At 45.9% G+C, this 142804-nt stretch overlaps 3 protein-coding genes and 2 pseudogenes across 11 annotated transcripts; 1 reads left to right on the forward strand and 4 right to left on the reverse strand.

Annotated features, from left to right (window-relative positions):
• Positions 1 to 24267: 24267 nt before the first annotated feature.
• LOC101971027 (guanine nucleotide-binding protein G(s) subunit alpha) lies at positions 24268 to 85402 on the reverse strand. 9 transcript variants are annotated; one of them, XM_078051870.1, is made up of 13 exons: positions 85267 to 85402; positions 36951 to 37023; positions 33837 to 33881; positions 29415 to 29469; positions 29189 to 29308; positions 28373 to 28470; positions 26066 to 26120; positions 25865 to 25938; positions 25690 to 25748; positions 25465 to 25585; positions 25230 to 25360; positions 24993 to 25060; positions 24268 to 24742 (listed from the first exon to the last, which is right to left on the reverse strand). In XM_078051870.1, exons 1-13 carry the CDS (start codon positions 85307 to 85309, stop codon positions 24596 to 24598), a joined length of 1089 nt encoding a protein of 362 aa, XP_077907996.1. In that variant the 5' UTR covers positions 85310 to 85402; the 3' UTR covers positions 24268 to 24595. The 9 variants fall into 9 exon arrangements, with proteins under 9 accessions (XP_077907996.1, XP_077907989.1, XP_077907988.1 ...); XM_078051863.1 differs by lacking the exon at positions 85267 to 85402 and adding an exon at positions 70936 to 73249; XM_078051862.1 differs by lacking the exon at positions 85267 to 85402 and adding an exon at positions 70936 to 73249 and having other exon boundaries at positions 29415 to 29472.
• Positions 36985 to 86425, reverse strand: LOC101967288 (neuroendocrine secretory protein 55). The gene is made up of 2 exons (XM_078051871.1): positions 85267 to 86425; positions 36985 to 37023 (listed from the first exon to the last, which is right to left on the reverse strand). Exon 1 carries the CDS (start codon positions 86041 to 86043, stop codon positions 85309 to 85311), a length of 735 nt encoding a protein of 244 aa, XP_077907997.1. The 5' UTR covers positions 86044 to 86425; the 3' UTR covers positions 36985 to 37023; positions 85267 to 85308.
• LOC144377508 (uncharacterized) lies at positions 74059 to 85272 on the forward strand. The gene is made up of 4 exons (XM_078048950.1): positions 74059 to 74122; positions 74754 to 74831; positions 75209 to 75295; positions 84315 to 85272. The coding sequence occupies exons 1-4, from the start codon at positions 74059 to 74061 to the stop codon at positions 85112 to 85114; spliced, it is 1029 nt and encodes a 342-aa protein (XP_077905076.1). The 3' UTR covers positions 85115 to 85272.
• A 10684-nt stretch (positions 86426 to 97109) lies between the features above and the next one.
• Positions 97110 to 113088, reverse strand: LOC101970746 (large ribosomal subunit protein mL42 pseudogene; annotated as a pseudogene).
• Positions 113089 to 113979: 891 nt separating this feature from the next.
• LOC101967001 (large ribosomal subunit protein eL34 pseudogene) lies at positions 113980 to 114338 on the reverse strand (annotated as a pseudogene).
• Positions 114339 to 142804: the final 28466 nt, after the last annotated feature.

Consider the following 142804-nt stretch of genomic DNA (forward strand, 5'->3'; position numbering starts at 1 on the left):
TGGTGCTGGGGACTGAACCTAGGGCCTTGTGCATGAGAGGCAAGTACCCTACCAACTGAGCTATATCCTCAGCCCTTTTGTGGCATTGTTTACTTGTCTTGTTCTCATTTCCCCCTCCCCAATGCTGGGATAGCTTTCAAAACCAATGGCCTGAAGAGAAAGGGGCTGGAACACTGTCAAAGCCTCCTTCTGGTGGTTCCCTGGAAAAAACCACTTGCAAGACTGTCTTTGCTGGTCATAGCTAGGAATTTGCCTGGTGTAAAAAGTCTTTTCCTTGGTGGTATTTATTAGAACAATTAAAGGCAATTGTTGCAGTTCATGCCTGTGGAGGCCATGGATAATAGTTGGTGCAAACAATAGGCTAACCAAAAAGCTCAAAAGGAAAAACTGGAGAATCAAATATTAAGAAAACCACACGGGCTTTGAGAAGCATATGCCCAGGGCTATTCACAGAGCTCAGGAATGAACTAAGGAGGGGAGGCTCTCACTGTCATTTCTGACTCACCTTGAGGCTCTGCTCAGGAAGTGAAGGCTGAGGCAGAGTTACCATTTGTTAGCTTAATTGTTTAAGCCTTGCCCAATGTGTACACAAAGCCCCTTAGGAAAGGGGCTTCATATTGCTTATGAAAATTTAAGGAAATCTCTTTTTAATAATTAGCTGACCACTGAACTCAGCAGAGACTTCAGTAGCCATCTACGTGATAAGACTTTCACTCAGAAAAATAACTAATTAACAGCAACATCAACAAACCCTGGAGGAAGGGAGAGAATCTGATTTCCAGAATTGCCACATTATATTATTTTAAATGATTAGTTTTCATTTTGAAAAGTCATGAAATATTCAAGAAAAGAAGAAACTATCGCCCTATACACACACACACACACACACACACACACACACACACACACACCAATCACTAGGCTTTCTATTTATGTTCTTAATTGTTTCCTTCGTTGTGAAAAACATTTTTAGTTTGATGCCATCCCGTTTATTGACTCTTGATTTTTACTTCTTGTGCTTTAGGAGTCTTACTGAGGAAGCCTTTTCCTGAGTCAGTATGATGGCATATTGGATTTACTTTTTCTTCTAGCGTACACAGGGTCTTTGGTCTAATACCTAGGTACTTGAGCCACTTTGAGTTTTGTGCAGGGTGATATAGAAGTGTTCAATTTCAATCTATTGCATATGGATTTCCAGTTTTCCCAGCACCATTTGTTGAAGAGGCTATCTTTTCTCCAATGTATGTTAATGGCACCTTGTCTAGTATGAGATAACTATTTATGTGTGTTTGTCTCTGCATCTTCTATTCTGTTCCATTGGTCTTCAGTTCTATTTTGCCAATACCATGCTGGTTTTTTTGTTACCATAGCTCTGTATAATTAGAGGTCTGGTGTTGTGATGCACCTTGCATTACTTTTCTCACTCGGATTGCTTTGGCTATTCTGGGCCTCTTATTTTTTTCAAATGAATTTCATGACTGCTTTTTCTACATCTATGAAGAATATCATTGAAATTTTGATGGAAATTACATTAAATCTGCATAGCACTTTTGGTAGTATGGCCATTTTGACAATGTTTATTCTACCTAACCAAGAACATGGGAGGTCTTTCCATTTTCTAAGGTCTTCATCAATTAGAGCATTAATCTCCAGGACACACAAAAAACTCAAAAAATTAATACCAAAAAAACAAATAACCCTGGCTGGGGTTGTAGCTCGGTGGTTGAGTGCTTGCCTCACACTGGGTTTGATCCTCAGCACCACATAAAACAAACAAACAAACAAACAAATAAATAAATAAATCAAGCAAGCAAGCAAGCAAGCAAGCAAGCAAAGATATTGTGTGTCCATCTATATTTTTTTTAAAGTTCCAATAAAAGCCAAATAACCCAATCAATAAATGGGCAAAGGAATAGAACAGGCACTTCAGAGGAGAAGAAATACAAATGGCCAACAGATACATGAAAAAATGTTCAACATCTCTAGCAATTGGAGAAATGCAAATTAAAACTATACTGAGATTCCATCTCACTCTAGTTAGAATGGCAATTATCAAGAATACAAGTAACAATAAATGTTGGCAAGGATATGGGAGAAAAGATTCATTCATACATTGCTGGTGGGACTACAAATTGGTGCAACCACTATGAAAAGCAGTATGGAGATTCCTTAGAAAACTTGGAATGAAACCATCAATTGATCCAGTTATCTTACTCCTCAGCTTATACCCAAAGGACTTAAAATCAGCATAACTATAGTGATACAGCCACATCAATGTTTATAGAAGCTCAATTCAAACTAGCCAAGCTATGGAACCAACCTAGGTGCCCATTCAAGAGATGAATGGATAAAGAAAATGTGCTATATGTACACAGTGGAATATTACTCAACTATAAAGAAGAATGAAATTATGGCATTTGCTAGTGAAGGGATAAAACTAGAGAGTATCATGCTAAGTGAAATAAGCCAGTCCCAAAGAACCAAAGGTTGAATGCTCTCTCTGATATGTGGATGCTAACCCATAACAAAGGAAGGTAGAGAGGTGAAATATAGAAGTTCATTGAATTAGACAAAGGGGAATGAAGGGAAGGGAGAGAAATAGTAATAGAAAAGACAGTGGAGGGCTGGGGATGTGGCTCAAGCGGTAGCGCGCTCGCCTGGCATGCGTGCGGCCCAGGTTCGATCCTCAGCACCACCTATAAAACAAAGATGTTGTGTCTGCCGAGAACTAAAAAATAAATATTAAAAATTCTCTCTCTCTCTCTCTTTATAAAAAAAAAAAGAAAGAAAAGACAGTGGAATGAATCAGACATAACTTTCCTATGCTCATATATGAATACATGATCAGTGTAACTCCACATCATGTTCAACCATAAGAATGAGATCAAAATTGTGATGGGTTGCACCCCATTATATGTATAATATGTTAAAATACAACCTACTGTCATGTATATCTAAAAGCAAAACAAAACAAAAGCAATCACTAGAAATGTTCCTGAAGTTGCCCATATAAATCCCTATCAATATCTAGCAGGCTTTTTTGAAGAAATTGAAAAGCTGATAGTAAAATCCTTATGGAAATTCAAGGAGCCCCAAATAGTGAAAATAATCTTGAAAAAGAAGAAAGACTTTTTAATTTAAAATTTACTATGAAGTTACACTAATGAAGACTGTGCATCACTTGCATGTGTGTACATCAGTGGAACAGACCCCAGAGGTCAAAGTAAACCCACACATTTATGGTTAATTGCTCATTGACAAGGGTGCTAAGACAATTATCTTTTCAAAAAGTGGTGGTAATGATGATATCCATCTCTAAGATAATAAAGTTGGCTCTTTACCTTACACCATATATAAGAATTAACTTGTTGTGCATGGTCATGCACACCTGTAATCCCAGCAGGTCAGGAGGCTGAGATAGGAGGATGGTGAGTTCAAAGGCAGCCTCAGCAATTTAGGCAGATCTTAAGCAACTCAGTGAGACTCTATCTTTAAATAAAAAATACAAAAAACAAAAAATGGTGGGAGGGGGGGCATGGAATATGGCTCAGTTGTTAAGTGCCCCTGGGTTCAATACCCAGTACCAGAAGAAGGAGGAGGAGGAGGAGGAGGAGGAGAAAGTTAAGAATCAACTTAAAATTGTTCAAAGACCTTAAAGAAAAAGCCAAGTCTGAGAAGAAAATACAGATGTAGATGTATGCTGTTGTAATCTTAGATTAGGCAGTAGTTTCTAAAATATGACATAAAGTGTAAGCGACTAAAGAAAAGTAGTAGAATTGCACTTCCTAACAGTTAAAAACTTGAATGCTTCAAAAAGCAGTATCAATAAAGTGAACACACAATCCATAAAAAGGGACAAAATACATGCAAATCATATATCTGATAAGGTTCTATTATACAGAATATATGAAGAACTTTCACAGCTCAACAATGAGAAGACAAATGAGCGGCCAGGAGCATGGCACTCTGGAGGCCATGCTCATGTGAGATCAAGCAGAACTTGTCTCTCTGGGTTTATTTCACTTAGCATAATGTCCTCCAGTTTCATCCATGTTGCTGTGTCAGGATTTTGTCCTTTCTGTGACTGAATAGTTCCCTTGTGCATATGTGCCGCATTTTCTTCATCCATTCACCAGTTGGTGGACGCTTGGGTTGGTCCATTTCTTGACTGTGGGGAAGAGAATGGCAACACACACAGGAGTGCAGACAGCTCTTCAGTAAATGATTTTCATTTCCTTTGTTTCTACACCCAGTCGTGGGATTGCTGGTCACACAGTAGGTCTGTTTTTAATGTTCTGAGAGAGCTCTGCACGACTTCCCATAACGGTGGTACTAACATTCCCAGCTCTGTGTAGGGTCCCTTTCTCCAGGTCCTCGGCAGCACTTGCTGTCTTTTGCCTTTTGGATAATACACTTTTTAACTAGAGCCAGGTGGGACCTTATTGTGGCTTTGGTTTCATGACTCGGATGATCAGTGATGCTGAGTATTTTTTCATGTACCTGTTGACCATCTGTATGTCTTCTTTTGAGAAATGTCCAAGATCTATTGCTCATTTTTAATAGGTTGATTTGTTTGCTATGGAGTTGAGTTCCTTATATACTCTGGGTATCCACGCCTTGCAGGATGTGTAGATCCTAGAGACTTTCTTCCATTGAGAGCTTCTCCTCACTCTATGGATTGTTTCCTTTGCTGTGCAGAAGCATTTTAGTTTGGTGCCATCTTGTTTGTCTGTGTTTGCCTTCATGGCTTATGTCTTGGGGTCATATCCAAAAAATCATTGCCTGGACCCATGTCATGGAGCTTAGTTCTACATGTCAGTTCTTTTTATCAATTTTGAGTTGATTTTTATATCTGCTGTGAACTAAGGCTCTCATTTCATTTTTCATGTGCATATCTACTTTTCCAAACACTGTTTAAGAGGGTGTCCTTTCCCCATTGTGGGTTTTTGTTGTTGTTGTTTGTTTTTTGTTTCGAAGTGTGTATGTGCGTGTCATCCTTGCCAAAAATCAATTAGTCATAATGTGTGGGTTTATTTCTGGCTCTCTATTTTGTTCCATTGGTCTGTGCATCTGTTTTTATGTCAGTACACTGCTATACCTTTGTAGCTCATTTTGAAGTCAGATAATGGGATGCTTCTGGCTTTGTTCTTTTTGTTCAAGATTGCTTTGGCTATTTGGGATCTTTTATAGTTCCATGTATATTTTAGGATTCTTTTGTCTATTTCTATGAAAATTCCACTGGACTTTTGATAGAGATTAGACTGAATCCGTATACCACTTTAGGTAGCAAGGACATTTTTTAACAACATTAAGTCTTCTAAATCATGAACATAGAATAGTCTTCTTTAATTTGTGTTCTTCAATTTCTTTCACTAAGTTTTTAGAGTTTTGAGGGTACATAACTTTTATCTCTTTGATGACTGTTATGGCTTGAATAGGAGGTGTCCCTGTGATAATGCAGGAATGTTCAGAGGTGAAGTTATTAGATTATGAGAGCTGTAAATTCATTAGTGGATTAATCCATTTGATGATTATTAATCTGAACAGACTACTAGGCAGTAACTGTAGGCACATGGGGTGCAGCTGGAGGAAATAGGTCACTAGGGGTGTGCCCTTGAGAACTGTATTTTGTCCCTGGCTCCCTGTTCTCTCTGTTTCCAGGCTGTCATGAGCTGAGCAGCTTTTCTCCTCCAAGCCCTTCCACCTTCAAGTTCTGCCTCATCTTGGACCAAGAACAATGGAACCGGGTGACAATGCACAGAAGCTCTGAATCCCTGAGCCCGAAGTAAACTCATCCTCCTCTAAGTTGTTCTTCTCAGGTATCTCAGTCACATCCAGAAAAAGTTGACTAACACAATTAGATCTATTCCTAAGTATTTCTTTTCGTAGCTGTTGTAAATGGGGTTGTCTTCTTGATTTCTTTGTATGGCAGTGCATTGTTAGTACACAGAAGAAACACTGCAGATTTTTGTATGTTGATTTTGTAGCCTGCGACTTCTTTTCCAGTTTGAAACCTGTCATTCTCTCCTCAAACCTCTGACTTCACTTTCCACCCACCCATCTTCATCTGCAGAGGAAAAACAGAGGCCCGGGCACAAGTGGTGTCCCTTTCCTGCCCCTGTGGGTGCACCCTGGTCAGCATCCCACTAGCTCTTGACTGGCTCAACGGTTTGGAGATGGAGCCTTTAGGATTTTCCGCATATTAACTTATGTTGTGTGCAAACAGAGACCATCCAACTTCTTTCTTTCCATCTGGATGCCTTGGATCTCCTTCCCTTGCCTCCTTGTTCTGGCTGGGACTTGCAGTTCTCTGTTGAGTGGAGTGGTGACAGTGGACATCCTCATGTTCTTAGAGGAAAAGCTTTCAGCACTAAACATGATATTAGCTGTGGGCTCCTGAAAAATGGCCTTGTGTTCAGGTATATTGTTTTTTCTCTACCTAATTTGTTGAGTTTATATCCTGAAAGGATGTTGAATTTTGTCAAGCTTTTTCTGTACCTATTCAGATGTTTATATGGTTTTTGCCTTTTATTCTGTTAATGTGTTGTATCACTTTTTTTTTTTGATTTGTACGTTAAATCATTCTTGCATCCCAAGAATAAGTACGACTTAATCATGCCAGATGGTCTTTGTAATATGGTTTCATTGATGATTTTTGCATCTAGGGTCATCAGAGATATTGGCCTATAACTTTCTTTTCTTGTAGTGTCCTTGCCTGACTTTGGTATTGCAGTGATGCTGGTCCTTGTAAAATGATTTAGAAGTTATTGCCCCTTCTTCAAGGCTTGGTGTTAGTTTTTCTTCACATGTTTTCTAAAATTCAGCGGGGATACCATCAGACTCCAGGCCAGGGGGTACTTAACCACTGAACCGCATCTCCAGGCCTTTTTATGTTTTATTTTGAGACAGGATCTTGCCAAGTTGCTTAGGGCCTCTCTAAGTTGCTGAGACTGGCTTTGAACTCATGATCCTCCTAACTCAGTCTCCCGAGTCACTGGGATTACAGGCATGCACCACTGTGCCCAGCATGGATTTTTCTTTGATGGAAGACTTTTCATTACAAATTCAATCTCTTTACTTGGTTTTAGTCTTTTCAAACTTAGTTTCTTCATGATCCCATCTCAGTAGCTTTTAGAAATTTTCCATTTCTTACAGTTTATCCAGCTTGTTGGCCAGAAGTGTTTAGAGTGGGCTCTTTGAGCCTTTGTATGTCTGGTATCGGTTGGAATGTCTTCTTTGATTTCTGATTTGCTCGAGTCTTCTCTCCGTTTTTCCTTGCCTTGCTAAAGGTTTTGTCATTTTTATCCATCTTTACCAAAATTCAACTCTTAGTATCACGTTTTCTTAAAATTGTTTTTATATTCTCTAGCTTATTTACCTCTGCTCTGGTTGTATTCCCTTCTTCCTACTAACTAACTTTGGGATTAGTTTGTTCTCCTTTCTCTAGTTCCTTAAGGTGTGACACTAGGTTGCTTGTGTGAGGTTTTGTTTTTTTGTTTTTGTTTTTTTGGTACCAGGGATTGAACTCAAGGGCACTCGACCACTGAGCCATATGCCCAGCTCTTTTTTTTTTTTTTTTTGTATTTTATTTAGAGACAGAGTCTCACTGAGTTGCTTTAGGGCCTTGCTAAATTACTGAGGCTGGCTTTGAACTCATGATCCTCCTACCTCAGCCTCCCAAGCTGCTGGGATTACAGGTGTGTGCCACTGCGCCCCAGTAGATCTTTCTTCTTTTTTAATGCAGGCACTTGTCACCATACTCTTTGTTCTTAGAACGGCTTTTGCTTAAGCCCATAAGGACTCACTTTCTCATAGACAGCTTCTTTCCACTGTAAGCTCACAGGATGAAGGGGGCAGGCAGCTCTCTGAGGTCACTTTCAGAAGGACACTAATTCCATTCAGGGGGACTCCACCCTCATGACCCAGTCACATCCTAAAAGCCCCACCTCCTATCACTAATTTCTACATATGAATTTCCACATATGAATTTGTGGGTGAAGTAGGGACACCAACACTCAATCCACAACAAGGGCGCTTTGAATTGAAAATTTCGGAAACCTTATTCAAAGTACAGTAGCCAAAGAGGAGATTACCTGTCTCATATAACCAGGGAACCAAGAGCTCACATTACATGACTGACGCAAGCCATGAGAATCATGGGGATTCTCCATGTATCTCCTCTCTCCTTCTCCTGCTCTCTGACACATGTGGGTGCACACACACATATGTGTGTGTGTGTGTGTGTGTGTTGCCTCCTTCCTTCCCGTTGCCAATAAGTTTTCCCCTGTGCCAAAGAAGATGGCTGCCAGTGCCCTGCATTTTCCATTCTGCTATGCATATGTCCCCCAAAGCACTCTGGTGGCCGTGTACTATTCTGTTCTATGGAATTAGCATACTTTATTTAACCCATCTCTATTAATGGATATCTGCCTAGTTTCAAATATTTCAATATTCTATATGATTCTGTGATGAAAATCTTTGTAGCAGTAGGCAGGCTCAGTGGTACATGCCTGTAATCCCAGCAGCTCTGGAGGCTGAGGCAGGAGGTAGAGCTGGGGGTGTGGCTCAGTGGTGAGGTGCCCATGAGTCCAATCCCCAGTACAAAAAAAAAAAAAAAAGAAAAGAAAAAAATCCTTCTGATTTTGGCCAGTAAAACAAAGCTGTTTTTCAGATAACTTCCTAGCAGTTGAAATGCTGAGTCAAAGTTTATACATTATTTTCCCTATCCCATGTTGATTTTTCTTCTTCTCCATGATCTCCATCCTGTCTCCAATGCTCCCATTACCCGTTGGTCACAGGTTAGCAGAACCCTGGGCCTGGAATGATCCTAACTGCATACCACACCTACCCCTGACTTGCTAGGTTTTGGGGGGAAAAGCCTCAGCAGATTAACCTGATTTCCTAGCAATTCCTGGTCACAACATCAACCAAACGATCGATGCTCACCCTTCCCTCTTTCCTCCGGTTGACACATCATTCTCGCTCTGCAGAGATGTTTGGAATCTTTCTTTCTTTGCTTGAAGGGTGGACTCCACAGCCCTCCCTCTGGGTCCTGCTTGGCATTTCTCTCTGAATATCCAGAAAGCAGTGAACTCATCATGCCCACAGTCTCGAGCCACCAACCATCCAGTGAAGCTGGTCTTTTGCCTACGTTCCTGCCCAGGAGGCTGAGAACCTCACTGTCTTTCCCATACGCTGCTACAAACCCACAGTATGACCCTCGAGATGGCCCCCTCTAACTCATATCCCGTCCATCATGCGAATTTTTTCTCCTTTTCCCATTTTTATTTGCCTCATACAATTCTCCATCATCTTTTTTTTAATGACTGCAGCGCCTCCCAGGTGACTCTCTTTTCTAGACTCTGCCCTGATCCAGTTACCACACCAGCGTCAGAGGCATGGTCTAAAGTCCCTCTCTACCCACACCATGCCCTTACCAAAAGCCTTTCAGCCGCCTCCCGTTGCTCTCGGAAGATGCCCTCGATCCTGAACTGGCATTTCTGAAGCTGCGTACCATTCTAACACGTGCGGGCCCAAAAGTAGGGCACAAAGCGGGGCTCCCTGCCTTTCTTCTCCTCCCTGGCAGGGTCTCAACCTTCAAGGGACTTTGCGTACAAGTGGACTGACACTCCAGTGCCCCCACCAGGTTCTGTCATACCTCACCCACCAGCAGCTGCCCCCTGGTCACCTCTGGGACATGCCAGGGCCAGCTGCTCTTGGAAGAGAGGTCTTCGGGGAAAAGCCTGGAACAGGCAGGGACTGTTTGGACAGAAATTCCAGGGTCTGGGGTCTCTGCTCTGTGGCCTTTGGACGTACACAAGGCCTAGAGGGTACATTTGAGGATTCCACGTCCCCAGGAGGGCATCTCGGGCCTCTGTAGAGCGATGGCCACTTCTGCTCTCAGGGAGGGGTGGGCAGAGCGGGCAGCACTTCCCAGGCAGACAGCGGGAAGAGAGGGCATGGTTAAGGGGTGGGGTCCCAGAACCTAGGGGGCTGCTTGCCCCTCGGCCACCTCGCAGGTGATGCTGCTCAGCAACCAGCCCTTGTCCTTCATAGAAAGTGAGATTTGAAAACGCAATGAAGCATAGCATAGCGTGAGTTGTATATAATTGAATGCGAGATGGCCTTAGGTCAGCTCTTCCATGTGTAATCATGATGATATGGAGTACACTGTACATATTGAATATGTAGTAATAGAAAATATGACATGATATGTAACACGTAGCAAAATGTTTCATATTCAAATGTATAAGCTAATATTAAAATATTAGTATAAAATATATTTAAATTTAAATTATATTGACATAAAAGAAAAATTATGTTCATTTCAAATGTATAAATGTGAAATATTCTAAATGAAAATATATTCTAAAATAATATAAAAATTTTAGAATATTAAATATATTAAAATTTAAAAAATTTTTAAGCTGAAAGCTTTTCCTCTAAAGTCTGGACTAAGACAACAATGCCCACTTTCACTGATCCTTTCAACATTGTACTAGAAGTCCTAGACAGAGCCCATAGGCAAGAGAAAGATATGGAAGGTATGCAGATTGGAGAGAAGGAAATAAATCTATCACTGTTTGCAGCCACTATCCTATAAAGAGGAAACCCCAAAGATTCAAAAAGGATTATAACCAACAAGAAATTCAGCGAATTTACAGGATACAAAATCAGCATACAAAAATAAGCCATATTTTATATGTTAACAGTGAACCATCTGAAACAGAAATCAAGAAAATAATTCCATTAACAATGGCTACAAAAAACACCTAGAATTACATTTAACTAAGGAGGTGAAGTCTCTCTTCATGTTGTGAAACATTGATGGAAGAAATTAAAGAGGACACAATAAATGAAAATATATCTTATATTCATAGATTGGGAAAATTAATGTTAAAATGTCCATACCACCCAAAGCGATCTACAGATTCAGTACAATTCCAATCAAAATACCAATGACATTCTTCACAGAACTAGAAAAAAGCAGTCCTAAAATTCCCAGGACCCAGAGAAAACCCCAGATAACTAAAGGAATCTTGAGCAAAAAGAACAAAGCTGGAGGTAGACTTTTTTAGTATATATTTTTTATATACTAAAAATGCTATCATAACATAGATAGCATTGTATAGGCATAAAAATAAACACATAGATCAGCAGAACAAAATAGAGAGCCCAGAAACAAATGCACATATCTGCAGTAAACTGATTTTCAATAAAAATGCCAAGAACACACAATGAGGAAAGAGGGTCTGTGTATTAAATGAGGTTTTGAAAATTGGATATCCATGGGCTGGGATTGTAGCTCAGTGATAGAGCACTTGCCTAGCTCATGTGAGGCCCTGGGTTTGATCCTCAGCACCACAAAAACATAAATAAATAAAATAAAGATATTATGTCCATCTATAACTAAAAAAATTTTAAAAAGAAAATTGGAGGGCTGTGGTTGTGGTTCAGTGGTAGAGTGCTCACCTAGCACATGGAAGGAGCTGGGTTCAGGACTCAGCACCACATAAAAATAAACAAATAAAGATATTGTGTCCAACTATGACTAAAAAAAAAATTAAAAAAGAAAGAAAACTGGATATTCAATGCAGAATGGGACTAGACCCTTAAACTCTCAATAAAATCATCTTAAAATGAAATAAAGACTTATTCCAGGAACCAAAACTATGAAACTACTAGAAGAAAACATGGGGGTGGGGGCAATGCTGGGCAACGGACTGGGCAACGATTTTTAGGGAGGAACTCAAGCACAGGTAACAGAAGAAAAATAGACAAATGGGATTATGTTTAACTAAAATACTTGCACAGCAAATAGTCAGCAGAGTGAAGTGACAGCCTGCAGAATGGGAGAAAATACTCACAAATACTCATACATCTGGCAAGAGGTTAGTATCCAGTATTCATAAGGAACTCCAACAAGTCAATCGCAAAAGCAAACAAACAACCCTCCCCCCAAACAAAAACCAAGTAATTTGACTTAAAAATAGGCAAAAACTAATAGTCATTTCTCAAAAAAAGACATAATTATTGCCATCACTTATTATCAGAGAAATGCAAAACCACAGTGAGGTATCACCTCATCCAGTTAGAAAGGCATCATCAAAAAGACAAAAAAAGTGTTGGCAAGGATATGGAGAAAAGGGAACCCTTACACAGTGTTGGTGAGAATATAAACTATTATAGCTATTATGGAAAACAGTATGGAGGGTCCTTACACAGTGTTGGTGAGAATATAAACTATTATAGCTATTATGGAAAACAGTATGGAGGGTCCTTGAAAAATTAAAAACACACCTGCTCTGTGATCCAGCAATCCCACTACTGGTTATATATCCAAAGGAAATGAGATCAGTATACTGAAGACACCTCTACACACCCATGTTTAGTGCAGCACACCAGTATTTGGAATCAACCTAAACATCTACTAACAGATGAATGAATAGAGAAAACATGTGTATGTGAAACAGGGCACTCTTCAGCCATAAAAGAAGGAAGTCCTGCCATTTGCAACAACATGTGCTGTACTGGAGGCCATCTGGCTAGCGAAATGATCCAGGCACAGAGAGACAGGTTCTGTACTATCTCACCCTTGTGCTGAATCCTAAAATGTGGATCTCACAAAAGCAGAGCAGAAGAGCAAAGAATGAAAGACTGGAAAAGGCAGGGGAGGGCAGGGGACGTGGTCAGTGGTACACAACTGGAGTTAGAAGAAGTAAGCTCTGGTGTTAGCAGTCCTGTGTATTTCTGAGTAGCCAGAGAGAGAGGATTTTTTTTTAATGCTATTGCTACAAGGAAATGATAATGTGTAGGGTGATAGAGATGCTGGTTGCCCTGATTTGGTCATTACCCAATCCATGCATGTACTGAAACATTATAAGTATAATGTAATGTAGTATAACAGCATAAATCCTACATAATTCAATATTTAATGTTGTATCTCCTTACACATGGGTAACTATAATACATAAATATATGTGGTGATAGGAAAATATAATAGTGATAATCCATAATAAAATAGTATAATATAGTATAACATAAACTATATATAATATAATATGTAATGTCACTTATGTCTAAGTAAGTACAATGTAAACTATTTTATAGAACATATATGTAGTTAAATGTTGGTGATCTGTAGGATTGTAGAGCATAAATAGGATTAAAGCCTCATGGTCATAGTGAGCACTCAAGCATTTTGATGGAGGTGGGCAGATCAACACTCAGTAGGTATAACCTCTCACTGTTATAGTTGTATACAGTCTGAGTACCAAAGTACCTGAACAGAACCTGGCACATGGTAGGCTTTCCACCAGCATCAGCTCTTATAATTATGGTCATGCAGTTTATGAGTATTAAAATACTTATCACCATGCTCAGTATGAATATTAAGTTTCTATTATAATACAGAGTAAATGGGGGGATTTCCTAAGGTATGCAATCATGTTATCTGCCCATATGACATGATTTCTATTTTCTCATATTTTTAATTCCATTTTTTTTGTCTAATTGTTCTAACCAGCACTTTCAGAACAAAATTAATATTGGTGAAAATAATCGCTGTTTTTTTTTTTGTCCCTGACTTCAAGAATATTAAGAACATTGCTGAATGTTGGATCCACAGAATATAGACTCACACACACAAAGTGATATTAAGAAAGTACCCTTTGATAATGATTTTGCCAAGGACTTTAAACAGGGAGACCCAATGCTTTTAAAGGCCATGTCAACCCTCCTCAAGCTGACAAACATCTCTTCTCTTTTGTCATTAATGTGGACAGTCATGTTGGCACATTCCGTGACACTCACACTCATCCTTTGCATTCTGTGGTAAGCCCTGCCTCTGTGGTCGGGACCCTGTTGCTATTATTTAATTCATAAAGAAATGTGTCAGCATGAAGGGAAGGAGACCCAAAGTGCCAATACTATTTTCAGAAAAACCAAACCAACACTCCAGCATCCTTGGCACGCGGCAAGGATCCCATGCCACTGAGTTCCTGAACCAGCTTTCCCAGAGGCAATGCTGCGGTGGGTGCCAAAGCAACTTCGCTGGATTTGCTTATTTTGAGGGCATTGACCCAAACTGACTCTCAAAACACTAATGAATTTAAATGCTTACAATGGAGATTTGGACTTCAAACAAATGCACTTGAATTTTCTCTGGGAAGCCTTGATCAGACGAGTGGATTAGTGAATTCTATGGCCAATTGTCAAATTCCTCATTGAAAAAAAGGTGACGAAATACATTTGTACTTGAGGAATGCAGGTGTAAAACAAAACTGTTTTTATACAAGACTCTGAGCTTTGCTTTTTAATACTCGCTATCTTGGAAGAAACCTGTTTCACTGAGACTTGAGCGTTAGTCGAGTGGTCTCACCTCATCCCGGGCACACCCCAGGAACTCAAAAGGCTTCACTATTACTGTAACTATTTAATCAAATAAAAGCCTTAAGGCAAATGATAAGCTACTATTACAATTTCAGTTTATTGCTGAAACTATTATAAGAATATTTGAGCCTCTATAGGAAGATAATGGAAGTGTTTATAGTGGTAGATGGAAGCAATTATAGAATTCCATATGGGGGTGATTTCTCAATTGGTTGTACAATGAACTATAATTTTATGGTAAAGGTTTAATGCTTTGTTATCATGTACTGTCGTTTTGAATTTAACTTGTATTACCTGCTGGTTTTTAGATTTCCAGTTACTAATTAAGTAAAGGACTCTTTTGTGTAATTCAGTCATTTCTGCATTCAATTCTTATTCTTAGAGACAAATAAGTGTTTTCCTAGCTAGTCCAGTGACAGTGATTCTCAGAGAAGGTGAGAAAGCATTAGTATCTCTCTAAAACTTTGCAAACTAGCAGTCTGGGCTCTCTCTCTCTCTCTCTCTCTCTCTCTCTCTCTCTCTCTCTCTCTCTCTCTCTCTCTCTCTCTCCCCTTTTAACAATTTTTCTTTGGGAACCCCTATTTCTTTGAGGGGTAGGTTTTAAAGTTAATCTCTTAGAGATTTGGTACTAAAAGCGTTTTCAGTTTGGAATTAAGGCGATTTTAGTACAAAATGATCTAGATGCAACTAGATGGAAGTTTCCCCAAAGGGGAAAGGTCATTTCAATCTCAAGAGGCCAGGTCATTTCAATCTCAAGAGCCATCAAAGAAATGTCAGTGGACCTGTCACCAAAAGTGACTTGATAATTGGAAACAAAAGACAAAACCAAGGGCAAAATATTTACCAAATGCAATCAATGTGTTTTTAAATGGCCCTTCAATTGTTTGCTGAACATTACAAAACCTGAAGAATGTACTTTAGAATGCCCTCACAGTCAGGTACTACAATATCCAAGGATCCTGTTTGCTAGTGATCTATTAAACTCTAAAGCAAGCCCTGTAGAAAATCAGGGACTAAATGATGAACAAACACAAACACATTCTTAACCTGGGTTCTGGGGCTGTGAGCAGATCCGAGCCCTGAGTGTAATTTTCCATTTCTCAAAGTCATTCTTCCCTGAAACTCAATTTAATGAAGATTTTCTATTTCCTTCAAGGCATCCTGGTCTTGGGGAATAGGCTCAAGACACACACACACACACACACACACACACATATGGCTTTTTTTTTTTTCTTTATTTATCTCCTCTTGGAAAAAAGAGAAGAACTAACTCTCATCTTTGGTTCATGGATCCTTATTTCTGGCTGCTGATCTTAGTTATCCTTAAACTCTGAAGCAGCAAGGGGTATGGAGGACTTTGTAGAGAGAGGGGAGTCAGCAGGATCCAGGCCACTTACAAGAACCACACAGAAAGTTCATCGGTATCAAGAGGAAAGTGATGTCAACTCCCTCCTATGTAAGAGCCACCCACCCATGAACTGAGCATCCTGTCTCAGGGTTAAGTAAGGGGTGCTGGTCTGTCATCACACTCCATGCTCTGTGCAAGTGGCCTCCCCCTGCGCTCAGCAAAGAAGTTTGCTCTGGCCCTGGACTTGGGCATTACCCAGTGGGATTAGATAACCCCCCTTTGAAACCTTATCCCCTGCCTTATTTTTTTTATTTTTTTTATTTTTTTATTTTTTTATTTTTTTTCCCCTGACTTATTTTGTAAAGAACATTCCATCAAAACTCCTTTGTGGGGGGGCCACTGGGGTTGTGGCTCAGCGGTAGAGTTCTTGCCTCACACGTGCAAGACTCTGGGTTCGATCCTCAGCACCACATACAACAAAGATGTTGTGTCTGCCAAAAACTAAATAATAAATATTGAAAATTCTCTCTCTCTCTTTAAAAAAAAAGAAATAAAGGTATTGTGTCCAACTACAATTAAAAAATAAATATTAAAAAACAACAACAAAAACTCCTTTGTGTGTCCCCCCCCTCATAAAAATGCTGGGTGCATGTTCTCTTTTCCAGCACTTTCCACTGACCCTTAAGGTCGCAAAGCCTTTCCACCCTCAATATGAAAATTACTTCTGTGTCCTGTGCTTTTTCCCTGTTTTCTTAGCTTACTGTTGTGGCCAGCTCTTTTGAACCCGGCTCATCTCATCAGCGCAGATCTCTGGCGAGACTCCTATTGCTTCCGGGAGCTAGTTCCACGGTTCTTCACACAGAGCTGACTGTGCCCCTCACCACGCCGGGCTCTGTGGATACAGTACATCCCCTATTTCAAGTTCTGATGTCTGGGTTTTATCCTCATTCACTCACTCCCCACCTCGAACCCTAAGTCCCACCCCTTCCAGGAAAATGTATAACATAGCTTTAGAAAGGGAGGAATCTGATACAAGAGGCCAGATACCTCTAAGTGCAAAGATATCAAAATCCTTAATGACAAAGCACATGGTGCCTCAGGCTGTGCTGAGATGCACCAGGGCCTCCTCGTGGTGGGGCCTGGGACCCTGAGCTCACCTTCCCATCTCCACCCACTTCGCACCCTCTGACTTGTCCACCCATGTCACTCCTCATGGATGTCATCTCTCCTACATCTTCCAAAGTGAGGCCTTCATTGCCTCCATATGGGTTTGCTTTAGGTAGGCCTTGGGACCCTGGGGACCCTCTCGACCATTTGTGGGGCCACCATTCACCTGTCACAAGTCACCCCTGGAGCCAGTGTTATCTACCCCGTTTCTGCTGGTGCCTCAACACCTAGCTGGGTACCCTCCCTCCAAAATAAATCAGGGCTGGGATGGTACTCAGTGTTACTAGAGCATTTGCCTAGCATGTGCAAGGCCCTGGGTTCCATCCCAGTACCAAATAAAAATAAAGTAAAATGTAAACGTATAAAAAATTAGAATAGTAAAATGCATGCACTTTTCGGTTTCACTAAGTCTTAACTCACAGTTGCTGGACCACCCCCTGCACTTCCCTTCCCAAGTCCAGTGACATTCTGCTGGGAATTTGAAATCCACCATGATGGGAGGATGGACTCAGTGGCTCTTCCATCCTCACCTCCAAGAGCCCGGTATTCAACACTTGCCAGCATACCACTGCTCAACTCCCATACCTGCAGCATTGAATTATTTTAGAACATTATATTATTTTGATTCAGTGGGTACATCTAAAAATAAGGACTCAAAAAATACCACGAAACCTGTGTCACATAGTAAAAAGTTGACATTATTTTAGCATGGTTAAATGTCATTGTTCAAATTTTCCTGACAACTTTATATTAATTACTTTACCCGTGATTTATTCAAATCAGCTTTTCAAATATGTCTATACTTGCAATTAGTAAAATCAAGTTTGTGGAAAATGCTAGAAGACACATCCTAATTTCTTTAACAACTAAATTGAAGGGGAAAGAAAGAGGGGGGTAGGAACCCATGCATTTAAACAAGATTGGAGCAAGTCAAGCAAATGCAGCCAAAGACCCATCTGAGGAACAGATCTGATTTCTCTCAGTTTACCTCACATGCTATTGCATTTTGATCTTATAAACTTGTTCTTTGCTAGACCTTCTCCATTTTTAGTAATTATTTGTCTTTGGAATTTTTTGGAGGAGGAACTTATTATATTTAGTTAAATCAACTGCAAAAATGATAGTTTCTCCTCTTCCTTTTGAATTCTCAGGCCTCTAATTGCTTTCTTTTATTTATTGAATTGGCCTATATGTCCTTAACACATAATATGTATAATAGGGTATAGTAATAGCATGATGATATGAGGTATTCTTGTCTTTTTTACTTCCTGATCCTAATAGTATTGGAAAAGCTTAATGAGGTTCCTCATTAATTAAAATGTTAACTTTTGGAGATTTCACATATTTATAATATATATTGCACTATGTATATTACATATAGTTTTATGGCACACATATAGAAAACATATATATATATATATATATATATATATATATATATATATATATATATATATATAGTCATACTGGAAAATATCCAGTAATTAATATTTTTATTGAAGTTTTAAAATATAAATGAACATCTAATTTTGGCAAATATCATTATATTTGTTATTATTGAATCAACCTTGAATTCCTAGAACAAGTCTTATTTGGGCAAGATGTTTTATTTTTAAAAATTGAAGCATTGGATTTTTGTATTTCCATATGAGAGTGTATTAAATGTAGAAATGTAATATTGTATCCTTGTATTTTAAGATATTTACATTGATTCATAAGTGAGGTTAATCTGTAATTTTATTTTTGATGTGTTTTGGAATCAGTGTCATACTTCATAAAATAGTTTTGAAGTTTTCCTTTTACTATGCTCTGAAGTAATTTAAGTAGCATTGAAATTATTTGACCTTTCATGGCTTTGTAGACTTCCCTTGTAGGGGCTGGGGATGTAGCTCAGTGGTAAAAGTGGTGAAGCCCTTGCCTAACATGTGTGAGGCGTGGGGTTTGCTCCACGGAACTACATATAAATAAATAAATAAATAAATAAATAAATAAATAAATAGATAAATAAATAAAGGTATTGTGTCCATCTGCAACTGGAAAAAAAAATTCCCCTGTAAAACTATCTGGTCTGGTGCCTTTTTACTTTTTCAAATTTAAAAAGAATTTTAAAATGCATCTTACAAACTGAAAAGTATACAGTGATAACTATACAGATCAATACATGTGTGTGTGTGTGTGTGTGTGTGTGTGTGTGTAATCAATCAACATTTAGAGAGAAAAGAAAAAAAAAAAACCCACAATCCATTAGCACCTCAGGAGTCTCCCTCACGTTCCTTTGGTCAGTGACTAACATGTGTTAGCCTGAAGCTATTTGCACAGAGCTCTCTAGGCTCTCTTTTTTCCCCTGTGGCAACTGATCTACTTAGATTTTTTTTTTTTTCCTCTGTTGGGATCCCTTTTAGTAAACAGTATTTTTCTGGGCATTTTTATATTTCTTTTGGTTTTTAAATTATTGATATAGAATTGTGCAAATTAGTCTCTTATGATTTAAATTTTGTTTTACTTGTTATCTTCTCTAATCCCTAACCCATAGGTATTAGATATGGTTTCCAGATGTTCTGTCAAGGTGTGGGCAAATGGATACTTAAATCTAAATGCCTCCATATGTGGTGTATGTGTGTGTGAGTGTGTGTGTGTGTGTGTATGTGTGTGTGTGTGTGATGATGTTATTGCAAAGGCAGTTTCTCTTGTATCTGTCTGTCTGGCTAGCTGTCTGGCTATTCATCTAGCTCTCTAAGTGTCTATGGAAGGGTATCTTTGAAAGGCTGACAAAAGGGAGATTTGGCCATATTGTCTGTTTCCTCCTTCTTCAGCCCTTGGCTATGATGTGATACCATCTTGCAATCACAAGAGTGAAGCCAAGAGGATTGTGGAGGCTTCAGCTCTGTTTTGGAAAAGCTGCTGAAATAATACCAGGAGCCACCTGCCTCCAGAATTCTTGGTCAGTGAGATACAAACTTGTGTTAGTTTGTGCCACTGTTAGCCAGTACTCTTATTTGCAGCCGAACACATTCCTAAATAGTACAGTAATAAAATAGGCAAATCTAGAAAACTCTAGCTGTATAGCATATGAATGTTAAAATCCTAGATAATTACTTTAGACAAATAAAATTCTATTCTAAAATAAAACCTGGTTGGCACTCAAATTAAGTAAGTGCTTATTGCAGTATCTTTTTAATGTGGCCCTCATTGAAAGTATAACTTCCTGGGATGACAGCAATGTGCCATCAGGCCTGGCTACTACCTGAATTCTTCTGGTTATTTGTTTGCTAAATGGGTGTGTCCTTATGAAAGCGGAACTCTGGTGGGCTTGATAGATTTCATATTCTCCATGCATTTGTTGAAGGAAAAGATAAACAAAAATCATCAAAAAAAAAAAAAACCCTATGTAATAGGAGAAAGTCGTTGACATAGAATGGCTATAAGGCCATTTATTTTAATATAATTTGCCCAAATTTAAGTAAATATGGAGGCAGAAAAAAAATTCTAGACCCTCCTCATATTATGAAGGGACCTAATGGTTTATTATCATGTTTTGATTTCCACAAGGTCAATAATGAATAGTCATTTATAATATTTGGCTTACACACCTTAAGGAAGTATGACACAAATTATTACCTTTAGAACAACATGTTGCTTTGCATTTAAATAAAGATTTAAAATTCAGCTTAATTTTAAAAAATGCCTTCATGCAATCAGAGATTTAGACAAAACTCTTTGTATTTTTCTTTGTGAAGATTCTAGAATTTAGAGTTTTAAGTGGCCCTATAAAAGTTGTTTAATACTGAGTCAAAGAGTAGAGGTAAACAAAATAATATTAAATAGATGAGATAAATCATAAAGCAGGGAGGCAAGTCTCAGACACAACTGAGGGCCTAGAGGGTACCCAGTGACAAAGGCCAGAGCTGTGAGGAGGGGAGCCAGGTGCATGCTTAACTCCGATCTCTGAGGGAAGAAGACTCCACCCTACCACCTGGGTTTGGAATCCCGTGATACCCTGCAGGATTTCCCCTTGGGTCACAGGCCCTGGAGTCCTGACAATACATGTCATGGTGGAACATCAGGAGATTTTTCCTCTGTCTTCCCACATCATCCAGGACAACAGCATGGTATCATAATCAAAAGCATCTTCCTGCTTGCTGCCCTTGTCTCTTGGGCCTCTCTAGGCCTCTGTTTTTCATTGGTAAAGTTGCAGCAACAGCTGAACCTACCTCACTGAGCAGTGACTGGCACATAGTAGGCGTCTGATGGCTGTGATTTTATTGTTCTCTTTCTAGAAGAGACCATGATATCTCTGCCAGTTTTGACCAGCAAGATGGAGTTCTGGGATCTCATTTTCCTTGGGAATTGTGTTTCTCACTTTGATGCTGTGACATGCTTGTGTGGCTTACAAAAGGTTCCAGAATTTCTATGGAAAGGGTGTGTGGGTGGCCATCTTGGAAGAGTGCCTGGGGCGGGGGGATTGGGCCTTGATTTTCCAGTCAGCATGGTCCTTATTTAAGTGTTTGTGTAGCACACTGGTCCTGTAGTTGCCTGTGATTGTTGTAGCTGGGTGTTAGTTCTGTTTATTTGGGAGCTTATAATGGATTATGGGATTTGGTCTGGTCTTCTGAATAAATTTTCATAGCTATCCTCAGTTTTACCTGGATTGTATATTTAATGGGGTAGAGAGGGGGGACTTTGCAGAATTATGGGAATTGGTGGGTTTGTCAATATATTTGCATAGAAAGTCCTGATTTTCACTTGGATTGTATGTTTAGTGGCGGAGGGGGGGACTTTGGGGAATTATGGGAATTTGTGGCCTTGTTAATATATGTGCAAAGCAAGCCCTGATTTTTTTTATCTGGATTGTGTTTACTGGAGTGGTGGGGGGGACTTGGGGAATTATGGGAATTGGTGGGTTTGACAATATATTTGCATAGCAAGCCCTGATTTTTACCTGGATTGTGTGTTTACTGGGGGGGGGGGTTGGGGGAATTATGGGAATTGGTGGGTTTGACAATATATGTGCATAGCAAGCCCTGATTTTTACCTGGATTGTGTGTTTCCGGGGGGGGGGGGGTTGGGGAATTATGGGAATTGGTGGGTTTGTCAATATATGTGCATAGCAAGCCCTGATTTTTACCTGGATTGTATGTTTAGGGAGGGACTTGGGGAATGATGAGAATTTGTGAGCTTGACAATATATGTTCACAGTAAGCCCTGGTTTTTTACCTGGATTGTGTGTTTACTGGGGTGGGGGAGAATTGGGGGAATTATGGGAATTGGTGGGTTTGTCAATATATATGCATAGCAAGCACTGATTTTTACCTGGATTGTGTGTTTACTGGGGGGTGGCACTTGGGGAATTATGGGAATTGGTGGGTTTGCCAATATACGTGTATTGCAAGCCCTGATTTTTACCTGGATTGTGTTTACTGGGGTGGGGGGGACTTGGGGAATTATGGGAATTGTTGGGTTTGTCAATATATTTGCATAGCAAGCTCTGATTTTTACCTGGATTGTGTGTTTACTGGGGGATGGAGGACTTGGGAAATTATAGGAATTGGTGAGTTTGTCAATATATGTGCATAACAAGCCCTGATTTTTACCTGGATTGTGTGTTTACTGGGGGGGTGGTGGGCTTGGGGAATTATGGGAATTGGTGGGTTTGTCAATATATGTGCATAGCAAGCCCTGATTTTTACCTGGATTGTATGTTTAGGGAGGGACTTGGGGAATTATAGGAATTTGTGATCTTATCAATATATATGCACAGTAAGCCCTGGTTTTTACCTGAATTGTGTGTTTACTGGGTGGGGGGGAATTGGGGGAATTATGGGAATTTGTGGGCTTGTCAATATATTTGCATAGAAAGCCCCGATTTTCACTTGAATTGTATGTTTGGGGGGGGGCTTGGGAGAATTACGGGAATTTGAGGGCTTTTCAATATATGTGCATAGTGAACCCTGACTTTTACCTGGATTGTGTGTTTGGGGTGGGGGATTTTCGGAATTATGGGAATTTGTGGGCTTGTCAATATATGTGCATATTAAGCCTCGATTTTTGCTGTTTCTTTGGGAGGCTCTTGAGACTTATTTTCTACCAACATCTACATGGTAAGTACAATTATCATGTGGGATGAATGTTACATAGGCTTTGGAAAAGTTTATGGAGATGGAAGTGGGGGTACTTGCTACTTCTTCGGCCCTCTTTGGGGCTCATAATCAAGGTGAACTACAGTGGTTGATGATCATGGCTGGGACTGTTTTGATCTGGAGAATAGAACACAAAGTGGATTTGGGGCTTGGGTTACAGAATGTATTTGACTCATGTCCCATTTGACCACAAATGTCCCATTTGACCTCATGTCCCATTTGACCACAGAGGACACAGTGGGGGATACTAGGGTCTTCTTCCCAACATTCCAGGGCACCACACCAGGTCACCATGGGTGACCACAATCTTGAAGGACAAGTCTGGGGTATAATGGACTTCAGGTTTAAGCCACATTCCAATTGGGCTTCATTGTGTTTAACATGGGGACCATGAGTGCTGATAGTGTGCTTTATTTGTGTTTTCACTGAGTGATATTCCACATATTGAGATGTTTATCTCTTGTTTTAAGTAATTTACATGTTGATGGACTGTTCCCATTTTTTCTGATGCTTTTGCTTATTTTTAAGGATTCTTTATGTATTAATCACCCCTTTTACAGTCTTTTACCAAACTCCTTCCCCCATATTTATTATGTGATTTTCATTTTTATATAACCACCTCCCCTGACCCCTTCTGGCTTTTAGGTCTTTGCCATGCTTAGAGTCCTTCTATAGACCAAGATCTTAATTGGAAAACTAGCTATTTTTAAAAAGTAACTTTTAAATTTAGATGTCGATAACAGATCCACATCTAATTCATTCTGGTGTGTGGAGTGAGGTAGGGATCGTTTTCCCCCAGTAGCTAGCCCACTGTATCAAAACCATTTCTTGAATAACTTCACTTCCCCCAACTGACTGGAGCACTGTGTTTGCACATTTCACCACATAATGTAGTCCATAACTGATTTAAAAAACCTAACAGTTTTTCGAGGGAGATCAGGTAAACAGGCACACCCTGTGAGGACGATCAGAGTGTGAGTTGGCAGCAATGATCAAAATGTGGTATTCCTTGACATACAGTGTCCCAAAGATGAAGTCATTACTCCCATTTTATTAACTTGGGGCCCATACCTCAACATGGGCTTCCAAACTCCCAATGAAAAGGCCAAGTTTAACCCTCAAACCATGGGAACTGCTTCAGATCGCAAATAACTCACAGGAGTCAGTTCTTTCTTTGCTCACATTTAATTTTTATTTTGATTTTTTAATGCTGCACAACACAATATTTATTTCATTTATTTCATTTTTTATTTCATTTGTTTCATTTATTTCTTTATTTCTGTTTGCTGCTTTTATTTTAGTTACTGAAAGAGAGAGGGAACTTTTGTGGCCTTTTTTTCTTTTTCTTTTTCTGTAGGCCGCCTTAAGCTTTCTAAATTTGGAACATCTAAGCAAGCTGAAGGGAAAAGGGGGTTTCGCAAAATCACTCGGGGGAAAGGAAAGGTTGCTTTGTTAATCATGCCCTATGGTGGGTGATTAACTGCTTGTACAATTACGTTTCACTTTTAATTAATTGTGCTTAAGGCTTTAATTAAATTTGGGGGTTCCCTCTTTAGAGCAGCTCGTACTGACGAAGATGCATGCGCTGGATGATGTCGCGGCAGTCGTTGAACACACGGCGGATGTTCTCAGTGTCCACAGCGCAGGTGAAGTGAGGATAGCAGTAGTGGCGCCCATCTCCACTAGCAGTGCTGATTCTCTGTGGGCACAAGTGCAAGGTCCAGTCAGTAACCCTCTCCAGGAAACTACACTGCCAACCCAAGGACAAGTATGACAAGTATGGACCAGCTGCCCGTGTTATGAGATGAAGGGGTTCGAACACCCAGAATGGATGCTGGTTGGGAATTATTGAAAAGAAACGGAAGAACTGGATGGTTTAATCCCTATGTTTGGAATTAAAAAGTTTGTATCTGTAGAAAAGAGTGAAGACTACGGAAAGCTCTACTCACCAGAAACTCATCTCGAATGAAGTACTTGGCCCGGGTCACGCGTGGGTCCTCTCCGGGCTCGGGAGTAGCTATAAAGAATGGAGATATTTTATTAACTAAAGTAATAAAAAGATAAGAGCACAATTAGGGTATTAACACCACTCTAGCCCCTTAACTTCTCAGCACTCTTGATTTCTCCACCCAGATAGGCTTTCATGCCTTGAGCGTGCCCACATCAAACACAGAAGACACACATACCATCCTCAGGAGTAGTGTAGCGAGCAAATTCTGGAAAGTAGTCCTCAATCTTCGATTTTCCAGCAAGGACTTTCTCAGCGAGCAGATCTTGCTTGTTGAGGAACAGAATCACAGAGATGGTGCGCAGCCATCTAAGAGAGAGAGGGGCAGGTTTAAATGCCAGGACAGTGCAAATCGCGGTTTGAGAGCAGCCCTGGAGCTCCAGGGCAAGCAGGGTGCTTGTCCTAGCACATACCTGTTGTTCCAGATGCTCTTGAAGAGGTTCAGAGCCTCCTGCAGGCGGTTGGTCTGGTTGTCCTCCCGAATGACCATGTTGTAGCTGCTGCTGGCCACCACGAAGATAATGGCAGTCACATCTTCAAAGAGAGAAAGAGCAGTGAGAGTTAGAAGCAGAAATAACCCCTGATAATTACAAAAGCACGTGCTCTTGGAGTGCAGTGCCCACCACGGCCATCCATACCATTGAAGCACTGGATCCACTTGCGGCGTTCATCCCGCTGGCCGCCCACATCGAACATGCTGGTGGAGATAAAGGACATCTGGTTATTTCTTCCCAAAGAGACACCACTCAACTGCCAGAGGGCATGTCAAGAAACCACTATCTCCATTTGATATAAAGAGGAAAATCCACTCACTGGAAGTTGACTTTGTCCACCTGGAACTTGGTCTCAAAGATTCCAGAGGTCAGGACGCGGCAGCGAAGCAGGTCCTAAAACAAAGCATGGGTCAGTGGATCTCACCAACTCAACAGAAATAATGATTATCAATCTGGAGTAAAAATCTTGAGTAGCCTGGAATGTGGGCTCCAAATCTTCTGACTGAAAAAGCTTACATACCTGGTCACTCGGCACATAGTCGGCCTGCTTGATGACATCAATCTTGTCCAGAAAGCTTAGAAGAGAAGAGAAGATACATGGTGATGTTAAGGGTGCTCACACCAACTGGCCCACTGTCTGTGTCCTCCACAAACCCTGGCTAAATGAAACAAATTGTCCCTAAGAGATGATAGGCAGCCCGGGACAGTAGTGGGGGCTTTGTTCTTGCTTCTAATTTTAAAAGTCTAGCTTTTGTCAATCAGCAGGGCAAGGACCCCAAAAGAGGCCTATCAGATCCTATAACTTTTCATAAGACTAGCCAAAACATTTTGTCATTTTCAAATTGTTTGGCACTGGCTAAAATGGCAAATTGTCTGAAAATTGTATACTTCCATATACCATTCAGCTTTTTAAAAAATGTAATATATGTGAAGTGGCATACTTAAAGCAGCAAGGACCTTCCCCTCAAGGGCAAAGGAGATTGTTACTCAGAATCTGTCCTTCCTTTTTACTTTTAAGAATCTCATTGATTAACGAGAACAAAAGCCACTGGCACAAAGGGGCCCTTCTTGCCCTCGCTGTGCTGAACAGGAAGCAAACACAAAGTTCCCTTCCTATCTGTGATGTCCATGATATGCAACACTCCAGATACTGAACTTTTCATTTAAAAAGGTATCTTGCCTGTGTTGCTTTACTGGACACATGTTTAGGGAAGGTAAATTTTCCAAAATTGGGGTAATTTAATTAATATGGAAAACTGATGTTGGAACCAGTTTGGGTTTTCTTTTTGGGGGGGAGTGGAGGTGGGAATTGTTTTAAAGTGGGCTAATCAGAAAAGAATCAGGAAGGGAAAAAAGACTATTTAAAGAAAACCCCTAAGTTTTTCCCCTCCTCTTTCCCCTTCCTTTTTACCAGTTTGGAGTTAGTCTGGCTGGGAGGATATACTAACTTGCCCAATCAATCTTATATTACAGCAGGGTCCAGAAATAGCTCCCCAGCCACCCTGGCCTCCAGCATATTGCCATGGCAACAGAACCACAGTTCTAAAAATAGATCCTCAGCACCAAATCTTGTGAGAAGACATCTGGAGTGTGGCCAGCCAAACTCCAGCTCAACAAACAAAAATAGGCAGCTTAAGAAATGGGCACCGCACCAGGGCCTCTGCTCCAACATGCAGGCGGTTAAACCAGAAGCACACTGGACACTACTCTTCAAATCATCCCCTTAAGGGAGGACGTTTAAAAAGTTGAGTGATGTTGTTCTCTTTTTCTTAAAAAAAAAAAAAAAAAAAATTCCCATAATCTGAGCAAATGGTGCCATTTTCAGATAAAGTTTCAGGAGTAATGTTGCATTGTTAAAAAAAAAAAAAAAAAAAAAAAAACAGAAGCTGAAAACTTTTTTAAGTGATGTGACCCAAAACAAACAACCTGACTAAACTGCTGTTAATTAATGAAATTGTTACATGGCCCCTGCCCCCAGTATTCACAACTGGGATGCCTAAATCCTCCTAATCTGGTACCTGTACTTAACTCCTGACTTGGATCCAAAATACAAATCACAAACAATTCCAGGATTTCCATTTGTTTTGTGTTACTATAATTAGTGCTTCCAGCTTTTAGTTCAAACTTTTGAGAAAATCAGGCACTTTGTTAAAGGAGGAGTGGGGGCTGGGGGCTGTGAGGACTGGCCATGATGGACTATTTTTCTGTTCCTTGAAAGAATATATCTCTAAAAAAAAAAAAAAAAAGATTTTTTTTTTTTTTTTTTTTAAATGACCTGGACCACCATATGATTCCTATGCATGCACAGGATGAAGAAGGTCGTAAAGCATTTAAAAGGCAGCTTTCCAGAGGTATGGCATTAAAGGTGCTGGGAACAGTAGGAACAGCCAGGCAGTTAGCCACTGCCAAGAAGCAGAGGCCTGTTTTTGTCTCTTCTGTTCTTTCTTATGTTTTTAAATTGTAGTAATAAAAGATAACATTTTTACATTATCCAACACATGATAGCTGCCCTATTTCCCTAAATGCTTAGAGGTCATTTCAATTAATTACTTCAAGCTAATTAATTATGAGCACCATTTTATGTAAGTAATTATCATTTTGCTCTAACAGGTATTAATTGTTGATATGAAATAGTGCCACCACTGCACTAAAAATTGCAATTAAGTGCTTTGTGAAACAAATGATTCAGACTAGAACTTTTTAACTGCTAGTGAAAATTTGGTTGGCTTCTATGGAAAGAATCATGGGAGTTTCAGGTTTTTACAGTTTTTTTCATTGTTTCCTATTTTATGTGTGGATCCCAGAAACTAATAAAGGGGCTCCTTACTACTGGGCGCAGTCAATCAGCTGGTACTCGTTGGAGCGCTCATAGCAGGCACGCACTCCCTCATCCTCCCACAGAGCCTTGGCATGCTCGTAGAATTCCTGAAAGTGAACCCAAGAAAGCATGTTTAGAGGAAGCTGTGAGTGTGCACCAAGAACACTGTTATTCAAACTCTTGAGGCCATAGTTCACTGTGACCCATGCTTGCCCATATGTGGGCAAGCCCATATAATGACTTAATACTCATCAAGAATTTTAATTTAGCATGTTTAACATATTCAGAAGTCCGCATAGTTAATTCCTGTTCTCCTCTGGTGGCGAATTACTGATCTTAATAAATGTGAAAGGTAACACGGTTCAAAACGAGACTGTCTCCCTGGGCACTTTACCTATGCATCCCACAGTATCTAAGGACATGTCTAGATTAACTCGACAATTAATATTTGTCATCTTCAGCACAGTTTTGTTGGTCCTGATATGTAGACAAGGGAATAATTAAGCCTGTCATAGCTCAGGACTATTTCCCTCATAAAAATTCACAATCTAATAAAGTAAAAATTGAGGCATCAAAGGTGGCGTTCATTTGTGGAGTGGACAAGCCAGGATTGACAAGGGGCGATAAAATTGTGCTCATCCATCTTGAACAAAAGTCTAATGTTGTTTTTCTTTTTCCAGCATTAAGGATATGTGTGTGATTAACTTCCTATGTGTGTGGCCATCCTCCAGGCTGGGTATGGAGCCTGTCCCTGATGTTCTTATAGGATCAAGTTACTACACAGGTGAGTGGAGGCAAGGGCTACCAGGCAGGGGTGTGGCTTACAGGTGGGAAGTCAAAGTCAGGCACGTTCATCACGCTCAGAATGTAGTCCACTCTGAACTGGTTCTCAGGGTTGGCCAGCTCCACAGGGGGCACCAGGTTGCTCATGGCAGCCACGATGGTCTGAAAATGATTGAGTAAAGCAGTCAGGGGCACAGAACTGCATGTGTGGGAGGGGGTACTAAAGAGAGCAGGGGTCGTACTAAAGAGAAAAGGGAGCTACACGTACTTCAATGGCCTCCTTCAGGTTGTTTTTGATGTCCTGCACCTTGGTGGCCTTCTCACTACAGTGGGATTAAAAAGAAAAGAAAATCATATGGCATCCCGCTGACCAGGGGTCACCTTAATCAAGATACTCCAACTAAAAAGCATAGTATTCTGTTCTTCAAGGAGTTGTGGGTTCAGATCTGTGCAGATTGGAGGCACCCAAGTAAATCATAGTGTCCCAAACGTGCCCCAAGGACACATTGGATGGGAGTGACTGGCAAGTCAGCACCTATAGAGATCACCGTCAGCTGTACCAGAGGTTGCAGGGGTTATCTGCTATTCCAGATTTGGCTTTGTGGGTTTGCAGCCCCCACACCACCACTTCCTAAAAGGCTCCTCCTACTTGGCCCTTATCAGCATTCCTCGTGGGGGTTGTAGGGTGTACAGGTCATCATGGGGTTTGACTTGGTATTCTCTGGGTTGCTACTGACAACCAGCAAATGCTAGGGGTGGTGTTAATAATCATTAATTACAGATTCCAGGGCTCTGCAGTCCTACTTATTTATTTGCAGCCCTGTTATTTATTTAAACAGTTACATGTCAGTCATAGGGAGATGTTATTTTGGGTACTGCAGCTAACAATACTTCTAAGTTTATAAGGTTGTGCACACTGGTCCGCCAAGGTTATTAGGAACGGAAGACCGCCCCCCTCCCCAAGTCCTAATAATGGTGGTAGGGGGTCTATGCCAGTTCCTGGCACTGTGGTCTTTGTGGAACTGTCTGTATCCAGAGCCACTGGTAAACGCCATAGGGTAAATGCCATAACCTTTGGCTGTTGTGGTTCCCTGACAGAATGTTATTTTTTGTACCAGATTACACCGGCCCAAATATTATATATCTTTTAGAAACTGGCCTTCTGGATAGAAAGCACAGTCAGGGGAGATGCCCAAGCGTTTGTTTTTAATTGTATTGGGGAATGAACGCAGGGGCGTTGAACAACCAAGCTACAGCCCCAGCCCCTTTTATTGAGACAAGTCCTTGCTAAGTTGATGAGGCAGGCCCGGAGTTTGTGGTGCTCCTGCCTCAGGTTTCCATGTCCCAACTTTCTTTTTAAGGGTTAACAAAGCACCTTCTGCTAGGGGTATGACATCTAGCCCTGCCTTGAGTGGGGGGAAGGAATCCCAATGTGTGCAGTATCCACTGGGCATGCGGCCCTGGGACGTGACACAGCGCCACATGCAGGAAGGTGCTGCAGCCTCACCCTCTAATGGGGGAAACTGACGCCGAGAGGAATCCTAGTCAGAGGCAGCAACTGGGGATAAAGCTACTTTTCCTTGCTGCTTGTAATTAAAACGAGATTCCCACTTTTTGAAATATTCACTTGATTGGTTTAACAGAAGTCAACAGAATGGAGACAGAAGTGAAACAAATGACTCCTCCAGAGTGGGACAGAAAATTAAGGCACAGGAAATACAAAGGGGGATTGATAGCAACTGCAGCCAGGAAAGGGTCAGTAGTGCTGCAGGTGGGAGGGGGCACTCGTGGGCCTTGTGGGGGAGGGGCTGGGTGGGGTCAGAGTCACATGCATTTTAACAGGCCCTCCCCCCAGAGAAGCTGTTCTTTCCTTTTTCAATGAGATTCACTTTACTTTTTGAACAAGTATTTATATATTTGGGAGAGTGGGCCTTGTGGGGGAGGGGCTGGGTGGGGTCAGAGTCACGTGCATTTTAACAGGCCCCCCCCCCACCAGAAGCTGTTCTTTCCTTTTTCAATGAGATTCACTTTACTTTTTGAACAAGTATTTATATATTTGGGGGAGTGGGCCTCCATTTTGTGAATGATCTCAAAATTCACCCTTAGACTTGAGCCTCTCAGATGGGCCCTTACACCCTTACAAGGTCTGGGGTGCTGCTCTCATCAGCAGAGGGGAGCATCTTGTGGGAGGGGAGGTTGGCACCAGGAATTCAACGGGATCCACTTCAGGATCCACTTCGGTATGGAGAGAATCAGACCCCAGGGGTGGAAAATGGTAGCAAGGTGTGTGTTTTAGGGAGTCTTGCATAAACCTGGAAGTTGCCCCAGGCCCCTGGACTCTTAAAGCCCCCTCCCCCACCCTCCATATTGAAGGGAGAATCCTGACCATTCAGTGGGGGCTGTTCTGCTTCAGATGTATGGAATTAACGATCATTTCTGAAATTATGAATTTTCAGCCTTGGTGTTAGTCTAAAATCAGTTATTCAGACGTTAGACAGTGAAAGGACATGTGTTTGACATCCCTAATGTTCATTCTTGAATTCAGAATTTACTTAAAACTGCCGAGGACAAACCCACCCCCACTTATTAAAAACGGGCTCCCTGTCATTAGTACTAAATGCCCTAAATCTCTGGGTTGAAGTTCTCCCAACAGTAAGATGAAGTGTGTTTGGATTAAATTTCTAAATCCATATACAGCAAGAGAAAAATACTTCCAGAAATGAGATTCTTTCATTCAGTTTGATATTTTGGTCTAAGTAGTAGTATGATAATTGGAAAACTTCCAGTCTTAAAATACGGATATTTTGAGAACGTGTTCAGTATTCATCTACGTATGTGAATAGGTGTGGGAGTATATCAAGTATAAAACAGCTAAAATAGAAATCTAAAATCTAATTCGGGTGTGTGATACTAAAACATAAAATTCTTCCATTGAAGCAATTACTATGTAGATGGAGATGTTACACTGGGGGCTGGCAGGTTTATCATCATTTGTACTATCGCTTAATGAATTTAACATTGATTGTGAGATTTGGAGAAAACTCCTTAGATGTCTCTAAACTACTTAATGGCAAAATATATGCCAATTGCTAGAATTCTAAGTGACTAAACAGTTGGGACTAGGGCTAGAAATGCTTTCAGTGATGCCCTCTCCACCCCCAATGTACAGAGATTAGTGGGGTTAATGTTATTTAACAGGTCCTGCCTACCTCCAACTAAGTGGTAGGGGAGGGGTATGCTGTACTAGGTTTCATTCAGTTCTATGCCTATCTTTGTGCTTTTGTGGGGAAAGACAGACAAAAGAAGAAAGACAGAAGACAGACGCAGGATACAGGGATTGCTGAAACATGCAGAGAACTTTTATTTGACACGAATGTTAATACTTATATTTACTTGTAGAACAGTCAGAGAGACGTGCAGGCAGGGTATTAGTAGGGTTCTAGGATTTAGCACAACATCTAGTACACAGTAGATTGTTCAATAATGACTTGTCATATTTCAGATGCCAACTTTTGGTACAGCAGATTATCAGTTTCTATATAGGTGCCTTTCAATAGTCATTCTATTACATTTTTGCCAATTAAAGTTTTTTTGTTTTGTTTTGTTTTTGTTATTTTTTTTGTTGTTTTTTTGTTTTTTGCAGTTATCTTTAAAGGTCAGGTAGTAGGTGGGCCCCCCTCCCCCCTCCCCCCAGACAACAGAATAGTATTCTTATTAGAGGTTCATAAGACCGAGCAATTCCAGCATGCAAATTGTGATAGGAAAGGCCGGGAAGAGGAGAGACTGTAGCCATCATCTAGGGATAATATATTCTAAAAGAAACAGATGAACAAACATGTGTCAGTTACTTTGTCCCCAACCCGTGTCCTTTGCCCCTCCCCGCCCTGGCCACAGAAGCTATTTCTTTGAGATGCCCTAGGCTAAGTCAATTGGACCTATATGTTCTCATGAGAAATAGCTGCTCCATCCCTGCATGCCGAGTATGCAAGCAGAGTTCGTGTGGCTCACCTAGCATGCGGAGGCTTGTGTGTGTGCATGCGCGTTGAGATGGTATGGGATGCAGAAAGCAAAATGGAAGAGATGATGGTAATGGAAAAATGGATGCCATCATGAATATCCTTATCTACCAGCTAATGTGAAGTGCCTTGAATTAAATTTGATTGTTTTATAAAGGCCAGTGGCTTCAAGATGATTCCTAACAATGAATTGCTGCTAAGTGCCAAGGCATTTTTCAGAATTAAGAATTGTATGGCACGGCATATTTTAATTGGAAGAAAAAAAATTTTTTTTTCCTCTGAGATCTGAAATTTTAAAATCAGACCAACCACTGGACACACAGAATTTAATAGATGCATTTTTAAAACAAGTAGTTGATTCAAACAGAGAACTGGGGGGAAATAAAAACCATATGGAAAAACATCAGTTCTCAAATTCTAAACTATTGTCTAAAGCTAAAATCTATAACTTTCCCCCAGCTGGATCTAATTATACTTTAGAAATGCTGAAAAAAATTATGTTTTGCACTTCACTTGTTAAGTTGTCTACACGTTATTTGCACATGTATACCAAGATGGCTGATGGCCCTTAAATGATTATTTTCTTCCCAGGTCTGTGCCCTCAGTTTCCCAGTATGATCTTCATGTTTGTTTTGTTTGTTAAAAATTTTTTTTCTGTTTTTGAATGTGCCTACCCATCGCTGTTGCTCCTTGCAGCCTGCGGGTCCTCTTCGCCGCCCCTTTTAAAGAGAGATTGAAAGCTCACCTAGTCTGCAAGGCACCGCAATTTCATACAACCCACACAGCCTCTCCACATTCTTAAACAATCAGCCAAGAGCAAATGCAACAATTCGCGCGCCATCCTCCCGTTAATTCTTAGGTCGCCTTTCTGGCTAAATCAGAATGTCTACTGAGACTAAAGGCCGTAGGGGGAAGAATTCCACACCTTCGCTGCAGTATTAACAGAGCCCTCTGGAGACTCTGGTCGGATACAGGAGGGACGGATAATTATTTTCTTGTGCTTTCACTAAATGTACATGCATTAGGGAACTAAAGCAGTGATTTATCTCAGTATTCTTCTGAGAATATGGCAGCTCAGAAGGCTCTTAATTCTCCCAGGTCAGAATCTTCAGTGTTGTATCCAAACATGCAAAGGCATAGACAGGGAGATTTTTGCCCATTATTTCCTGGTGCAAAATTAATAATCTTCCTTCATGCAGTGGGAGAAACTAGCAACTACCTATACAATAACTGTTTCTTGTAAATTGTCACCAACTTCAATTGCCTGGTTGAAAAAAGGAAAACCCACCCCACTCCCATCAAAAACAAAAACTCAAAATTTAAGAAAAAATAAAAAACCCAATCTTCTTCTCTTCATCAACAGTAGGAATTGCTCCCTGAAGGCAAAGGTGGAAGGGCAGGATAGCTGAACCTTCGACGACATGTTTTATAATTGATTAGCTTAGCTCAACCAACACTAATGATTTTTTTTTTAATACTAAACAGTTAGCTTTGAGTTAAGAAATCCATATTTGATCTGTGTATTTCTGAAGGTCAAATTAATATTGTTACTCTCAAAAACATAATTGGCACAGCAGCTTGTGGACAGTTAAGGCAAATTTAATACCGCAGACTACAGCTAACAAAGTATAGGACTGGCAGGAGGGGGTGAGAACGGAAAAAAAAAAAACCCACACCAGGCAGACCACCATTTAGGGACAGAGGTCACCATTTCCTAAGGAATTCCTAGTTTAGAAAGAGCTGCGTTTGTTGCAGTACCCCAGTGAGGAAAAGCAAGAGAGGAAACTTTAGCTGCACTAGGTAAAAATGAGGTACTTAGACCCCCATGAAGAACACCCCGACATGTCACTTTCGCATGCTAAATTTAACATTATCGGGGATCCACTAAGGAGGCAAACTGGGAATGTCTCTTCCTCTTTTCGAAAAGAAAATAGAAAAGAGAAGTTCTTGTTTAGAAGCCTCGTGTGTGCTACACTGGTTCACTTGGGGGTGTGTGTGGGGGGGGTGCCTTTCTGTAAAAAATTAAAAAATATTAGGGAAATCTATACAGTAATAAAACCTCAAGTGAATTATTTCAAGGAGACTTCTCTTCCATCCAACTCAAGCTAAGGTAAACAGTGGCTGCTGCATCTTTTAAAATGCTAGCCGTGTCCAGCTTTAATCAAAATATTTACCCAGAGGGCGCATGGTGAAATTATTTTTGCTTAACTAGTCTCATGAAGAAGCACCCCCCACCACCGCAAGTTGCAGGAGGGGGAAATTTAGGATAGATTTTTCTTTAAATTACAAATATAAGGCTTGAAGTTGGTTTTAGGGGGTTTTGTTTATTTTTTTGTTTATTGACAGGATGGCAGTCTCCGCTGGCAGGGTTTTACTCAAGGGTGTGTCAGGAATTAATTTCAGAATTATGTGAAAGTGACTGACTTAATAGCAATAGAGATACATATTCATAATTCATGACTATTCTAAAATTTAGGTAAACTTGTCCGTCCTTCCTTTCTGCATGCTACTCTTCTGAATTCAGGGTTAAAGTATAAAAAGCATCTTAAACTAAAATGACCATTTCTATGGGTGATGTCATCTTAGTTCCTAAGCTCCGATTATTTGATCTCACAAATTCTAGAATTTTCCATAAAGAACTGCCTTTGGCACTCTGAAAGGTTACAAAGTTCACCTCCATTTCCCAGTGCTTAATGCGTAACAAGCAGTGGGTTTTATTTTTTAGGGGCGCGTAAACTAACCTAAACTGCCCCCTCGACTCAATTGGAAGTGAACGAAACTGAAGGACGAACTTTCAATTGAAAGCATGTTGAGGAGAGGGAACGGGGCTGCTAACCAGCTAGTAACTGCAAACTAGTGCCTTCAGGTACTTGTGATCTGGTGATTAACTGGCTTCATGGGAGTGAAAACGGACCCCATCTGGGGGTCTGGCAAGAAAAAAACCCAAACTCCTGATTTATTGAGTATTCCTCAGTTTGCGTTCTTCATGGAAGCAGGACCCCACACTCATGGAGTCTCTTATAAATACTGTTTCCCTTTTTTAAAAAGTCTATTCTCACTGAAGTATTGCTCATTGTTGTATTTACCACAAGACCTGGAAGGACATTTCAAAGGCAAAAATGGCCCTTGAACCAGGCGCAAGATATAGCTCCCAGCCTTTCCATCATTTGAAAACTCCCTTTCATTTCTTTAGGTGGGAGTATTGATATTTACTAAAGGAAACAATTATTTGCCCATAATGTCAATTCAAAAGGGAACAATTAAAAAAGAAATTATCAACAAGGGCAATCACTTGTTTTACATGAAGATATTATTAAAACAATGTTTTGCTAATAGTTAAAAAACATCCTGGGTGGATGATGAAGCTGAAATCGGCTGGGGAGGAGGGGATCTCTGCAGTGGTCAGCACTAGCTTGACAAGGGGGCCGCCAAGGACCCATCAGCCATGTTGGAGTCACTGCAGCAGAAGCTGCGGCAGACAACCTGGCCTCAGGAACGCCATCAAGGGCCAAGTGCCATGAACTGTCCTCTGCAACCAGGCATACTTTCCCGGGACAGAGAGGTGTCTTATATGAACACTGGTGCTTTATTTTTATTACGATTACTATTATTGCACCAAAGATTAAGGGGGGGGGGGAGTCCTCAAGAGCTCTTAGGATTTTCTAATATGTAAATTAGAAATAAGTGCAAATTAGGTGTCCAGCTCCAAACCTACCTATACTGCAGCCTAAAGTTAGTATAAAATGTGTCACTTGTTCTTAGTGCCCTTACACAGATTTGACACTTACTCTCCATTAAACCCATTAACATGCAGGATCCTCATTTGCTTCACAATGGTGCTTTTACCAGATTCTCCAGCGCCTAGAAAACGAAAGTAAGTCTCAGGTTAAGAAGGAGGCATCTCATACTTTGGGCAGGGAAAGGACTGCAGTCCTTTTGTTTTTCCATAGAAGCAACACAACAACAAACACAAAATAACAGACTTGCAATTTTCCTTGACATTTCGACGCAGAGAAAATGAAATAAACATCCAACTCAGTGTCTACCTGCAGTATTTCACCATCAAAACAACAAACAAGAATTAAAGGTGGTGCTGTTTTAGGTTTTTGTTTTGTTTTTTGTTTTTGTTTGTTTCCCTCCTTTTTGGTTGTTTAAAAAATTGTGGGGTGTTGAAGGTACAGGCCAAGGAGAATGACGCAATTTTGTCATTTGAGGAGGAAAAAGAAAATTGAAGTTAAAACTGTGAAACTAAATTCTTGAAATGTGAGCACTGACTGGCAAAATGGCTCACATACATTTATGTGAGCCACATAATTCATTGTTTGTCAGATGTTTCATGGTTAAAATACTCAGGATTTGCAAACAATGCCAGACACTGCAGTCTCCCACATCACGTACAGATGCAGCACTGCCAGCCCGAACATGGCACGATGCAGCTGCCTTCCATGCAGGGTCCCCACCCTTGGGCTACTTAAAATCCAAACTTAAAACCAAAATATTACATTTTATCCACTTATTCACCCTCCTCTCCCCCCAAAATGTTATCTTTCCAAATATAAATTCTCTTTGGATATAACCACCCTGTTGCAGAGGAAAATGGAAGACCATCAATTATCTGTCATCTTCTCCAAAAACACATTTTAATATCAAATATAGCACTTGAGACCATATTAGCATTAGGTCACCTGCAACAACAATAAAGAGTAATAAAAGGACAAGACTTTGATCATAAGGTAAAATAATGCCTAGAAACCACTGAATTTCAAAGACTCTAAGCCCTTCCCAACTAAGCAGGAAGGGACATATGCCTCCATTTTAAATCACCTTTCATTTGTTGAAAAATAGCATTTTATAGGAAAAAAATGGACATTTCTATCAAGCTAGAGGAGGATTGCTGCTGCTATTATTATTATTATTATTATTATTATTATTATTATTATTTGGCAAATGCACACTCTCCACCAAATCCCAGGTGATAATTCTTTGCCCTCCTCCCACAGAAATCTGTGTGGTTTTTAATCCTTTTTCTTTTTAATTAATTGTTTTGCTTTAATACCCACATAGCAAAGCATTCCTCCTTTGCTTGCCTTTCCACAATGCTGTAATCAATTATCTGTAAAAGTTAAAATTCAAACATTGATTTCAAAGTAAACACTATCTTAATGAACATAACTCTCATAAATTAAAATATAAAAAGCACTATTAGGAGATTTCATGAAGAGAACACATAATATTAATCAGGATCTCCAATGTTCTGATTTCAGAACTGCTAAAAAGTGTCAACACTTATCTTATAGGGATGAATAGATCTGTGCCTCAGTTTCCACATTTATGAAATTAGAGAATTGGGCTAAAAATTACTGTACTTTTTTTGTGGTTCTGTTAATTCACCAATTTCCATGTCATTAAATTAAGTTATAAAACCAGGATTTGGAGCATTATGTTGTTTCCTGGGGGGGGGGGGGCACATTATTTAGTGAAACCCACCATTTTAAAATACAAAATGCTGTCACTTGCCTGGGCTACAGATTTCTGTGCCAGACACTATTACTAAATTGTGACAAAATATAGCCATGTAGACTAGGATACCTTAGAAAGATGAGCCCACAGCAAGGTAAGGTATGCTCAGAGTTAACAGTCTCAAATTAAGTGGAGACTTTGTGAGCACTGCACCAAAGGTGTTAGAAATTTAAGGTACCATTAGCATCACACTTGACTTAAATTAGTATTCAGATAGCAAGATCCTATTCATGGGAAAGATTCTAGACTTTTCCAGTTGTATACTTTGAAATCAAATCATATGCATATTAACATTCACATAGCATAAGTCTACCTTTAGAAGTTTGAGAAGACACCTTCATATATGCACCATTTAATTACTGAAATTGCAAATGCATTAACACCAAAGAGACTTATTTTCACTTAATTAATAATTTACTGCTTTTATAAATCTGGACCCAGGAGAACAAAGGCGTGACCCATCCAAAGAGAGCAAACCAAACACAACCAGAAAAAAAAAAAAAAAAAAAAAGAAAAGAAAGAAAGAAAAAGAAAAAAAACAACAGGGCTTTTTTACATTGTGTTTTTGATAATCAAGCTGTTTGTTGAAATGTGACCATGAACTAGGTCTTAACCTAGCCAATCCACAAATTTATTCAGATAACTAAATAACCAAGGAAGTGGAAAACTTCCATTCTAATTAACGCTTGTGTAATTCTTCTGGTCATTTCAACAATTTTAAAATGCTCCCCCGCCCCAAAGCAGCATCTTAAAGAAAAAAGGAGGAAAGGCCATCTCCTCACAGTGAAGGATCCCCCCCACCCCGCTTTTTTTCCCCCATAGGAAAAACCGCAATCAAAAAAGAGAAGAAAAACCAAACAACCAAATGTCACTTGACAAACAACTAATTAATGTCTTTTCATCTCTCCCACCTGGGAAAAGTCTTTCCCTTAGAGCGCTCTCAATCCCCTCCCCCTTGTAAAGGACAAATTTTTTAAAACGCCATTTCCAGACCAAGAAGCCATTTACAGACAAATGTCATTTTCCAGTTTTATCTGATTTGTGAATGTCTTTTTTCCTTTATTTTTTTGACAAAGCACTCTCAATGTGGTCAACTAACAGGAAAATGTGTGTGTGTTTTTTAATGGTTTATTGCGCGGGTGGGGGGTGCTGCTGGGGGGCAGCTGCTACAATTAATTCTCTTCTTTGCTTTTCAAAAAGCCTGCAAGTCTGGAAGGGAAAAAAGGTCATACTGTAAAATGACGTGTCATTTGGCTTCATTGGGCACTTTGCGTACTATCTTTTTTTTTTCTTTTTTTGTCTTATTTTATTTGATTCTCCTTCTCTTCCTTCCACGGCCAGGCCTGGCCCAGGACACGTCTGCTCCGCACACAGTCGGTCCTGCCCGAAACGCACCAAGTCGCGCCCAGTGGCCGACGCGCTCCCTCCTCCCCCCACCCCCCCCCACTCCGGCGCCACGACTCGCCCGTGCCCCCTCCCCCTCCCACTGCACCACCTTTACCGCTCTGGTCCTTTCCGAGGGGCTGATGTCACTCGCCCCCCCACTCTCCTCGGCCACTTCCCCCGCCAAAGCCTCTCTTTGGCGAGGCCCCCTCCGCCACCACGGCGCCCCCCAGCGTCACCCCCTCCTCTTCTCGCCCCTTTCTCCCCCTTGCCTTCTCCCAACAAATCACACACCCTACGGAGGCGGGTCCCCCTCCCTCTGCCCGCCACCCCATTTCCTGTCCCCGAAACCCTCTTTTTGTCGCAGTCTCAGGAGCCCCGTGGGCCTCCCCCTCCCCCTCACGCACCCAAGCCCCTGGCGTCGTGTAGGCCTCGCGGAAAGAGAGAGAAAGAGAAAGAGCAAAAGAAAGAAGGGGGGGGGCGAAAGAAAGAGAGTGGACGGGCCGAGGGAGGGGGACCCGCGCCGCCACGTCCCCCAGTCCCATTTTGGGCCCCCTCCCGACCGAATCCGCGCCCGGGGGTCCCCCTTCCGGCCTCGCCCCCCACAAACAGAGTCCAAGAGTGGGCGGCGGGCCCGGGAGCGCGCGCCCGGGGCGGGGGGCGGGCTCGGCGCTCGCGGCCTGCGGGGCGCCCCTCGGGGCCCCCGGGCCGGGCCGTAGCCGGCGCCCCCCGCCCCGCCCTTACCCAGCAGCAGCAGGCGGTGCGTGGCCCGGTAGACCTGCTTGTCCTTCTGCAGCTGCTTCTCGATCTTTTTGTTGGCCTCGCGCTGCGCCTTCTCCTCGTTGCGCTGGTCCTCGGTCTTACTGTTTCCGAGGCAGCCCATGGCGGCGGCGGCGGTGGGGCGCGGCCGGGCTGCGGCGGCGGCGGGGCCGGGCGCGGGCGGCCTCACGCGGGCCGAGAGGGCCGGGGCAGCGCCGGGCGGGCGGGCCGGGCGCGGGCTCGGCTCCTCGGCGAGGAGCGCGCGGGGCGGACTGCGGGGCGCGGGCCGCGCGGACGGGCGCAAAGGGGAGGGTGGTGTCGGTCGGACCGAGGGGCGCGCGCAGCTCCCCGCCCCTCGAGCCGAAGCCGAGGGGACTGATGGCCGCCGCCGGGCCGAGGCGGACCAGAGCAGGAGCTGCGGGAGCTGCTGCCGCCGCTGCCGCCGCCGCCGCTCTTATTGCCTCGGCCCGGGCCCGCAACCGCCCCGACCCAAATGCGGCGGGCGGGGGGAGGCGGGGGGAGGAGGAGGCGACGGCGAGGGGGGTGGAAGGAGGAGGAGGAGGAGGAGGGCTGAGGAGCAGCCGCTGCAGCGGCGGCGGCAGCGGGGAGGGCGGGAGCCGGCGGAGGGAGGCGTCCCCCCCGGGTGCCCGGGAAGGGGGGTCCCTCCGCCCGCACCCAGCCCGGGACGGGACGGGCCAAGGAGCCGCTCCCCCACCCCCCTGGCGCGGGCCCAAGTTGGGCCCTGCAGAGGGGAGAGAGGGGGCGTCTCCGAGCCAGTGACGACCCCTCGCACGACGCCAACGCTCCACCCCCCGGGCAGTGTCGCCCAGAGGCCCCCGAGGCCGCTGCTCCCCCTCCTCCCGCGGGCGCCGCCGAGGGGCCGGGGTGGGCGGAAGGGGAGGGAGCGCGAGCCCGGACTTAGGAAAATTTCGAAAAGAGAGAGACACTGAGAGAGCCAGAGAGCAGGGAGTGTGGAAAAAAGCGAGGCGAGCACGAACCAAAGAACGGAGCAACCAAAAAGGAAAATGTGTTCACACACACACACACACAAATACTAATAAAAATCCACACTACACAGCGATGGTGGTGTCTGGTGGCGGTGGCGGTGGCGGGGGGTATGGGGGTCTGACTAGATGAGCCGCTCCTCGCGCCCCCGGCGCCGGGCGCCATTGCCCGAGCCGAAGGCTCCACTAGCCCCAGAGCGCCCGCGGCCTCTGCGCTTGGTGCGGCCGCCCAAGTAGGAGAAGAAGGCGCAGCCCAGGAACACTCTGAAGCAGCAGGTCGCCCCAAACACGAAGCCGCAGCCGCGGCCCTGCTCTGTGCGCTTCTGCAGCAGGAAGTTGAGCACCCACGAGGGGCTGCGCACCGAGAAGACCAGGAAGACCACGAGGGGCAGGTGGGCGCTAAGTGCACCAGACTTGAGGGGCCCGGGCCGCCACACGACGCCCCCAACACGCGGTGCTGCGTAGTAGGCGTCGTCCTCGTCTCCGGAGTCAGTGTCCCACTCGGCCCAAGCCCTACTCGTGCCCCCGGTGGCGGCGCCCTCGCCGCCCCCGGCGGCGCCCTCCGCGGCGCCCTCGTCTTCGTCTGCGGCGGCGGCGCCCTCGGGGCCTCGGGCCTCCTCCTGGGCTTCTGGCACCTTCTTCTTCTTCAACATCTTCTCCAACTTCTTCCTCTCCTTCTCCTTCTTCTTCTCCTCCTTTCTCTTCTGCTCCAGCAACTTCTTCTCGATCTTCTTGCGCTCCTTGTCGGTCAGAAACTTCTCGGGGGGCGCCTCCCGCGCCTGGTTCTTCGGGGTCTTCGCGTTCTTCGGGGTCTTCCCGGTGTTCCCGCTCTTCCGCGGTGCGAGTGGCTCTGCTAGTGCCGCAGCCGCCGCCGCAGCTTCGGCAGCCACCTCGGCAGCTGCTGCGGCTGTCTTCTTCTCGCTCTCCGCCGCTCGGGCTTTGAGCTTCATGGCCATCTTCAGCATGGTGGCCAGGCCACCTCGGGGAGCCCGGCTCGCGTCTGGCCCGGGTGCCTTGCTTGCCCCCGGCCTCGGGCTGTCCGGCCCCTGTGCGCCCCGTGTCGGGGGGCTCAGCTGCGGTCTCCGCTGCGCTGTCCTGGGCCGCGGAGTGCGGCTGCACAGGCTTGGGGCTGCTAAGCTACCTACCTAAGAGTTAGCGCCAAAAAGGATGAGCAAACGAAAAAGGGGCGAGAACAAACCAAAAAGCACCCAACAACAGCGAGAAACCAAAAAGCACCAAGAAATGTCAAACAACTCAAAAAAAAAAAAGTGCAAAGGCGCGATGGCACGAGTTTGCAGTTACCCTCAGGCGCTCCTGGGTTTAGCTCTTGGGCACGCCAATGGAGAAGAGAAAAAGAGAAAAAGAGAGAATTGGGGGATGCCGGGGAGGCGCGGGGCAGGGCAGCAGCGCCCGGGCGCCCCTGCCCTGTCCCAGTCCCGGTGGCTCTTGCCCGCGCCGGGCGACTCGCACTTCCTCGGGTGGCCCCAGCGCTCCCCGACTTACATGTGAGTGAGGTGCACTCACACGCAAGGCAGTGCCTGCCTGCCTGCCGGCCGCCCGCCGCCGCCCCGCGCCGGGACAGGGGTTCGCTCCAGCCGCGGTGCCGCAGCCCCGAGCCAGAGAGCTAGAGAGCTAGCGAGCGCCGCGCCGGGCCAGCCACCTGACACAGCCCGCTCCGCGGTGCCGACGCGACTGAGTGTCCCCGCCGGGGAACGGCGCTTTCTAGCCGGCCTGATGACGCCCCAGCCTCTTCAGAGGACCGACCCAAAGCAGCGGCCCCTATAAACCGAAGGGGAAGCGCGAAAAATCGGCCCACCGAGGACGCGACCAAATGTGCCGCGGGGCGGCCCAGGGGTGCAGGCCGGTGCGGGGGCGGCGCTGGTGTGCATGGGGGGCGTGCTGGGTGTGGGGTCGGGGGGCACGAGCGCCCACAAGGTGGTGGGCACCCGACCCCGCCTCCCAAACCTGCCTCCCAATTTTCGGTGAGTGGTGTAGCCCTGGGCGGCGTGCAAAGTGTGCGACGCGGCGTCGCCTGCCGCGCCTCCTTACCTCCAGCCTCTGCCAGCGCGGGTTGCCCCCCACCCTCCCGCGCTTGGCTAGGGGCCGCAGCCCCCCTGGGCTCCTAGTGCCCAGGGGGGCTCCGATCCTCGCATGATAGGTGCCACGTGCGCGCAAAGCTATCCTTCCTGGAGCAGCAGGCGACGACCGACACGGAGGCCAGGAGCAGGCGGTGGTGGCGAGAATCAGGCGCATGGCGTCCTCCAGGTCCTCCAGGTGTGAGGGGCGGTGGCCCCGCCAGGGCGCCACGGGGTCTCTGGAACAGAGGGAAAAGTAGTTTATTGAACACAAAACTTATTGGAAGTTTGTTTCAAAACTCGAAAATGTCCTGTCCGCTCTCTGGTCTGCATTCTAGAATGTAGTAGAGAGAGCACTGGGTTAGGGTTAGGAGCACCTAGTTTGTATCCACTGGACCTGGGCCCGTTCTTCCTAGAGCCTTGCTGCCCCTTGGGCGTCTACTTGGGTACCATTCATTTATTCATTCATTCATTTAATAACTTTGCCCTATGCCCACCTTATGCCCAGATGAGTTGGTGAAACAAGTTGGTCAGGTCGACCCGGCCCGGATCGTGAATGGGACACAGCCCTACATGCCACTAAAGCCAGATCTGCAGAGTAACCACAGTCTCTCTTCCAACTGTAACTTTTCTTTGACTTCTGAAAAGAGTTCACAAAACTTGTTTGGGTTGGGGGCAAAATTTTAAAAGAAAGTCTATCTACAAGTGCAAACACAGCAAATAGTCCCCAGGGTATACAGGGGGTTTGCTGGATGCTTCCAGAGGCCTTGGGCAAACTGTTGGGTAGAGTTTTAAATTAGCTTTTAATATAGAAAGAAACTGCTAACCAAGCCACATGACAACTGAGGTCCTCCTTTCCCCTAGTTTGTCCAATTCAAAATAAGAAAAGGTGTGACAGATTAAGATCCATAAAAATTCTGATTAATATGCAACATCTTTAAGGACAACAAGCAATTCAAAGTCACCAAAGAATTCTTGGAATTAAGAACAGGAAGACAAACTTAGCCCTCAGACCCTCTCACTTGCAGGCTGGCCCTCCCTCATGGGTTCTGCCAGTCACTGACTTTGTCTCAAACTGCTGAAAAGTTGCTGGTCCCACTGCCAGACATATATCAGGTCTTTGTCACGATCTGATTATCACTCTCTCTCCATGCAAAAATATATTGTCTTTTGAGAAAAGCTCAAAGGAACTACTGTTCCAGGTTAATGCTTTTTCACCTAAACAGAAACAGATTAAAATATTTAACCAATACCCTGGATGTACTCATACAAAAATGTGACAGGAACCTTCCTATCAATGATTTCAAGCCTATTTGGAAAGATCATGACCCGCTTACATTCATCAACTCCATTAGCACCTACTTAAAGACAAGGCCTAAGTTTTACATCTTTGTATATTAAATAAAAACTTCTTGGTTGACTTTGATTCATTGACTGTCATTTTTTAAATTGATTAAGACTTGAGAGAGGAACTGGCCAGAAATTTTTGTTATGCTCCATTTGCTCAAAAGCATCTTCCTTCCTGCTTCTAATGTGGCAAAAAACAAATACATTATATTTAAAAGGCACAAGGTAAATAGTAACCAATACAACCTTGATACTTAATGCCAGTAAGCTACACAGTTATACAATGAATATAATGAAGAGTCTCCTTATGTGGAAGTCCCTGAGTTGGGCTACTGCCTTTCCTTTTTAGATAAATATCACATCTGAACTTTAAAAAGAGTGAAACTATCCCATGGCATACAGCAACACATGTTCTAGGCAAGGCACAATTGGGACTATTGTCCTAGAAATGTGTAACCCAAGGTCAGGTGTTATTTCTTCTAACTCCTAACCTAGCAAGCTATCCTTGAAAAAAAAAAATTAAAAAAATTAAGTGTAGGTTTCACTTATATATTATTATGACTAACTATGGATCGACAAACAAAGCATTTACTTTGTAAATAAATGGCAGCAGGTGGAATCGTGGGTTTACAGGTAAGCAAATGACACCAAGAGTTCTGAAACACAAGCTGGTCTGTGGTCTGTTGGGTTTTCTGTTTTCACTTGACACAAAGCAAAAGAGGAGATTTTACTTAACTGGTGTGGTCAGCTGGCACTATCTATAGTTTTTGCTCTAGTATTTGACCTAGCCAAACTCTAAAAGTTTTATTTTTTTTTTTTTTTAAGTTTTTCCTTGGAGGTTAATATGTGTGACTATGTCTTAAGAATTAGTAACTTATTTGGGGTCATTGCCATTTTAAGTGCCTAGTTTATGTGGTGAGAGTAGAGAGATCCATTAACATAATTCTTGTGCTGTCCAGTCTAGAGAGTTTTCCAGTCAAAGGGCCCCTCATTTGGCTCAGGGTGAGAATGGAATGTATGGAAACTTGAGGCTCCAGAGAAGGCTAGAAGGCCAGAATGTCCTTTGTATAAAATGTTCAGGGAGGACACAGGTCCCTCCTTGGCTCAGGTGACTTGTTTCATACCAAAACCACCAAGTTGAGATAATAACACATCCCTAACCTAAAACACTAGATCACTTAAAGATACAACTTAAACAGATGGTGTCATTCCTAACAGAAAGATGGCCCAACAACATTTCTTTCCAACATTCTGTATTTTACAGTAATGGAGTTTGAATTCTATAATCCTATGAGCTTCATATTTATTTACTGTGTTCCTTGGCTCCTTTGCAACCTCCTAAGTAAGAATGCCTAGTCTGCTTTTAGAAGCAACAGAATTGCTACAGCATAGAATCTTGAAAATATTATGCTTAATAATGTAATTCAGTTTTGAGACATGAGAGTTCTTCTTGGTCTTTCCTTTGTTGGGGTCATTGTAAACTATTTTCCACACACACAAATACCTAGGAAACAATAAATAGGTTTCCACTGAAATAGAAACTTTATCTATAAGCTTTTAATAATAGTATTTAGTGCTTCCACGGTGCTTTCTGTCTTCAAAGAACATTCTGCACTTTAATTAACTAGAATGACTGAAACTGCTACTGCAAATAAATGTTACTTGAAGCCCATTCCATATAGGAGATGAAAGCAGTTATTGTAAGAAGCATTTTTCTAGTCTCAGTTAATCCCTGCAAGAAGCTTCTATTACCTATGACCATAAGAGTTCCTTAAAAAAAATCAATATAGTGATCATCTAGTGTATTATTTTTTTCTTGTCATAGTCACTAGTTCATAAATTCAACCACAAAGTAAACTTAAACTTGCATTCAAAACTAAACATGATGTTAAACTTCATTTCAGAAGTCTTGAAATCAACTACATGGTCATATGAAATTTTTCTTAATATCCAACAATTAAAACTAATGTACGGGTGCAGTGGTCAATGTGCTTAAAACCATAGCACACAATATGAGGGTAATTGGGTCTTTCTGAAGCCTTCACTGATTGCTCTGTTGATCCAACAATACCTTACTAAATAAATAACAACAGGAAAATCACCTGGTTCAACCAGACAGGTGAAGCTGAGGTTCCAACAAAATTTCCTTGGATAAGAGAAACTTTAAATTGCACTTAATGGAAAAACATGGAAAAATATAGTTTAGCTCCAGCTATTTCCCTGACTTTTTATATTGTGTGGGACAGCTTCCCTAAAAGAAAGGCTGGGTTCTCCCTACCAGGTGGCTATCCACAAGCAGCAGCCTGCCATTGCACTGTTTCCACTAAATTTCTATTTGGCCAAACTTCAGTGTTTGCTGGGGAGCCCAGAAGCTATGCCCTCACTCCCTTGCTTGAGAGAGTTGGCAGCATGAATTGCACTCTGCCTGACTTGTGAGGAGTCCGCTCAACAACAGCAGAGCCCACATGGCACTGTGGCTTTCTGAGGTCTCTGAGAAAGTTACAGGCAAGAGAGAATCGTGCAGCCAAAGCAACAAGCATTTGCAACCAGGCTGGGAATCAGATGAAAAGGGGATGTTTTTTGCACTGCAAACTTCAGTTCTATCCATAGTCATGTCTGGGGTCTCTGTACACTGCCCAGTACTGGGAAAACTGCCTCAGCCCACTTTCTTGAACATTCCTCTCAGTTGCTTTAGTCCCTACTACCTTCTCAGGTTACAACTTCTTTTGTGCTAATTACACCAAAAAAACTGAAAGAATGTCGTTGACTTTACAAAGAACACAAAGCAGACTTGCTTTATAAACTAAATATAGCCAATTTCTTTCAGAAGGCAGAGGACTCGGCCTTCAAACACTTTGTACAGTGTGGACTAATTGCAGATGGCCAATTCATTTATTAGGATCCAGGCAACAGAAGGGCCATTTACTGGGAGGACATGTTTAAAATGTGTGCTGCTCTGGAGGGATATTTACATGAAAAGAGAAGGTCTGAATGATGATGAACTTTTTTTTTCCCCCCAGCACTTAATCTTAAATTAAGACGTATCTAGGATGACAAGTTAATTTAAACTACCACGGAAAGAGAAAAGAAATGGGCACCACTGACCATGGAAAGCAGTACCTATACTACTCAGGTGAAAATATAAATGAAATGAAAAGAAGATATGACTTCTCATTCTGGAGGCCTACAGCTACAGAAGATGTTTTTCCAGCCTGTTCTCCTTATATGAGAAATTGCCTTTTAAGAGAATTGACCAAGAACCAAAAAAAGTAATTAATAGCAATAACAATAATAAAAGGCAGAATTGGGAAGGGCACATTATCCCTATTAGCCAATCGAATTATGGATCCCCTCCCCAACTCCCCAGAAATCCCCTAAGGGCTAATAGGTGAACAGTAGCAGCTTGGAATGATTTATTTTTTCTAAGGAACATTAAATACTGAATTGCTCATGCTGAAAAAATGCTACAGCTGTCATCCATGGGGCCGAATTTTGGACACTGGCTAGAGTGACAGGTGTACTCATTGTATGCCCAGCTTGGCTGAAATTGTGATGCCTAACTCAAATTTTTTCCCAATTAACTGGTGGTGACTCTAGAGCCAACCAGGAAAGAGCCTTTGCCATAGGCACAGATGAACATGTGTGCTGAGGCTTCACAAAAAATGTCAGTGTTGGGGGAAAATGGAGCTGAGGCTGCCTGATCAAAGAACAAGAAAATGGAGGTGGACCTGCAAGGAAAAGCGGGAAAAGAAATCTAATGTGACCAAATCCTCCTAGGTTCTAGGGTAAACAGGTCTTTCCTACAGTTGGACTCTTGGAGGATTTTGGTGATAGAAGCAAGCCCAGAATTCTAGGAAATGTGTCACCAAAATTGGTATTATTAGAAGAAGGGACACAAAGCCAGAAATGCAGAGTCTAATCTGTAACATACTAATTATACCTATTTTTATCTCAGAGTTGTAATGACATAATACCAAGAAATAAAGACTCTGGAAAACTGACCTTTCACCTATGGAAGATATGAACACCTTGAGGGTAGGGGTACAAGGCGAAGCTTTCACCAGCTCCCTATGGGACCTGAGGTGAGGAATCAGCAGTCACACACAAAGGTGGCTGACCTTCCTGAGAATGTGGCAATGGGAGGAGGGAGGGTGGGGCGGAACACCACACCTTGGGGTAGTGGATCCATGTCTGCATACTGGCACCAGGTGACTCTGAAATGTCAAAGATGAGCCAGAGTACAGGGCCCTGGTCAGGAAAAGGAAGCAAGAAGATGCATCTGGGTTGTATCAAGTCAGGAGAGACCCTAGAGGGAGCTCTTTGTGTTCACTGCATGGGCAACAAAGGCCCTAGACCCCTATCTTGAGTCAAGATGGTGCCAGATGGCTGAACCATACTAACAAAGTTGATATGCAACTTTGGGACCAAGAGACATCTGCTCTTTAAGTTAAATGGATATTCCATTTACTTATACCTGTTAAGGGCAGCCCGAAGTCTAAAAGCCCCCAAATCAGTGTTACTTAACCCAGGCCACTGAGAAGCACCTCAGAACAGGATGACCTAAAGTTGTTTCAGCCTGAAAAGTGAATTTCTTAAAGTCTTCTATTAATTTTAACCAGTGATTATTTTAAATATACCATTGCAATAATGCCATGAGTTAGTTGAAAGACTATTAAAATTGTTGACTGGTGTGATCCTCGAGTAGACTCAACTATTTTAATTAGAGTGGAAAATACTTTTATATTTCATTAACTTTGAACATTCTTAAATGTGTTCAATAAATGTGTATTTCTTAACTTGGCAAAATTACGCATCTACTAGATTTATTGGGTGGAGAGTAAAGAACGCATAGAGAGGGGGAACTCTGTCTGAAAAACAAAGGAAGAAAGGGAACTAAGATAATGATTAAAGAATAGAAGCCTACCACAAAATATTTAGTTTCTTTAAAATGGATGCCAAAGAAAGAAGAGATTTTGAGAGAAAAAATATAGATGCATAATTTCTAAAAACTGGAAAGCAAAACAACAAATTTGCAAATGAAAAAAAAAAAAAGAAGCCTGAAAACCACAGAGAAACAAATATACACACACACCCCTGTGGTTCACAGTAATTGAACCCTTGCTAACCTTCCTCCCAATACCTAATGATTCTGTAAAATCAGCCAGCTGTCACTCTTTTCCTTTCAGAAACGTGTCATTGATTTGTTTAGCAAAGATCCATTATTAGAATTCTAAGTTCTGCTTAATGGGACTAGTATTAAATCTAAGTCATCAATTCTTGACCCTTTTTTCCCCTGGAATTCTCAGTGCATGCTAAACTGCTAAAAACATGTTTTCAGGGTATTGTGATTGCTAACATAAAAATAAAGGATCAAGACTGGCTTTAGAGGTCTGTACCCCAGAGGGAAGTGAAGTGAGATCGATCAGGAACAGTGTGCGGGGAACTATGACTGCTCTCCTTTGGACTGAGCTGTCTGCAAACAGAAACGACCTGCACGAGTGCCATAAAGCCCTTACCCCTCTTTTACCTCCCTTCTTCCCACCTGCCTGGCTTTTTACTGCATTGAGTGATCTCAGGCTGGGGGGGGGGGGCAGTTTTAAGAGTCCAAATTGTCTATGAAGATGAGGAAAAAGAGAAAAAATTAATTATCTACTCTCAACATTGGTGACTTTGAGATAAAGATGGGGAGGGGTGATTAGCTTTCTCAAGGAAAGAAATCATGGACATTTTCCTTTTTCTATAAAAGAAGACTTCTCATCTTTATTTTTCACTAGCTAGATTGAGCTGGTTGTAACCTAAGACAAAATGAAGGTGGGTGGCTTCAGCCTCCTTTAAATTCTAAGATGGCTGCAGGCACTACACAAATCTTGATTCGGATAATGATGTTGCTGAGGGTCTAGCCATAAAGATTCTTCTCCCCATTGTTTTTTTTCTCTGCTGTGGCTGCAGCTGCGTTAGAGACCTGCCTGCTCCTTCGTCCCCACCATCCCCATAGCCCCTCTGCAGGGACTTGGGATGGCTACTGCAGAGGAGGCACCTTATCTCGGCATCTGCTCCCTTCCTCGCACTCACTGGCTTGGAGATCTGGTTCTGTGATTCCCTCAAAGAAGTTTACCTCAGCATTTGGGCTATGCTAGGGTGGCTTGGGGGTAGCGGACTGAATGAGCTGGTGGACTCAAACATTCAGGCAAACTGGTTGATTTGTAGACAAAACATCCAGATGCTTTTTCATAATTGAACTTTCAGCCAAACTGACTAAATGCTTTGGTGTCAAGACGACAAAAGCTCAAGTCAGAAAAGGGCACCAGAAGAGGAAATGTGTAGCCGAAGAGCCCTAAGAAGAGCACGACATGCTACAGATTTCTAGCAATGAAAATATGAGTTTTTAGGTTGTGCTTAAATGACTCAAAATTTACAAGAGTGAAGCGACAAATGAAAGAGTGGGTCTTTGGGGTTATATTATCCTTATTTATTCGGCTTTGCTGCTGCCAGGAAGCAGCTGAGAGCCCTTCTTTTCTGTGCACTATAGAATGTAAATGGTTTAAATTAAGAAGCCATCTAATCTCAACCAATATTAATTCTGACATGATAAATGAGACCAGTTCTTCACACATGATTACAGTCCCTACTACCTCACATTAGCAGGTCACCTTACTGTTTCTCAAAAAACAAAATGCCTACTTATTTTTAACATGGTACACATCCTAAATACTTTTCTTATTCGGATACTGCAAATACAAAATCTGTTAACATGGACTTCCTCTGACCCCCAAGCTGAATACACCTCTATAACTGATTTTGTGTGGATTTCCCCCTCTTTCTCTAAACTACAATCCTTCTACATTGAAGCATCCAAGCAGCCCGAAGGCCAGGATAACCAGGATGCCGCCTTGTAGCCTTCTGTCTCTGGACTGAAAAGCCAGCCTCAATATTGCTTTCCATGTAGAGAAAGGAAAAAAGATGGGTTCTAACATGTTTTAAAAGTGTTTTCCCCTAAACTGGTCCATTAAAATCAGCGAGATCACCGTTTCTCCACCTCTGTGACAGGCAGAATCTCTGTGCACGGGGACAGGGACACATGTGTGATGGGACTTGGCTCGGGCAGAGAGGCTGCAGTTGTTCTGGGGAGAGAGCTGTTTGCCTGCAGTGCTGCCTCACCGGCTCCAGGACCACTCCTCCCTGTAAGACTCTGCAGATGTTGTATTCTGCTTGTTAATCCTCTGATTAAGTGTAGAAATAAAGTGGCTTTACTTGTAAATGTCCATAATTCACCTACCACAAAGCCCTAAGTCCCTGCTGTTTCATTATCAGCTGCCCGTTAATAACAATCAAAATTACAAGTGTCTTAGCAGCCTGGCAATTGAGTGAGGGGGAAAAAGGAACCCCAGAAAAATCACAAAATCACAACTGTTTGGGGAGGTTGCTGCACGGTGTGCCTCTAGGGGTGGGGGGTGGCAAATCCCGACAGTTAGGGTTGAATTCAGGGCTGGGGCTATCCGAAGCCGACAGCGCTTCTAACATAGACACTGCGTGTACCTCGCCACCACACAAAGGCAGCTGAGCCGAGCGGGCTCCAGCCGCCTCTCCTGCTCTATGCAGTCCTCGGCAGAGGCTCTCAGCACAGCCTGCAGTCTCTGCTGCATGCAGGAAGGAGCCCTAAAACCGGGAAGGGAGGCAACAGAAAGCCCCAAATGATGCACCTTCTATGTCTATTTCTTCCTTTCTGTTCTCTTCCTCCCTAGGATCCCACAGCTGCCTGATACTCTTTCCTTACTTTCTCATTCCAGAAGCCAAGCCTCCTTCCAGCTCTGAGACAGTGTAGGATTCACTTTTATTTCTCAGACATACAAAAAGACCCACTGGAGCAAGTAAGCCACTGGTGCCTATGCCTGAGACTAGAATAAGATTACAGATCAGAGATGGAAGGGGATGCGGGGGCCTTCCCTCATTCTTGCCTGGGTTGAGTGTGACCTCTTCACATCTTCTCCAGCTCTTTCCGCAGCACTAAAACACTGCCTCTGTATGTCCCAATGTCAGTCCCCAGGCCTGCTGGCTTAACTCTACCTCTAGCTCCAAGGCCCTTGAATGTCTACAAGAACCATGCATCTGACTTAGCACCTGACATTAAAGAACAGGATTTCAACAATGGGGTGTGTGAAAGCCCTCTAGCCGGGGTTGCTGAGGTCTGGCCTGTGGGTAGGAAGCACATCTTCCTGCCTCCTGAGGGGAAAGGGAGTAACCAGCACCAGCAAGTTGCTCCTCTTTGCCCTTCAGGCCCTTTCTGTCACAGCAAGGTGGCCCGAAGACCTGGCTGGTGCTGTTTGGAGGATAGGGAAGGTTTGGATTCCCTCCAAGCACACCCATCACTCCTCAGTGACAGGCGCTTTGTACTCTGCACCCCACATCCCCTTCAGAGGCCCCCTCCTCTCCCCTACCACAAGCCTCTCTGTAAAAACCAAACCATCTTGTTCTTTCATCATAATTAAAAAGCTGTCAGGGAAATGGCACAGCTGCTTTGGCTGCTGTTGAAATGACCCTCTCTCCATCCCTCTTCCCATCACTCACTGGCTAAAGTGGTCCTTTTTTCTGCTTGAAATCAGGCCCTTTGGTGATGGGAATTGCAGCTGGAAGCAGAGCATTCTAAACAGAATCCTAAGCTTGGGAGGATAGGGAGAAATCCGTGTTTTGCGCCGGCCTCTGTTGGCAGCAAGGTGCTGCCGAGGCCACTTTCACCGGGGAACCGGGAACCGGAACCGTGGTGGTGCTGCTGCCGCCGGGCTTCAGCTCCACGCAGGGTCTCCTAATTACAAGTCACTGTCAGGGCACATGATTTAGCAGAACTTAGAGGCTGACTCTCCCTGCTGACTTAGCTAAGGGATAGGAAGAAGGTATTTTGAAGGAAGTGGAGAGGTTTGATCTGGAAGATAAAATCCAAGTGCCTCTCATGCTCCGAGAGAGCTGTGACTGCTTGTCTAGTGTCGTGGGCAGCCTGCCTGCTTGTGTGTGAAATAAAGCCATAACTTATATGCATAGCTGATCACCCTGCTCCTAGATGAGTGTCACCAAGCTGTACAAGGGGCATGTTTGCTGTACACAGTGGACGCTGCAGTATTTAGGGGTCTGTCTGGAGTTTCATCTTATTTCATGATGCTGTTATTCTAATCCCGTTAGCCAACATCGAACATCCTGAAAAGCGTGTTTCAGGTGGGTAACATTAAAAAAGGCAAAACAAAAGAATCTACCTCCCGAGCAATATTGAACTCTGCTATTAGAACTCATAAGGACATATGCAAATACATATTACTAGAGGGAATCATAATATTCATCCTAGCCTTCAACTGCTTTTATTTTAACGAAACCTATGTCTGGAGCTTTCAATATTAGTTTAATTTCCTTTTCCTAAAGACCATGCATCTTGGAAAGGCCCCTTTTAAGCTACACTGGGGAGCTGGATTGGTAGGCTGCTGGGTTCCTAAAAGGGCATGCCAACATCTGGAAAGGTAACGGCAAACCAGGCCTCCCTCCACTGGCTCACTGGCTCACTGACAGCTCCCAGCAACTCAGGACTGAGGTGTGAAGTCAACCCCAAGGCTGCTGGGCACCAGTGTCTCCAAGGTGACAACCACAGGACAGTAGGGGGCTGATCGTTCAGCAGCTGTGTGCTGGTCTGATCCCCTGTTCCCTTCTCCCAACATCCCCAGATCTTTCTTTTTATTTATTTATTTTTTTAAAGAAAGCAGAGCAACCATACAGTACTCGTGCTTCTTTTATTTCCTGACTGTTCTGTGTGTCACAGCCCTGGATGTTGAGAAGCCTGGGGCCTGTCGTTACCAGCCTAAGCGGAATGAGAAAGGCTGCACTGAAGGGAAGCAACTGGGACCCAAAAGCAACACCAAGGGACTGCTGCTTTGGGGGGATGCAGGGGTCCCTGTGTCCTGGGTCACAAGGAGGAAAGCCCACTTACTGAATTGGGTGTGCTCGACAGACATAGCCCTGGGCAGAGGAAAGGGGAGTATGGAGGGCAGGTGACTGCCCCCAAAGCACTCTCCCCATTCCACCCAATGTTCTCTTTTTGAATTCTCCTCCTAAAGACCCGTTATTAAAAATGTGACTTGCTCAGCTTTTTACCTCACAGAGCTCTTTATTAAAATGCAAATGTCCCTTAAGAGTAACCCTCTAAGCCTTTGCCAGCTAATGGGATTAACTGAACAGAACACAGCCCCTGCCGGGAGGTAAGGAGGCCTGGGGCCAAACCTCCCCTTCTCGAATTGGCCAAGGACTCATCCCTAAGCACCCAGAACACAAGATTCAGGCATTTCTCTTTCAGTTCCCTTTGGGGGTGGTGCTTTTCAAGGAGAAGCTAAATTTTAATAATGTTACCAATCTGAATTTCATTCCTTGTTGAACAAAACTCATCTAGGAGTACCTTCAGTTCAGCCATTCACACAAAACAACTTTCCCTGATTTGTTTATAATATTAAAAAACCTATCTGTATATACGCTTGCATATTTTAAAAATATATAAAACTCATATATCATGTGCTGAACAATGCAGAGGTGTATAGATAAGATGTCCCTCCAAGGATAACAGATGAGTATCTGTGGATGGGAAACTGGAAATAAAATTCTGGAGACTAAAATTATGCTGTTCTTTCCACAGACTAGGAATTAATGAGTATCTGAATACAGAATATGTCTGTTTCAGAGAACAGGAAGAGAGGCCCAGAGCTCAGAATCTAAGAGGGACCGCGGGAGCTAACATAGAGGAGTGAGGCTAAGCTGGAGGGCTGGAGCTAAGATGAGAACATTGTGGTACTCCAGGACCTCTGACTGCAAACCTTAGACATTCCCCATCCCACCAGCAGAGCCCTAATCCTTGACATAGACAAAAGATCCTATGGTTAAGTGGAAGAATTTGGACCCAACTGCTAAGGGAATTTCAGTTTAGACCTGGAAGATTCTAGAAGACATAGTTTGGCTCCAGATAGAGAAGAAATGAAAGAGGGAAGTTGAAAGCAGCTCTCAGTACCATCCCTAAGCTAGGCTCTGGAACCCCTTCTGGAAGCAAGACCAGCACCAGAACCTCTCTGACAAGGTATCAACAAAGGCCAAGGCCTACCCTGTAGCTAGATCGCATTCGTCACTGCTGTTCCTGTACAGACTTTCAGCCTCAGACTGGCACGGAAATCTGAATGGCTGTGCCTGTCAAATGTCTAGACAAGGTTATTTGTTTTGACCCAAGTAGATCCTTCTGGGTTTTGTACATTTTAATTTTCAGTACTCACAATAATTTTATGTAAGCTCTGATTTGGTTTGCTCAACTAGGTTGGAGATCTCTTGAAAGGCTGATGAAACATGTCTTTTGACCATCATTCCATCCTCTTAATTGTTGCTATCTACTCTCAGTATGATCCCTTTGTAGAAACTGACCACCCTCCTTAACTTCCTAGCTTTGTTTTTGACTGTAGGTGGGAGGGCAGCAATGTCTTACACTTTTGTCTTCCCCATTGGGAGGGGCACATGTTGTGAACTCAACTTGTGTATAATGAATGAATGAATGAATGAATGAATGAATAAAAATGCCCAAATTAAGGCAAACTCACCGGACCGGCAAGGACTCATCCTCCTGAGAGGCGTAGCATATTCTTGAGCAGCTACTGCATGCTGAGAGGTGCTACTAGAGAGGCAAAGAGGAAACAAGGCTATTTTGACTTATAAGTTAACCAAAAATTAGGAATAACTTATCAGTGAGGGAAAATGGGTGCATGTGTGCCACAGACTAGCCAGTATTCCATGCTCTTTGCCAAGTTGGACCTTACCCTCGCGTGCGAGAAACCTCAGACCTGCCAATGGTCAAAAACTTGAAAAAGTAACTGTGACAACTGTTTTCATTTTGGAACTATGATGGATGTACTCTTTTCCTAAATCAGGCATGTCATTTTATTCTAAATTTCTATTAAACACTTCCCAACACTCTTTCTTTCCTCCTTCCTAAAGAACCACCATGACCCCCGACTCCCCAGTAATTCCAGATGTCACATAAGGCCCATTGTGTGACCATATTTGTGGTGAGGTCTCTTTCTTGGCTATTAGAACAGCAATTGTTTCTTTCTCCCTGCATTGGCCCCTAATCAGCTATTCTACTAAGTCTCAAAGCAATACAAATTCTGCTCAAATCAATTATCAACACATTTCTAACTCCTGGCACTGGGAAAGAGAGGGAGCTTTTCCTGGTCTGGGAGGCTCACCCATGAGAAGGAGCTGAGCGGGTCAGCCTAAGAAACCCTTTTGGCCTCTGTGGCTGTGCTTCAAACAAAAGCCCCCAACTTCAGAGAATAGGATCCTACTGCAACCACCCAGGACAGGATTTTTATTGTTTGTTTGTTTCACTTGAGCTTATGAATAAAGCACAGGACACAAAGAAGCAGCTGAGGCAATATCCTCCTCACCCATGCTGCTCCAGATTTGCATCTGGCTGAGCTGCCTCTTCTGCCTCATCCCCCTCTTCCCTTCACCCTTCCTCATTATCTACCCTCTCTAATGAACATACTTGTTTTTCAAGGTGAAAGAGAAGAAAGAAAAGAAAGAAAAACAAGAAGAACGAGAAAACAACAAGAATTTAACGTAAAATTCAAAGGATGTCCTGTACTTCAGAGATGTCCACTTAGTATACAGTTTGCCTTTAACCTAAGGCTTTGGCTTTGTTTTGTTCTGAGTGATTATTTAATAAAAAGATTCATGAAGATTAGATTTATTTTTTAAAGAACAAAAAGGTCCATTAAGTGTCAGATTTCTTAAAACAAAACAAAACCACTAAGTGGGATAAGGATGTGAAAATACTTGGAAAAATCAGATTGTGGGACCAGGGAAGGGTATTCCTGATTTCAAAATAAGACAAAAATGGAACAATCACTTTATGATCAGGAGAGAGGGCAATGGCTAGAGCTGAGAGGACTCAGGTGGCCCCATCCTGTTCTCCTCCTTGCCTCCTAGAACCCACAGGGCCTTGTGGGGTGGTGGGACAGGAAGGGCTGATGCCCCACCACCTGTTGAGCTCGCCTCCCCTCCTCCCCCTCCTCCCCCTCCTCCTCCTCCTTTTCCCCAGAGCCCCTGGGCTGCTCCCATTTGGCAATTCTCCAGCTCTGCCTGGAGCAGCTTTAGTTATTTGCAATCTGATCCTCTCTAGCAGACTGTAAGTTTCTAGAGGGCAGGAAACCCATCTGGTACTTAAAGCTGAACTTGGCAAAGGTGACTTTTCACATCTTTCTTTCTCTTTCTTCCTTCTTTTTTTTCACCTCTGGGCTTATTTATCTTTTTCCTTCCTTTTATACCTTCTCTTCTCTTTCTTTCCTTCTATAATTAAGAACAAATGGAGTTGGTTTTAACTTTTCCCACCTCCGTAAAAGGACGGAACCAGTCAAAGACTTTAAGCAACAAGGGCGGACCTGGGTGACTCCTCAGGAAACTGGCCTATAATGTGTGTCTGGGGCAGGCCATGGGGTGGGGGTGCTAAATACAAAATTTTTTACATACCATAGTTAATAAATACCCTTCTTAAAAACATCCTTACGTGTGGGTAAAGAACATGAGATAAGGAGAAACAGTCATAGCAGGATAAGGGCAGGGTAGGGGGATTTCCTGTAATATTTATAATGTCATTTTAACAATAAATACAATTTCTAGAAGAAAAAGGGCCAGGCCCAAGTGTGGGTTCCAAGATCTAGAGGAAGCGAAAGTGGGCAGGCTGGCCCCATGAGGGAGAGTTGTAAGTGGGTGTGGTCCCCTACAAGAGAAAATTTGGGCATTTGGAGGGGGGACTGGCAAAGAAACCCATCAAATAACAGAGCAAAGTTCCCTGCCCCCCAAAAGTCCAGGATAGCAGGAATGGTGTTAAAACCAAGACCCCAGGGACCCAAAATGGAGCTAACTCCAACCCCAAACACCCCAAAAATGTGGGTCTCTTTTTCTGCCAAGGTTTTTCCCTACATTTGGTCTAGAGAATTCTAAGTGGTCCCCACTTCCTGTGAACACAACCAGCTATTCTAGCTCTCTGCTGACCTCTGGTGGGGAGCAGCTCCATTGGGCCAGGGAAGGTGCTAGAAAGAGCTGCCTACCTGTGTCCCATCATCTACCATGGCACCTACAGGGGGTGGCTAACCTGCCTGAATCAGCATTCAGGGCCAAAAAGCAGGAGACCCCCCCAGGAAGGGTGGGAAAGAGGGGAAAGGGGAAAGGTAATAATACCTGTTCTTGGAAACAAGGGATTTAGGCCCAGACCCATTAGCTCCAGCTTCCCTTTCACTGGAAACAAGAAGCCAAAGGGGCCTGCCCCAAGTTCAGTGAGGGACCTGAGATGGAGAGGGGGTCTCATTCTTGGACAGGGAAAATTAAACATCACGAGAATATCCTGGCATGGTGGAGGCAGGGGGCTGAAGTACTAAGGAATAGGAGGTATTGAGGAAAGGACAGAAATTCAAATTTAGCCTTGAAATCTCAGAGGCCCTGAAAAAAATTTCTGTAAACAGGCATTTCATATGCACCGAAATTCTACTCCCTCCTCTGCCTCATCTTCCCACAGGGTCTCAAATGCTCCCTCCCTAGGGAGGCAGACCTCTTCTCCTTTGTCTTTTTTAGCCCTGGATTGTGGTGGGAAAGAAAGTTCCTTGCACCTCTGCTCCCAGTGAAAGGGACCAGGAATTGTTAATTATTTACCAAAGGACAAAAGATGGTCCCACTTTGATTCTTATACAAATCTGCCACTTTGGAACAGATACTCAAAGGTGTGTGGGGGTGGTGTGGTGTGTGGGGGTGGGGTGGGGTGGTGTGTGTGTGTGTGTGTGTGTGTGTGTGTGTGTGTGTGTGTGTACTGACAAAACTCTTCTACTTAAACTTTTCACACACACACAAAGAAAAGTTTTAAGAAAGATACCCCCCTCTTCTTTTCCAATAGAGGAAAACTAGGAAGGACCCAGGAGACCAAGAAATTTGTCCAAGGTCTCAAAGTGGTTCCCAGCAGAATCAGGGCAAGGAACTGTGAATTTGGAGGTCACCCCCTACTGTGTTTTCCTGCAGCTAACTAAGGTCTACAAAACCACTAATTAAAATACCAGGATCTGTCCTCAGATAAATTGCTCCATTGAAACCTTTAAAGAATACCCCAGGCCAGAGGATCAGGGGCTGCCTGCGTCCTGGGAAGGAGGATCAGGGAGGGGGATGTGTAGCTGAGCTTTGGGCGCTGGCGCAGGGCAAGAAGAGTTTTGAAGAGCTAGGCTCTCAACAGTGAAAGCCGAGCGCCATCTGCCAGCCATTTCTGAGAGTCTGGCTTTATTTTATTGTTTCTAGTTCCCATCCCTGAATAGTTGGTTTTCTCATTTATTTCCATTAAAAAAGAAAGAAAGAAAAGAAAATGTATTTCTTACCAGAAAGACCCTTCCCTAATAAGAATCCTATTAATAAAAAAAAAATTCAGAAAAGGGGAGGTGGAGGGAGAGAAAGAGAGAAGAGATATGAATGATCACAAACCAAGAAAGAAAAAGTAGGGCATTCCTCAGGAGGCTGATTTCTGTCTCCCCATTTCTGAACTTTGCAAACTCCTGAGGAAGATGAGGAAAACCCCTTTTCCACACAAGGGAGCCTGCAGGTCCTCCTCCTCCTCCTCCCAGCAGATTTGACTTCCTGTTGGAGCTGCCTTAAAATCTCAAGTCAGATCTTGACATGGGGGATCAAAGTTGTGGGTACCACCTGTCTGTCTGAGTCTTGGACCAAGATGGATGCAAGAGTTTAAGATCTACTCTCCACCTGAGAAAGAGTTTCTATCCTGAGTCCCCTTCCGTAGCTCTACCTCAACACCACAGAACTTTATGTACACTTGTGTATTTAAAAAGTTGAATGCAGAAGCACATGTTGGCTTCCCCTTGGACCATCAAATGTAGGCCCCTTCTCTGACCATGGCAGAACCCCAGGAATACTCAGCAGAATCATCATAAATACTGTCAATACTTTTAAGAATCAAAATTTTGCCTTCTCTAGATGTCACTTGGCAAATGCATGGAATCATAGAACTAAGTGCTAGAATCACCAAGGTCATAGGGATGTGACTCTCACACCCAGTTTCTAAGCCAGTGCTCTCTTTCTACTATCCTAGAGCCCCCAAAAGTTGGACCGCCTCTGTTCACCTCTTTCCTCATTGATTTGACTCTTCCCCACTGGGGAAACATGGTGTAATCACAGTAAGCTCAAAACCCAAACTACCTTAGGACAGACAATTTCCTAAGCACTACACAGGTACTAGACCCCATGAGGGACTTTGCCAGAGCCTCCCCCTTGGAAAGGGGAGCCCTCCAAAAGTGTCCATCTGAAATCCTGCCTGCCTGGCCATTTGTTTTGCAAAACAAAATTAGTTACTATATTTCCTTTTTAACAACAACAACAACAACAACAAAAATCACATTAATTCTTAATTAGAAATAGCTACAAGTTTTCTGGCAATCCACTTCAAAAAAATTTTCCCCTAACGTCTGGGGCATTTGTTTTTGGGTTCTGCCTGGAGTCTTCTAAGCATTTCCTTGGAAAGAGATTGTACTTGGTCCCAGGCAAAATGTCAAAATCAACCATCTGAAAGCTTGCCTTGAATAACTTCTAGTACTCTGTAATAAGGAGGTATCATAGTTAAGGGGCTCTTTGCTCAGCTGAACCTAGGGCATAGCAAGCTGGTCTGAAGACAAGATTTTATTTCAAATAATCCTTTTAATTTCACAAGTCCAATATGTAATTTGCCAAACTAACAATCCTTTCTGCCCCTAATCCTAATCCTAAGAGCTAGAGCTAGGTTTGTGGCTCAGTGGTAGAGTGCATGGAGCCTGGGTTCAATCCCCAGCACCACAAAACAAACAAACACACATTAACAACAACCCCCTACCCCCAAACAAAGTGTTTAAATCCATGTGCCTCTGTGGAGTGGAGAGTGGTTACTATTTTTTATTTTTACTTTTCTGGCCTTTGCAATGAAGTTAGAGGTACAAATTCCAAACTTTCTAATGGAAAAAACAAACAAAAAATAAAAATAAAAAAACCTGTTTTAAAAAGATTAGGGCTGGAGGTATAGCTCGGAAACAGGGTGCAGGTTTAGCATTTGTTAAGCCCTGGGTTCCATTCCCAACACCATATAAAATAAAATAAAATCCTGATGCATGTGTAATAGCTGAATACTCTGTTGAATAAAGACCATATGGGAGCAAAAATAAAATATTTTGGCCTTCAAATAGAATAAATAAGTAATAGGTTTCCTTCCATAATGGTTATTTGGGAGAGTCAGATTAGTTATAAGTGGGTGGAGGTGTGGGGAGAACACTGTTTAAAATCACCATTTAGTCCTATTCTCTGATTATGCTAAGAGATATTGGGCATAGAACCTTAGGATGGGAGAAATGGGCACTACGTTTTCTTTCTGAAAAATTTTATTTTAACTTCTTCAGTATAGTCATTCAGAGGCATCCTTCCACTGTCCCAACTACCAGTTAAAGGTGACAAGTCACCTTCATATGGTAGGCTGGCTCCCTGTGGCCTAGGAATAAGGAGATCCAGCAAATAGACATCACAGCCTGACTCCACTCACCCACTGATTAGCTGAGGGGCTGACTTGGCTGACCAGAGTCTTAGACCAATTTATAGCTTACTTCTTTGAAGTAATTCCCTGGCTAACCTTCTCTAAGATTTTTGGAATTTGCTTCTACCCAAGAATGTAGTCACCAAAGTTAAGTATGAACATTGTCAACTGGTTAGAACTAACTGGAGGGACAACCTTCCCTCTGAAGACTTTTGTAAGATGTGGAACTTATGACACCCATGACCTCTAACTTCCCCTGAACTGGGTGTGGATAATGTTGGTGCAGTGCTTCTCAACCAGGGGTGCTATTTGGCTATGAATGAAAACAGTTTGTGTTGTTTCATGTGTGGTGGTTGCGGGCAGTAGGGTGGGGTGTGTCTGTGATTGATGTCTAGAGGGCAGAGATGCTGCTAAATGTCCTACAGTGCATTGGACAACCCTACCTCCATGATAAAATGTTAATGGAGCTGCTTGGAGGACCCCTCTATTGAGAAGAATCCCCCAAAGTGCTCCTAAAATCCCAGCATATAGCTAACAGAGAAAAGTCACAGCCTAAAAGCTAAAACCTGAGTCTGATTAAAGATATGCAGCCTATTTAATTTGGGGTTCCATCCTGGGGTGGGGGGAGGTAGTGAATGTGAATTTGGACCCTTCCCCATCTTTGCTGATTCCTCTTGTCCCCTCTCCTTTGTACTATAGCCGTGTCACCTTTCCTTTGTCTTATACTGTCTCACCATCTAGTGGCCACCTGAAATACCAACTAACCTTCTCTATCTCTAGGCCCTTCTAAAGCCAGTCATTAAAGCATTCATATTTTGGTGGCAGTGGGCAGAAGAACCTTTGAATGACGTATATAATAAGTTATAATAAGTTAATTAAATGTCCTACAAGCCTAGTAATGCTCTTCACCAAATATACAGGAATTAGATGGACACTTCCTAAGATATCAAAAGCTCACTGTGGGGCGAGAAATCAAGGGGCCAGTTATAAATAAGGTATGCCTTTTTTAGGTGGAGCCCATAGGGCTTCTGTTTAAATTCTCTGGACACTTGTGGATTGCAATAGATAGCTGCAGATTACAAACAGTATATTTTTGAAAGGATGTGTTCAAGCCCCAGCAACTTGAGTAGGTACTTACACATTTCTCAAGTAAGACCATCTATCCTTGATAGATTTTTGTTGTTGTTGTTTGTTTGTTTTATTTTGCATCAACTAAATCAACCAGTTACTTTTACAGTTCTAGAAACTGAGGCTCGGATATGGGGGTCCCAGAAGTCCAGGGACTTTGGATGGATACTAGCTAGGATGCAGGACACTTGTGCCTATTTCCTTTGACAAAGGTGTATCAAGCAGCCCTTCTTGGTTCCCAGACTGTATCTCAATGCCTGACCTTAATGTCTGTGTATCATCATAAGCATTATCGTTTTCTGTTTGCTTTTTCAAAAATCCCTCAGCTTCAAACTTACCTGGATACAGGTTCCCTGTAAAAAAAAAACTTCATAGTAATTTACATATTAGCAATCAGTTTGATACAAGACAAATTACTCCTATAGGAAAGAGGAGAGAGGTGTTGTGATCTTTTGATTGAGTGGAGAGGCAAGAACCAGAGTGAATCTCTTGCTGGCTACATTCTGATTTCTTTGTAAGAAGTGGCACTCCCTTGGCAGTGACACTGAGCTTGTGAAAGCTTCATAGTGACACTTCTGAGAAAGTAGGTACATGAGGTTTTTCTTCCCCATTATCAACTCATTAGAGGAAATTTAAAGTACTTACTCTGTCCCACACACATAATGTGTGACAGTGTCGGAAACATTGACTCATCATAAATTTGAAATCGAATAGCAATTTATAGTACCTTTATACCTCTCTCCTCACCCCAAATTGAATCATTAAAACACACTTAGTAAGATCCGATGTTCAAGGTCTGTGGGCAGAACTCCACAAATCGGAATACTTGTGAATTCTCTTGAGGGTTAACAATTACTCTGCTAAGGCATCTGGGGTTTTTACCTCTCAGTAAGTACAGCAGAGGCACCCTCCCCTGTCACAGGCTGCTTGCCTAACAATCTTCCCTTGTTACAACTCCCAGTTGTCACATGTGTAAGACTGCTTAAGTCATTCTAACTGAAAGGTGTGTGTCTTCTACTTGTTAGGGACCAAAGCACCCCATGCCTCAACAGTGTGTGTGTGATGATTGACAATATAAAAAAAAAATGCATTTTCTGTGTGGTTCCCTACCTCTTTCTTGGAGGTCTTGTCCTCTTCAATTCCCACCGTCTGGCCTTCATCACCATCTAACTGCTGGGAAGGAAACTAAAGACACTTCTTTTTTTTTTTTTTTTAAAAAAAAAAAACATGTGTAAAAATCATAGAACAATTCAAGCTCAAGTCCTTGGGATAAGTCACAGTATTGAATTGATTTACAGACAGAAGCTAATAATGAGCAAGAGAAAGGGAAAGGGGTAAGCAGGGTAATGGGTGAGACCTTCTCAGGACTAGTAAAATAGCTATCCCTTAGTCTCTATGCCACGTCGCCCACCTGAAAGTGACTTCACTTTCAATCATAAATTTGATAAGGTGCCATTTGTCCACTGCTTGAGTTGAGCTTCATTTACAAAATGTTACAAAGAGTGTACTCTGAAATGTAGAGACAGAAAGGGAGACAGAGGTTCCTGCTACTTCTAGATCTTGGAAGTGAACAGTCTCCTGTGAGATACAGAGTAAAGCTGAACCACACCCTCACCTGTGCAGGGAGAAAAAAAAAAAAAAAAACAAGGAAGAAAAGAAATTTTCTAAAAATTACACTTAATATTTGGGGGCCAGTTACTGAGCTGAATATCCTTCAAACGCCTTCTAGAGATTTCTCCAAAGTAATTTCATGTCTGGTATCTTGCTTTCTTTTTAGAGTAATTAAAAAAAACAAAAAAAACAAAAACAAAAACAAAAAAAACTCCTCCCCATGGCCAGTTGGCATCTGAGATCCCCACTGGTCTAAGTTGTGAAGAGGTTCCTTTGGACTTGAAGATTCCTCAGTAGCACTCCAAAAAGGGAGCCATTTCTCTCTCACTCCCTAAAGAGAGCTTGATCTTATCAAAGATTCATCCAGTCCAATTCAATGAAATCTGTTATGGTGGGTGTGAGGACTCATGTTCCTATTGTGGGGGGCCACCAAGGGTAGAGAAGGTTAATTAAATTCACCACTGCTTTTAGTTCCCTTTGGTTGCTTTAATTAATGGTGAGACCCTGCTGCATCAATTGGCTCTGTCCTTTCTATTTCGAAAACTCCTCCTCCTGAGAAAGTTAATATTAAAATGGGCAAATAACATGTCAATTTTGCAATTCATTAAAGCCTTAGAAGGGGCAGGGTAGGTTTGGGAAGAACCCCATCTTTGCTTTAGACAAACAACAAAAACTAAAACCCCAAGAAATTCAGAAATCAATTTTCATTTGCTAAAAGGTATTTTGTGCAGAGGCATTGGAAGAGCTACCATTTTACTCGGGGGGTGGGGTGAGGTGTGTGTGTGTGTGTGTGTGTGTGTGTGTGTGTGTGTGTGTTTGTGAATTTCAGAGTGGAAATTGACTCTGAAAAATGGGGCATGCCTAGTACTGGGAAATTAAAATGTGGTACATTAGGTTATTTTCTCTAAAAAGAAATTTATTTTTGTTTAATATCAACCTTTCTGCATAAACAAAGGTAATTTCTTTCTAAATGGGAATTATCCTTGAATTAAGAGCAAGGACTACTTTTAAAACAGAAAAAACTATGAAAAATATTATGCCATTATTTTAATAGTTTCATTAGGTCCAGGGAGTTCTAAACACCCTAATACTGCACAGGTAGGTATGTAGAGGAGCTATGTGGGAAAGCAACTGCATTTTATTTTAAAATATAATTTACTATTATTGGAAATAATATTTATTATTATTATTACTATTATTATTATAATTGGAAACCTGAGTAAAAAGAAAAGTTTTAGACTCTGCTAAAGAAAACTACTGATGAATTAAAAAAAAAAAAAGACATTAAAGAAAATCTGCAAATAAACTAAGACTGCAGTGCTGCCATGCTGGCAGATGAGTTCAAGCAAATGTGGAAATTAAATATCACCATAGCAATGACAGGTATCTCAGAAATGGGTAGCTCACATTTCATGTACACTCAATGGACATTTATAACCAGGGATCTGGCAGGGCCTGGCTGTAATTCAGAAAGCAACAGACTACTAGACACCTGTCACTGACAAGGGATTTTAGGAGCACAGAACACATTTACAGCAATCATGCTTTACACTTAAATAATGCCATACAGCTTATTACCATGTTTTTGGTAAGCATTATGGTATCTGAAATAGAAACCTCAGGTCCTTTACTTACCTTTGAAGTCTCTGAGAAAAAGTCCCTGATATTTTTTCTTTTTTTATTTGACCATGAAATGGGGTCCTATTATGTTTTTATTGCCCAGAACTGTTTCAAAGGACTAATGTGCCTAGATAGAAGACTTTTAAAAATGTAAAATGCAATCTGAAAGTGTTATTATTATCATTACTAGTCACCAACAATATTGAGAACAGTGAGATTTTCACTTTCAAGTCAGGAGGGGATGTACAGAAAGGAGATAGCACTAATTCTCTTTGCTTAAAACCAGTTTTTCATGGTGGAAAATGTGGGAAAATTTTAAAAATTAAGCTATCCATATGAAAAAAAATTTATTATTATTTATTTTTATTATTATTTATTTATTATTTTTATTTATGGGGATTTAGATTTTAAAAAGCAGGACAGAATTTCAGCCTCTGAGAAGCATGGATAATATTGGGGGAGAGAGAGAAGGGAAAATAATAAAGATCTCTTTAACTCTAAAATTTTGTAACCTGATAAGCCATGCCTTTCTCACTGCACCAAACAGCTCAGTGAAGGCATTCTAAATATGGGAAATAGTTGTATTAAAAAAAAAAAAAGAAAGAAAGAAAAAAGAAAAAGAACGCTTTTACAAGGTGGGCCGCACATCACTGTTGCACCTGGCAACATAAATAAATTATCATACAATTAATTGTGATTCACTGCATAAAGTGTCCTAGTAGAATAGCCATTATTATATATAGCATTTGCCTGTACAATTTTAATAAATGCAGCAGAACTGAAGAAACTGATCTAGTAGCCCCCTTTAATTCTTAAAACAAGGAGTCACTTCTGAATGAGGTTAAACAAGGAAAAAAAAATGTAGCCCACCAAAATTATTTAAAAAGGCAACAAAACATGGAAATAATCTATTATCAGATAGAAACCAAAAAATGTTATTGGTTTCTCTCTTTTTAAGATTCTTTGTAATGTGGGTAAGGTATTTGGGCAATAAAAATAGGAAGCATATGCACATAAACAACACATTTTTAAAGCAATGGATGAATATGAATGGCACAATCTAGAAACCATGTCAAAAGATGACATTTGACCTGCATTTTCAGTGGTAGGAATGTGTGGATGTCTTCACGTGTTGGGACTAGAAATTTAGCAAAAAGTTCTTATCCTAAATGTAACTAAGTCTTTATTCTTCCTCTTTGCTCTCTCCTCAGTCAATAACTCAGGCCCAGATGTCACTTCAGCAAGATGAAGCCAGCCTGCTGGGAAAGTAGCCTGGTTTGACAAGCTACACTGCTATGGTTTCAGGAAGCAGGTAACAAGGCCAGCTTTGGCCCAACGTACATCAGCTTGTTTTCTGTACAATGCTATATCCCAACTTGCTTGACTACCAAGACCCAAGGAGCAAAAGTATCCTAACATTTTTCCTTCTTATGTTTAATTTTTTTCCTCTGAAGACAAATTAAAGAGGGGTAAAGGGAAACTTCTAAAATTTTTAATTCCTGACCCCAGATATGAACAGTTTGCTGCAGGATTGATGGCTGCATAATGGTATGAGCCCCCATTCTTGAGAGGACAGCTTAGTGAAGATTTGCTAGGAAGAAGCTTAATTTCTCAAATATGGCAACTGAGGCTTCAACATGTAAGGGACGTTGTCAATTTGCCAAGTAGGGGTCAGGTGGGCACCATCACTTGGATCTCCTATCTGTAACCAGTTATGTCCCTCCCTCCTCCCAGTTCACAAGTTTGCTTCCCAGAACTAAGCTTGAAATATTGAAGTGGGTCTGTAATGGCAAAATCAGTACACTGTCATTGAAGGTTCTGTGGCTTTGGGGTATCTGAAATTTCAAACTACTTCCTTTTTATATGTTTTTGGGTGAATGATAATGTCATTGTTTCCCCAGGAAGGCATAAATAAGATGATAACATGGAAAACTGTGATTTGCAGGAGACACATAACAACAGCACAGTTATGTCAATACTGTCATTAATAAAAACCATCACATATTTTAAAATATTTAACAAACAAATGTGGCACAGCATGAGAAATTGTGATCTTGAAATCCCTTGAAAGGTCTTAGAAAACACAAAAGTTGATTATGGAGCTTTACTTTTCAAATTTCATTTAAGTCACAGATTCAGACCAGTGTTAACTGATGCTTTACTTAACTGTGGCAAAAAGAGTTAATATCCCAGATTTGACATAAGCTGTCTGCAGTGGAGGGAAGGGCCTGTAGAGGGATGGGGGCACTGAGAGCTGGGGAAAGGTGGAGGGGGGAAGGTGAGGGCCTCCAGAAGCATTCTTTTAGATGATAGTATTTTAAGTTTAATCAACAAGACCCTTTTATTTATTTATTTATTTATTTATTCAAAGCCTATTGGCAGAAGACCTTACCTGTAAGCCTTTTGCCCCCAGCTAAAGCTGCTTGAAAAAATTCACATGCAAACACATATCATAAGTCATAGTCACAGTTTTCCATACTTTGTCCACATACTTAAAATGCATTTGGAACATTTAATTTTTTTTTAAATTTTAATTGTATTTCAACACAAGACATTCCACTCCCAACACCAACTCCCATTTTTTTTAAACCAAGCCCCTCCTACTGTATTCCTTGTATAAGTGTAAATGATTGGCTTACCTCGGGCTCTTCGCTAGTAAAAATAATTATATCATATTTTAAAAACATAGCCACGCCCACCCCCTCAGAACCAGTCCCTTGTGGTTTTGGATCTGGACTTGCCAACCGTGGGTTGTGTTCCCCCCGCCCCCTCCAGCCTCCCACCAGGTAAGGAGAGTGTGTGGAGAATACAGAAATTATGTTTGCAGCCCCAGAGCCCCAGATACCTGTGTGTCTGGTTTTTCAACCGTAAAGGCGGGAGGGTTTGGCGAACGAATGAGAAGTGAGGAAACGCTTAGCGCAAAGGGAAAAAGAGAGAAAGACATACAGGAAAAAGGTTATGGAGGCCCTCGAGAAGCGACCCCTCTTCCCCCGGCCAGCGGCCCAGCGCATTACCCAGGATGCCCCGCCACCTCTCCCTGCATTTTCGCGCCGCTCGCTCGCTGCAGAGCGACCGCGCACAGGTACCACTGGAGTGCGTGAACACGGAAAGTTTTTGCCCGCGCCATGGCGCAAATCACAAGACAGCCTGTTCTCAGGTACAAGTACACAGTCGGCGGGTAATTTGGGGGTGCTGGGGATGGGAATTGGGGAACACTTGAGCGCAACATGCACAGGCGACACAAAATATGGACACCAACACACACCAACAACAAGCTGACTGAGTCAAAGCAGCCGTGCCAGGCGAGGCGGGGACGCGCCTTCCCCAATGACCCCAGCCCACCATGACCCCAACCAACATAGCCAGGGGAGACCAGAGGCCCCTCCCCGGCAGTTCCTGGCTCACCTGAAGCCCCCGCCTGTCCAGCTTACGGTCGCTGGCGCTGGCGCTGGCCTCTCCAGCCGGAAACGACCCCCAGTGTCGCTCGGCTTCACTTTTCTCCCTGGAGGGCACATACTTCGGCCACCCGAACCCACCCAAATCCCTCCCGCTCCCAGGGCAAAGTTAGGGTCCCTCCCTTGAACTTCTAGCAGGATCTTCCCGCCTTTGTCCGGACCCCTCCTCCCACTGTTGAGCCCCAAGACCCACCGGGCAACCCTGCCACCCCCTCCCCGGGTACCCTGGCGGCCCTGCTGCCCACAGGCAGAGTCCGCCGCATTACCTAGAAGCAGCAGGCGGTGTGTACACATGTAACCCATCTTCTCGCCCTGAAGTTGCTTGTCGATGAGCTTGCTGCGTTTCTTCGCTGCGCGCTTCTGGGCGCGCATCTCAATGGCTTCTTTGCGTATCTGTCTGCGCTTCTCCGCCAGAGATACCTTCTTGGCCTTGGTGGGGCTCGCAGGGGCTTTGGGCTGGGGACTCTCAGAAAGACCGAAGCAGCCTCCGAAGGCTTGCACGAGGAAGTTGCGGAGTAAGTTGCGCCGGGGCTTTCGGCGACGGCGATTTCGGCGCTGCAACCACTGGAAGCAGCCGGAGGTCCCATCTTCGGACTCATCGCTGGAGGAATCGTCGTCGCCGATTGCCTCCTCCTCATACCTGCTGCAGCCTCGGCCACGCTCAGCCCTAACCTGCCAGGCAGACGCCCGAATAGGCCGCGGAGTAGGCGGGTCAGCAGCCTGGATCTCGGGGCTGGGGGGTCTAAGGTGATGGAGATTGCGTCTGGCCCCTGAGACATAGCCGGCAGCGGCTGCCCGGGCGGCAGCGGCTGCCCGGGCGGCAGCGGCTGCTCGGGCGGCAGGAGGGATACGGGCTGCAGTGACTGCCCTGGGGATTGGTTTTGCTGGGGCAGCAGGGACTCTTCTGGCACCAGGATCTTTTGGGGCGACAGAAGCTGCCCCGGTGCCGGGATCTGCTGGGGTGACAGGGGCTCCCTGGACATCTGGATCAGCTGGGGCTCCCTGGGCGGTATCTTTTTCAGCTGGTTCTCCCTGGGCAGCATCTTTTTCAGCTGGGGCTCCCTGGGCAGCATCTTTTTCAGCTGGGATGGCGGGAGCTGTCCCGGCGTCTTGATCGGCTGGGGCGACCGGGTCTCCTCCGGCATCTGGGTCTCCTCCGGCATCTGGGTCTTCTCCGGCATCTGGATCAACTGGGGCTCCCTGGGCGGTGTCGGAAGCGGCTGGAACAGCAGGGTCTGCCCCGGCATCAGGATCTGCTGGCGTGGCAGGGTCTGCCCCAGCGTCTGCATCTGCTGAGGCTGCTGGGGCTGCTCCGGTGTCAGGATCCGCTGGGTTGGTGTCAGGATCCGCTGGGTTGGTGTCAGCATCCGTTGGGTCGGCAGGGTCTGCCCGGATGTCGGGATCGGGATCGGCTGAGGCGGTAGGGGATCCGTCCCCTGGAGAGGGGACTTTTCCTTCCTCCGCAGCAGCGGTAGCCGAGCCTCCTTCCATCTCGGCTGCTTCTCCCTCAACTGGGGGTCTCTCTGCTCGCTCTCTCTTATCTGGGGCTCCGGAGACCTCGATGGGCGGGCCATCATTCGCGATTGGGGGGCTGTCCATGTTGACGGGAGCGTCGTCGACCCCATTGGGGGCGCTGCCAATCTCGAGCGGGGGTCCGGAGATCTCCATCGGGGGGCTATCGACCGCGAAGTTAGAAGCAGGTCTGATAGCTTCTCCGGCTGGGCTGCCGATGGCGCCTGGGACCCAGAGGGCTGGCGCGTTTGCGGAGGGAGCGAGGCTGACCGCACTCGGGACCGCGATTGCCGTGAACTGGCTGCCACCGACGACTTGTGGGATAACTCGGGGGAGCCCGGGAGGTGGGCTGTCATCCCCAAATGCTTCTCTATCAAGCTCAAATGGCATAGTCTCCTCAAGGGGAGGGCTACATCCTCCTCTGAAGCCAGCATTTGCAGGCTGGAGGACTCTGGGCTCCTCTGGAGGAGCTCCAGGGACCCTTGCACCTGGGCCTCCCGGAGCAAGGTCTGGGACCTGTAAGAGAGGTTGGCTGCAGACTCCCTGGGTAGGCTGGTCGAACTCAAAGGGCATAGCTTCTTCTGGTGGAGGACTGTATCCTCCCAGGCCTGGTCTTTCACCCCTGAAGGTTCCGGGCTCCATGAGTGCTGGGCTGAAGGCCTCGAGGCCTGCAGGGGGCCCAATGGGGAACCCAGGCATCTCCTGGGTAGGCCAGAAACCTCCCAAGCTGGGCTGCTCGACCTCGAAGGGCATGGCTTCCTCAGGAGGTGGGCTGTAGCCTCCGCTTGCTCTGGCTTCCTCGAAGGTCTCGTTGAGGCCCTGGAAGTTAGGCCTGGAGACTTCTGGGGGTCCACAGGCCTCGTCACTCTCGGTGGGGATGGGCTCATTGTGAGGCGATTGGGTCTCCATCTCTTCGGCTGGGCTAGGCCCAGCACCGGGGGCAGCTGCCCCTGGGGCCTCCAAGGGTGGTTGCTCGGGCTGTTCCCCGATTTCAGGGGGGATATTGCGTTGTCCTGACATATTATTGCCGTCGAGGCGGTTGCGCATGCCCATAACAGGGTGGCGGTCTCTTAAAATATATTGGGGCTCCGTAAGACGGAGCACCCAACCAAACTAGGGTCAAAAATTATTTTCAAAAAATATCAAAGTACTAGTTGGAAAGTTCTCCAACCTTATTTTCCAACCCTTATGAGGTTGGGGACTCAGAACCTGGAATCCCTGACCATGGCAGAAGCAACTCGGTTCTTGCTGGTGGAGTCTTGACTCCTTCCTGGTCACTTTTATCCCCTCAGGCTGTCCCCTGGCCAGCCACCCCTTGGCCTACCCTTGTTGCCCTCTTCTCTTTCAATGCTCCAGGCCAGCTCCGCCTGCTTGAATATGAGGAGCGTGCCGATTCGGTCCGAAAATCGCCAGTTGCGCGCTCTCTCTGCCACCAGAGGACGCCGGTCCCGGTGAAGAGCTGGATCCGGCTCCAGGAGACCGCTTCAGGCTCCAGCAGCCCCGGACTTTGGGTAAGGGGGCTGATGAGCGCAGGCCTCGCAGGGATGTTTTGGCTCCTTCCTCTCCTCTCCCTGACTGATTTGGAGTCTTTCTCCTCGCCTCTCCCTTGGCCAGAGAGAAAGCGCTCCTGCGTTGCAGGACACGTGACCAAGACGTGGGCCTCGGGATGCTGGAGTACAGGAGCTGAAACCCTCCCTCCCCAACTGATTCTCCCGGGGGGGGGGGGGGAGGGACTGCAGGAGGGTTTGTATCACCCCAGAATACCTTTGAACCCCTTAGCTGAACCCCCAGTCCCAGGCAGCCACAGATCTTGAGCTCCAAGTACGGAGAATGAGGCTGCAGATGTCTGGGAAGGGGGTATTAATGCGCGCACCGGAATGCGACAGGTGGTCGTGAGCCCACCAGAGGGGTGGAGAGGAGACGTGGATGAGGGGCTGCAAAGTGCGAACACATCATTTGTTTTGAAGACGTTCTAGGTTACTTTCTGCTGCTTTTGCAGCTTTTGTTTGTCGTTTGCCGAGACTGGCTCCGGTAAAGCACTTAAATATCCCCCAACCCCTTCACGCTTTCGGGGTCTCGGCAGTGGCCTCGTGTGGCGCAGGCAGGATTCTCCAGTTTATGTGGATGGTGACGCAGGGGAATAAAAGAGGGTCTTAAGCGTGCATGACAGAGAATCTAGCAAAGCCCCCTAGGTGGAAGCTGCCGCCGCAATGATGGGGGAGACGGTGCGGGGCACACAGTGAGACCCTACCCAGCTCAGGCCTTAGACTTCCGCATCCTGGGAAAGGGTTAAAGAGGGTTTTTGTAGAGGTTTATGGCCGATTTAGGGTGGTCTCAAAGACTAGAAAACGCTACGCGCCTAACCCACGGTTTCTCGACCGTGCCGCGCCGGCAACGGCGGCAGCGATGCGCTGATTCCGGCTTCGGGCGCCAGCTACAGCTGGCTGCAGGGTCGGTCCGCCAGTACCTCTAATCAATCTCTAGCCCCCTGCCAGTCCGTCTCCTTCCGGGTATGATCCTAAAACACCCGCTTTACTTTTCCACTGTTGTAGTTTGCCGAGGTGGCACTAAGCGCGGCCACAAACCCAGCGCTCGCCCGCAGAGCTGCGCGCCTCTTCCGGAACCACGGTGGACTCCAAACCCACAGAGGGTAAATAACCACATCACCTGGTGGGCTCGATGCATGAACACACACTGCTTTGGGTCTGGCGTCTGCAGAGGGATTTGAGTCTGGGGGAAAATTGCCGCTCCTAGATCACGTAAAACCCGGCACGCACGCATCGTGGTCAGTCTCACTAGCAGGTGACAGGGATTTTCAAACCTCCTTCAGTTGCAAGAGTAGGTGGGCAGCGGGCAGTGATCACCTTGCCCGCAGAATTTGTGGCGGAGGGACGCCAGATGAGTGTTACGCGAGGTGGGCTGCGGCAAGAAAGGCGCGCCGCACAGATCGCGGTACACGCGCCTCAGGCAGAGGAGCTACTGCACGGTCTGGTTCCGCTAAGTTTAATGTATCCTTCTTTGAACCAGGGTACCACCGCCACGGCACACTATTGTCCCTCTGTACCACCATCCACGTGGCCGCGCTGCGCGGAGGAAAGCTGACAAAGTCGGCCTGTAGGTAACGTTTGGGGTTTCCCAAGGGCATAATGCCTCAGCTCTTTGGGTCTACACACTTCCTGATGGCAAGACTGAACTTTGGTTCAAAGTTTGGCCAACTACCCTCATGGTCGATGGATTAAGCATTTAAGAATCCACTGAATGGGCCCACTGGGTACCAATAAGCAACTCACTCCCCTACGACCCCAACACCGGGTCAGCTATTGGGCTGGGGTCACGCCAATCAAGGCTGCCTGGCGAATGAGCAGGGGGCGTCGGACCGGAAACCGGATATGGGTGGGAGGTCCAATAGGGGGCGCCGCGTTGGAACGCCCAAAGAGGTTGTGCTGTTGGGGTGGTTGGAAGCGGTTGGTGGGCGGGCGTACAGCGGCCAGGCCTGGAAGGCCACGAGGATAGCTAGCGCCGTGGGGTCAGTCTTTCTGATCCACAAGTCGCAAAGGCCAAGTGAGGAGGTCGGGGGCTCCCAGGGGCCAATCCTTGGTTGGGTTCGCTGATGGCGGTAGCCTAGCCTACCCAACAGAGAGACCGCTGCCGTGGCAAGGCGAACACACTGAAGATTTCCAGGGCCTGGAAGTAGTGGGCCGGGACCCTGGGGAGAGAGCTTACTGCCCCGATGCAGAGGAGCAGTCCAGGATGAATAAGGAGTTGAGGCCCCAGGGATGCTGAACCCTGCACAAGTGGAAGGTCAGTAGACGTTGGGGTTGGAGCCCCAGCAAAGCTGAGATGGGGACTCCAAAGGGATGGTTTGGTCTCGCCACACCTTGCGCCCACTTCCAGAGCACCATTCATGGAAAAACGGATTCAAGGTCTCATTGGCCTGTGGGGCCCCTTTGTTCCACATTCTTTCTTGTATCATGGTTCTTTGCTAGGGGAGTACCTTGAGAGGATAAAGATTGGGCAGATACCAATCCCTCCTCCTAAGATACAGGGGAACATAAAAATGAAAGGAAAGATCTTTAATTAAAGGAACCTTGAAAGTCATGATGGCAAAAATGGCGTTTCAAATGGGTTCTGTGGAAGGACAAACACCTTAGCTGTGAATAGAAGGGGGCGGGGTTACGTTTGCCTATTAGGAACAAAGGACCCAATGGTAGGAAACTTGGAGCATGGCTGGGTAAATAGAACAGGCCACTTTTGATTGCTAATCTGAGTTTATGCTGTCTACCTTTCTTCTAAATTTCAGACCTTTCCTCCCAAATAATGGGCTGTTAAAAATCTTCACCAGGCTGCCCATATTGGAGGAGCAGTGAGAGAGAAGGCAAGGCAAACTGGATTGGATCTCTCTCAGGATGCCATGGAGCACCCAAGCAAACACCTTTGAGGCTGTTTTATTAGAAAATGAAAAGGCATTGAAAGTTTTTTGTCCTACAAGTGAGGAATTGAGCTAAGTTTTAGTAAAGGTAGAAGCAATGTGGAAACTGGGCCTGATGAAGAGAACAAAGGAAAGGGGTCATGCACCCAGGAGGCTGAGGGTGCCCCTGACTGTTAAAAAGAGACCCAGACACAATGAAAGAATTAGGAAGGCACTTAAGAGGAACATAAAAGGTGAAGAAGTCAAAGATGGGCATTGGGATGATGGGATATTGGGAGTAGGACAAGAAAGTGAGGGGAGGACCTGGAGAGGAGTTGGTAAAGATGGTGGGTTGGTAAAGATGGTGGAACCAATTTGATTTCAGACATGGCAGAGATGAAGAAGGATGGGCAGTCTGGTGGAGATTTTTAACAACCCATTATTTGGAAGAAAGGATCTGAAGTTTAGAAGAAAGGTGGAGAACCAGAAACTCAGATTGGCAATCAATCTTCCTAGAATTTCAGATCACTGGATCAGAGAAAACTCTCCAAGGAAGAAATATATTTGGTGATAGAACAGTTGGAGAATTGGACAGGAAAAAGCTAGGTACTCCAGGAGAAAGCAGGGAGGGTTCAGATGAGATGTGGGACCACACCAAGGGAAGGGGTTTTAGAACCAGTGAGTAAACCCTAGTTTGTGATTCCTCAGCCTCTGCACTGGTGACAGATATTTGGATGTGGGTAACTGCTGTGGTGACTGTCCTGTGTGTTGCAATTTGCTGAGCAGCATCCCTAGCCTCTACCCACTAGATGCCAGTAGCATCCCCTTAGTTGTACAACCAAAAATGTCTCCAGACTTTGCCAAATATCCTCTGGGGTGCAAAATCACCCCTGGTTGAAAATACTGTTATAAGCTGAGAAAGAACCCATAGACTTGAAATAACCTTAATTTTTAAGATAGATTAGTATCAAGAAGAAAAAAATCTCAATATTTAAACCGAAAGTTTCCCTTTTTGTTTTTTACTCTTGTTTATTTTTCTATAGAGACTCTCAGAATTTGAAAACCCCTAATTACCTGGATAAGTGGGGGCTGAGAGCTGAAAAACTTAATGCATCTTAATGCCTATCAGTAGTAGGGCTTGAGAGACCCCAGAAGTGTGGGCAGATGTTTGAGGACCTGTCAAGACAGCTGGGTGACCTGGCTAAAGAGGAAACTGGTATGGTAAGAACTGGCTGATCTGCAAGTGGATTGACTAGGGGTCCCCTTGACCAGTTGTCTGTCTGATGATTCTTCTTAGGATTGGTGATCTTGCTGGCAACCCTACTGGAGTCATTGTTTTTAAAGCCAAAGGAACTTAAATGTATATTTCCAATTCCAAATGGATTTGCATCAGTTAAAGATAAATTTTTGAGATATATTAATAGGAATAAGGAAGTAAAGGCTGCTAATGGGTTCATGCAGCTAAGGAAGAGTAAGTCAAGAAGACTAGTGCCCAAAAAAAGGCTGAGGAGGGATGAAGGACAAGAGCTGTGGCCTGGTCCAAATGGGGAACTCGCTAGATTGAAGGACTGCATGAGATGGTGTATGGATTATAGGAGGAACTGGTTTGTTATCAAAGTCCAGGTGACAGTTTCTGGAAACTGCAGATTATCTATATTTGATGAATTATGAAGAAATAGAAAATGGTACTCACGTTCTCATTAAACTGCATTTCTGAAGACAGTTAAATCTTCAGTCCAGGAAGCTTGGGTGGCAAATCAGTGTCTTTTTGTAATAAGTAACCCTAAATGGAAAAAGGTGTTTCCTCACTGTCTGGCTTCCTAGGTGTGTCCTGGCACCATTACCACCTTGTTAGCCCTCCGTAATACCCTGGGCTTCCCAAACTTAATCTCTGTTCATGCCTGTGTGATGATATACATTATAATTAACAATTAATTGTGTTCATACTTATATTTTGGGCTTCCTATTCATTGCCAAAAGTACAAGGCACATCTAAGTTTTAAGTAGCTCTCAGCTTTCTTGGTTCATTCCTATAGTCGAGAAAGAGAATGCCAAGTAGAAAAGGGTCCCTTGAGAGGAACAGGGCAGGAGGGGGAGAGAGCCTTCTCTGAAGCCCACTCATATTAGTTGTCATTGGGCTTCTTTAAAATGAGAAAAAGGAGGCGGAAAGATAATTTAGGCAGCTACTAAGTTCCTCAGTCTTCCAGTGACAAAGGTTTTCTGTGTGCTAACTGAGTAGCAATAAGACTTTGAAGCTGTTCAATTAATTACTGTTCAATTAAGCTGCTGCTGCTATCCCTTGCCTTCCCAGCATCTCTGCCAGCTTTGGCCGGCGGAGGCAGCAGCAGCAGCATACTGCTTACTGTCTGCAGAAGGGGCTGCGTGACCAGGCTGTTTGAGGCAAATGCCAAATAAAGGAAAGATGCCTCCAATGGATGAGGCCAGATACTGGGTTGGGGCAGATGCATAGCTGATGATAAAGGTAGTGAAAACAGTATTTATGCAAACACTTCATATGCCTGGATGAAAAACCCCCACCATAAATTCAGACCCCCTCACTTAGCGGCCCTCTTCACAGAAGGGACATCAAATTCTGCCTCAGTTGGGCATGCTACTGTCACCTGACCACCTGTGCCTGTGCAGTAGGTCCACATATATTCTTTTGTCACCTGAACTGTGCTGTGGATTGCTTCTCCAGACCAGATGATGATGCAGCAGAGTTTTGAGGGGAGACATAGACATTCCAGAAAAGATGACTGGCACCATAGGAAGGCAACCAAAAGGAGGAAGGGCAGAGGTAGGGGGTGGGCATGGGGGGTGGGAGGAATCCTGGAAGATAAATTTGGCTTTAGTGGAAGCTCTATTTAAAGTTTCTGTAATCTGGTGGAAATTCCAGGCACCCTGGGGGCTTCTGGGCACCAAATGCTATTTGGATTTAAGGGGAATGGTATATTTCACCTTCTCATACAACCTCAATTACCCAGAGCAGATTTTTCTAATGAATCTAATTGGGACAGCAACATAAGCCAGGACACTCGGAAACCAGCGCTCTCCTAGGGTAGGGAGGTGGGGGGAGTGTGCTTGTCATGGTTGGTTGTCAGCCTTGTGGGCATGTGCCCCTTACACCCTTCAAGTTTGAGAGTAGGGGCCTCAAAACCAGCCCTTCCTGACCCAAAAGCCAAGGTTTAGGGTTTGAATTATAAAACAGGGTTCCTAGATTTTAAGTCTGTGTTTGGTCACATTTAAGATACTTTTATGAAAACTTCCCTGCATCTATGCAATCTTCAGAGACTGAACCCAGGGGTGCTCACCACTGATGCACATCCCAGCTCTTTTTTATTTTTCAGGCAGGGTCTCCCTAAGTTGTTTAGGGCCTTGCTAAGTTGCTGAGGCCTGCCTTGACTTTGTGATCCTCCTGCCTCAGCCTCCCTAGCAGCATGCACAACTGTGCCCTACCCAGGTGAGATCTTAAGACATTGAAAGGAGACAGAACTTAAGGATGGCTAATCTGAAATCCTCATTAGGCTTTCTAATGTCTTTGGCTATTAAAAATGTCCTTCCTAATGTTGAACCCATCTATGCCTGGTTGCACCTTGTCTGATCCCCTTGCAACCAGGTATTTGAAGCCTGCCATATTTGAGAGTACCCAAATCTTTATCTCCCCAAGTCTCTCTTTATTCTTTCATACAACTTTTTATAGCCTTAAAATGTACTGGCTTTGCCCCCTACCCCATTTCTAAATATTCTGCTCCTTCCTGTGTACTCATTCTGCCCACATCCTTCCCCCTTTTTCTCTCTGTGATCCCCCAAACCTTTCCCTGTCTTCTTCAAATGTGTCCCCACATTACTGCCACTAGCTACCCTCTGTCCACAGCCTGGGTTTACCCTGGCCTCTCTGATAGCTGTGTCCCTGGCTAATTTGTAACACACTCACCCTAAAATAGGCCCATAGAATAAACACCCAGACCTTGCCCACACTTGTAGCTGGAAGGCAGCCTCCTCAGTTCACCCAGAATAGTCTGCAGACGGAGGGTGCCATGGCGCCAGCTCCTCTTGGGTGTCCTGCCTCTGCTGGCTGAGCAGTGTCAACAGGTGACAGTGGCTCTGCAGTGCAGACTCTTGGCCTTGAAGGAACTAAGTCACTAGACTTTTACTCTGGCCTTCCTGCCATGTGAATTATCGGGCACTATCCTTGGCCCAGCACAGTGCATCAGGGGGATTCTGAAAACAAAACTTTGATTTTTTTTTTTTTTAAGAAAACAAATACTGGGGAAAATTCATCAAATTTTGTAAGTGGGGGAGGTGTTTGCTTTGTTTATCCCATGCACTTGCAGTAGAGCGAGATTTGGCTTGTGTGTGTGTGTATAATGTGCACGCAAAAAAAAAAAAAAAAAAAAGGCTTAGCTATTGCCAGATCCCACGGTACATAAACAGGAACATAGTGTATCTGTGATACTAAAATTTTATGGTAAGGGGACAACTTGGAAAAAAAGTAGTTGAGAAAACACCTGGGAGGGAAAGGGTTGTGTTTACGCCGTTTTCCAGGTCAAGCCTAATCAGGACACTTAAAACTATTACCAAATAATATGTTCAAGGCTGTAGACACTTGTGTTCCTGCAGCATGCCACCTTTCCAGGTGTCCCTGTCCTGCTACGGCACCTACGCAGTGCTTGCATTCTTCTGCCTGCATTGCAAAGCCTGTTTCCAGACTAAGGTCCAGGAGAGAAGGGGCATGTGCACGTGTATACATACATACACACACACACACACACACACACAAAGGCTGCTCAGTAGGATGGCCAGTTTTTTCTCAGTTTAGGTATTGTACACAGTAGAATTTTGCATTCTTTTCCCTGCTCCTTTAAAATATTTTTGCCACTAGTTGAAAAGCAGATTTGACAAAACTGATTAGATCAGGCACATACTTCCCCCCACCCCCCAAAAAAGATTTCTTCACAGCTGGTGCTTTCTGTTTGATCAACTTTTGAAATTCTGGGCTCCATTAGTGCTAAAATCACTGACGGAATCAAATTGAACAATCTAGGCTTCTATCAAGCTGTACACATTTGGATCTGAAAGGGATAAAGGAACATTTCATTCAAGTAATTCATTTTAGAAGAAACTGAGGCAGAGGGGTGCCGGGTACGACCTAAGCCACTGGACAGGACGAGGACTAAAGCAGCCTGGGCTAACCCAGCACTTTTTGCTTTTTGTTTAGATCCCACTGCCTAGGTTTGGGGATTCAAGATTTAGGAAATAGAGTCATTAGTGTCCAAATCCCACAGCAGGACAAGAAATTCCATCTCTCATTCTGGAACATGGGGATTAAAGATGTAATTTGAGCATCTCCTCCCGTTGCTGGGCAATATTTTAGAGGAGGGCAGTACTTGAGCTGGCATATGACATCATTGGCCTCTGGAAGCTAATTTGATTTTAGTGATTTGTTTTTTGTGATAGGTCACCTTCCTGTTAAGATGCTTTCCCCACACCGTGATTTCTGCTCAGTTTCCTCTTAATAGCTTCCCTCTTATTGAAGAGCAGCGGTAATACAGATAAATTAAGAAAAACTCATGCAGTTTTTTGTGTTTTTTTAAAAATTCATTCTTACCAAGTTTCAGCTTTCTTCCTTGTTAACTCTTCTCTCACAGCTGCTAACACTGAAGGCTGACAGCTGAAGAGCTGTGAGCAGTTCCAGGGGAAAAAAGCTCCAGTGCATTAAAGAAACATCATCTTAGAACTTAATGCCAAACTTTAAAATTATCAATTCTGATAAACATAGATTAATAGTTTTTTTTTTACAAACTTTTAGATGTAAACTTAGATTATCAGGTTTTGACACAACACATTTGAACATAGCTACATAAATTTCCATCACAAACGAATTCAATTACAAGAGCACCTTCCCCCCTCCAAGCAGAATTTCCATTAAGCAAATGATTAATGTAATAAAGGAAAAAAATCCTGAATGTTGGGATGTACCATCATATTTAACTAGCTTTATTCTGTCCGTGTTCCCCTTCCCTCTCTCCATTAGAAATATTAGGGGCGGCACTTGGCATCTGGTCAACTAGAAGTTCTCTTTTGAGAGCCTGTCCTCACCCAGCAGACTCTACCTGTGTGGAAGGGTCCATTCAAATGCTAACCTGCACTTACCAGGGTGAGACAAAGAGCCAGCTGGGAGACTAGTGAGTTGGGAATGTTTGGAGAACTTGCTAGAAATGTCTCTGGAAAAGGAATCCTAGTGCCAAAAGTGGGCTTCTAGTGTGTGTTTAGCAAAAGCCTCTTCCTATAGTGGGTTGTGTGGGCTTCCACCCCCTTTGTTTGGTCCAAAATGGCTGTTTTACCCTGAAAAGGCAGTGGAAGAGAGGAAGGTGGGGGAGGGGACTGAGGGGGGGATGTTTGCGGTGGTTAACAGATTTTCACAATTGGGTAGTAATTCATGGATCTTCTACTTTGACTTGGATAGCTTATGAAAAATATTGTCTGAAAGATGTAATCCTAAATTGGGGACCAGCCACCCATGTATGAACCTGGCGCATTGCTTAGAGTTAAGGAAGCCAGCATCCCTGCCCACCCTCCCCCCCTTTCTTTTTAAATCAGAACAAGACTTATGTAAAGCATGAGCTAGGCACCAAAGACCTTTTGAAAACTAATTCATTCCACAAATAGGCAACATGCTAATTTAGCGAATGAAAAAACTACCTCTGCAGAGAAAGATGTCACCCTAGACTACCCAAACTGTGAAAATAGCTCCCACCTTAGAAAGGAGGCAAAGCCGAACAGAACTCCTGGCTTCTCTTGCCTGTTAACTAGAGCCCTTTGTTTGGCGAACTCAGGCTACTAAGTCATTATCAGATGAAAAGCATAGAAATATCACCATCATTGTTTACGTTAAATAAAAAATTTCAACTTAGGCAGAGTTCCATTTATCCTAGGCAATTTCATATTTTCAAGACAAAAACAGGGCACCGTGGCCCTTCTGCGGCTACTCGGAATCCCTCAGACTTCTGATATCAACATTACTGCCAAAGTAAATCCTTGCAAACAAACTGCCTTCCCGATCTGGCGTCATTAGTCAGCCCTGCATAACCAAATTCTGGGGCTGCGATGCCTTCCCAGGGCAGAGGTTCTGGAAGGAAGACCACTTAAAAAGAGTTTTCCTTCTACCAATATCCTTTTTCTTACATTTCACAAGCCATCAAAACGCTTCATTTTCCCCGCAAATGATTCCTATTAGAATCACTCAAGCCCGTGCAAGAGCAGACGCACGCGCGCACGCCAAAAAAAAAGAAAATCAGTTTCCAAATCAGGTGAAATTTTATAAATACGTGTCACTTATTAATCCCCCCACCCACAAACACACCCCAACAGGAGAGAAAGGCATACCAAGGTGTGTTGCCAGATTGCCGCGGCGATCACCGGGGTAGTTTCCCCCAGGTTACAAATTCCAAACTTAGCTCTACCCGACCAAAAATGGCCGGAGCGCGCCGCCTCTCCTCCCCAAAGGCTGCCGAAGCCGCCAGCCCCTGCCCCTCTCAACGCCCAAGGACTGGCGTGCCGATCCAATACCTTTCCCCAACTTGGCTAGAGCCACGCTCTTTGGGGACGCATTGTACGATGTCCTGAAGATAGACGCGACCCCCCACTCCAGCCTGTTCCTTGTTTCGCTTTACCTTCCCGCTCGCGACCACCTCGCGGATCTCAGCCCTTCTCTCCCGCTTCTAGGGCCATGCGCAAAGAGCCTAGGACCTCTCCAGCCAAGCTGCGCCCAGCACCGCCGTCTTCCAGCTGAGCCAAAAGATTGGAGATACCCCGACGTGACAAAGCCGGCGCTACCTAACCTGGGAGCCCATAGGAACACCCCCAAAGACCCCTGCATCTCCACTGCCTGCCCTCCAAGTACCAGTACTCGCCGGAAGGTGCGGTCAGCTGAGAAATTGACTCTGGGGCGCACAGACAGGTGCGCACGCTCTTTTCCAAGACCTCCGGTCCCGCTAGCGCTTGAAGGCAGGCGGTGGTGTCCAAGACTGGTGCACCGCAGAAGTGGGGACACAGGCGCCGAGGTCCCAGGGCTCCAAATTGGCAGCCCTGGGACCTGGGTTCCAGGCTCCGAGCCTGTTAGGCGCGGTGAGCGCTTGCGACTTCCCTCCGGAGCCGGCAGTCTCCGGAGTTTTCGCCCAATCCCATTCTGGTTACTTTTCTCACATTGCAACAGTGTCGCTACTGCGCGGCAGCTCCTGAATCCGGAAAGTTGGCGCGCGCACCTCCGAACCACATTTCGGGCACCCGCCAAAGCCAACTTGTTTGACACTAATTTTTCTAGAAGGGAAAAAAAACGCTTAAAACAAGTTACTTACCACTGTCCTTTCGGTGCGCAGCTTGAAACCTGGGGTGCGCTCAGTATTCAGTCACCCGCTCGGCACCCTCGGAGACCTCAGGTTGTCTCCAGCGAGGCGCAAGGAGCTCCCCGCCGTCAAACAAGCCTTAGACCACCGGGGCGGCCCCAGCACATTGGGAAGATCTAGGAGCACTTGTCTCCTCACCGGGACCCTCCGTTCTGGTACAAGCCTGCTCTCTTCCCACCTTGCCCCTAACCTGGCTTTTCCCTCTCTCTCCCTTCCTCCCCGAAGCGCCCACACTGCCCTCAGGCTCCCCAGTTTAGCCTTGTGCAACTAACCTGAATCCATGAAAACAAGGAGAATCTGGACGACGTCCTCCATTAGTGACGCCGGATGGGGATGGGTCCCCTTCTGGAAGGGGACTCCGGGGACCTGTCGCGGCGGGTGGGCTTTCTTGGCTTGCAGCGGCGCTGCTGCTTCTTCTCCTTGGGTTCTTCAGACTCTTCGGGGTCCCTCGTATCCTTGTCCTCAGGCTCGGGCTCCTCCCCCTCGCTGGGGCTCTCCGACTCCTCAGTGGTGGGCTGCGCGAGACTTGGGGAGGCGTCGGAGCTTTGCAACTTCAGAGCCTGCAGACGCTGGGTGAGAGATTGGTTGAGGGTGGAGCCCTTGGGCACTGCGGGGCCGCGCTCGTCTTCCGGCTCGGTCTCGGGCTCAGAGGCGGGGGCGGTCTCAGGCTCGGTCTCGAAGTCGGTCTCAGACTCGATTTCGGACTCGGTCTCGGTCTCGGTTTCGTAGAACTCTTCCTCGTACTCTAGGCACTCGGGGAGAGACAGCTCGAGCTCTGCCTCCTCGTGCTCGTGGTCAGATTCCGATTCGGGGGAATCAGGGTATACCTGGGCGCTGGAGCGATGGTGGGCGTTAAGGAAGCTCCGGCGCTGCTGGGCTGCCGCGCGCTGCTGGGCGCGGGCGTTGGAGGTGGCAAGGGCGCGGAGGAGCGCGATGGAGCAGGAGAGCCAGAGGAGAGCGGTGGCTGCCCGGCGGCCTATGGGCGGGCACAGGTCGTTGTAATTATGGCGAGCTCGGCGCCACTGCTGAGCCCGGGACCTCCGATCCATCCTCTTAGGCGCACACCGAGAAACCAACGCGCCCTCTGGCTCTGCAGAGAGCGGCTCCGATGCGCATTGGCTGCTGCAGCCGAAAAAAGTGCACCTTCCGAGGTGAGAAGCTGGGTCCGGAGGTCCCACTTCTACCTCGGGTGTGAGGCGAAAAACAGAAGCACCTACCTTCCTGACCACTTAAGAACTTTCTAAAGCTCCGCACCTCTGCTTGCCTCTCCAAGCCAAAAGAAAGAATGGGAAAGGGGAAGAAAAGGTCCGTCTCCTCCCAGGCTCCTCTCGCTAAGTCTAAGACCGCAGTCTAAGACCCGAGAGAGGTGCCTCCGCTGGTCCTCTCGCCTGGGAGAGGAAAGAGGAGACTGAGGCGAGGAGAGATGGGGCGGTGAGGATCTGCGAAGTTGCGCGCCCGGAGTTCTGCCGGGCATGTGCAGTAGAGAGGTGGGGGCCACCTCCCCGCGAGCTGCTCTGTGGCGCGGAGCTGGTGGCGCAGACCCTGGTGGGCCGGCAGGTGGCAGGAGGGAACCTTGTTTGAAAGGATTTGGGCAAAGCAATGGGCGGGGGGCCTGATGAGTACCAACCCTTGAACCACCGAGCAGGCGAGCTAGCCACAGGTTGGAGTACTTGGGTAGCTGGGTCTGGATTATTCTTGAGGTCAGTCCCTCTCCCCACCTTCTCAATGAAGTGAGCATAACCTTTGAGCAGCTAAAAACCAGACCGCAAAAGTGCAAATTTCGGGGCGGTTGGGGGGGGGGCAGGAATGAGGGGCCATACGTGAGTATTAATGATCCAGCCCCAGGCATTTTCCAAGGGCTTAATAGTTCGAGGATGGTAACCTCAGGCAGTCATTAATCATGAAACCACCTTTGGCAGATCTGTTATAGTGACTATAATTAGAGAAGCTTCCAGAAAATGTACACTCTGTACAGTCTGAAATGGTTAGTTACTTCATGGACAAATGAATATCTTCCTTAAGAAAGCTTCCCCCCCTCCACCCACCCACTGCCGCAGTCTGTAAACCCATGGTTGGCCCCTGGTGAGCTGTCCAGGGAAGGTATTCTGGATCACTGAATGAGGGAAGACTTTCCTGCACTCTTGGTCAGTCTATACAACCAGTTCTTTGTCCCTGAGGTCCTCTTCCGGGAGCTATCAGATATCAGAATCCTCACTGGATACCCCTTAGAATTCATTCAACAAATACTCATTGAGTGCTCAGAACATGTCAAGCTCTTGTAGGTGCCAAAGGCAGAGTAGCAAATAAAGTCTTGTATTAAGGAGAGGATATTGAGGATTGATATGCTATTAATCAGAATATTAATAAATCACCAGGGTTGTGGTTGTGGCTCAGTGGTAGAGTGCCTGCCTAGCATGTGTGAGGCACTGGGTTCAATCCTCAGCACCACCACATAAAAACAAAATAATGTGTCCACTTAAAAACTAAAAAAATAATTTTTTTAAAGAATTTCTTCTTATCACCTCCCTCCATCATTGTTTAATTCAGCTTGAATTCTACATGAAAGGGGGGAGAAAAACAGATCAATCAGAGCATTAGGGCAAGGGGGCAGCCAGGCCCACCAATCATGGTGTTGAACTCTGAAGGCTGAAGAGTTGGAGTAAGCTAGTCCCACTTTCCCAGCCCTGGAAAATCAAATGAGCTCCACAGGGACAGAAGGACATCCCTGTGGTGGGGAATTCTTTGAGTTCCATCTATAATGTCACTGCTTCTTTTGGAGTATGTGTGTCTTCAGCCTTGCCCTTCCTGTTAAATACAGAGTGCTCCTTTGCCATGATGACAAGACCAAAGGAGATAAATCTCAGAGCAAGACCATCTTCCTGGAATCCATGATATGTCAACAAGGGTGCTTCACTTGAAACGTGTCACAGGCTAGGCTTTTTTCTTTTGTCAATATGGGACAACTGGAGGAGGAAGCTCTGCCTCTTAGCATCTTCTGCTTCCCTTTTGAGCTGGTCCACCAGGCATTCCCTCCTGGTGCTCCTTTCCAGGACTGAATACTCACCTGTACCATGGGATGTGAGGGGTTGCCCTCACACCCTTCACGCCAGGCTTGTATTAAAGCAGCCAGAGGCAGAGTTAAGACCTTAGTGAGATTCTAGCCACTGCTTTTGATGGTTGTTTTTCATTTCTGCATCATGGCTGCATCTATATTGCACCTCTTGTTCTAGATGTCAATTTGTAGCATTAAAATGCTGATTGGTCTAATAAAGTGGCATTGATTTGGCAAACGCCATAAAAGGACCGTCATCCAGATTCCAGTTGTGCCCCACTCAAACACTCTGCAGAGAAACTCTGGAGGGTTTTATTATCACTCATGCCAGCATGGTTCTAATCATGTGGGTATTATTATGTGACACTAGACCAGGGGCATTTGGAGCTGTATATTTCAAATCCTGATACCCCACCTTGCAGCCCCAACTAATGGGAGATGTTTCTAAAGGGTCTGCTCATGTTGACCTACCACTTTCTTTCAGCTAGCATAGCTTCACTGACAGAGTACAAAACATAAAGACATTGGTCAAGCTGATTTCAGGGCATGTTGAGGGAAAAAAATCAGAAACATTTGGGTGCAATAAAAGCCCTTTCAATGGCAGCTAATGCCAGCTGTCAGCAGTGAGGCAGGTTAGGATGTGTTCATGTGTATGGGTAGTCCTTCATTCTTTAGATGCAGTGCTTTATGCCTATTAGGAGATGACAGACCAGAGCCGACTCACTAATATAGATACACAGAGATCGCCTGCATTATTAAAAAAATATGAATTATATAATACATATTTTTGGACAAGTTTCCGCATTAGCAATGCACTTTCTTTGCAAGATGCATTTTAATCAGCAAAGGAACATTTAACAAAACACTGCATTTTCCATCCCCAGTCATGTATAGCTACAAATATGTTTTGGTGTGCATTCAACACAGACTCCAGGAAGAACAGGGAACTGCGCTAAAATACTGTTCCATCTTGCACTTAGTGCCGAGGTCGAGCAAATGGATCTGTGCAGAAAATGCTCTTTAAAATGCATTACGTGCATGACTTTAAAAAGTGCTTGCTGCAGAGTGAATTTCAAAAAGGACCAAGTGGGTGATGAACGACTTTAGCTGTTACCAGGCTAAGGAACAAGGGGCGCTCTCTGTCTTTCGGTAAATAAAGTGTGGTCGTGTATTACCTTCGGGGCTCTGCCGGGGGGAGTCTCCTAAACCAGTTGGACAGGAAAACGCAATTTCCAGTTCATTACAGTATCATACAATAAGGTTTTTATTTGGATGAATTGTGAAGAATATTGTCTTCAGCCCATTAAAGATTGTTGTGTGGAAGAGGCTTTAGGAGTTACTTTATGTGGCTCCAGAGGGCAAAATTAGAATGGATGGGTGGCATTTACAAATAGTTTTTAGTTTAGCTTAGCCCAAGGAAGAATATTCTAACAGGCAGGACACTGAAGTAGAATGGGCTGTCAGGGGTTGCTGGCTCCTTGTCAGAAGCAGTGTTGAGTCAAAAGGACAAATGACCACATGTTGGAGATGCTTTCCACAGGGCTCCTGAGCTGGTTGTCTGAGGCTTGTCGTTGTCTTATTCATCTCAGATCTGATTCCATGCAAGCATTTGGGGCTATGGAGTGGGGCAGGGCTCTACCAAAGGATAGTCTTTAACTCTTGTTTGTTTTAGAAGCATTTGAAAGTGCTGGTAGCTCAGTGACAGAAAGGAATGTTTGGGGGCAGTTCAAGATACCTGCACACAGGTGGATGTGAATGTACCCACAGCCTGTGGTGGGGTTCTACAGGGCACTGAGACTTTCTGCTCCATACTTACTTGTTGGAACAAAAACGTTGGTCGAGTCCATCTATTAATTACATGGGTCTTCTTTGCCTCCCCTCCTGGAGCTGTCTCGGAAATTACAAATGAAATTGGCTATTTAGCAATCACGATTGAGTCACTTCCATGACCAAGACACTATTCCTGGCATTGTGGGGAGATGGAAGTAATTGAGGATGAGCAATTCCTGCCATCCAGCAACACGCATATCACTGTGAAATGCCCCTGAATATTAAGAACAGACTGCCAACAGGTGCAGAATAATAAATTTCACACCAGAGAGATACATGGGGGAGGGAAGCTGAGTAGCAGTGATTGGGATCAGAGGTACAGTTCATCTGGTGGTTTTCTGAAAGAGGTGGTTTTTTGTTTTGTTTTGTTTTAAAACCAGGTTGGAGACTTTGAGATTTTCTTTTTGTTTTATTTTAGTTTTTTAAAAGCCCATGAGAAGACTGCTTTCAGTCCACCTGTTCGCATGTATCTACCATGTGCAAAGCCATGGGTTGGTCGCTCTGAGAGACAGATGAATTGCATAAGATTTTAGAAGGCTTGCAGGCTATTGTCATAGGTCCCGTGGACACCAAAACATTTTCCAAGACAAGACTCAAGATAAAGAATTGCTCTGCCTGGCGAGTGGGTATAATCGCTCTTGAACATGTTTTTTTGGACAATCATTGGAAAAGACTATTTTTGGAGATGGAGAGCTTTTCAAACTTTCCTTTGGATAGAAATGAATTCAGGGACTTTGAAGTACTCCCCACCCCTCGCTGTGGCAATCAGCCAGAAAGGCTCAACCCACTGAGGCTTTGGCATGGGCCACCCCTGCTTGTTCCCTAGGAGGACTGGGTACAATACAGCACATTTGGCTCTTCTCTCCAGGGTGCTGTTTTGCGTTATTTGGACTGTACTGATCTCGGTTGACTTTCACCAGTAGAAATGGTGAAAACCTCTAGTTTGAGTTCATGATTTGGGGGGGATGCTGCCTAGAGCTAAAAGCAAACAATAGGGGGAAATAATCATCTTTCTGCTATGGCTGGGCTCTGTCCAAGCCATTGTTGGGATTACAATGCTGTGTTTGTACTGTCCTTTAGAAAGGAAAACAGGATCAGCAGAGCCTCAGTCCTGCATGCAGATCATTAGGGGTATCTTCGCAGGAGTGCCCTTTCCTGTCCTATCACTTTATGCTCTATCAGGTTATCCCACTGGTGTCACACCTGTCTCCTTCCCTCTCTGTGTAAGGGGAGGGGCAGTTTCTAGAAGTGTCTAGAAGCTCCTCACTTTTGACCCTAGAGCTCAGCTTTTGTGTGGCAGCTGGTTCAGCCTCTAGACTGACCACTTGCTTTGTTCTATAGGAACTGGGACTAGATTCTGCCTCCTGAGACTGGACTTAGACTTAGCTTGTCTGGTTCTTTCCTATGGTTGACTGAGACAACCCTGTCCAAAGATGAGTCCAGCTTTGGTGATTTGGGCCTCAGATGTCTACCTTTACCCTGTATAGTATCTTTTGCTTGGAGCTCTTGGGCCAGTGATTGCAAAGGGCCACCCAACAATTAGGAATGTCCTTGATGTGTGTTTTATCATCTCTCCCACCCTCCTGGACATTTCACTACCTCCACCCCCACCAGGATGAACAGAGAGCCTCCAAGTTGTTTTCATCTCATCTGCTGAGGATCTGACTCACTCTTCAGCCCTGGGGGGAGGGAGCTAGGGAGCTCGAGCCCAGAGAGAAGAAATCCTCAGTGGTGTCATGGTTCAGGCGCACGCTCAGAGAATCCTTTCAGCTTGAGCTCTTCAGACTGTGATTAGGCCAATTTTACATGTCTAGTCGCTGAGGCTCTGCTAGATTGGGAGTGTTTCTGTATGTGCAGAGTGGAGTGGAGAATTGAGGCAATTATCTTCAGGCAGATGAATCCAGGCCCTGTAATCAGTCCATCCCCATAACCAGGGAAGCGGCCTCTTTCACTGTAGCTTTACTTTGAGTTAAAGAGGATTCTAAGGTATTTGTTTATTATTTTCACTTGGCTTTGTTTTTCCAAAGGCAGTGTGCTGAACATCCGGTCCTGCTCCAAACAGGTGTTAGGGTGTATGGCTCCCTTAAGTCTTAGAATACTGCCAATATGTGGGGCATTGTTTGAGATGTGTTTATTATAATCAGATCGGGTCCACAGCAGGGTACATTCCAGCTGGCCTGCCCTCTGCATTCTTGAGGTGGACACTTGGTTCCACTCCATTGTTTTTCTTTATCTTTTCTTGCTGTGTGCCTAAGACTCCTGAGGTGTAGGGCCAGATGATAGACAAGATAATCTCCATTGCTAAGATGATGTGATGCCCAACAGGGCCCATGACTGGCGTCGTTGCACATGATGAAACCTGGAGAATTGAAGCACAGGTCTTCCAGAAGTAGAAATGAGAATGCATTGTAGGTTGGTAATGTCTTCTGAGCTATCCCACCCCTAGCCTAAAAATCATAAATTGCAAGCCTTTTGTTGGTCTAGAAGTTTGCTCATAAAACTACCCTCAATTCCCTCTTGACCCTTGAGGGGAGGGATGGGCGGAGGAAGAGCAAGAGAAGACTGTTCATTTCTGAACTGTAGAGTCCAGTTGGGTTTGAGCCACATGAGTAGTCATCTGTATTTAGGAGACCACTAGCCTTGTGTGAAGTCCAGGTGGTGCTTCTGGATGCCGGGCAGAGGTGATGCAGGGCCTTGGTGAAGGAGCTGGGCAGAAGATCGTCTGCCACAGCCTCCCTCCCACATCCACTCATACTCATAGACAGCAATATGAATTTATCTAACTACCAAGGTATGCTTTATATTTTAACTACCCTAGGAATGAAGGGCTTGGGATGGATTCAAACAGTTTTTTTTCTTTTTTTTTTGTTTCAACACTGTTTATCTTGTCCCTTTGAAAATTTCTGATGTTTCTAAATTATTTTTAAAAATAAAACATAGCTCTTTTGGTCTACAATGGAGATGAAAGGGTTTTAAAAGATATCTCTCTGTCCTTGCCATCTTGTAGGTTTGTATTTTTTTTTTATTGTGACAGCTCACAATAAAAAAAAAGTAAGTTTATTCCTACTCTGTTTGTGAAGTTGTATGTCTTTCCCAGTGTTTTACTGCAGTTGGTTTACAGGCTTACTGTGTGTGTGTGTATGTGTGTGTGTGTGTGTGTGTGTGTGTGTGTGTTTGTGTGTGTTTGTGTGTGTGTGTTGGGGGATGGTACTGGGGGTTGAGCATAGGGGTACTTTACCACTGAGCACACCACAGCCCTTATAATTTTTTTTTTTTATTTTGAGTTGCTGAGGCTGATCTGTAACTTGCTATCCTCCTGCCTCAGCCACCCGAGTTGCTGTAATGACAGGTGTGGCCACCGCACCCAGTATGTACTGCATTTTAAACTCTGCAGGGACCCTCTTATTGCATGTTATCTCAGAGTGTGGCCCATTTGATTTTCTATATGAATGTAAGAACCATTTTTATCCAGTTCTATAATGGTGTTGGTGATTATTATTATTTTTTTTTTTTGGTCTTGAATTGCATTCAATCAGTAAATTAAATTGGGAGATATTTCTGTCTTTTCTGCAGTTAGTGTTAAGCCAGAAGTATGGTCTCTTCATTTATTCATGTCTCTATTTCTTCCATTAAGGATTTGTTTTTTCTTTATGTAATTTTAATGTATCAGGTATAACTTGGTAGGTGACTATATCTCAGATATATTTCCTGAGTGTGTGATACTTTTGTTGCATTGTAGATGAACTCTCTTTGTTTCATTAGATTTTCAGAATGTTTATTATGTATTTGTAGGAACGATATTGATTTTTGTATATTTTTCTCATCTTCTGCTACTTTTAGAATAGGTTGTTGGTGAGGTAGCTGCCCTGGTACTCTGTGCAGGGTCCAGAGGGTATCATGGAGGGATTATTTCATGGGGAAAGACCCAAATGCTGGTCCATGATGAAATGAGGGAAAGAAAGATGATACAAGCCAGATTTATTCAGGGAAGGAACTAATCTTGATTTTGAAGCTACATAAGCTTCTTACCTTTTAGGATTTTGGCATTTTGTTGTTGTTAGATGGGTTGTAGAAGATAATTATGGTTTCTTTTTAAGATTTTACAGGTTTTTAAAATAAGAAGTGCTTACATAGATGGATAGATAATACACACACACACACACACACACACACAAATAAAACTGAATTCTACCCTCCTCCCTAAAAGAATTCAGAGTTTTTAAAATTTTAGTTTAATTTTTCAGTGTCTTTACTAAGCAGAAAAAAGGTGGTTGGCAATCCTGTGAGTCCCACACATTTCTTTTGTCTGAAAGTCTCAGAATATAGGAGCTTCCATTTCAATGCCTTCTTGGGTTTTATAGTTTTGATATTCAGTAAATCTGGGCTTCTTTTTTTATTTTAAAATAATTCTTGGTTTATTTTTTGGCTTTTTTCTAGTCATGTTGTTTAGTTAGATTGATGTTTTTTATTACTTCTTTCATTTTTCTCTAATTTCTTCATCCCTCATTTGTGCCTCACTGTATTCTCTGAAAATACATGAAAGAGAAGAATCTTTAATACTTTACTAAATGAGAGGGATGGAATGGGGCCACCCTTGTTTTGCTTCTGTTTTTAAAGGGATTTTCTCTAAGAGTATGTAGGTGGGGCTTAAAATGGAACAAGTGGATATCCCTGTGAGAGGGATTCAGCAGCAAGGCTGGAAGTAAAAGGCCAAATGCCAGATATGGGACCCATTGGGCCTGGATATAAATCTCTCCATTCTCGATCAATAACTTTTTCTCCTGGCAGTGAAGGTGATGGTGGAGATGGTGGTGGTAATAAAGGCCAAAAGCCAAGAAAACCAGGGAAGAATTTCAAGAAACCCAGTCAGGCAGAAGGAGACTTAAAAATGAGATTGGAATTTTGTCTATATGAATTTTCAGTTTTCTTTAGTGGTTCTTTTTTTTTTTTTTTCCCAGTACTGGGGGTTGAACCCAGGGCACTTAACCACTGAGCAACATCTCCAGCCCTTTTTATATTTTATTTTAGACACAGGATCTCAGAGTTGCTTAGGGCCTTGCTAAGTTACTAGGCTGGCTTTGAACTCTTGATTTTCCTGCCTTAACCTCCTGAGCTATTGGGATTACAGGTGTGTGCCACTGTGCCCAGCACTTTAGTGGGTTCTCAGTGGAAAGTTTTAGAAGTTATAGGAGTTTTATCTAAAAAGATGCCCTAATAACCACTATGGGTCAAATATTCAGATAGGCACCAGGAATATGGTTGAAAGCCAAATCAGACTCTCTTGTCTTCACTCAGTGTATGCAGTGGGGATTTGGAAATGATGAATCACCACACTAAGGAGGGTCTTATTACAATCTGAGCTAAGGGCACTAAAAAAGAATTTTTTTTTTTTTTCCAAAGTGAGGAAGCCGCCCTACATTCAGACACGTCAGGAAATACTTTCCTGAGAAAGTGATATGTGCACCCTTAAGCTGAGAACTGAAGGGTGAGCATGTGGTGGCAGGGGCTGGTGCCATTCCAAACAGAGCAATAGCCCGGGCTGGTGCTGTTCCAAATAGAGGAACAGAATATTCGTGGGCCCTCTGTTGGAAAGGAGCTAAGTCTGTTAGGGAACCCAGGTCATTGGAGCTGGAGGACAGAGGAGATGTGTGTGGAGGTGGGCAGGGGTTACCACTCAGGGTCTTATCAGCCCAATAGGACAAAATGAAGTCTTTATGTTTTCTTGCCTATCGTGGGAACCATTGTGATGGGCAGAAAGTGTTGAAATCAGGTCATTTGTTTCAAAGATCTCTCTGACCCCAGAAAGAAAAGATGGAATTAGGAAGGAAGTCAGAGTTGGTGGTAGCTGGGATCTAGAAAGGGGTTGATTCTAGAGATATGTAACACTGGTGGTGCTGAGAGTAGCTTCAAGAGCTGCTTAGGGAGTGGGTGCAGCGGCGCACATATGTAATCCAGCTGCCCTGGAGGCTGAGGTAGGAGGATCACAAGTTGAAGGCCAGCCTCAGCAACTTAGCCAGACCCTATCTTAAAATACAGCAAAAAGAACTTTGCGTGTGACACCATGGTCTAGCGCCCCTGAGTTCAATCCCCAGTGTGTGTGTGTGTGTGTGTGTGTGTGTGTGTGTGTGTGTGTGTAACTAGATAGAAGCCTGCCTTCCACTGAGCTAATGAAGGGGGAAAGAGACTCTAAGTTCTAGCATGTTCTGCCCGAGTTCTACCTTTGGCTTATGGAATTGAAAGTGGCTTTGTGTCACGCATGAGGAGGCAACAGGTAGGTCAGGTGCTCATGGAGAAGCTGTTGTAGAAGCAGGAAAAATCCAGAGATAACGAGGGTACTGAGAGGAACGCCCCAAATTGAGTTTCCAGCTAAAGTCTATGGGAACAGAAGTCTTTTCCCAGAAATCAAGCATCAGTCCTCGTTTTACAAGTGAGGAAACAGACTCAGAGCAGGGGGACCTGAAAGTTTGTGGCAAAACCAGATTGTAGGCTGCATTTCCCTAGTCTTAGTTCTGTCCGGTTTGTTCATTAGGAATGTAGAGTCTTCATGTGGAGTGGAAGATGAGCCATCAGCTCAGATGGCAGCCCTCTTGATATCAGATCTATTTTTTGTCTGCAACAGTTCACAGCTTCACATTCTTTTCTTGATCACTTTAGAACTGACATTCCACCGGCTCCTTATTAAAGAAAGAACTGGCTAGAAGTGGTTTGGAAGCTAGAAATAGAACTATACCATGCTCTTACTAATCAAGCCTGGCAAAGTCCACATGGCAGCTGGAAGGACTGGACAAGGTTAAAGCTAATATGGTTTGATGACACTCTCTTTTTCTGCTGGTTATTCAGAAATCCAGCCAGCTTCAAAAGTACCAGTTATTACTTAAAACTGCCCCCCAAAACTTGAGAATTGCGGTACAAGAAAGGCAAATCCATTTTTCTCAAGACCTGTTTTCAAGATGTCTGCTTGTGGAAACTGTGACATCTACAGCTTCCTTTAGCTTGACTTCTTAATTTTTTTTTTAAAATAAGTGGTAGCCTTTAATATCTCAAAAGGAATAAGATGAAATAGTTTTTCTAAATAAAAATGTCAAGTCCAGGATTAATAAATACGTATTCTAACATGAAAAGATTTTATTATTATTTTACTATATAACAGTAAATACACCAGTTTATATTTTCTCAAATGGCAAATGAGACACTGGATGACATTTTTCTTTGATTTTTCCAAGAGTCTCAATATCATCTGTCTTTTGGAGTATTTGGATTTTTATAATATCTGTGAAACTGTCCCCGAGGATACCAAGGATGCTTTGTAGTAAAGAACATTTTGCTAAGTTTTTCTATCATGAATCCTTGCTCAAGGTGTTCAGCTTTTTCTTCTAATCTTGATCATGTGTTTCTCCATCATTGTGCACAGGATCTAGTAGAGGGATAGGCTGTGTGTGTTCATATGGGATATCTATAGAAGGGTGGTAGCATACTATTGTTCTGCCATCAGATGTCAAAGCGAGCTCTATTTTGCAATTAGAGTTGTCTGGAAGAGAAGAAAATGTAGATTTATGACACATACCAGATAAAGCTCCATTTTGACCTGGAAATAAATATTTCAATAAAGTTCTCTTTGATATCACCCATTTTAAAGCTATTAGTGTTATGATTAGACGGTGATGAAGGATGTTCTGAAGAGCAACCACCTTTATAATCTGCTTCTAGGCACTCCAATTTTTATTCCAGGAGACCACTATGTTGCCTCCTTGACTACTCTATCTATCTATCTATCTATCTATCTATCTATCTATCTATCTATCTATCTATCTATTTATTTATTTATCGGTACTGAGTATTGAACTCAGGGTCACTCGACCACTGAGCCACATCCCCAGCACTATTTTGTATTTTCTTTAGAGACAGGGTCTCACTGAGTTATTTAGTGCCTCACTATTGCTGAGGCTGGCTTTGAACTTGTGATCCTTCTGTCTCAGCCTCCTGAGCTGCTGGGATGACAGGCATGCGCCACTGCGCCTGGCTTGACTATTTAATTGTTTTAAAAAATGTTTTATAGTTGCAGATGGACAGAATGCCTTTATTCTATTTGTTTATTTTTATGTGGTGCTGAGGAACGAACCCAGTGCCTCTCGAATGCTAAGCAAGTGCTTTGCCACTGAGCTGTAGCCCCAGCCCTTGACTACTGAATTTTAATGCAGATTTGCACATATGTCTGTGTGAATAGCTTGTGTCATCTAATAATTCTAAAATACCAAATAGAGCTCAGGCTGAAGTCTGCTTTGTACCACTGTTGTAATCAGAGGCTCCATAAGGAGGAGAGAGGCTGGGAGCCGTTCCTGCTGTGCTGGTGAGGTTGGAGGCTGCCATGTAGCCTCCTCCAGCAGAGCCACATAGGGTCTTGGACAGGGAAGGAGTCAGTCTAGACTGGGAGCTGCTGGTCTAGGGGTGTGCTGTAGTCATTTGTAGGCACAGGTTATAGTCAAAACTGAACTCAGAAGTACCTTAGAAATGCACAGTCCTTTAGAAATATCTTAGAAATATTGACTCTATTTTTGCTCAAACTTGTTCCTTTCACACCACTGTCATGATTTTTGCCATATTCCCATCATGTAAGTATACTTAATAGTTATCTTTAACTTGTTTTCTTTATGTGAGTGAATTTTTTTTTTAAAGGAAAATCAGGCCACTGAGATTAAAAAAAAAAAAATCGCCAACATCACCTGGCTTCTGGTTGCACATGAAGATAAATGCATAGTTCTAGAAATGGACAGTGTTTCCCCTCTCCCCTCAAGACCCATCCTGAGCACCACCTTGTTCTTGACCAGTCCTCCAGTCTGTTCATTGACATAGAAGAATGGTGCCTGGGGAAGATGTGAGGGGTAGTCTTCTTGTGTGATAAGATATTTCCCACCGAAAGAGATAAATGAGGTTTGAATCTCACTATCCAACTATGCCCCTCAGCTGGGGAGTGGTGAGAGGCTTTGATCCCCACAAGCTGAAGCCTTCTGGGTTTTGGCAGGACCACGTTACTCGGAACACTGCTTCTTTCCATGACGTTTGCCTTCTAATAATAAGTTCGCAGGTGTAGTTGTCTGATCTGCCTTTACCATGACAGTTTGCTGTCATGTCACATGTTCATGTTTGCAGATGTAGCTGGGTTGGCCTTGATGGTGGAGGGACTCTCTAGCCGTGGCCTCAGTGGACCTGTGTCCCAGCCCCCAGCCAGCAGAAGCTCAGGCTCTTGGCTTCCTGAGGCAGGTTCTGCAGCTGCTCTCCAGCTGACTTCTGGCCTTTCTGCCAAGCAGACCCCACTCTCCTGTCTTCACTCTCAGTTTCTCCCAGAATTTGGGTGGGGTTTGGAGTGGGTCTTTCCTCCCTTTGTTCTCTCTGTGCTTGATGTGGTGCCAGAAGAGCCTATGCCTAAAAGTACAGATTCATGCATATGGAAGATAATCTTTTCATAAAGTTCAAAAGCAATCGAAACCAAGCCACCATGCATGGTAGGACTAGAGCACTCTTGGCAAGCATCAGATGAACCCAAGACTTCAGGCTTGCCTCTAGTAGTGAAGGCCATTCCGAGGATGAGGTTCTTTCAGTGCTTTCTGGGTCACAGAAGTCACTTTTTGTTATTTTTAAATACAAATTTATTTTTTATTTTTCTGCAGGGCCTCACACATGTTAGTGTTCTACCACTGAGGTATAGTCCCCAGCACCCCGACACTAAGTTTTAAAAGCATGGCTTCAGATTGTCTCTGTGGGTGCAGAGCATGGGATGGTTGCAACCAACCCAGGGCCTTTGGAAAATGGTCATTTCCAGGCCAAGCTGTCCCTGTTAGGTAGCAGGACTTTACTTGCTTTTGTTCTTTTTCTATAAATTAAGAGGCTCCAGTAGAGTTCCTAGTACATAAGGGACCCTTAGAAAGTATTTAACATTGTTTGCACATGCATATTTTTAAACTTGCTATGGAAATTTTCAGGCACACCAAGTAGAGAGGAGGTCAGTGGGCTTAGAGCATGCTGAAGGTCTGTCCACATCTGCTTCTCTGCTGTCCTCTGCCCCTGCTTCCCATCTTTTCTTCCAGAGTCTTCTCAAGTAAATCCCAGAAAGCACATGATTCACCTCTGGCATATTTGGACAATAGAGTGAGTGCTACCATTCTGGGTTGATGGCTTTGCCACACTTAGCCGTTCATTCTTTCTAGGTCCTTTTGGGAAAAGTTGAAGCCACCCTCTTTGCCTCCAAAGAAAGCATGTTTGGAAAACTAAAACAACTCTTGCCTTCTCTTCCCATGGCACACATCATTCTGCATTTGCCTGCACCTTTGTACCGGGTACTGCTCTGGGCCCTGAGAATGAAAGCCAAAAGAAGGAACAGGTAGCCTTGGGCCTCTGCACAAAGGCAGGCTGATGATGTGGTTAAGGAAGAGGACACTTGCTTCAGTGAGCCCCAGAAGTTTCCTAAACCTACCACCCATCTTTGAGGCCCCTTTCAAGGCCTCCAGATTTATTGTTGGCAATTGCCCCCATTGCCAAAGCAAAAGCAGGCACATTTTCAGTAGCTGGCGGCCAGACAGATTTCAGCTGTGCCCCTTCTGAAGGAATGCACAATGGGAACACATGGAGCCCAAACCAGTGTGATGGCAGTTGTCACCATCCGTGTGGAAAGTTTTTGTCCTGATCAGCTGCTGGGCCTCTTTGCACTATATTAATAGCAGAACTATGGGGCCTGCTGGGGTTGGAAGTCAGGGAGAGGACAGCTGTAGCAGACATCACACCATGCTCCAGGCATGTGCTCCTGTGTCACGGGCACACAGATGGCCAGCACCTTGCCCTGCCGCTCAAAAGCCCCCTGAGCCCCTGCCTGCCTTGCCCATGTAGGGGCAAGAAAGGACTTGTGCTGAGGATCCATGTGACGAAGAAGCCAAATTAAGACAGGATGATTGGAATGGAGAGCTCAATGGCCTCGTCCTGGGTCAAGAGTGTGCGGGTGCTGGCAGCACAGGGGTGTGGGGCCTGATGAGGCAGCTGAGGTATTGGACTTTGTGTGCCAAGTCTGGACAGATATTTTTAAATGTCACAGGCCAAATGGAAGCTCAGTTGGCGGAGAGTCGAGGGGCAGGGGGATTTGGAGGACGCTACATGGCCATGCCTAGATATGGTCAGGAGAACTGGGTAGGATTAGGGCCTGGGAAGAAGCCCCGCCTGGGAAGAGGTAGCAAGAAGGAGCCTGTGAGTAAGCTGGCGCCAGGGGCAGCTGGCAGGCAAGAGGGCAGGTGAGGGACATGAGCAGGTGCTGGGCTGGGGGCATGGGGAGCTGTGTGGAAGGCCAAGGACAAAGCTAGAGAGGAGAGGTCAAAGCCAAGCCCCTCACTTGGAGAATGGTGGGGATTATCCAAAGCCTGGTGGCTGGGCCCCTTTCTGGCATCAGAGAAGTGAGCGCCAGTCTAAATGTCCCACTTTCTATCCCAAAACCTCAGGGTAATTTCCTTAGCTGCCCAGCAGTTTCTTGACTTAGACAAAGGGTCTAGGCAAGAATTGAGTCAAGAAAACAAAGTCTCCAACATGTTCAGGAATCCCTAGATGGTTGCTGCTATGATTAATAAATAGTCAAAGTGAACTTGTGAACAAGTACCATTGTAGGAGGGGGTTTGAAACTGCCCCTCAAGCCGAGCCCACCCGGAGATTGGTGTGTTTCAACCACATAGAATTTGTTTAAAGTCTGAAAGATGATAACCACTTGTGTTTAGCTGGAGGAGGTTTTACAAAAGCATCTAGGGGCTTGACTTCTGAACTAGCAGACCCTCCAGACTATTAGGGTCTGCCATCTGCCTGTACTCAAGACAGCCATAAGCAAGGGGCGGCCGCCCCCTATCGGCAGTTGCTATCCCACCCCACCACTATGTCTGCCACCACCCGCCTGTCACTCATCTGATCAGGGCCTAACCTCTGTAGGCATTTGCACTTGTTCTCCCTGCAGTGAACTGGAGCTATTATTATCTTTGGAGGAACAAGGGCCATCAGAATTAGGCAGAGACCCAGCAACTGAGTCGTTGGCTGGGTCCTCCTTGGCTTTGCTGTGACATTGGTCTGGGAGACCTGGGCTCTTGGTGAGTACCAAGTGGCCAGGCCTAGAGAGGGGAAGGCCAAGAAAGGGAGCATTGAACTGACACAGGGGCCTGGGCCAGGCCTGTGGAGCCAGCATAGTTGCCCAGTTTCCTCTTTGCACCCTTGGTAACCTGAACAGAAGCACAACAAGGTTAGGCAGTTACCATGGCAACGTAACATCTGTGCATCCCTGGGCCTCCCTCAGCCCCAGCTGGGTGGGGACTGACTTAGGAGGCTCTGAGGAGGCCAAGGCAGCTTTGGCTTCTGAGCCTTGTTTCTCAGGACAAGGGAAGAGGGGAAGAAAAGGGGAGTTTCTCTTGGGACTCTTGGTTGGGTGTCAGGCAACCCCCTGAGTTTATTCTGATTTTCCTGTTCTGTTTCATCCTTCTCTGTGGCAGTTCCGAGCCCCCTCTCACTAGCCCAGGTCTCTTGGAGGAAGCCAAGGCTGTTGCATTTCACAGACAGGCCTTAAACTGCTTCCTCTGCACAAAGGCTTAGGAGATCCCTAGGCTCCTGAAGCCAAGTTCCCTCCTGTGGGCTCTAGGGGACACTCTGCCAAGTGCTTGCTACCCGTGCTTGGTCTTCTGGGTGAGAAAAGCCCTTGCTCTAAAGTGCCTGCTGTGTTCTGGGCCTTAGGGAAGTGTGCTAATTCACTTCATTGTCATGAGTCTTCTAAGGAATGAGAGGCACAGGGAGGTCCAATAACTTGCCCAAAACCACACGTAGGTTCTAGATTTGAACTTGAAATCATTTGGACTTTGGATCCCACTTTCCAAAACAGTTCCCTCAGATGAAGTTTGGAAGCTGAGGGGCCTTCAGGAAGAGTCCAAGGTGGTGTGGGCCTGCCCTGTAGCAGGGGCAGCTGGTGGAAAGGCCCTGGGTGGGGTAGGACAGTTGACTGGGAGCTGTAGAGAAGAAGAAGGCCAGGGCCATTGGCAGTTTGAGTTTGAGTCTGGATAGAATGAGAAACAGGAAGACCAGTTGGCCCAGATGAGGTCTAGCTGGGCTGGGTGGTGACATCGTGACATGTGAAGCAAGCGAGCTCTTTTTTTGTGGTATATGAGAAGGAGGAAGAGGAAGCTTAAGGGTGGCTTAGATTTGCTGGGAAATCTGAGCTGCCCCATACTGATAGTTGAGGGCCTGTTCACTGAAGCTGTTCAATTTGGAAAGGCTTCCTCTGATTCCTCTTTGAAAGTGTAGAAAAGAGAACCCCCCCCCTTTTAGGTACTGGGGATTGAACCCAGAGATGCTTTTTCACTGAGCCACATCTACAGCCCTGTTCATTCTTTCTTGAGACAAGGTTTTACTAAGTTTCCTAGGGCATCCCTTAGTTGCTGAGGCTGGCCTCAAACTTGAGATCCTTCCATCTCAGCCTCACAAGACACTGGGATTACAGTTAAGCACCACCTTACCTAGCTACCATCTTCACCTCTTTGAGGCTCAGCCTATAATCAGCTGGTTATTTGCAAACTGAAGGACACACACAGCCTCAGGGTTGGGCAGTCTTGGAGAGCTGCCCAGGGTGGTGGAAAGACCATGGAGCCCCTGGGCACTGTGGAAAGTTCTAGAGAGGCAGCCTGGTGCATATACACAGACAGAAGGATGTGCTTCTAATAATTCCTTCCAGTCCTTCTGAAGCCATCATTCTACCATCCTCTTGGTCAATGGTGAGTTGGCAGGGCCTCCTGTGTCCCCAATTTTTATTCTGGGAGGAAATTGGGCCTTATAGATGGTTAATGCTTAAGGCTATACCTCTGATCCATGAGAAAAATGGCAGGCTACTGGACATTACCAGATCAGATGTAGTGGCAGCTGGTACTCACAGTGGCGACACCAAAGCGAAGTCTTCTTGGCTTTCCTGGGATCCCTGCTGAAGCCATGGTCTCAACTCTGGGTGATTGATATCATGGGGTCTCCAGTGGGGCGCAAGGTGCCCGAGCCCCTTACCACTAGATGGCGCAGATGCAGTGATGATGCTGATGAGCTTTTCAAATACCCCTTCTCAGCAGAACCATTGGGATGGGTTTTCAAGGACCCCTTTGCCTGGACACCTCTTGGACCCAATACCCTGTCCCAACTGTGCCATCTTGCTTTGAACTCACAGGCGAGTCACGTCACCTATGTGGGCCATAGGTTTATTGTTGAGACAGAGATAGATGGGTCTCCATCAGCTCTGTCATTTTGTGATGAACTGGGTTGCGAATCAGTAGCCTCATTTCTTCTCTTGTTCCCCACGTCTTGTCCCTATCTCACAGGATCAAGAGCAGTGCAATGGCTCTGTCCCCTTGCGCTGGCTAATCAAAAGATTTCAGAAAAGTCGGGTTCCCAAGCATGACTTCTACTCTGGGCTTGCCCGGCTGAGGGCCCTGAAGAAGTGGACTCTTCAGGGGGTAAACCATTTGACTACCATCATTCACAAAGGCCTTAGAGATGGAGTCCAAGCCCATCTCATTAGTAGCCAACTCTTCTGCACGTTCAAGGCTATCCTGCACATCAATGGAGAACACCACAGAGATTGCCTGTAAATGTAAGTTACACTGATGGCTGTTTGGGCTACTGGAAGAAAGATAAGTGAAGAACATTCTGAGTGTGTCCTTGAGAAGGGTGTGTGTGTGTGTGTGTGTGTGTGTGTGTGTGTGTGTGGTTTCTTTTATCTTGTTAATCCTTTCCTATGTGCTTCTCTTCTTTCTTCCCCAGCCCTTCCTTTCTCAGTGTCTCTGAAGCCTTGGGCTGCAGTGCCTGCCACCTTACTGTCCTGGCCTTGCTGTATAGTGCAGAGCCTCATGAGCACTTCCTCCATGGTTTGAAATCAGTGCTGCTTCAGCTTCTTCTGAATGGGGCATTACCTTTGCCCTCTGAAGAGTTTGGGGACAAGATCCTTGTGGAGGTAAGGACTGATCTCCATCCACCCTACAATAGAGCAATAGAGACAGCTGTCCTTGGGGCTTCTGAATTACATGGCTAGAGACATTGGACAGAGTCAAGGCACATCTCCCTGAGTGGAATCCAGCAAGCTGACCTCTTAGGAGCCCCTTGGCAAAGTTTGCTTTGGATTCATCACTGGGCTTCTTAGAGATGGCGTGATTAATTCATGGTGGGAACCTTACCACACAAAGCCATCTAAAATAAGAGGATTTGCTGTACTAGGTTATTGCCATGTCACATCAGGCAGTAGGTGGGAACTGGAGACCAGCTACTGTGAGCAGTGAGCAGCAGTGTCACCATGTACTGTTGCATATTAAATGAGCCCATCAGAGGTAGGCAGCCACCAGCTCATCCACCCATTTTGTCTTTGGGCCATGAGACACATGGATGTATAGCCTTTCCCCCCAAGGAGCACCCTCCCTGTCGCTCTTTTCCTAGCAATCCTGGGAAAGCTCTCTTCGAGGTGTCTTCTGCCAGCCCTCCCAGAGTTCATCTTCCCCAGCATTCTTCTGAGCGCCCAGCCAGTGTTCTGAGGTGGAAGGAAGGGCCAGACTGATGGCCATCCTCATCAGGCAGTGCATCAGCTCTGTGGACCTGTCAAATCAGCTGCTCAGCAATAGGGCATATGGGGAAGACACTCAGGCCTTGGGCAAAGGCGAGGCCATTTTCCCAGGAAGAACTGGCCTCTTGGTTTGCTTAGCAGTGAACTGACAGCTCCCTTGGTTCAGAGATAGGCAGAGGCTCTCTATCACTGTGACATTTGAGTTAGAAAATTGCTCCTAGGCTCTTCTCTTAGGGCCTCTGCAAAACATCATATAACACTCTCACCACCGCCACCACCTCACATAAAGGTAACTGACAGAACCTTCAGAGAAACAAAAGATGTTGAGAATGGTTATCAGTGCCTGAGGACATGGCAGAGCTAGGAAATTATTTTCATGGTGCCCTGAACCCACTGCCAAGGCCCCCACAGCCTGTGTCCAATGCACAGGAGTACCCTTCACCTGGGAGGGGGACAGGCTCATGGAAGGCAAGTGTGGACCTGTGCATTTAAGTAGAAGGGTTCAAGAGAAAGGTGCTGCCAGAGCCAGTGTCCCTGTTGGTGATCATATGAGACCTGTTGCGGACTGCTTTTGTGTGCCTGGAGCTCCTACAGGCTGCAAGATGGGGCAGGATGGAAGGCTGAGGACCCAAGGTGAAGTAGAAAGGTGGAATGTGACAAGCAAGGGCCCTTCCAGAGGGCCCCCCCTCAATCCTGTTGTGCTCAATTCAGAGGGTTGGGTGGAGGCTCTCCCGAAGGGCTCTGAGGAGCTGCGTACCCACAGGCCTCCAGTCAATCTATGCAAGAGAAGGGCCATAGACTCCTGCCTCATCTCCTGTGGTGACCCCACTCTCACTCCAATCAGTCCCCATGCACTGGGAACCTGGCCATACCCTTTCTGTTCCAGGTCATTGATGGACCATTGCCCTGCTCCCTCTATCTCTCTAAGGGCCTTCCCACTCTCCCTGTCACTTAGGGAAGCCCCCGACCATCTGCTCCCTACTCAACTTCACAGCATCTGGGCCTTTCTCGCTCACTGGCTGCTTGGTTGTCCAACTCTGCTGCCGGGACACCAGGGGCAAGCAAGACCGTGGTTTGTGGATGGTTATGTTGTCCAGATTCTCTCCATGCATAGCACACAGTAGATGCCTAATAAATGTGTGTAAAAGGAATGGTGAATGTCTTTTTCTTTTTCTTTTTCTTTTTTTTTTTTTCATTCTGCACAAAGCCCAGCTTAAGCTTGGTGGAGTCCCTAAACAAGTGGGTGGTCCATTCTTATCACTTGACTTCCTCACTTTAATTCTAACATGATTGCTGCTTGGGGTTCTGGACAGCACCCCCCTCTACCCAGATCAAGCCAGCCCTTGGCAGTTCTCATCACTGCCTGCTTTTCCCCTTTATAGCGCTGACAGCATTCATGGCATGGTATTGGGTCTTATTTTCTTAGCACTTGTCTCCCCCTAGGTTAAACCCCAAAGGAGCAGAAGCATCTTAGAACAGAGTAGGCATTCAGGTAATTGGGTAGACTGATGGGTTGGTGAGTGAATGAAGCAAAAAAGTTCATAGACATGATCAAGGCAAGTGAGTTAGCATAGAAGTAAAATTGCTGATACACTTTGGCTGCAGAGGAAGTTGAGCAGGAGTCCCTGGGATGGCCAGGAGAAGTTAGGGTGAGGGGTATCCCCCAGCTGTCCTGAGAGCAGAAGTGCAGCAAGACTCCCAACTCTTAGAGCAAATTAATTAACTACAAGGAAGTCCTTCTACATTGCCAAGAACCAGGAGAATTTCAGGGACTCAAGGACCCCTTAGTCCATTCTCAAGCCTCCCTGGTCAGTGAGCAGAGGGAGCAGTTGAGGCTGAGTTCATGAGCTGTCTGCCGTATAGGGTGGTGTGGTCATGTTCAGGGTCACAGATGGCAGCCTGGGAACTACCAGCTGCCCTGCCCCTCTGCTGGGACTCCTTGAGTTATACCAACAAGGCCTCAAGTCCTTCCCACCAGCCAAGGTGTTAGGTGGAAAGACCGTGAGTGAGTGGCATGAGAGGCCAAGGGCATGGAAAGGCCAAGAAATGAGGATGGGGTGAAGCCTGTCCCTTCCCCATCTGTGCAATGAGAAGACACTGAGTGCAGCTGAGTGTCGCGCTATGTGTGGGGCTGGGAGACATTGGCTCACAGAGGCAACATTCCCTTCTCAGGGGAGTTTACTTCCAATAGAGGGGAAGTTTGGAATCAAGAAATTTGTAAATTATCTCAGGGATCAGAAGGAAATGCGTTCTGTGGGAAAGTGGAGGAGGGCAGGAGGGCTAAAAGTGTCATTGGCATTCATATGCACCAGGGCCTGTCCACCAAGACACTGAGCAGCCTCTCCGGCCTCTGTTGCCTCAATGCTGGAAGCTGCCACCACCATCCAGCTGTGTCAACCAGAATGTCTCCAGCTATTGCCCCTTGTCCTCTGAGAAAAACCACTTTAGGGACGGGGTTGTGGCTCTGTAACAGAGTGTTTGCCTAGCATGCTTGAGGAACTGGGTTCGATCCTCTCCACCACATAGAAATAAGCAAATAAAATAAATATGTTCACCATGTGGTTGCCCTCTAAAACAACCTAAATTGTGGGCTGGGGATGTGGCTCAAGCGGTAGCACGCTCGCCTGGCATGCGTGCAGCCCGGGTTCGATCCTCAGCACCACATACCAACAAAGATGTTGTGTCCGCCGAGAACTAAAAAATAAATATTAAAAATATCTCTCTCTCTCTCTCTCTCTCTCTCTCTCTCTCTCTCTCTCTCTCTCTCTCTCTCTAAAAAAAAAAAAAAAAACCTAAATTGTACTGCTCTGGGGTAGTTGAAATGTAAAGAAGTCTTGTGACCTTTCAAGGTTCCCAGTGGTATGGGGGAGTTTAGCTTAATACAGAGACTGCTAGGTGGCCAAAGAAGTCATTCTCACTAGTTGTGCACAGAGGGTTGGTATCTGGTATGCCTGTGCACACACACACATAGATCTCCTGGCTCTGCCAGGGCCTCTGAGAGGCCTCGGAGTGATGATAGCACCCAGATTTTGGTTTCTAGCACCATTTTCTGACAAAAGGAACCCAGCTTTTAGTGGAGATAGTGATTCTAGCTGGGGCAGGACTATAAGATGAGCCTAGAAAATAAAAAAAGCAGATGTGGCTGCACAACAAACAAGAATGAAGAGAACCTACAGAATGGGAGAAAACCCGTGGAATGAATCTGACACAACTTTGCTCTGTGCAAATATGAAAAACCAGAGTGAATCTCACCATCATGTACATCCATAAGACTAGGGTTCTTACTTAGAATAAGATACATTCCACACTGTATAAATATACATTCCACACTGTATAAATCAAAATGGTTTCCACTGTCATATATAAATAGAACAAATTTTTAAAAATTAAGAATGGGCTGGGGATGTGGCTCGCTTGGCATGCACGGGGTGCTGGGTTCGATCTCAGCACCACATAAAAATAAAAGATGTGTCCACCGAAAACTAAAAAATAAATATTCAAACATTCTCTCTCTCTCTCTCTCTCAAAAAAAAAAAAAAAGAATGGGAGAAAATACTGTTCTGACAGAGAATTAATATCTAGAATAAATAACTCAAGACACTTAACCAAGAAATAACCCAATCAATACATGTACAAATGAACTAAACAGATACTTCTCAAAAGAAATACAAATGACCAATAAGTGTATGAAAAAAATATTAACATCGTTAATGGTTAGGGAAATGCAAGTCAAAATTACATTGAGATTTCATCTTACACCAGCCAGAACGGCAGTTATCAAGAATATAACTAAGGGTTGGGGTTGTGTCTTAGTGGTAGAGCACTTGCCTAGCATGTGCAAGGCCCTGGGTTTGATCCTCAGCACCACATAAAAATAAATAAAGGTATTGTGTCCAACTACAACCAAACTAAATAAAAATATATTTTTTAAAAGAATATAATAAATGCTGGAGAGGATGTGGACAAAAGAACGCTTTTGTTTACACTGTTGGTGTGATTGCAAATTAGTACAATCACTATAGAAATCAATATGGAGGTTACTTCCTCAAAAGACAAGGCATGGAACCACCATATGACCCAATTAGACCATTTCTCAGTTAAGACACCACACTACATGACACATGCATATGCATGTTTATAGCAGTACAATTCACAATAGCCAAAATATGGAACCAGCCTAGGTGTTCTACAGTGGATGAATGGATAAATAAAACATGGTGTATATATACATACACAATGGAATTTTATTCAGCCACAAAAACCAAAATTATATAATTTGCAGTAAAATGGATGGAACTTGAGACATTATGTTAAGCGAAATAAGCCATACTCAGATTTTATATTTTCTCATGGAAGCTGGAGAGGAAAAAGGAAAAGAAAGGTGTGGGGTGGGGATTTCCTGAAAATCAAAAAGAGATCAGTAGGATAGAGGAAAGGGACCCAGAGATGGGAGGAGGGAGTGGGGAAGTGCTGGGGAGGGATATTTGCCAAATTGTTATGTTGTGTTCCTGTACAAATATGTACAAGCAGTCCCATCATTATGTGCAACTATAATGCACAAATTTAAAAAATGTGGGAAGAAAAAGACATGGGAGCATTCAAAAGGTAGGACCCAACTGACAGCTCCTGAGGGTCAAAGTGGAACAATATGACCAACAAAGTAGTATTGGATTATAACCTAACATTATATAAAGTATCCATGAGTTTATAGAGATAGCAAATAATTAAATGAATATACAGGTAGAAGGGACAAATCTCTTGTACAGAATAACTCCAGATAATTCAGTCTCAACTAAAGGAGATGGAACAACTGATCTCTGAGATGCTCAGTGGACTTGCTTCCCAGGAGTAGAGGAGTACTAAAGAGGTGAGGTCTGCAGTGGAAAGTCAGGGAGCAGCAGCTCAGCCAGGGATGAAGGCCAGTAACATGACAGTGTGCATCCTGGGAACCATGCCATGAGAAGATGCTTCCCCTTGTTGTTTTCCTCCCTGAAGCCATCACCCCTACTAATGGTGACCTGACCATCAGACAACCCAAATGGAAGGACATTATACAAAATACCTGAGTAGGACTCTTCAAAATGGTCATAGTCTTCAAGAACAAGGAAGCCCTCAGGGCAGCCTAAGGAGACTCAGCATATTCCTGTGGGATCTGGAACAGGAAAAGGGTGTTAGGTGAGAACCAGTGACCTCTGCCCGACGCGTGGAGCCCAGGCAGTCATTCACCCATATTGTTCCGTCAGTGGCAGCTGTGCATATGGCAAAGTATTGGGGAAGAAATAGAGTGGGGACAAAAGCTCGGGGTTGTCATCGAAATTTCTCTGTAAACATCAAAAGTTTTAAAAGAAGTTTGATTTACATGTGTTATATATATGTCCACATATATAACAGTTACAGCCCAGCCCTCCTGAGCTAATGGGCAGGCCTCAAGTCTTCCAGGTAAGATGGGCACTACAGAGAACCGTAAACGTGGGCTGCACATCACAACCTCCTCTGCTTGCCCACTGGCCCAATGCCCTTGACCCCCAAGAGCAGGCCAGGGGATAGGCGAGCAGGAGCCAGGGGAGGCTGGGGCACCCATGATCCATGGGAAGGACCAGATGAAGGCCCCTCTGAGCATACAGTGGGGACTATGAGGGACAAAGCGGCGGGATAGCTATATGGGAGACAGCTATGCCACTGCCTCCATTTTGGTGTTTGTACAAGGAGTACACACAGGTAGTGTGAACACAAATGTGAAGAAGCAGCAGCAGTGGCTGCTTGGGTGAGAGGACTGTCCTTCCTCTGGGTAGGAATGTTGGATATGCTGCCCAGGGAAGTGTTGCTGTCTAGGAGGCACCTGGTGCATCAGCTGGAGCTGGGGTTGCATCAAGAAGTCAGAGGGGCTGGGTGCTGGGTCCTGGTTGGGGGCATGGGAAGTGGAAGTGGGGGTGGCCCAGAACCTGTGTGATGCTTGTGCGTGCACTACTGGACATTGTAGGGGAACCTTGGCTGCCTCTAAAAGGAGGACTGCTGCGGGCTGCCTGGAAGTGCCTACCCACCAGCTCCAGGTTCTCTCTGGGCCCAGCCCTCCTGGCTGTTGGCAGTGTTTTGTACAAGTTGAAGAAAACCCAGAGTGCACTCTGGCAGAAGGAAATCAAAGGGGTCCCCATCTGCCCTCAAACACCTCCCCACCTCCTCTGAAACTTCACTTTCTCAAAAGGCAGGGTGTTCCTGTAATCCAAGGTGAACCTGGGCCAGCACCACCCTCTCAAAAAGAAAATGTGCCCGTTTGCCAGGCATTCACACACACCTGCTAGCGGGAGCCATCTGCGGCCTGTTCCTTCACACCTAGTGGGGACATCTGGGCCTGAGGTCAGCCAGGGATGCGGGGAGGTTCTTGGCTTGCTTCCAAGGTCAGAGGGTAAGTGGGGGGAGCTGGGCAGGGCCCATTGTGGGGAGTGGGTGGGAGTGAGGACACCCCCTCCTCAGCTGTCCTGAGCCTCAGCCTTCCTCTAGGCAGAGTCCCAGCAAGGCCAGAGGAGGGGCCAGGACAAAGCCCCAGTGCCATTACATTGGCCCACCCCTTCCCACAGACCATCCCATTGGGCCTCTTATGACATAGGCAAGGGCAAGATGGACCTTCCTTTGTTTTTTTTTTTTTTTTTGTGTGTGTGTGTGTGAGAGAGAGAGAGAGAGAGAGATACTGGGGTTGAACATAGGGCCTCATGAGTGCTAAGCAAGCACTCTACCACCGAGCTATGTCCCCAGCCCCTGGGCCTGTCCTTTGGAGTTTAGGGCTCAAGCCTGAGACTGGCCGCAGCTCAGTGCACAGCAGGGACAAGGCAGGGAGTTGCAGGGAGGGGTTCCTGGACGAAGACGTCTGTGAGGAGTGAGAAGATGGCATCCAGGAGGCCAGGCAGAAGGGAAGCAGGCCCCTTGAGGCCATGACCCTGCAGAGCTGCCTTCACCCCAGCTCAGGGTTTGCACAGGGGCCATAAGCCATTCAAGGTTTTCTCAGAGACAAGTGATGCAACTCAAGTTGCATTCTGGAAAATTCTAAAGGATTGTTTGAGGCCCCAAGTGGAAATCAAGAGATAAGCAGGGGTGGGGTTGTCCTGAAAGGAGACAGCGCCAGGACCAGGGAGGAGAGGAGGGAGGGGAAGAAAGCCCAAGCTGCCTGGCCCTGTTCGAGGAGCAGGGGAGAGCCAGGAGGCAGCACTGGGGGCAGCCTGTGACAGGAAGGCATCTCCTCCCAGTGCTCTGCACCCCCTTGTAAAGCCCTAAAGTGAGAGAGCTTGACCAGCCCCTGGCAGCATCTCCGCTCCCATCCAGCCCCATTCCTGCTACCCCACCTTGAGGCCCTGCGCCCCTGGCTTGCCCTGTCTCATAGACGTGTCACTGTCCTCAGCCGCAGCCTACATCCACGCTGACGAGCGCCCTTTCTGCATGGGTGACTCACCAGAATTAATGCCCATTTGATTTTTACTATCAATTATGCCTCACATAGTTCCTGCACTGCGGGTGGAGGTTCTCCTCAGGAGAGGCTGGAGCCCGCTCCCAGGCCACTCAACCCGGGAAGCGCTGAGTCATGGCCTCTCCCACGCGCAGGCTGGCGGCATAGGCAGCTGCCTGGGCCATCGGGCAGGTGCTTAATGGATGCATCCCCCGAATCCACTAATGGGAGCTGCTCACCTCACTGGAGAGGAGGAGGGGAGGAAGCAGAGAGAGCATATGTTCATGTACCATTTGACTATGGAAGACTGTGTTGTGGAAGATGAAAAAACATCACTCTAAAGATGGAAGCTTCCCCCTTCCCTTCTTCCTTCAAATGTTTATTGACCGTGCAGGTGAGAAAGTGAGACAGTGTGGATACAACAGTGAGCCAAACGGGACAGGTCTCCACCCCATAGCCTAACCAGGAGACGGTTGGTCAGACAATCAGAAGACCCTACTCAAGGGAGCAGAGCTGAGAACGCCAGGGGCCCAAGGCATAGGGCAGTGTATGCAGTGTGTGCAGAGACCCTGAGGAGGATGCAGGGAGGAGGTGAGAGAGGAACCGGCTGGCAGAAGCCAGGCTTGCGAGTGCCCCCTGGGGAGAAAGGCATGGGGACTACTGTCTTCTCACCCGGTGGTAAGGGACAGCCCCGTGTTATGGATGAAGAAATGGGCTGGAGAGAGCAAGAGCTTCTGAGGTCACCTCTGGTTTTCCCCTGGTTGACCAGTGAAGGGAGGGGTTCTCTGCCAGGAAGAGCTGGCACTGGACTGCAAGGTGGGAGGCTGGACGTTACTGTTGTGTGAGGAGACAGGGCTGGGAGGGGGCAGCGAGAAGGGTTGCCATGTGTCCCTCTTTCTCTCCACCAGCAATGAAACCAGAGGCTGCTCTGTTACAATCCGACAAAACCAGGCTTGGGACCAGTCCCAAGTGGACTCAACCTGCAACAGGTCTCAGTCATTTGCTTTTTTTGTTTTTTGTTGTTTTTTTAATAGAACAAGCCTTTGACTTTTTATTACTCAAAGAAGCTTCATTTTTTATTTAGCTTTCTGACTCTGTGCTTGTTCCTTCAACACTTTCACAATAAATTTCTGTTCTTCAAAAAGGAGAGCACGCTTGATCCTGTCACAAACACACTCAGCACGCATGGAGCCACCACAGGCCCTGCTGATGTGTTTTTTTTTTTGTTTTGTTTTAGACAATCTCAGAAGGACTTAGGCCTCACAGCATGAACTCCGAAGTCTGCTGGGGCACACACCACATACAGAGTTTGGTACTTTCCCAAACTTCTTTGTATAAGGGTACACGAATCTATTACTGGGATTCGAGACAGCCAAGTTCTGCCAGAGGCTGTACTGTAGGAAAGCCCACGACGGCACGGCAAACGCTGGGCCATCTGAGGGCCTCCAGATGCCATACCCTGAAGAGATGTTTTGCTTTGATTTTAACATCTAAAGCTGAAAAGAAATCAATGTTTACTTGGGGGGAAAAAAGCCACCAAAAAACTTACTAGCATCTTAGATCAGGCAGACTCACGCTCATCTGTTTCCCAAAGGCTTGAATTAGAACCAAAGCCCACAAACAGAACCTCACGACTCTCTGGCAGACCCGAAGTGCTCTGTGCAGCCACCTGAATGCTTAGAGTGGACCATTCTGAGATTCTCTCCTCACCCGGAGCCCTGCTCCCCCTGGAAGGGCGCCTGCCTTCTCCCATCAACTGAGGAAGCACCAAGCCAGGCACCTAGGGACCCACCAGGTAGATTGAGGAAATCCCCTCCTAGGGATACCAGATCATAAGCATTGTTCTGACATAGTCCCAGTTTGCAGACAGAGAAACTAAGGCTCAGGGCACCTTAAAGCTAAATATCAGAGCAGAGTTTAAAAAACAAAACGAAACAACAACAACAACAAAAAAAAGCTTTTTTCTTCTCCTTTTTTTTTCCTGTTATTATTATTTTTTTTCAATGCAGTGCTGGAATTGAACCCAGGCCAGTGCTCCTCTGAGTCACATCCCCAACCCTCAGTGTAGACCTTGACCCCAGTGCTGATGCTAAAAGCCAGAGGATACAAGGTACAACCTTTACACTTCTGTATCTCCAAGTTCATAGCACAGCAGGCCCCTGATTCCATTTACCTCAGTGGTTCTCAACAGGGCACTTTTACCCCTGAGGGTATTTGGCCATGTCTGGGGACATTTGTGGGCATCACCACCAGGAATGGGAGGTACTCCTGCATCTTGTGGGTACCAGCTAGGGACCCTGTCCAGCATCCTATAGTGCATGAGATGTCACATCCAAGAGCTATCCAGCCCCAAATGTCAACAGTGCTGAGGCTGAGAAACTCTGTCTTAAGTAAAATGGTGGGGGTAAAATATATATGTGCCCGTGCCAGAGAAAGAGCTAGAAAGATAAGCACTGACACGGCAACGTTTGTTTATCTCTTGGTGAAAGGATTTAGGTAATTTTGTATTTTTCTTTCTTATGTTTTTCTGTATTGTTTGAATTTTTTAAGAAACAATGTGCATGTATCATTTTTATAATCAGAAAAAAAGAGTTGTTTTCATTTTGTAAAAATAAAAAAGGGCTTCAGGACTTATTGATTCTGACCCAGCCCCCTCACTAACTAGCTGTCAAGAACAGCTCTCTGGAAAATATGTCTATGTGGAACGTGAGCAGAGCAATCCTTCTTGCATTATATTATAGGAATATAAAGTAACATTGTCCTGGAAAAGCTCTCTGAGCTCAGAGGAGAAAAATTGTTGAGAGTCCTGAGATATTGCTTATCTCATATATTTCCCCTCTGAGATGGTGTGTACATGTATGCTGCATAGAAATTGAGGAGACCTGGACTCAGCTGCTTGTGCCAGAGACGGCAACAGAGTGGACCCAGCGCACTGGCGCACAGGTGCATGGCATGGCTGTGCTGGCCTCACAAAGACACATTTAATCCTGGGGTGGTTTCGGTTTTGACCCAGCCAGGGCTGGGTTTCTCCAACAGCACTCCCTCCTTGACATTCTGGTTGGGAGGGTTCTTTTTGAGGGGTATGTTCTGGGCCTTACAAGATGCTCAGCAGCATCCCTGGCCTCTTCCCACCAGATGCTAATAGCAGCCCTGACAGCGAGTCGAGTCGTGACAACCGGAGCTGTCCCTGGGGGATGGGGAGGATGGGGGCGGAACACAGCCAGTGCCTGGGCTCTGGCCTGTTTGGTGTGTCTGAGAGGACTTGGTAGAGCTGACACGGGCTCCTGCGTCAGGATATTGGTTTGCTGCATGTCTGAGTCACTGCCCATGTTTTCCATCTTCAGAAATCTTCCACTGTGTCTGCCCCTCCAAGATATCCCCCCTCCCAGACCTGATCCCTGGCTGCCTGGAGCCCCATAAGTCCCCCTGCCTCATCCCACCATCCAAAGAGTTCTGGGCCTGGGGCTTCAGTTTTCCTACAGAAAATGACAGGGCAGGCAGGAACCACAGAAATGAGCCTGCAAACACTGAAAAATAAATCCTTCATTTCCTGGGACTGCATAAACCCACTTACTAATTGCAAAAAGGCCTGGGGAGATGCTGCCGAGGCCACTTTTCACGCTAGCGCCTAAATCAGAACGAGAAGATGAACTTCAAATTGAGTAAGATAAAACCAGTTTGGAAAATCCAATATCTCACCTCCCTTCCTGTCTTTTTAAAAATCCATAATTCATAGAGAACCCAGTCGGCGGGTGTGCAGCTCAAACGGAATCATCCTTTTTCTCTACAGACTGAAACCCGGAGAGCACTCAATTCTTGACATGGGAAAATGAGAACCAAGCTTCTGGGCTCACGTCCCCATCCCCACTTCCTTGCCACAGCCCTTCTAACCCATCGGGCTGGGAACATCATGAACACGTGCTGAACAACATTCTGGAACACATGCTAATCACACTGCTAGGAACCTACCCCGTGCTGTCTGCACAGGCCCCAGAGATGAATATCCAGGTTAATCCATTGCAGAGCGGCTGGTAAGAGAAACAGCCTGGGAGCCACAAAGGTGCCCATCATCACAGCCTGGTGAAATAAGCCTGTTCCTCCCTTGCAGCAGGCTTACCATGGAGGCAAAAGCAGAGCCAGAGGCGCATTGTTTACAGATCTGAGCCACTTTCACTGCATTGCTGAAGCAGGCTGTGCAGTGTTTCTAGTACGTTGCCATCTCTGTTTATCACAAAAGAGAGAATGTATATGTGCGCTCTGTCTTTGTGTACCCAGTGCTGATCCGCTCCCAGGAAGCCAGTGAGAGAGGCCTCAAGGACACTGCCCAGCACGCCCTTTGTTTGTTTGATTTAAAAAAAATAATAATGAAAAGTAACTTTCTCTCTCTCTCTCTCTCTCTCTCTCTCTCTCTCTCTCTCTCTTTCTCTCTCTCTCTTAATTTTGGAGGAAAGTTACTGGGAATTGAACCATGGGTGTTCTACCACTGAGTTATATCACCAGTCCTTTTTTTTTTTTTTTTTTTTTTTTGAGACAAGGCCTCACTAAGTTGCTGAGGCTGGCCCGAAAGTTATCATCCTCTTTCCTCAGCCTCCTGAGTGGCTGGGATTACAGGTGTGTGATACCACACCTGGCTTGTTTTGATTTTTGAACCAGAAATTGATATTCAGAAATCAAACTATAAAACTTAATTTAAAAAAAATAACTGAAAACACTCTGCTAATTTATTAGGAGAAATTCATCTTTGGGGTGAGATGATGGATTCCTGTGAAACAAGCTCAAGTGTATCTCTTGCCCTGGGGAACCCAGCCCCTCCTTGGCTCTCAGAGTTCTTCATTTTGTGGTTCTTTCCTAAGGATGCTTTACTTTGCTAATATTCTGTGTTCTGGTGTCTCCCATCATCCTCCAGTCCTGGGCCAAAACTTGTTCCAAAGCTTTTGTCCCTTTGACCCATTTCCCAAATTGACATGAAGCTGGTTCCAACTGAGGTGCAGAGGATTGCTATGCTAATGAGCACACCTGGGTTATTAGCGTGGATTTTTTCCTCTTCATAGCAAGTGGCACAGATTTTTCCATTCACTCTGGTAGTGTAAAATTTCCTTTTCAAATTATATATTTAGATAATAAAAGGACAAAACAATATTAAGGAAATAGTAGCTGGACCTACGAATATGCAAAAACCATAGAGTGGAACCTTGGTGGCTGGAACTTGGGGTGCACAGCTCTGCACCCATCGCCCTATCTCCCCAGCATATCCACTTTACCTTCAATGACCAGGTCTCTTAGCCTCCTGGAATCAATATGATGGAGAGAAGGGAAAGGATACGCATTTGCTGTGAGCTTTCATTTACTCTGCTGAGAGCAAATCAGGTGGGCGGGGAAGCAGCCTCCCTGAGCACACCATGCTCCCTGCTTGTTCTGGCCACCTCTAAACAGCAGCGATGACCTTGGCTTTCTATTCCATTTGAAAGTGTATTTTCCATTCCGTTTTAGAATGTATTGTCCACTCTCTGATGTCATCTATGCCTTAAGTGCAGCAGATCCTGAGCTGGGAAGCAGGGTCTTAATGAGCGCCAGGGTTGGGCTGGATGGACACCTGCTTGCAGCCCTTTCTCGCAGCTATGACTGCTGAGTGTGGATTAGGGGACAAAGCCACCGTTAGAAGATCTGTGGCCTAACTGAGTATCAGATGGGAGGGTGATGTTGCTTTATGGGGTACTTGGATGCAAGTGATCTCCAAATTACACTGCAGACACCCACAGGAGGGTGCCGGTGGAGCAGGCATAATGGTTTCTCCTAATTGGGGCAAAGAGAACTCCAGCTGAGCGGGCTGAGGGTGATATTTGCAGAGTCACTGTCACAGAGAAGCACATCTCCCAGGCTCCCACCTCTCCCAGGCTCCCACCTCTCCCAGGCTCCCACCTCTCCTATTTGCCTCCAAATCACCCAGAATGCAATACCTTCTTTTTTGCTGGGGATGGGGCGGGGCGGGGGTGGGGTAAACTGGGGTTTGAACCCAGGGGCACTTTACCACTGAGCTGCATCTCCAGTCCTTTAAAAAACTACATTTAATATTTTGAGACAGAGTCTTACTAAGTTGCCCAGGCTGGTCTCAATCTTGTGATCCTTCCACTTTAGCCTTTGGAGTCCCTGGGACAGCAGCCATGCCCCACCATACCTAGCCCAAGTGCCTTTTTATGTGGTTATGGCAGCTAGCTACATCACGGTCTCCCTTGCAGGAGCCCTTTGGAAAACATCTAGCGTTCATTGATTTTCCTATGCTAGAGAGTCTAGCTAATCCTTCCTTCCAGCTTTTATTTAGGCTGTGGACCTGAAGTGAGAGAGCCAGAGTTTCTAGCTGGTCTTTGGAGGTGGTTCTGGAAAGTCAGGAACGGCTCAGCTTCTTGGGGTTTTAAGATAATCCTGAAAATGGTGCTGGAGGCCGAGAGGGTGGAGCAGACACAGGTAGACAGACCTGTTCAAAGAGCTTAGCTACAACTAAGGAGCTGTGCCCAGCCAGTCTGACAGCTCAGGGCACCAAGCGGGAGAGCTGTAGCCACCTAATTCACAAGGGCCAAAGGGGCTGCAAGAATCTAGGTGATGTGCCTAGGTCACATAGGTGGCAGAACACCAGGGCAGCACTTCAGGGTAGGTCTTTCCCACCCCCAAGAGTGGGAAGAGGGACTCAGCATCCCTGGATGCCTGAGGGTGGCAGACTGGGCCCTACGGGAGCTCCAAACATGGGGCACTACTGCTTGTTTAAATGCTTATCCCTTGGAGAGGGGCCTGGGCATGTCCAAGCTGGGAGTCCTTCGGTATCATGTTGGCCATCCTACACCTAGAGGAGAGGCAGGGCCTGTGGGAGAAACTGGGGCAGAGGCTCAGGGTGGTCAAGCCCTGCCACCGCTGCTCAGTGGCCCAAGCTTGCATCTAGGGAGAGACCACACCTCCACCTCCAGGAACTCTTGGAGCTTGCCTCCTCTATGCCCGTGGCCATCTCCTGGGAAGGGGTTGGAAAGTACCACCCTTGTCTCTGGGTGCTGTTGGTTCAGCTTCTCAGCAAGAGCCCGCACAAGCCTGTTCCTGCAGATCATATGGGATGTGGCTGTGCCCTCCACCCCTGGAACCTGCTCAGTATCTCCATTACCAACTCTTGACCTCTCCCTGTTCTCTGCTTTTTGCCCCAGTACTTATGTCTGTAATATGTCTGTGGACTCTGTTTACTGTCTCTTTGCCTGCCACATATCTGGTTGAAACAGACAAGACTGTGGCTATTGGTTAAAGACAGCCACACATTGCCAGATTCCCGTGTTTTCACCTGCTCAGTCCTACCAGGATGGTCTGTCTTTCGTTCTCCACTGAAGCCCAGGGCTCACAGCCCCGCAGGCATTCAATACATGCTGTAGAATGAGTGGGCGGATGTGGCCCCTGGTTGGGGGGGCTGCCAGTCCCAGAGGCAAGACATGCTCTGAGCGATTCTGGGAAGACACGAGGCCTGCAGAGTCTCCAGCGGCCCTGCCGTTCCCCTGTGATCCTCCCACGCCTGTTCCCAGGCACAGGAAGACAGCAATTGTCAACTAAGATCACTGGTCTGCTAATGGCGGATGCTCAGGCAGCAGAGGGGAGGGTGCAGGCCATCACCCCAGGTCCCCCTCCCAGGCTTCCTCCTGCATTCACACAGGAAAGCAGGACCATCAATCGCCATCCCTGATGGAGTGAGCAAACGTGGGGAAGGGCTCAGCAGCAATGTGGCCCCCAGTTGGCCATGTGTACTAAAGATGACCATTTTATACACCGATGTCTAATGAAGGTTGCAGGTGAATGTGAATGGAACTAATGAGAAAATAATTATCTAAGCCGGGAAGCCGTCAAGGCTTTCTCTGCTAATGGAAATGAAAAGGGGGAGCGGGGGGCTATGAGGAATGCTGGCTTGTGTTTTCCAGAACTCAAAAGTTTTTGTCCCAGAAAGGTCTTAGGTGGGTGGGATCAGAGGGTCAGAGACCAGCTAGGGATCCATCTCAGTCCATTGGGAACTCACCCCTCCCCTTCCTCTGGACTTAAGTGGGGCAAATGAAAAGAAGTAAACCTGAGGATGGAGGTTCATACCTCCTGACACAGAAGACTAGGAGGGACTGGATTAGAGGAAGATAGGCCGGGAATTGCTCTTTCCCCTGATCAAGCACTTTAGTGTCAGGTTGAATCCCAATGTTGCCCCCCCACCCCCTCCTTTGGCTTTAAAAAAGGACTTGGTGACCCAGGAGGGAGCAGGCAGAAGGTGGAGAAGGCTGTGACCACAGAGAAGCTTTGGATCCCTCTCCTGAGGCCCACCGCCCAGCTCTATGCTCCTGGGTGAGGTTGTTGGATTGGTTTTGGAGAGGAGGGACGTTTCACCAACTGGATGGCATCAGTGCCCAGAGCTTTCCAACAGTTCCAACTCTTTTGGCCATATGCACCTACCATTTCCAGCCATCTGGCTGTACATTTTGGTGAAGTTGCAGGGAGAGATAAGGCTGTAGGCCCAGCATCTGGGAATTCCACCCGCTTAGTCCCCAGGACTCCTTTGCATTTCCTTGAAGCCAGGATGGTTACAGAGTAGGAAGGCTATACTGGTGATGATGCCAGCATTTTTAGGGGCTGCTGGAGCCAGGCAGATCCAAATCCAAGCCATTTTCACAGACCCAGCGTGGATTTCTTGGGGATCTAAATTGCTCTTGAGCGTGCTACAGGAGAGGAAGGTCCATCTTCTCGTGATTCACCTGGCTCCAGCTCACCTGGCTTCAGGATCAGGTTTGGGCCTATAAATTACCCTCATAATGTGGCACACACTTGGATTTACCCAGTTTAGCATTTTGTTCTCACTGAGTGGGTGGAGCTTCGTGGACCATGAAAGAGCTGGGTTTCCAGGCTGCAGACTTGCTGGCTTGGCATCTCCAGGAAAGGGTCTGCCTCTGTGTTCTTGCTAAAGCACTCTCTCTTCAAAACAGTCCTGGAGACCCTGGCCTAAGGGTATTTCCAAAGTGCATTCTTCACCGGGAAGGTTTCCTTGTGCCAGAGATTGAATGGAACCAGCAGCTGGATTGGCCCGGGGTTTGGGTACAGGAGGCTTGGGGCTGCTGGAGACTTGCTTTCCACACAACCCTGAGCTGCAATTATACATGCAAAGTGAGGCTAAAATTTCAGAGAAGTATCTGGAGAATTCCAGTCAGAAGAAGCACATTCCTCTGAAATACCTAGATAATGAAAGAAAAAAATATATTCATTGCATAAATTGCTCATTAATTCACTCCTCTGTGGGGGCACACGGCTTAAAAGCAGGCGCTTTGATTAATCCAAGCTATATTAATTTCTTACGATGCTTTTTTCCCCCTGTGCCTGAATCTCATATTTCTTTCCTTTAAAAAATCATAAATGAAGTTGTCCTCTGCAAAAGTGCATTTCAGATTTGGCTGGGCAGAATGAGCCCTATAGGTGGTGGAATCAATCTGGGTGTTCTTTTTCTTTTTTAAGTACACATTTTGAAATCAGATGCATTCTTTCCAGTTCACTGGAAATGCTAATTTTTTTTCCATCGCATTTCAAAGTTACATTATGTGGGGCTAAGTGAATAACACCCAGCACAATAGCACTTCAGAAAGAGTGAGGAGGGACGTGATCCCAATCAGAGGAAAGCCAGGGGATGGTTAATTTCAAAGACGGGCAACTGATTGAGGAAAAGAATCTATAGAATTATTTATTTCCTTAAAAAAAAAAAAAACACTGGAAATTCAAAAACCACTTGGAAAGAACAAGAGTCTAATCCTGACAGGCTGATTTTTCAAGACCCCCTTAATGAAATTCCAGCCCGTCTGCTCTGTGCCCTCTGTGGGGCCACGTGAGGTATCCTGAACCTGGCTCGCTTTCTTTTCCTCCCTTGGCTGTTCTGTGTTGGTTCGATGGATTGCCCGTGTCTACCTGGTGCCTGAGAGTCCTCTCTTCCCCAACCCCTTGGCTAGCTGCCTGAGAGGCAGGCCCAGCCACGTGGAAGCCTCCAGCAGGTGGGTAGAATCCTGCACTAGACTTGCAAGTCCCCCCCACTCCGTCAAGCTCTCACCAGATGGTCTTTTTATGCCTGTTGGCTTAAACCAGAGAGCGTTTCCCTCGAACCTTCCAGGGGATCAATATTAAAAGCTTTGTAATGCCTCGTTTTACAAAGTGCGCGGAGGGCCTCAAGCTGCCTGGATAAAAATGCTTTACAGTAAACAGGGGCGATGGGTCAGTGTGATCTGTTCTCTGGAGCTTCAGGGATGCTCCTTCCATTCAATTAACACAATGGTGTATTGTTCTGATTTATTCATTTAGGGAGCAGTTCCCTATATTTGGGATTTCATAGAGCAGTACAAAAATAAAAATAATTAGCAGGGAAAATACCACTTTTATTTTATCAAGAAATGGCATCAAATAGCAACCACTTTCTAAGGCCATCTTTCATAAAGAAGAGCATTTGCCCTCCCTAAGAACAACTTGAGGGAGAAGGACCACTTCTGAGAACCGCTGAAGGGCATACTGCTGAGTGCCCCCTGGGCTAGTGTCACTCCGCTCTCAACCAAGGCTCTACATGGAGTCCCTTCGGCCTCGCGGCAGCCTCCCTCTCTGACCCCTGTGTGGCCCCTCTCTTGGAGTGGATGGTCAGGCCAGTTCTCTCCGGGACCTCTGGGCACCCAGCCTGGGGCAGATCTTGCTGTGCTTCGTAGTGCTTTGCCAGCCCAGCATGCGCCCAGTCCCTTTCATGTGGGAAAGCCAGACACGCTTTAGGCCATGCCGGGACCATGCCACCCATCCAGTGTCGAGTCTGACAGCCCAGTGGCTGGCAAATGGGCCAGAGTCCTACCAGAGCAAACCAGTAGCAAATCAGCAAATGGCTCAAGCAGAGGAGAGTCAGAGGAGGCCAGAGAAGTGCCCCATTTCACATCTCCTCCTAAATACCTCAAAAAAGCCACCATCTGGGAACCCCACCCTCAAAGACCCTGCCAATGTTGTGGCAAGGTTCATTTGGCTTCCTGGACACTGCTCCCTCCAGGGAACACCCAACACCTCCTGCAAGTGTATGGGGCACTGATACTTACAGCCTCCCGCTGCAAGGGGACCTGAATGGCCCACCAGTGACATCTATTCTGTGCCCATCTCCAGCAGCTCTGGAGCACAGACAGTGCAGCTGAGGGCTTCCTTTTCGCATCTTCATTCCAGTAACTGGGGCTGTTTGTTCTCTTTCTCACTCCTACCAAGGAAAACAAGTTGGTAGGCAAGTTTTTACTAACATGTGAATGACTGATAGTCGCTTACTGGATTTCTCTTCCCATGATACTAGGACTGGTGGAATGGTCTAAAGTGGAATATAAAATTGAAGAGATGTGCTAGGCTTAGGCACCTTAGAATGTTGGAAGGACTTCTGCGTGGAGGAGGTGGTCAGCTTGTTTTCCCTCAGCTCCAGGAAGGAAGAAGATGTAGGTTATAAAGAGGCCTGCCTCCACTTACTGTGTGAAAAAGAATTGCCAAAACATGATAGCTGCTCCCTGGTGGAAGCACGAAGTTCCTGACCCTTCACCCCATGCAGGTCCTCCGATAGGCGCTTTGGGTCATTGTCTCATGATGCATTCAGAAAACACTCGGGGTCTTGCTGCCCCGTGTTCGGTCGGCACAGGCAGATGGCTCGTGAAGGAGAAGGACCACTTCTGAGGACCGCTGAAGGGCATACTGGGCCGGCAAGCATGGGTGCCCATGCTCTTGGGAGCCCACACTAGGAGGCCCTACCCTGCTCTTGAGAGCTTCTCCAGGCTGAGTGTGGCCCTGTGGGAATGCAGACCCTCAGCTGGCCCTGACCTCCGGGGTTTGAGTCCCACCTCAGGCACCATCCAGTGTTCTAGAGAGCAGCACTCAGTAAGCAGAGCTTTCTGTGATGAAGGTGGACATGGTCTCCGTCAGCGTGCCAGGAACCACAGCCCCCAGCCACACGTGACCTCTCAGTGCCCAAAGTGCGGCCTGACTGACTGGGGAGATGATGTTTTCTTTGACTTCGTTAACATGGTAACACTTGATTCAGTTATTGGAAAACTTGAAAGCCTGTTTGGAATAACTAGAGTGTGTGAATCTGTCTTCCACTTTAAATTTTATGAAATCTAAATATGGATCAAGTATTTTCAATCAAAATTTAGCATCCAAATTGAGTTATGTTATAAAAGGAAAACTCACTGTAGATTTTGAAAACATGGGGAGAAAAAGGCACCACAATACTTTCTACATTTTCACCGTGTTGAAGTTCTGATCTTTCAGATGTTTTCAACAGCCCCATGAGCCCGGTGGCCCTGCCCCTGCAGCCCTGAGCCACGAGGGCTGCAGGCCCAGAGGCAGGGCAAGTGGACTCACTGGGGAAATATCCCACCCTTCCATTTCTGCTTCCTGGGGAGGGCTTCTTTATACCAGTCGGTCTCGTCCAAGGGACTCTATGGAGGGCTGAGGGTCTGAAATTTTCCTCCAGATCCATCAGGAGACTGAGGTGCTATCCCAAACTTACAAAACAAAACTGATAACATGGAGCTGTGTCCATCCTGCACTGTGAGCTTGGGCAGTGAGGAAGCCCACGGAGGGCGTTCTCTCATGGACATGACGGCTTCATGGCCTCCACTCGCTTTCTTTTAAAAATAGCATGGGGATAAGAGTAATAGCAAAGATCAGAGGTCAGCTTGCTGAGGGTTCCTGCCACGTGCATACTATTTCAGGTGCTTGACATTATCCTTCCGAATCACAGATGAGGGACCCAAGGGGAGAATGTCACCTTCTTAAATTGTGGCAACACTAAGTGGTAAGTACCGGAACTTGAACCCAGGCCGTGAGGTTCTGCCTTCACAGCATGCTCTGTTGCTTATTTAGGAGCTGTAACATATGTCCAGAGCTGAGTTCAAACAAACCACCATGGAAATTCCAAGCTTGGCGAGCCAACGTGGCCCCAGCAGGCAGCACACCTACAGATCTGCACTGCGGCCAGCACACTCCTGGCACCCAACAAGCACTCGGTAAGTGCTCGCTTAATGAATGAGCCTGGCCCTGGGGAGCAACAACGAGCCTGCTTCTCAGCGCACTGCGAAGCCTGTGCCCATGCATCATTCATTACTGTACTTCACCAGCGTGGGTTGAAATACTGAAGTGGTGGGGGTGGTGAGGGTCACAAAAGCACCCTGGGGACTGGCTGGCGGGCGCTGCGCCTCTGCAGATGGGGGGCAGGGTTCCCAGAAGCAAATAACTTGCCCAAGGTCACAAACCCAAATCCCCTGAGCACTGATGAGAAGCTGTCCATCTTGGGAAATACAGTCTGTATGAATAATTGCCCAAACCACTCACTCCAGGGTGATGATACACCTTCTCACCTTGACAGGATGGAGCCCATCCTTCATCCTGTGCCTGCTTCTGTGCATCACCCTGTGACAGCAGCAGTGCCAGAGCCTAAGCAGCCCTGGAACGATTTGTAATACATGAAAAGGAAGTCTCAGACAGCCATCTCCATTCCCCAGAGGATAGCAAGCTGCAGATGTGGCTCAGCTGGGAAACCGCTCCGCTTCATCCCCAAACTGCGTGATGCATCCACCTGCCTGAGTTCATCTGCTCAGCCATGTGTAGATTTGCAATAGCTTTGGAGCTGTCTGCATCTGTGTGCAGAGCCAAGGAGCACCAGGAGGGCTTCTGCACCCTGGGGTATCTCCCCACGGTGCGTAACACTGTGCATGGACATTGCACACTTAGTAATGGCTTACTAATAGCTGGTTCCATTTTTAATTTCACAGCTAGCTCTAGGAGGAGAGGAAACAGGGGAGGTAGTTAATATACCATCAATGAACTCAGCTAATTTCTTCCCTGCTATGCCAGGGTAGGATGAAAATCCCAAGGCCTGTCTCAGTTTTGCCCAGTACAGAAAGTCCAGAAACACAGACTCTTACTAGATTAGTCTAATAATAATAAAGATAATAAAAAACCAGAAAACCGACAACAGCCATACTGTCCATCTGTGCTTTAAGGCAGCCTCCCAGATATTTCCTCTCTGCATGGAAGCCTCTTCACATTCCAGTGTATCAAAGTAAGACCATGAACTGGAGACCCTACCCTCCACGTGGATGTGGGATTCCCTCCCCCAAGCTGGGATTCTTTTCATATTTCAACTGAATAAGGATCTTATTGTGTGATATTCTGATGAGCTGGGGACTATGTATTCCTGTCCAACAGGTTTAAGAGCCTCCCTCAGGCAGAGCCCTGCAGGTGATATATGACCACACTTTATTTACCAGCAGACAGACAGAGCCCCTTGTTCCTCAGCCTGGTAACAACCTGAGGTCGTTCATCACCGGCTCGCTCACTCCTTTTTGAAATTCACTGAGCAGCAGGCATCTCTTTAAACTCATGCACGTAATGCATTTTAAAGAGCATTTTCTGCACAGATCCATTTGCTCCACCTTGGCTCTGAGCGCAAGATGGAATGGTGTTTTAGCAAGCACCTCCCGCAGCCTGTTTGGAATGCACATACTGAGATGTAAATGTGGCTGTGTACCACCAGGGATCCAAGGGAGGCTATGGTTCCACAGGGGTCTGGGGTGACACCTCAGTGCAAGACTTGGGGCGTGGGGGCATGGAGACTACAAAGATGACAAACAGGATTCCCCTCCTCCAGAGACAGGGCTCAGCTGCAAATGCACATCACTAGAAAACAGCCCGGCAGAGCCTCGTCCTGTGCTGAGGAGGTGTTTCCTGTGGATCTTGGTCTTAGAGAATGGTAGCTGGCATCTCTAGGTCTTGGGTCATGGCCCCAATTCAGGGTGCTCAACAACAGCTGGTTGATCCACCAGACTTCTTGGAGTTAGAGCTTGGCTGGAAGAATGAGTTGAGTCTCTGGAGGGAGAGGTGGTGGAAAGTAGATTCCTGTCCAGCGAAACAAATATGTGAAATCTGTGTCTTGGTGTGGAGGAAACAGCTGCTGGGTAGAAAAGAGCAAGGGCCACTAAGGGCCTCAGACCAAACCAGATTCAGGATTCCTCCCCAAACCTGGTTCCCTTGTGTACTTTCCACTCGCATCCAAAGCCTGGGAGGGCGCTTTCACATTGCCCACACTTCTCCAGAACCCCCTGTCCCACCGGCCATCCCAGCGTGAGATTCCCCGGCTCTCCTTGCATGTCTGCAATGACCCCTCCCTCTGGCCTGTCCCAATACTCTCATCCCCTCTCGTCTGTTCTCTGCATAGCGGCCGGAGACGTGCTTCCATCGAGCTAACCTTTCCTTCTCTGCCTAAACCTTTCCATGGCTTCCCATTGCTCTTGGAATAAGGACCACTGTGCTTCACATGGCCTTCATGCTTCGTGTGACCTCCCTCTCCTGTCCTAACTGCTAGCACACTCCTTGCTTTCTGGGCTCCAGTCCCCCTGGCTGCCTTCTCCAGCCCACCACCTCCCCATCAGGGGTCAACCTCACAGCGGGCGCGTTTTGTTCCCTGAGTACTCACAACGCCTTCCCAGCTCAGTCCTAGCTTCTCCAGAGGGCCTCCCTGCCCTTTCAGTTTCTGTACCTCTGTGTGCCTCTGGGCACAGCTGCCATTTGACACATGTGTGTGCGATTCTCTAATGTGTGCCTGCTCCCAGCCTGTTTGCAGCAAGGCTGCACCAACAGGGGTTGCTCCAGTTCGTGACTGTATGCGCAGCGCGTCATGGGTTCCTGAACGAACGCACGCGGGAGACCTTGAAAGGGCCAGGGAGCGAGACACTGCCGTCCAGACTCCAGGGACTTGGAGTGCTGCTGACGTGCCAGAGGCTGCCGAGCGGGTGCTGGGAAGAGGAAGGGTGCCAATAGCCCCTAATGGCTCCTCAGGAAGCACAGTGAAGTGTAGATGAGACAAGAGACGGGTCAGAGGCAGCAAGAGCTGTGGAGAGGCCACCGTGGCGTTGCCAAGAAGACCTAGCACAGGGTCCTGGCCGGAAGGAAGGGGAAGATGTATAGGAAAGACTTTGGATCAGGATCAGGCAACGTGGAAACCACGTCACCAGTGTACATGTCGTCACCCGATAACGAGATGGCCTCCCTACTAGCTTCTGCTTTGGCAGAGCAGGGTCCCCGTGTCCCATTTCTGGTGTCCTGATGCAGGGCAGCAGTTCCCATACCTCCCATCCAGCCCTCCCTGAAAATCCCTCCCTCCTGTGCCTGGCAACGCCCTGCCCAAGGGAAATTGGTGACACCTGACCTTTGGTGCTACAGGAAGCACCCGGGGCCCAGTTCAGGCCAGAATTTGCCAACTCTTACACCTGAACAGAGAAGGGCCTTCTCGGGCAAGAACCCTGGAGCCTGACATGGCCCCAAGCCCCACCAACCCAACCCCCAGATGCACAGTGTGAAACCTCTGCAGAAGTGGGAGGGCGTAGCATGTGCCTTCCAGGGGACACAGGACAGCCTGGAGCCCTCTCAGAATATCCCACCCTGAGTGATGGGACAATTTGTCATTGTCACGTGTCCCTGGCGTTGGCTGGACACATTTGGGAATACAAAGGCGGATCCCAAACTAAGCCAAGTTGTGCTTCCCCTTCTCTTGAGGAAGTTTCCTTGGGAAAGAGAAATCCGAGTTGTGGGTGCTCACTGGGCAACTTTGAGGCTCATCAGAATGTCGAGAACGGAAGCACTCTGAGGGCAGGGCTGCCGCTGCCCTCCAGCCTTCGTCTGCACCCTTCTCCCGCATCTGGCAAGAGGAAGTGAGACTCCTGAAGAGAGGCCGTCACTGCCTCACTGTGCTGACAGAGTGGAGACTTAGTGGGTGAGGGCCTGGTCCCGTGAAGTCATGTCTGGCCACCTGGAAACTGTGATCTTAACAGTCGAGCTGCAGTGAGTCCCCGTTTCCCCAACAGTCGAGGCTGGAGGAGTCTCTGTTCCAGGGACTCTACTCATGGGGACTCTACTCATGGGATAACAGCAGCACCCCTCACCCCTTGTATTGTCAAATGTCCCCTGGAGGCACTGCCTGTGGTTCGGAAGTCACTGTGGTACACTTTTCTTTATAAGAGGGACTACAATGTCCCAAAGAAGTGAGGGAGTCCAAGTCCCCCTCTCCTAGCCTCACCCTTTCTGGGAGTGACATAGATGATTCTGGATGGCAGATGCACCCAGTACCATGTGCTGTCTTGCCTCGTCAGCAATGTCTTTGGATCATCTCTGCCCAGATCCATTTTGGCTCCCTGGAGGGAAGAGCTGGTGCTTGCCCCTCTTAGGTGGTCTCTGCAATGCCTAGCACAGGTTGGGCATACAGAAGGCACCTAATAATGCCTTCTTGAGTGACTGAGCTGTGGACGGCTTAGAGGGAATTTCCAGTGGCACTGGGCTTCTACCGTGGGGATCTCTGTATCATTCTTGTGGAAATATCTACCCAGAATTTTATGGACAGGCCCTATATGAGACTCTACGCATGGACCTGTGGTACACGTTTGCTCAAGAGTGTCGGCAAAGGCAGCTGGGTCCAAAGACTGTCTCAGCCAGACTCGAAGGGTAAACTTTTGTTCCAAGGGAGGTTGCAGGTGGGTGGCAAGGCCAAGTCCTGATCAGGATCCCTTGTCCAGCAATGTTGCTTGTGGGGCTTCCCCTTGTGCACTGAGGACAGAAGAGCCCTTGGGATTCTGAGCATCAGAGGCTCTGGGTTCCTCTGCCTCTCAGCTGCCATCTAGGTGGATCTTCAGCAGTGTCATGTCCCCACAGTGTCAGATGTTATGGGCTTAGGGCCATGCAGCCCATGACTTGGTCCAACTTGCCATGAAGCGCAGTGTCCCAGCATGGATCACCATGGTGGGCCTTAGGAGGAGCCTCCAGGGCTGGACCTAGAAACCCTTTCTTGGGGTCGTTAGAACAATAATGGGCATAGGGTGCATAAGAGGCTTTTGAGGGAGACCTGGAATGTTCAGAGTGACCTGGAGGAGGGTGGAGGCTCTTCCTTCTGAGTGCCGAACTCTGGGGCATGAGCTTAGGGTTCCTTTTTTAAGGGAGGAGAAAGAGATGTAGGGTGAAGCCTCTCCAGGCTTTGCTGCCCGAGGCTGAGAAAGAACAAGGTGGTCAGCCTGCACCATCCACCTCCTGACTCCTCATCCTCAAGATGGATGCTCAGTGACTTTAAAGGATAGGCTTGGGACAGAGGCCACCTGGACTTTCCCTAGTCATGTGGATGGTTAGAGAGTAGCTTTCACAGCTCAGAGGGGTGGAAGATCTCTGGCATACTGGATGAAAAACCTCCCATAGAATTTATCAGCTTTCTTACCCATGACCTGGGGGACTTGACAGGAGCCCAAGGAGAAGGGGACCATAGTAAACTGAGCCTTCTGGGTCCCATGGCTGGGGCTACCATTGCCATTAAAAAGGACCAAATTCTACTTGTGGGAAAATAGTCTTGTGGGTTGTGGTGAATCTTTGGGAAGGAGTGGGTCTCATGGCTGTGCCATGCGCTGGGTTGCGACTCCCTGTGGCACCTTGGGGAGTGGGGAGGGGGCTGTGTCTCCATGGTGCCCAGTAGGGCCTCTTCTCTTCCCAACCTGACCTATGTGCCCAGGGCGAGGGGCTGGCTGGGAGGGAAGGCCTACCTGGGGCCATGGAGGAGAGTGGTTTTCCATTTCAGAAAGGTCACAACACTGGTCAAGGTCACAGCGAGATCTGAGGAGAGGCAGGGAGGCCTCTAGTCAGGGACTTAGGAGCCCTGAGGCTTGACCTCTGCTCTGGGCTTCAGATTCCTCCCCTGTGGGATGCGGGTGGGCAGGTGGCGTTCCTACCTTGGCACTCTGCACCCTGTGCTCTGGAGCATGGCCTGGGGATGTGGCCAGGCCTGGGTCAGTACAGGGACAGATGCATCCCTGGCAGACCTCCCAACTGAGCCCCTTCCCACTGAGCCACGGTGGCTCATGCACACGAGATGATGGGGCCTCCAAACGAAAAAGAAACCTGAGCCTCACTCCAGCCCAGTGACAGGATGGAGGCTCGTGATTCATATCCCAGGGAGGCTGCGGAGAAGCAATCAAGTCATCGTTTGTTTCCGCTGCAGTATCTGTGCATTTTGGCTACTATTGCGGCAGCAGGTCCTAGAGAGGCAGATGCTGGTGGAGGCAAGGGAAGAAGCTTGGGTGGAATCTAGGAACAGAGAGCAGTGGGGGTACTGGACACTTAGGTGCAGAACACTTGAGCTTCCCTTGAGAGCCCCAGCATCCTAGGCCCAGGTAAAGGAGTTGTTCCCAGCCCATGCTCCTGGCCTCTCCTGGGCAGCCCTTTGGGTAGTTCTCAGAGGACACACAGGTGATGTCCCTTGGGAAGCCCAGGCAAGGCCCAACAGAAGCCCATTGTCCAGGGAGGTGGCTGGTGCTGGAACAAGGGCTCTGCCATGTTAGATATTGTTCTAACACCTGGTTCCTCCCCCATGTCCCAGGGAGACGTGGGTCACAGAGCACTGATGTTCGAACAGCATCCAGAGCTGGCATTTCCATTGTTAGGAAGGCGATCTGGTCCCCAGCGTTGTCAACTCATGGCCACAGGCAGGCTTTGAGCCATAGCCCCTCTCCTAAAGAAAGCCTCTAAGATCCCTTGGCCTCGGCCTTCTAGGTCCTGCCCCTGCACAGGGTGGGTGGGTGGCAGCTCTCGACACAGCAGATAGATTTGATGGTAGAGGCCCAGAGAAGAAACAGAGAAGCCCATTTGCATTTATCAATAAGGTCACACAGCCTTATCCACAACCGCCCACATCAACACTTCCCTCCAGATAGCCCGGAAGTTCCTGCACACAGGTGGACAGGAAGAGATTGATTCCCAATACCACCCAAGTCACTCAATACACAGAAAATTCAGCCATGGGCTTCCGTGTCCCATGCTGTGCACTTGCCCGTGAGCAGACCTTGCCTTTTCTTCAGGCAACTTAGCTAAAGCCACGGCCTCTGCCTTTGTTTGGGTGTCTCATAGACCTTCCTATGAGAATGAGCTTGGGCTCCAAGGGAAGATTTCCAGCGGCAGATAGGATTTTGAACAGGGGCTCTTTTACCTCCAAACCCCTGTGTGGGCTGTCCAGGTTGGGGCCAGCTCCTGCCCTGGTTGGCTCAAGCCCTTGTCCATTTCTCCAGTAGCCCATAGTCCATTTAGCCAGGGGACCTGCCTGAACTATAGCTGTGCTACAAATTTATGGAGAAGAATCCTGAAGTGGCTTTGAATGGTCGTGGTCTCTTATTCAGTGTGGACTTACAGCTGTCACACTGATCAGTTTCAAAGTGTCCATGAGTTTTTCAACCAAACCCTGGGGTGTCTGAAGAGGGGTGAGAATGTGGCTCCTGAAGCCCAGGAGAAACAGACCTGCAGTTTAATTTGCGAAAAAGGCCCTCAGTTTTGCCAGAGTTTATGAGCTTCTGGGATCAAGACAGCTGTCCACAGAAACCAGGCCCATGGCTTCCTGGGTGGAAATTTGTAGGGGAAATCCATCAGTTACTCACCAGGACTTGTATCTGCTGAGCTTATGATGGCCCTATGGAAAACCTAGCACTACCTGTGGCCATCTCAGGTCCCCCATGGGCTCATCACAAACAGCAAACAAGCTGGGGGAATATGCTGGGGAGGGACCCCTCTGGTTGGTTCTGTCCTGCTTGGAGGCACCTATGGAGAGTGCTCTCCCTTCTCCAAAGCCCAAGGCAGGGAAATGCATCCTCCCAAACCATCAAGGCACTCCTGCTCTGTTGGGGGTCCCTGAGCCCCAGGGCTCAAGCCCCATAGAGCTCTCACACCCAGTAGGGCTTCACCAGACTGTCACCAAATCCAGCTTCAGGTTGCACCCTGAGCTCAGGCAATGAGTCACACCAAGAGCTCGTGCCACCGATGGTTCTCTGAGAATGCTGGACTCCCTCAGTCACCTGCCAAAGAGCCCTGGCTGGACCTGAAGCAGCCCCACCTAAGCCAAGGTCATCCCTCCAAATCAATGCCATTTAACACGAGGGAACAGTATTGACCTAATTATATTGGTACATCGTGTGCGTGTATGCCCATCCTGACTAGAGGTGGCCCTTTGCCTTCGACTGAGTCTCCCAGAGCCACTCAAGTACAGAGTGTCTCCTAGTAGATCTTCCGTATGCCTATCTGCCACTCCAAATCTTGGAGCCCAAGCTCATTCTCATAGGAGGGTCTCTGGCAGTTTTTATGAGACACCCAAACGAAGGAATCCCACTATTACGTATAATTATCATGAGCCAAAAAATATGGAAAAATAAACAAATTCTATTTAGTTATCAAGAGAAAGGGCTACAGGGCTTGCTGAAGCAAGTCTCTCCATCAGTAGGACCCAGGGAACTATTTCCCTTGTCCCCATCCTGGTCCTGTGAGATGTGCCAGGATGCTGCAGCGCACTGCTTTTCTGCGAGCGTAATCCTTCAACTTAATTATTTTAATGAGCACTTTCCAAAGACCACCAGCCTGCGTAATATTCCCACTCAACAGAGAGGCACACCCAGCAGGTTCTGCTGGCTCTGCTCAGGAGAGAGCAGCAGGTCTACTCGCGTTGCGCAGAGATGGCTGGAGTTAGAAACTGCATGTCTTTGTGGCGCTGGCAGACAGGACAGGATGGAGCCTTGTCCTTCCCACTAAGGTCACCCGTTCAGAATGATGCTCATGCTGACTAGAGGTGGCCCTTTGCCTTCGACTGAGTCTTCCAGAGCTACTCAAGTACTAAGTGTCTCTTAGTAGATCTTCCATATGCCTAAGGATTTGCTTTTATTTTCATTTTTTACCGTTCTGTACTTTAACTAAATTAAGAAGCTGGCTATGAAACTTGGCTTTTAAAGGTTTCTTAATTTTTAGACTGAGTCACTAATATGGTACAGTATTTCGCAGAATTCTTATTTTAAAAGGTGGTACGTTGCCAAAGCAATTCATTTCTCACTATGAAAAATTAAGCCAGAGTCTGCCGTCTTCTTACTGCGTGAATCTGTTTCTCCAATCACAATGAGCGACAGCCCCACACTTTACGTGAAAAAGTACACAGAATACCACAGCTCGATTGTCTTTTCCCCAGAGACTGTAAAATATTCTCTCTCGATTTCTGTCATCATCGTGAGTTTGTTTTTGTTTTTACCCTGATCTGCATCTCCAGGGTGGGAGCCCAGGGCTGGAGGAAGGAGGTGGTACTTGTGGATGGGGGTCCCCTGGGAGCCGGAAGCCACATCTGGGAGCTGGGTGTGCTTTTCCTACTAGCTGGTCCAGAAATGATGTGCCGGGAGGTGTGTGGCATGAGTGAGGATGAACTCCAGCCATGAAGAGAGGATGAACCAGGGGAGAAACCCCTCTTCTGAGGCCACCTGGGTCCCTGTGGGACACCTCACTGAACAGGGCGCTGGGTGGTATTTCAGAGTTGGACCAGTGGTTCTCCCGTACGGGCCAGGTTGCCTTCCTAACAATACAAACACCATCTCTGGCTGTTTTTCCAACATAAACACTTTGTGATCTATATCCCCTGTGACGGGAGGGGTCCCAGGGAGCATGGCTGTCAGATCAAGGCCCCTGCGAGGCCTGCTCCCTGCTGGGTCACCTCTTGGGGCCTTGCTTGCTCTGTCACTGTGTTCTGGCTCAGAGAATGTTAATCTCATCCTCTAAAAACCTGATCAGGAAACAGTGTCCATCACTGGGGGGACTGGTCAAACAAATCATGGCGAGCCTCAGCACCATCACGCCGGGCAGCTGTTAAGAAGGCGCGGCTCTCTATACACTGGTATGGAATAAGCTTCAAGATATATTGCTGAGTGAAGAAAGCAAAGTGCAGAACACTGCGTATGGAATGTTCTGCCATTTGTTTAAGAACAAGATATATATACACACACGCTTGTCCATACAGAGCGCCTCTTCAGGGGATTGCAGAGGGAGCCTGCGGTGCTCACCACGAGGGGGGGGACAGCAGATGGAAGGAGAGTGACCTGCCACTGTGTGTCCTGTCTCACCTTTTGAATTATGTTTTAACTAGGTCCAGGCACTGTCTACTTAATGTAACAAATGAACAAAATATTAAAAATCTATTAAGAAGTTTTCTGCTTAAATAAATCCAACGGAAAACTAATGCGTTTATAAACAGAAGAGTCTCTCTCTTTCTGGCTTAAGGTAAGAGCTAAATTGCAAAGGAAAATGCATTATTCTAGTTTGATTTCTGGAGTTAACTGTGCCTGGAGAATGTGAGGAAAGCACAAACATAATTCCTAACAGTGCAGAATGAACCAGGTCAAACTGATTTTTTCGAAAAGACCGAGTCAGTCACTATGTCCCCTGTCCTTATGTCCCAATGGTTGGGCCTGGTCACTTGCAGGCTTCAGCGGGGCAGGCAGGCACGTCGGTACTGGGGCCCTGATATTTCCATGCCTGAGAGCACTCTGACTTAGGACTGTAGCCCAGAACTGCACTGGGAAACGGAGGCGACTCAGAGGAAGGGTGGTAAAGACCAAAGGACATAAAGCAGGGGTGGAAGGCCCCTGAAGTCTGAGGCATTAATTAGAAATTTAATCCAATCTATAGACTTGATTCAATAATGCTCTCTTCACATTTTGTGTAGGGAGCAGGCCAAAACATAGTAGACAGCTGTCTCAGATGCAGGTGGACAGAATGCTCATTGCCCCGCAAGCTCCTTCCCACTCTTGCCCAAGAGCCATCCCCAGCTTTTTTTTTTTTTTTTTTAAACAAGGTCTTGTTAAGTTGCTGAGACTGGCCTCAAACTTGTGATCCTCCTGCCTCAGTCTCCCAAGTCACTGAAATTACAGGCATGTACCACCATGCCCAGCAAGAGCCATGTGTTCATTGCTGTGCCAGCTCATGTTAGTTGGACTTGCAGATTCAGTTCTGAAGCTATCACTGCACTTTTAATGAAAACACAGATTTTAAATTAGGAGTAGCATAGATTCCTGGTGTCTGTTTTGCTTACTTGGGGAACCAACTCCTTATAAGTGATTTGGAAACATGGATGTGTTAGATTTAACTTGTGGTTGGGGCTGAAATGAGAAAAGTAGGGTGCTCAGGATGGCACTTGTATTCTAAGTCAATGCCAGTTTCTTTCCTTTTACCACGTTCCAATCTTTCTCAACTGTGAAGAAAAGTAACTGTAGAAAGCTTTCTCTTGGGCAGTGGGTTGGTTGTGCTTCTTTCCAGTGCCCACTGCTGAGTGTGTGGTGAATAACTTTGACATGCCAGGTGCTAGGCTCAGCATTGAGGAAACACAGCCATAGTGACTGGAGTCCTAGTGACTAGAGAGCCACACGTTCAAGGTCAGCCTGAGTTACTTAGTGAGATCATGCTGAAAAAAAGAAAAAAGAAAAGGACTGAGGATGAGGATGTTGCTTAGTGGTTCAATCTCCAGGACTGGGGGGAAAAAAGGCAAGAGTGTCTTCCAGTTTTCAAGGATCAGCAGACCAGAGCCCCTGGGCCACATCCAAGCCTCCGGTTTTGTAGGTAAGGCCATCTGTGTGCCGTCCACATCCGCTTTCATGCTACCATGGGTGAAGGAGACGAGTGGTAGGGCCCACAAAGTCTAAAACATACTGCGTGTCCCTTTTTGGAAACAGTTCTCCAGTCCTTGGTCTGCAGAGGGCAACAGGAGTGTGCACAGGTGTTGGGGATATGGGAGATCTACGTCATGACAGAGAGCCTGACGCAGACGCTGTGGGAACTGAGAGGAGGGAGCCCAGCCTGGAACCCACAACCTTGCAACTGGTCCTCAGAGGCATTGGAAAGCAGCATTAGTAAAAAGTCCCCCACTTCTCAGCCTCCTCTGCTTTCTTCTAGTTTCCCCCTCACTGAGAGATCTTCCTGATGTTTCCAACAAGAAACTGACTCAAAGCCAGCTGAATGCTTTCTCTTGCCTCAGAGAAGGACTCGTGTGGCTGGAGCTTATTGATGGACAAGCCACCTGTAGGTTTCCTGGAGCTCTGGAAAGAACCCAGGATTTCCAAGTTGTGCTCCTAAAACAACTCGGTGAAGCTCACGGCCTCAGTGGGTTTGGGGCTCATTCTGCAGGTAGTGGCCTTTGGAAGACTTGTGCTATGGGGCTTTGGGTATCCCCCCACCCCCACCCCCACAGCTCACTTCTTACTGAAGATCCATGAGTATGTATTTTTTTTTTTAGTACCAGACATTGAACCCAGGGGCACTTAACCACTGAATCACATCCCACCTTTTCTTTTTTTGACACGGGGTCTTGCTAAGTTATATAGGGCCTCGTTAAGTTGCTGACACTGGCCTCACACTTACTGCCTCAGCCTCCCAAGCCGCTGGTGTCGCAGGTGTGGCCACTGTGTCCTGCCCACAACAGTATTCTTAACTCCCACTTTCATCCTAATTTGAAATGCTCTGATCAACCCTCAGGCTCTGAGCTTTCTCACCTGTGTCCTCGATGGCTTCTGCCTCCATGTTCTGGGTCTCCAGGATACCTGTGTGTGCCACCAGCCCACTACTGGGCCATGTGCAACAAAAAGGCATTCTGCCCAGGAAATGTGGTGTGCCCTTAGTCCATGCTGCACAGGTGAGCCCCACTGCACACCAGAGCGTCTCCCTGCCTGGCCAGGAGCTCCTGGGTGGGCAGCAGAGACTGAGTCAGGGGTGGAGAGCCAGTGGCAGGGCCCAGGAAAGCCCTGGTCCATGGCCCCTGGCTGCCTTCCTTCTGCTGGCCTGTTGGCCTGCATACAAGAGGGCAGGAGGGCTGGGGAACCTGTGCTCTTGGAGGGGAGGAGAAGACAGAATGGAGAAGCAGATGGAAGTTGGCTCTTATTACAGGGGTCTCTGGAAGGGCCTCTGCTAGGGCCAGGCACAGAGCTCTTCAGCCCTAGCCAGTGGGGAAATAGCACCCAGCCTGGAGAGATTGCAAAGAAGGATGAAGGTGCTGGGAGGCTGCAGATCCATCCTGGTCACTTACAGATGGCGTTCAGCAAGGTGCAGGAGCCTGCCTAGGGTCCAGAGTCCCAGCCTTCTTGCTTTCAGCCCAAGGTCCTTCCTAGGAGGCCCTGAAGCCTGAGTCCCTTCTGTGGTCCACAGGAGGGGCAGACTAATTATCAAGTACACTCGGTGTCATTCTTGCCTCCCCTAGGCTATGGCCAGAAAGCAGAACATGTCCAACAGGCAGGTTTACCAGAGAATGGATCCTCTCCCTGCAACCTGTGGACTGGTACAGTGGCCCAGAGTGTAAGGAAATGAGATGCCTGGGTACCCTATCTGAAGGTAGGGATGGAACAGTGGTGCATGATTATGGGTGCAGACAAATGGGGTTGTCAGAGAATTGCAAACCCCTTGATCTGTATGCCGGGAAGGGCTGGAAGAGACGAAGTGCCCATCCTGGGCCTGGCACGCAATAGGCACCCGCTCAATAAGCTCAGCACCCATCCCTTTGTGGGGAACGTTACATTAAGTAATTGCTTTAGTGGCCAAGTTATATATTACCGAGATGAACCTGGCTCCGACTTATCATTCACTTTTACTGTTTTGCCTAGAGAGGTTTCCGTGGCAGCTCGGAAAGCCAGAAATGAATAAGGAGAGAGGTGACATTAAAGGCAGGCTGTTAGCAGAAGTGAAAATTAAACAACTCAGCCAAAATCGAAGCCTGGCAGTGCCTGGCCTGTGCAGATCAGGAGATTAATTGCTTCCCTCTGGGGCCCTTCCCAGTGCTGGGAGGTCAAGGGGATCTTCTCTTTTGACCCTAATTCTTTTGACTCAACCCCATGGCTTAAGGGTTGTAGCTCTATTTTCCAGAGAAAGATACTGAGGTTCAGAGAGGTACAATTATTTGCCCAAGGTCACACAAAGAAGGAATAGTGCAGCTAACATGAGACCCCATCTCAGGGTCACCACTTGGCTGGTAGATCATCTCACCAGGGAATACCTGGGGAGCACCAAGCAAGCAGAGAGCCCTTGCCTCCCCAGCAAGGGAGAGGGCAGCAGTGCAGGTACACCTTCACTCTCATTTGGCTTGTTAAAGTGTTTTCAGCTCTAGAACAAATGGGGATGAGATTGCAAATAGAAGGTGGCTCTTGAAACCACAGTCCAACTTCATAGGGTACAGACATGGATGAGCAAGTATTTCAGATGTGAGAAATGGGGATGATAGAGACAGCAGATATTTGGGTGTAGGGACACTGTTCCCCAGCACCCTTCAAGATGATCAAAGCATGGCCAGCATTTTGACCAACTTGCTCACTGAATTCTTGCTCCACCTGTGAAGAAGTTCTGTTCTCAGAAAACAAGGCTCTGGTCTCACAGGAGACAGGTCTGGGCTGCAAACTGTGGACTCCAGCTCCTTCTCCTGATGAGAACCACACAGGCCAGGGCACTGTCTGTCCAGACCAAACTGGGCTGAGGCCTGGAAGGCATGGGAAGGGCTGACCCTGCAGGTCCGTGAAGGACCAAGTTGCGTTCAATCCACACTGTTGAGAAAGCAGGGAAAGAGAATCCATTTCTAACAAGTTACCCATGAAGATTCAGAACAAAGTTCTGTGAGGCCCTGGGGGCAAGGGCTCTGCTCTCTCCTGATTCACTGTGGGCAGACCTCCGTGATTCACTTCCTGGGAGTCCTGGAGAGCGGGAGCCTGATTACAGGACAGTTTGTGTAAAGACGTGTTAGCTTCTGTCGGTTCCCACTCAGTGCAAGACCTTGTCCCCAAAAGCACATGGGAAAGGACAAACAGTCTTTCCAGATCCTCAAACAGAAGTTCTATTTAGTCTCTCTCCTAATTTGCTGAGGAGATGCACAGGAGGTCTCCAAAAGCCATGGGAGGCTGGGTCGAACAGAGAATCTCTATGCGGTCTGTGAAAGGCGGCCAAGAGCCCAAGAGCTTCCGCCACAGATCAGGGGCCAACCGTCTGGCGTGCTGCATAGACCTCCCTCTTCATCTCAAATAATCAATGAGTGTTTTGCAAGTGCCCCGAGTCAAGCACATGGGGCATCCTCATGCCTAAATATGATCTAATAAGGTACTTCTATTCATTTCAGTGACATCTAATCAATAGGGAAAACACAGCATATTTATAACCAACAATTAGGCTTTCACTGAACTTACCCCCTCACTGCTCATCAACAAACACCCACTTTCAACCCCGTCCCCAAATCTGAGTCATCCTCATTCTATCAATCAAGACTTCCTGGGTACAGGGAAGATTCCATAGCATGGCTATAGCATTAAAAAAAAAAAAGAGAGAAGTCACTGAGGATGATTTTTAAATTCGCACATCATGCAGCAAGATGGATTTCGGCCTTAGCGGGCAGCCTTATGAGGAGCTGGCGGCTTGGAGGGGGAGATGTCCTTGAGGGGTATGTTGGTACACACATTGTGTTATCTGGTAATATAATCAAGCAAAGTAAATGAACTCATTATGATAGGCTTTTTATTCCCGCTTGTCAGGAGTCAGAACTGTATGAAGCGTTCCCCGCCTCGATCAATTGGAAAATCGATACCTTGGTATTTGCGGAGAGCATCTCTTACAGGAAGAAGGGAAAGGAAATGTTTGGGAAGCGCTCAGGAAATCATTTAGGTCTCTGACAGCTGCGTCGGAGAGCAGACGCTCCTCCGCACAGAGCTGGGGAGGAAACCAGCCCTTTCCTGCCCGTGGGGAGCTGGCTGGGCGGCACAAGGTTTGATGGTTTGAACCTCGACATGCCCGGAGGCCTGAGGATGGAGTGTTCCTGTCACTTGCCCAACAGACGGCCCTGGCAAACAGGCTTCTGTCCTGGGAGCCTTGATTCGAGTTTGTTTTGCCATCTTGGCCCAATGACTATGGAAGTGATGGTGAGCGCTTCAGAGTCAAATACTAGAGCCCCTCGCCAGCACCATGACTGCTACTGTCACTTGGGCCATCCTGACAACAGGCTGCTGAGAACACGGCAGTAATTCATCAACTATGAGCATACCATTGGGCCTGCCCTGCTTCCTGCGTTGTTGGTCTTATTAATACGGAAAGCAGCAAACACACGTCCAACGCAGAGAATAGTATCAGAAACCCACATTGGCATCACCATCTTTGACAGTCACCCTCCTCCCCAGACCATGGGTTATTTTTTCAAACAAAATGCCAAACACCATGAATATTTCTGTGTCAGTCTCTGAGAGATACAGACTCTTCAAAAGACATACACATAGTATTATTATCTCACCTCAAAAATGAACATTTTCTTCATATCCAATGTTGAATTTGTATCCAGATTTGATTTCCCCAATTGACTCATGACTTCAAAGAAACAGGGTCCAAACAATGTCCACACATCACCCTGGTTACTTGATTGACATGTCTCCTTAGAAACTTTTTCTTTCCTGAAATTTATCGATTGAAGGAATGTGACCAAATGCTATAGGATTTCTCAGGGTCTAGATTTTACTGATCGCATCCCCTGGTTTCATTTAAAATGGTGGTGTTCTCATTCTATCCTGCGTTCTTTACTGACTAACCGAAAGACTTACAAAGAAGAAATTTCCTTCATCATTGATTCAGTCTCGGATACGATAATCAGTTCTTATTTTTATTGTCTTATTGGTAGGGCTGGGGATGGAACCCAGGGGCACTTTACCACTGAGATACATTCCTAGCCCTTTTTATTTTTTATTTTTTGGACACGGAGCCTGATGACACTGACCTCGAACTTGCGATCCTCCTGCCTCAGTCTCCTGCGTCACTTGGATTGTAAATGTGCACCACTGTGCCCCACTTGAGGTTTCTATTTTTAAAGAGCAAGATGAATGTTTGCCTTTTCTATATCTAACGGTTTTCAGAATAGAATATCGGTTCCCTGGCCCCCTCCCAGATACCCAGTGGGCTTTCTATGTGTCCACCCATCACAGTTAGCATCCTCCTGCCACTCAAGTTTGGCCAGCGAGAGCCCCCTGCCTTCTCTCCCTGGGGTCG

This window comes from Ictidomys tridecemlineatus, chromosome 5, assembly GCF_052094955.1.
Source record: "Ictidomys tridecemlineatus isolate mIctTri1 chromosome 5, mIctTri1.hap1, whole genome shotgun sequence".
Taxonomy (NCBI): domain Eukaryota; kingdom Metazoa; phylum Chordata; class Mammalia; order Rodentia; family Sciuridae; genus Ictidomys; species Ictidomys tridecemlineatus.

What these genes read in the sequence shown, in the direction of transcription:
- LOC101971027 (XM_078051862.1), bottom strand. Translation starts at nt 73,234, where the DNA reads ATGGGCATGCGCAACCGCCTCGACGGCAATAATATGTCAGGACAACGC. An exon ending in ACCTGAAGGAGGCCATTGAA is followed by an intron (nt 29,309 to 29,414) that starts GTACGTGTAGCT and finishes AATCATTTTCAG; the next exon opens with ACCATCGTGGCTGCCATGAG. An exon ending in ACTATGTGCCGAGTGACCAG is followed by an intron (nt 25,939 to 26,065) that starts GTATGTAAGCTT and finishes GCTTTGTTTTAG; the next exon opens with GACCTGCTTCGCTGCCGCGT.
- LOC144377508 (XM_078048950.1), top strand. Translation starts at nt 74,059, where the DNA reads ATGCGACAGGTGGTCGTGAGCCCACCAGAGGGGTGGAGAGGAGACGTG. An exon ending in CGTGGATGAGGGGCTGCAAA is followed by an intron (nt 74,123 to 74,753) that starts GTGCGAACACAT and finishes GGTGGCACTAAG; the next exon opens with CGCGGCCACAAACCCAGCGC. An exon ending in GGACTCCAAACCCACAGAGG is followed by an intron (nt 74,832 to 75,208) that starts GTAAATAACCAC and finishes TCTTTGAACCAG; the next exon opens with GGTACCACCGCCACGGCACA.
- LOC101967288 (XM_078051871.1), bottom strand. Translation starts at nt 86,043, where the DNA reads ATGGATCGGAGGTCCCGGGCTCAGCAGTGGCGCCGAGCTCGCCATAAT.